The 144,179-nt window shown below is 43.2% G+C and overlaps 2 protein-coding genes across 6 annotated transcripts; one reads left to right on the top strand and one right to left on the bottom strand.

The window, feature by feature from the left end:
- Nucleotides 1–40,195: 40,195 nt before the first annotated feature.
- LOC115195767 (ELM2 and SANT domain-containing protein 1) lies at nt 40,196–61,266 on the bottom strand. Of its 2 annotated transcripts, none has more exons than XM_029756009.1 (13): nt 60,921–61,266; nt 58,381–60,189; nt 52,325–52,546; nt 51,643–51,991; nt 50,485–50,554; nt 49,150–49,295; nt 46,354–46,457; nt 46,045–46,120; nt 45,789–45,877; nt 45,429–45,572; nt 45,210–45,302; nt 44,849–45,027; nt 40,196–42,068 (listed from the first exon to the last, which is right to left on the bottom strand). In XM_029756009.1, exons 2-13 carry the CDS (start codon nt 59,884–59,886, stop codon nt 41,807–41,809), a joined length of 3,240 nt encoding a protein of 1,079 aa, XP_029611869.1. In that variant the 5' UTR covers nt 59,887–60,189; nt 60,921–61,266; the 3' UTR covers nt 40,196–41,806. The 2 variants fall into 2 exon arrangements, with proteins under 2 accessions (XP_029611869.1, XP_029611861.1); XM_029756001.1 differs by having other exon boundaries at nt 52,325–52,549.
- Nucleotides 61,267–61,482: 216 nt separating this feature from the next.
- Nucleotides 61,483–93,122, top strand: LOC115195781 (tau-tubulin kinase 2). Of its 4 annotated transcripts, XM_029756030.1 has the most exons (16): nt 61,483–61,649; nt 61,941–62,217; nt 63,169–63,306; nt 63,648–63,795; nt 64,034–64,107; nt 64,319–64,459; nt 66,542–66,646; nt 66,961–67,026; nt 67,108–67,200; nt 67,276–67,401; nt 71,895–72,052; nt 76,687–76,903; nt 83,725–83,924; nt 84,523–84,961; nt 89,270–89,979; nt 90,374–93,122. In XM_029756030.1, the coding sequence occupies exons 3-16, from the start codon at nt 63,235–63,237 to the stop codon at nt 90,738–90,740; spliced, it is 2,916 nt and encodes a 971-aa protein (XP_029611890.1). In that variant the 5' UTR covers nt 61,483–61,649; nt 61,941–62,217; nt 63,169–63,234; the 3' UTR covers nt 90,741–93,122. The 4 variants fall into 4 exon arrangements, with proteins under 4 accessions (XP_029611890.1, XP_029611881.1, XP_029611901.1 ...); XM_029756021.1 differs by having other exon boundaries at nt 61,483–62,217; XM_029756041.1 differs by having other exon boundaries at nt 61,483–62,217; nt 90,377–93,122.
- Nucleotides 93,123–144,179: the final 51,057 nt, after the last annotated feature.

Here is a 144,179-nt window from a genome sequence, read left to right on the forward strand (position 1 = left end):
TGGTTAAGTGTTGCTGTCATTTCAGTCACGGTGGTAGCAGACATGTATTGTGTTGAGTAATCCACATACATAGACACACTGGCTTTACTCAAAGCCAGTGGCATGACGTTAGTAAAGATTTTAAAAGTAAGGGGCCTAGACAGCAACCCTGGGGAATTCCTGATTTTACCTGGATTTTGTTGGAGAGTCTTCCATTAAAGAACACCCTCTGTGTTCACAATATATCAGGGGGTGTAAAGCCATAACACATATGTTTTCCCAGCAGCAGACTATGCCAAAAGCTGCACTGAAGACTAACAAAACAGCCCCCCCAATCTTTTAATCACCAATTACTTTCAGCCAATCAGTCATTTGTGTAAGTGCTGTGCTTGTTGAATGTCCTTCCTTATAAGCATGCTGGAAGTCTGTTGTCAATGTGTTTACTGTAAAATAGCATTGTATCTGGTCAAACACAATTTCTTCCAGAAGTTTACTAAGGGTTGGTAACAGTCTGATTGGTTGGCTATTTGAGGGGGGCTTTACTACTCTTGGGCATAGGTTGCCATTGGAGGGGAGATAAGGGCAGACTCCCTGGGCCTGTCAGGTACACTGTAGGTGACACATAACCCCCAAATTGCTCTTCTTCCTGTGGTGCAGCTGTGGCCGTGTTAACACAGGAATAAAAATTCAGATGTACGACACATCAGCTGTTTTTTAGTGTGTCCGCATCACAAGTGATGTAAAATGGTTGTACATCCATTTTGGTGTGGACACACTATCAAAAACATCTGATGTCGCACAACTGATCCCTGTGCCCAAGAATGCCAAGGTAACCTGTCTAAATGACTATCGGCCCGTAGCACTCACATCTGTAGCCATGCAATGCTAGTTATGATTCACATTAACACCATCATCGACTACAGCTCAGTGTTCAACACCCTCAAAGCTCATCACTAAGCTAAGGATCCTGGGACTAAACACCTCCCTCTGCAACTGGATCCTGGACTTCCTGACGGGCCGCCCCCAGGTGGTGAGGATAGGTAGCAACACATCTGCCACGCTGATTCTCAACACTTGAGCTCCACAGGGGTGCGTGCTCAGTCCCCTCCTGTACTCCCTGTTCACCCACAACTGCATGGCCAGGCACGACTCCAACACCATCATTAAGGTTGCAGACAACACAACAGTGGTAGGCCTGATCACAGACAACGACAAGACAGCCTATAGGGAGGAGGTCAGAGACCTGGCCGTGTGGTGCCAGAATAACAACCTATCCCTCAAAAGGAGGACCGAGCACGCCCCCATTCTCATTGACGGAGCTGTAGTGAAGCAGGTTGAGAGCTTCAAGTTCCTCAGTGTCCACATCAACAACAAACTAGAATGGTCCAAACACACCAAGACAGTCATGAAGAGGGCATGACAAAGCCTATTCCCCCTCAGGAAACTAAAAAGATTTGTCATGGTTCCTGAGATCCTCAAAAGGTTCTACAGCTGCAACATCGAGAGCATCCTGACTGGTTGCATCACTGCCTGGTACAGAAATTGCTCGGCCTCTGACCGCAAGACACTACAGAGGCTGGTGCATACGGCCCAATACATCACTGGGGCTAAGCTACCTGCCATCCAGGACCTTTACACCAGGCGATGTCAGAGGAAGGCCGTAAAAATTGTCAAAGACCCCAGCCACCCCAGTCATAGACTGTTCTCACTACTACCGCATGGCAAGCGGTACCGGAGTGCCAAGTCTAGGGAAAAAAAGGCTTCTCAACAGTTTTACCCCCAAGCCATAAGACTCCTGAACAGGTAATCAAATGTCTACCCAGACTATTTGCATTGTGTGCTCCCCCCCCCCAAACCCTCTGGTTAGAGCGTTGGGCCAGTAACCGAAAGTTTGCTAGATCGAATCCTGGAGCTATCAAATACAAATCATTCTGCCCCTGAACAAGGCAGTTAACCCACTGTTCATAGGCTGTCATTGTACATAAGCATTTGTTCTTATGTTAATTTAGTTATGGATCCTTAACGAATTACTATGGGAATAAATATCACGAAATTACCGAAATATTGGAACAAAGTTGTCTAATGAAGGTAAACAAATTGTTGCTTACTGGAAAATACTCTTTCAAACACACGTTGTACAGTTGGAACTTTCGTTTAATCCACCAGAAAAGACTAAACAAATAATACAACAAAAAGTATCATTATGTACTCTGCAACGGGCGTCGTAAGGATTAGACCAAGGTGCAGCGGGAACGTGTATACTCATCTTCTTTATTAAATCATAAGAAGGGAAAAAAAATAAAGTATACAAAACAACGAATGACACTAAACAGTCCTGTCAGGTGCACAGACACAAAACAGGAGACAACTACCCACAAACCCCCATAGCACAAACACCCCTATACATAGGACTTTCAATTAGAGGCAACGAGGAACAGCTGCCTCCAATTGAAGGTCAAGCCAATGAACTAAACAGAAATAGATAGACTAGACTGAACATAGAAATACACTAACATAGAACATAGACCAAAAAAAACCAGAACACATAAAACAAACACCCCTCTTACATAAGTACATAGCCCAACAAACCTCAAACCACATAAAACAAACACCCCCTGCCACATCCTGACCAAACTACAATAACAAATAACCCCTTTACTGGTCAGGACGTGACAGTATCACATCCGACGGTGATTGGGAGTCCCATAGGGCGGCGCACAATTGGCCCAGCGTTTCTCTCTAAAAACAGAAAATGTTTTGGGTTTACAAATATTATTTTGGCCTTTATTCAGATTAAAATCACTCACTTTCGTTTTTTGAAAATGAAATAACCTCAAATATCATTCAATATTATCAAGTTGAAGGCACAGTCATATAGCCCGGCAACTACATAAAGCTGAGTGACTCACTCATTCATTACTTTGGATCAAAAGAAGTAAGTACCAACATTCTTTCTGATAGTCTTTAATAAATAAATGTTTTGGTTGTCCTGACCTGGACACCATGTACAGTATTATAATAGCCCACTATGGGCTATTAGCAGGACAATATACCTTTACCAATACCTCTCTGAATTTCGATTCTTTGTGGATGGGGCCTCCCAAGTGACGCAGCACAAAATTCGTTGCTACAGATGCAGGTTTGATACCCGTCCCGGGAGACCCACAAGGTGCTTTTGCTTTTCATTTAGAATCATCCAATCCTCTATATGTAATTATTGGCGGAGAGTCACCTGATATTTTTCGATATAATGTAGGCGACATGAGTCTCACTAGTGTTGCGTAATGTGCTGTTAAAAGTGCTGTAGGTCTTATTTATTTAAAGAGCATATTGAAGTTAGAAGCAATAGGATTTGAAGCAATAGCCTACAACTAACTATTTTAGCATCGTTTCGCGCTGCTCTTAGACAAGCATGGGGACTGGTCTTGATAAATCAATGAGATTTTCATTTTCACAGAATCTCCGTTTGGGTATTGGTTAGACAACAATGATATAATTAGGGTGTAGAAATGTTATGCTCTTAGTGTAACCTTTGTCTAGGCAAGTCAGTTAAGAACAAATTCTTATTTACAAGGACAGCCTACTCCCTCCTCCCCGCCGGCGTATACTCACCAGTCCTGGCATCAATCATTATGCGCATCTGCACGTCAGACACACCTGGCACTCGGTTCGGTTCTTTCCCCAGTCAGTATTGTTTATGCTTTTCATGTCTAAACACAAAACACGCCACTCGTGTTAGTTATATTAGTCGATGTTCCTTTATTAAACTCACCACCTGCACATGCTTTCGATACATTACAGTGTGCAGTTTATAAGGTGCTTGTTTAAAATAATGATATGTAGTATGGTTAGTTGTTCCACATTTATTTTTTTAATATATCAAACTGTTTCTGCATAATAGTTATTGATTTAGATACTTTAAAACTGTTTTGACATTGGGCTATTTATCAATATGTCTAGTCAACAGGAAGCAGCGACTATAATTTTCTATTCAAATGTTAGGAATCTATATCAATTTAACTTTCAACATTAATTTCCAATGGTATTGTACTCAGGTAAAACCCGACACTGATCGTAATTATTAACTGACTATCAGACACAGATGCAGACAGCTCGAATCACAGACGTTTATTAACAAAACGGGGAAGGCAGACTACAGGTCAATTGCAGGCAGAGGTCGGTAATCCAGGACAGAGTCAGAAAGGCAGGCAGGCTCAGGGCAGGCAGCGGTCAAAACCGGAAAAACAGGGGTTAGACACAAACAGGAGTTTGGGAAAAACACGCTGGTAGGATTGACAAGACAAACTGTCATCAGAAAACAGGGGATAATGGGGAAAATGAGGGAGGTGGAGACAAGTACAAGACAGTGTGACAGACTCCTAACATATAATACATGTACATAAGTCAGCAAAGTACCAAAAATAACAAGGAAATACATTGAAGAGGATAAAATATATCATTGACACAATCAACTAATCTGTTCAACTCTGCCACCTGCTGTTTTTACTAGAAAAGAAAATACATTTTTTACATTTAGCAGACACTCTTATCCAGAGCAACTTACAGTAGTGAATGCATACATTTCCCCAAAAAATGTTTTTCTCTGTACTGGCCCCCACGTGAGAATCGAACCCACAACCCTGGTATGGCAAACACCATGCTCTACCAACTGAGCCACACGGGACCTTAGAATACATTTTGATTAGATTTGAACAGCTAACTTAATTGAATATAAAGTCAGCAAAAAAAGAAACATCCCTTTTTTAGGACCCTGTCTTTCAAAGATAATTGATAGAAATTCAAATAACTTCACAGATCTTCATTGTAAAGGGTTTAAACACCGTTTCCCATGCTTGTTCAATGAACCCTAAACAATTAATGAACATGCACCTCTGGAACGGTCATTAAAACCCCTTAAGACACTAACAGCTTACAGACGGTAGGCAATTAAGGTCACAGTTATGAAAACTTAGGCCACTAGAGGCCTTTCTACTGACTCTGAAAAACACCAAAAGAAAGATGCCCAGGGTCTCTGCTCATCTGTGTGAGCGTGCCTTAGGAATGCTGCAAGGAGGCATGAGGACTGCAGATGTGGCCAGGGCAATACATTGCAATGTCCGTACTGTGAGACGCATAAGACAGCGCTACAGGGAGACAGGACTGACAGCTGATCGTCCTCGCAGTGGCAGACCACGTGTAACACCCGCACAGGATTGGTACATCCAAACATCACACCTGCGGGACAGGTACAGCAACAACTGCCCGAGTTACACCAGGAATGTAAGTTTGCTGAAAATAAATGCAGTTGACAGTGAGAGGACGTTTCTTTTTTTGCTGAGTTTACATTCCATTATCAGATCAGGAGTGACTAGAATTTAGAGGCTAGGGGTCCAAGTTGAAATTCTGAATTTGTGCACGCTTACCCTGAGCGAGTCTCATTCTGACCATTAGTCGACCCGTCCCAGTCTCCTACTCAGTATTTGGAAGAAACCCAGGTTTGGTAGCCATGTCATACAACTATTTATCACAAGAAATTGTTTGACTTGTCCAGTCTGCTCCAGACAGAGGACAAGTGAACCGACTGGGAACCAATGGGAGAGTTCATTAGTCTATTTAGTCCAATATTGTATGCATGGATACAGGGTAAGGAAAGCGAGGCTAGTTGCATCAATTTAGGTTAACATCTTTTGGGAGAGCATCGTACCTCAAACACTGCGTCCGGCGAAGAGAAGGGCAACGTGATGGTTAAGTCTGCATCACCCCAAGCTCATGGTTAAGCAGCTCTTGGTTCCTGTAGTCCACAGTGATGTAGAAGTTCTCCTGATCAGTTGCCAGTTACTGAGGGTGGCACCGCAAGGACAAACAGGGTTGTGTTCATTAAGCACAAAAAACAGGAAGGTACTACTTGAACTTGTCCAAGAAGAAACCCTTGTTTTCGGTTGCAAAATGTTTTGCTACGGTGGGACTGAATAAACACGATCCTGGAAAATCAGGAACAGGACACTGGGTCCAACTACTCTAAAGCTTAACATTTTCTTTGTAGAGAGACCGCATAGGAAAAACCTACAGTATGGCTAGTTGGGCTCTCAAGTCCACCATGTGGCTTTCACTGCCAATTTCCTTTCAGGGCAATCATTAACGAGAGGAAGCTATTCAAGAGTAGTTAGACATAGTCGAGAGAATACAGCGAGTACAGCAGTACAGCGTCCACAACGGCAGAGTGAGAGAAAGGAGCGTACTCTGGAAAGATGACCAGGCCGTAGATCAGCTGAAGAGTGAAGGTTGTGACACCTTGTTCCGCCCTTTTCTGTTGTGAAGTTATGAGCATTGATTGCATTATTGTTGTAACAGAACTCTATTCAACATCAAGTGACAACCAAGTACTTATGGGGAATATTAAAACGATATAGTTAAAATTTTGCCCTCATTCCTCTAACTTCTAGATCTATCATAAATCAAGCACTATTGGCAAGTGAATGCATACAACTGCCAAAATAATGGAAACACTTGAGTAAATGAGGGATACAAAGTACATTTGCGCCATCATTTCTATTTTGTTGGTGGCCCACTTATTAGGGCATGTACAAATCACTGCGTGTGGCTTTGCATTTAACAGAAACACACCTCCTTAAAGACCACAGGGTCTGAGAAGGGCACCTCCATCCTGAAGGTCTTCAAGGTGTTCCAGGGATGTCACATCCTGACCAGTGAAAGAGGTAATTTGCCATAGTAGTATGGTCAGGGCGTGGCAGGGGGGTTTGTTTTGTATATATTTTGGGTTTTCTGTTTCTATGTGGGTTTTTCTAGTATTCTATTTCTATGTTTTGTTTTCCATGTTTTGGCCGGGTATGGTTTCCAATCAGAGGCTTTCGTTGTCTCTGATTTGAAGCCATACTTGGGCAGCCTGTTTTCCTTTGGGGTTTGTGGGTAGTTGTTTTCCGTTTTCTCTGAGTACCTTACGGAACTGTTGGCTGTCGTTTTGTTATTTTGTTTAAGTGTTCTCATAAATAAAAGTAAGAATGTGCACTCTACACGCTGCGCCTTGGTCCCCTTTCATCGACCGCTGTGACAAGGGATCTCTGCTCCTGAACATTGAAGCCTCTGGCGTTGCACTCTGCAACAGTTAGCACCATGGTGGGAAAGGTGATGTTCAGCAGCTCCACATCAAGGTTGAAGGTCCCCAACTCTAGCACAAACACTGCCTGCTCAGGAATCATGTCTAAGGGTGTGTCTGTTCATTGGCAAACAAAGGAAAACATTTTGAAATGCGTTAAAATGGAAGTCGAAAATAGACGTTTGTTATTGGATAAGTCCGGGTAATGCCTCCCCGTGTCAGTATATTGTCTTCTGTTTTGTGCCTAATGAACAACCCAGGCATCCCAAATTACCATAGGCACTATTTAACTAAAACAGACTCACAGTTGCGAACTTGTGGAGGCCTGGCCATCGGAGGTGTTGTGATAGGGAAGAGGACTTTGTATCTCGTGTGCGACCTCCTCGATCCACAGCAACTCAAGCATGGGCTCAATGGTGTAAGTGACAAAGTACTGGTCAACCTGAATATGGCTCTGTAAGGGAGATGAGTGATGCGTTCAGGCTGTAATACGCAATTGGAGTGCAAACACAGGTAAATGTTCCTTATAAGCCAGAATGTTAAATACAATTATAAAAATAAAAATTTTTTTTATGTGGTTTGTCCTCCAGCCGCTCGTAATTTAAGACAAAATATCCAAAGGAAAGTATTGTTTACCAGACTTTAGAGAGCTGGTAGGTATATGGTTGTCAACTTGCATATCCGGCAGTGTGTATTTTCAAAGCAACCTTCTTTGCTAAAGTCACCTGGCTCGCGTCAAATTCGTCATTGGAACCACTCGATATGATTGGTCATATAATAACCTTGGGACCCAAATACATAATGAGTGCAAAGTAAACACCTGCACATTCTGGCTTGTAAAGGAACATTTACACGATTTTGCAAAACAATGTGTCAGGCTGTATACACACCAATTCATTGTATATTAGCCTGATTAATCAGACAATTGCTCAATAAGAAACATTTTACACAAGACAACGTTTCTAGGAGTTTATCCATGAGAGATGGCAAAGGGTTACTGCAAAGCGCTGACAACTGCTGCTGTAAAAAGGGCTCTACAAATAGATTTGACTTAGAAATTAAACAGGAACATTTTAGTTCTAGGCCTATCACGTTGACATCCAATATGTGTAAGTTGATGGAAAAGATGATAGTGAGTAGGATGATGTATTTCTTGGAAGTTAGGGGTTTGATGAGCGTAGCACAGAGTGGATTCAGGAGAGGGAGGTCTGCCATGGATGCCCTGGTGACAGTATGGAGATAGCCCAGGCCCTGACAATAAAAGAGGTGATGAGTGTTGTGTATTTTGACTTTGAGAAAGCTTACGATACCATGTGGAGGGAAGAGTTGTTGATCAAGTTGAGTGCATTGGGCATTGGGTGATGGCTGTATCACTGAATCATGGTCTTCTTGTTCGATAGGGTCATACGGGTGAGGGTGGGGTCAGAATTGTCAATGTGGTTTGAAGTGGACAATGGTACTCCTTAGGGAAGTGCGGTTAGTACGGTTTTGTTCAGTCTGATGATAGATTACATATTTCAGAAAGTGGGACAGGGAGTGGGTGTGGCTTTGTATGCTGATGATGTGGATGTATGGAAATATGTGATGAGGAAGATGCAAGAAGCTGTGGGAGTTGTGGAAGATTGGTCTCTAACATGGGTGTTTAGGATGTCTGTGACCAAGTCCTGCTTTATGGTGTTTTCCAGGAGGAAGATTAAAGATGTTAGGCTGCAAATATACAGTGGTTCCTCCTTGAAAAGGAGGGACTTAGAGGTACCCAGCGTCACAGCTTCATTTCTCTGGACCACCGCAAGGGGGAGTTAGAGCACTCATTATGCATTTGGGTCCCAAGGTTTTTATATGACCAATCATATCGAGTGGTTCCAATGACGAATTTGACGCGAGCCTGGTGACTTTAGCAAAGAAGGCTGACAAAACATTATGGGGAAGCAAATGTAAGTAGTTATAACGTCATAACGAGTCAAGCAAAACATTTACAAATGAGAGGAATATGTTAGTTAATGTAGAGGCAAACGATTGTGCATATCTTTTTGACATAAAGTTTATTTACAGAAATCGCTATTTAGCAAGTTATGTGACTAGCTAACATTAGCCAGCTAGCTAACTAGTGTTTTGACATGAGTATGAATTTGTAATTCGTGTTGCTTAATATTTTAAACCAGCAAACCAGGTTGTCGTCTTGTGAAACAGTGGATGTAAAGAATCTAGCTAGCTTAAGCATTTACTGCAAATTGAATGTACAATTGTGTTAGCTTGCCTTGCTTATATTTGCCATGCAATACAGCTGAAGTAACATAGCAAGTTAACTATTTATTTGCTTATTATGTAGTGGAGGATAAAAATAACTGTATGCCTATGGATGTGTAGCTAGCTACAGTATGTAGCCAATCTGTGTATGGACCTTACAACTTTTGGTATGAATATTAGTTCAGAACCTATCTATGAACCTCAGCTATCATAGTTGTTGTATCGACTTCAAGTCTGAATGGCATTAATGAAGCCTATGGATTGAGTAGAATATAATAACTTTATTGTACCACGCATGAGATCCCCACATTGCAGCTTGTACATTGAATATATTCAATGATCATGTACTCGTCATTGACAAATAAAGGTGCGGTTCAGGTATGAATCTCTGTAAGACATTCTTTTTCAGTCATTATCCAATACCAGGTGTATCAAACTCCATTCTTTGAATGATGCTGTGTCTGCATGTATGTATTACAATTATGAACTTCAACAGTGTTTACCACTCCTGGTCCTGGGACATCAATGATTACACATTGTAACTATGCAATAGACTAGAAACATGATTTAAGTAATAGCTTATTTGTAATTCATATATACAGAAATACACCTATGCATATCTAACTCCCTTCATCTGCATTATTCTGAGGACACAGGATAGGTGTAGTATTCCAATGAGATACTTAATTTCAACCAGTGGAGAATGTGAAACGCTTTATTGAAAGTTCATTATCCAGGTGTTATAAATTCATAATACATGCATTATAAATATTATAGTTGTAATATTGTATTATGAATACAAGTAAAATCTGTACTTCAATACACATATGGTGTGCATTATAAAAAAGAAGAAGAAAGAGGAGGTGGGGAGAGAGGTGTAGAAAACAGAAAAGGAAAGAGGTAAAACAGAGGAGCGGGGAAGATGGCATACAATAGTTAGGGCATCTGAGTTTAAGTATTTAGCTATGTGGTTTGATGAGAGGCTTACATGGAAAAGACCAGTTGAGTAAATTTAAATTAAGTGTAGGAAGGTGCTGAACATCATGAGGACAGTAGCAGGATATGATTGGGGGTTGGATAGCCAAACACTGTTGTGTATGTATCAGGCATTGATCAGGTCATTTTTGGATTATGGGTGCTTTGTATATGGATCGGCAGCCAAAACAGTACTACACCAGCTGGATAGGATGCAGTCAAGGTCCCAGAAATTGTGTGTGTGTGCCTTCAGGACAACACCTGTTGAGACATTGCAGGTGGATAGTGGGGAACTGTCACTGATGATAAGGTGGGACAAACTTGCATTACCTTTCTGGGTGAGGTTGAAAGGGATTTCAGAAGGACATCCTGCGGTCACGGAAACTGGGAAATGTTGGGAGCGAGGAATGGGTGAGCAGAGGGCGTACGGGTGGACAATTGGGCAGAAAATGGTAGAATATGGACTCGGGGAGAGAGAGATAGGGCCAGCAATTGCATTGGGGAACGTTCCTCTGTGGCTGTTTCCGAAACCAAGTGTAGATTTGGATATTATTGAGGATAGGAGAGAATGAAGTCACAACGTGAGATGGGGTGTGGAGAGATATATAGAAAATCGGTTTTATTTGTTTTTAAGGATATATACAGATGGCTCAAAATATCCAGTCAGTGGTAGGGTGGGGGCAGGGGTGTATATCCCAGATTTCAATGTTAGAGTATGTAAGCGTTTAACTGTGTCAGTGTATGCGGCCGTGTTGATGGCCATGATTCTAGGTTTGAGATGGGTGGAAGAGGTGAAGAGTGGTGATCTGCTCTGATTCAGCTGCAGTGTTGAGTAGTGTGAAGGCGGGAAGGTCGGATAGGGGAGATTTGATGATTTGCAGATGATGGTGCTGTTAATGGGATTGGAGAGGATGGAAGTGTTGGTAAACTTTTGCTGGGTTCCCACCCATGTGGGTGTGGAGGGTAATGAGAAGGCTGTTGTGGTGGCTAAGAGTGTGGTGAAAAGAGAGTCCCGTTGGACCGTAGGGAAGTCAAGTCCTTGATCCGGGCAAAAGGACTCGACCTTTGGCAAAGGGAGTGGGATGCTAGTAATAAGGGGAGGTAATTTTATCGCGTGCATCGGCCAGTTAAGGAAGAGGTGGGGAGTATGGGATGTAGGTCAGAGGAAGTTGTGGGGAATAGACTAGGGTTTGGGCACACAGGTTTGCACACCACGTTGTGGATGATGGGGAGACATGAAACAGGTCTGTGTGATGAGTGTTTAGTGGAGGAAACGGTGGACCATGTGTTGATATTTTGTGAACTGTATGACGTAGATGGGGAGAGATTGTGTGAAAGTGTTAGAGAGGCTGGGCAGGTTTGGGGTTTGGGTGGTGTAGTGGTGGGAGGGAAGTGGTGTCAAGGGCTCTATTTCACTTTCTTAGAGGACTAATGAAGATAATTTAATGTAAGTAGGACGTGACTGGCCTCACACTCCAGTACAGTAGGTGGCCGTGTATGCACCTTTAAAGTTGGATGCGATCCGCCAACCCAATCTCAAAGAAGAAGACTTCTTCCCCTCCTGACTGACTTGCCATCTCAAGATGGTCAGCTGATTCAGTTATATGTGTAGGCTAAAGCCTGCACTGACCTTGTGTTTAGCCAAGCTGACAGCTTGGTGATAGGATAGTCAGCTAGAGCTATCTAACTAATATTTCTCTGTCAAATCACTTATGGCAAGATAGTAAGATCCACTGTCTGGAATGTGTTTCAGAAGACACTTGTTCTACAACGCCTTGCTACAAAAGTAACTTGCAACTTAGTTTCACTGTTTCATCACACCAGAGCTAATATCCCTACAGGTATATAATACATTTGGACATTACACAAACATTGCTTAGCTTCTTCACACCCCTTGACTTCTTCTACATTTTGTTGTGTTATCGCCTGAATTTAAAATGGATTAAATTGAGATTTGGTGTCACTGGCCTACACACCCCCGTAATGTGGAATTATGTTTTTAGAAATTTCGACAAATGAATTAAAAATGTAAAGCTGAAATGTCTTGAGTCAATAAGTATTCAACCCATTTGTTATGGCAAGCCTAAATAAGTTCAGGAGTTAAAATGTGCTTAACAAGTCACATAATAAGTTGCATGGACTCACTCTGCAATAATAGTGTTTAACATGATTTTTGAATGACTACCTCATCTCTGTACCCCACACATACAATTATCTGTAAGGGCCCTCATTCAAACAGTGAAATTTAAACACAGACTCAACCACAAATACCAGGTAGGTTATCCAATGCTTCGCAAAGAAGGGAAGCTATTGGGTAAAAAAGCAGATGTTGAATATCTTTTTGAGCATGGTGAAGTTATTAATTACACTTTAGATGGGGTATCAATACACCCAGTCATTACAAAGATACAGGCGTCCTTCTTAACTCAGTTGCCAGAGAAGAGGAAAACCACTTAGGGATTTCACCATGAGGCCAATGGTGAATTTAAAACAGTTACAGAGTTTAATGGCTGTGATAGGAGAAAAGTAAGATGGATCAACAACATTGTAGTTACTCCAGAATAATAACATAAATGACCGAGTGAAAAGAATGAAGCCTGTAGAAAACATGTTAGCAATAAGGCACTAAAGTAAAATTGCAAAGAAATTTAGCAAAGAAATGTTCTTTATGTCCTGAATATAAAGTGTTATGTTTAGGGCAAATCCAACACAACACATCACTGAGTACCACTTCATATTTTCAAGCATGGGGGTGGCTGCATTGTGTAATGGCTATGCTTGTCATCGGCGAGGTCTAGGAAGTTATTTTAAATAAAAATAAATGGAATAGATTTTAAGCACAGGCAAAATCCTATAGGAAAAGGTGGTTCAGTCTGCTTTTCAACAGATACTGGGATGCAAATTCACCTTTCAACAGGACAATGACCTAAAACACAAGACCAAATATACACTGAAGTTGCTTACCAGGACAACATTGAATGTTCCTGAGTGGCCTAATTACAATTTTGACTTAAATCGGCTTGAAAATCTATGGCAAGACATGGCAATGGCTGTTTAGCAATGATCAACTTCCAAATTGACAGAGCTTGAATAATTTTGAAAAGAATAATGGGCAAATATTGTGCAATCCAGGTGTCTTACTATCAGGTTTCATGTATGACCCAGATGCAGACAGTGTGGAAGAAACAAAAGTTTATTTATAGTACAGGGGCAGGTAAACGACAGGTCAAAGGCAGGCAGAGGTCATTAATCCAGAGAGGGTGCAAAAAGGTCCAGAACGGCAGGCAGTCTCAGGGTCAGAGCAGGCAGAAGTCAGTAATCCAGTGAGGTGAGGCAAGGTATAGAACGGCAGGCAGGCTCAGGGTCAGGGCAGGCAGAACGGTCAAAACTAGAAAACAGGAGCAAGAACAGACAGGAGCAGACATTCTTGGATCCTGGCCGGTATGAGAGAGAGAAGTTGAACCGGGTGAACAGTACAGCTTGCCTGGTATTGAGGCGCTTGGCGGTGCGGAGGTATTCCAGGTTCTTGTGGTTGGTCCACACTATAAAAGGATGTTCCGCCCCCTCCAGCCAGTGCCTCCACTCCTCCAACGCCATTTTCACCGTGAGAAGCTCCCGATTATCCACATCGTAGTTCCTCTCCGTGGTATTGAGATGGTGGGAGAAGAAGGCGCAGGGATGTAACTTGAGGTCCAGCGCACACCACTGGGACAGGACAGCCCCTTCTCCGACATCCGAAGCACCGGCCTCCACCACGAACTGGCGGGACGGGTCAGGACACACCAAGATGGGAGCTGTGGTGAAGCGATGTTTGAGATCCCGGAACGCCAGGTCAGCAGCTGGGGACCACGTGAACGGAACCTTGGGAGAGGTGAGTGCAGACGGAGGAAGCCAGGGTGCTGTAGCCCCGGATAAAGCGGCGATAAAAGTTGGCAAATCCCAGGAAACGTTGCATCTGTACTCTGGATGTAGGCTGGGGCCAATCCACCACCGCTCTCACCTTCCCGAGATCCATCTGTACGCTCCCTGTAGTGATGTTACCCAGAAAGGGGATGGTGGAGCGATGGCATTCACACTTTTATGCTTTTAAAAAAAGCTGGTTCTCCAGGAGGCGTTGGAGAACCTGTCGGACGTGGAGCACATGTTCTTGGGTGAAGCGGGAGAAGATGAGGATGTCATTGAGGTAGATGAAGACAAACTGGTTCAACATGTCGCGGAGAACATCATTAAGGTCAACCTTGGATCTCATCAGACCAGACCTGAAAATGAAAATACAACAAAAGCAATGGAATCAAAAATGTAATCATGACAACCAAGCCAAACTCAGAAGTTTCTCACCTCGAGATGATGTCTATATGTCACGAGAATTTCTATCCCAATGTTCTAACTGAACTATTTTATAACTCCATCTGTATCCTAGAGGTTGTAAGGCTCTAAGTTTTAAGAAACAGACAGAGTCCCAGCATACAAATGATCAGTTCTTTATTCAGAGAGCGCTCTGCCCCCTAGTGCAGAGCCAGTCTTTTTATACAAACACAAGTTCTTATCATAGGCTACTCCACCTTTCTTAGGCAGTCTGTACTTTTCCACTACACACATACATCGTTATCACATTTCTTCACACTGTAAAAGCCTCTTTGTTTCTCCCTATCTTGCTTACATAGCTAAAAAGGAACACAATGTCCTAGTTTTAATTCTGACTAAACTACACACGTCATCAGATTATAGTCTTATGATTCTAATACATTTCACACAGTACATTTCACATGGTTATACAGTTTCGGGTTGGAATATCTTAGTCACTACCTTTAAACATATAAATGCTTCTATCACTATACAAGAAACGATGGGTTTGGTCCTAAATGGATTCCAGCTACCATTGAGGATTGCTCAGGACCAGTATTGTCACGACTTCTGCCGAAGTCGGTTCCTCTTCTTGTTCGGGCAGTTTTCGGCGGTCAACGTCACCGGTCTTCTAGCCATCGCTGATCCATTTTTCATTTTCCATTTGTTTTGTCTTGTTTTCCCACACACCTGCTTTTCATTCCCTCATTACGTGTTGTGTATTTAACCCTCTGTTCCCCCCATGTCTTTGTGTGGAATTATTTGTTGTAAGTGCTTGTGCACATTGTTGTCTGGTGCGCGACGGGTTTTGTACCCATACATTGTTATTCTGGATGCCGGTGGTTTTGTATATTAAACTGCTCCGGTTATTACCCAGTTCTGCTCTCCTGCATCTGACTTCTCTGCCACCAGTTACGCACCCCTTACAAGTATCTTATACTGTGATCATCAGAAGTGGACAAAACCTAGGGAGACACGTGGATCAGATCCGAGCTCGAATTCCAGTTCCATCCGGGGATCTGGATCAATGCTTAAACGAGCAGGACAGGACATTGGAACATTCCCCAGAGTTGCAGTTGGACAAACCACCTGAGACCAACAATGCTCAACTTCCTGAGACCACCAGTCCGGGACAACTTCCTCCTGTGAAGTCTCCACAAAAGGACTTTGTTTCACCATCAAGGGTGAAGAGCTGGTGGCACCAGCTACACCACCTCTGAGATGCTCTATTAGAGAGACACCTGCCAGACTTTTTCAGATCCTAAAGGAGATCATGTTTGAAAAAATGCATAGCTCAGAAAGGAATTAAGTTGGGTTATTAGCTTTAAAGGGGGGGAATGTCGTAACCTGGTGTATTTATGTTTACCAATAGATGGCAGTATTGACTCAAGACGGGGGTTTGCTTTCTGCTATACGTAGCCATTTCCTATGTCTGCCTATATAACCGTGATTTAAGAAAGCTTCAGGTAGCTTAAGCCAGGTGCATTAGAGAATGTTATTCTAAGTTAAAATTAAATACTAAACCATACTTACGTGTCATGAGTCGTCAATCTATGAAGCCTCTAAGGATACTACAGTCGCAAATGGGTCTTCCAAATGGTCAATGACCCCAAGCATACTTCCAAAGTTGTGGAAAACGGCTTAAGGACAACAAAGTCAAGGTATCGGTGTGGCCATCACAAAGCCCTGACCTCAATCCTATAGAAAATGTGTGTGCAGAACTGAAAGAGTATGCGAGCAAGGAGGCCTACAAACCTGCCTCAGTTATACCAGCTCTGTCAGGAGGAATGGGCCAAAATTTACCCAATTTATTGTAGGAAGCTTGTAGAAGGCTACCCGAAATGTTTGACCCAAGTTAAACAATGGCTAGGGTCTATTTTTCTCCACTTCCTGTCTGTCTGACGTTCCCAAAGTAAACTGCCTTTTACTCAGGCCGAGAAGCCAGGATATGCATATAATTGGTACCATTGGATAGAAAACACTTTGAAGTTTGTAAAAATGTTAAAGTAATGTATGAGACTATAACACAATTGATATGGTAGGAGAAAATCCAAAGAAAAAACAACCAGATTTTGTTTTTGAGAGCCCATGCTCTTCCAATGGAATGTATAGGGTCATATCCAAATCCAGCTCCCAGATTGCAATTCCTATGGCTTCCACTAGATGTCAACAGTCTTTGTTCAAGGTTTCAGGCTTGTTTCTTCCCAAACAAGGAATAATTTTGAGTTTTAGTACTGGGAGTCAGAGTTGGGAATGTTCGCGCTCAACGAAGAGGACACGCACATGCTAATGTTGCATTTCTATTGAACATACTTCTTTCCATATGAAATATTATAGTTTAATTACATTTTAGGGTATCTGAGGATTAAATAGAAACGTACTTTGACTTGTTTTGTTTGACTTGTTTTAACAAAATTTAGTGGTAACTTTTTGGATTCCTTTCTCTGCACGTTGAACGAGTGGATTACTCAAATCGATGGTGCCAACTAAACAGACTTTGGGATATAAAGAAGGATTTTATCTAACAAAATAACCATGCATGTTGTAGCTGGGACCCTTTGGATTGCAAATCAGAGGAAGATTTTCAAAAAGTAAATGAATATTTAATCGTTATTTGTGATTTTATGAAGCCTGTGCTGGTTGAAGAATATTTTGATGTGGGGCGCCGTCCTCAAACAATTGTATGGCATGCTTTCACTGTAAAGCCTATTGTAAATCGGACAATGCAGTTAGATGAACAAGACTTTAAGCTTTTAAACCGATAAGACACTTGTATGTATCTAAATGTTTAATATCCATAATTTTTTTCTTTATTTGAATTGTTGGCGCCCCACAGGGTTGGCGCCCCCCCCCCCCCCCCCCCCCCCCCCCCCTTGGGTTGTGCCGTGGCGGACATCTTTGTGGGCTATACTCGGCCTTGTCTTCGGACGGTAAGTTGGTGGTTGTAGATATCCCTCTAGTGGTGTGGGGGCTGTGCTTTGGCAAAGTGGGTGGGGTTATATGCTGCCTGTTTGGCCCTGTCCGGGGGTATCATCGGATGGGGCCACAGTGTCTTCTGATCCCTCCTGTCTCAGCCTCCAGTATTTATGCTGCAGTAGTTTATGTGTCGGGGGGCTAGGGTCAGTCTGTTACATCTGGAGTATTCTCTTGTCTTATCCGGTGTCCTGTGTGAATGTAAATATGCTCTCTCTAATTCTCTCTTTCTCTCTTTCTTTCTTTCTCTCGGAGGACCTGAGCCCTAGGACCATGCCTCAGGACTACCTGGCATGATGACTCCTTGCTGTCCCCAGTCCACCTGGCCATGCTGCTGCTCCAGTTTCAACTGTTCTGCCTGCGGCTACGGAACCCTGACCTGTTCACCGGACGTGCTTGTTGCACCCTCGACAATTACTATGATTATTATTATTTGACCATGCTGGTCATTTACGAACATTTTAACATCTTTACCATGTTCTGTTATAATATCCACCCGGCACAGCCAGAAGAGGACTGGCCACCCCTCATAGCCTGGTTCCTCTCTAGGTTTCTTCCTAGGTTTTTGGCCTTTCTCAGGAGTTTTTCCTAGGGAGTTTTTCCCAGCCACCATGCTTCTTTCACATGCATTGCTTGCTGTTTGGAGTTTTAGGCTGGGTTTCTGTACAGCACTTTGAGATTTCAGCTGATGTACGAAGGGCTATATAAATAAATTTGATTTGATTTGATTTGATTTGAATTGTGCGCCCTCCAATTTCACCGGAAGTTGTCGACAATGCTACCAAATACTAATTGAGTGTATGTAGACTTCTGACCCACTGGGAATGTAATGAAAGAAATGAAATCTGAAATAAATCATTCTCTCACCTATTATTCTGACATTTCACATTCTTAAAATAAAGTGGTGATCCTAACTGACCTAAGACAGGGAATTTGCACTAGGATTAAATGTCAGGAATTGTGAAAAACTGAGTTTAAATCTATTTGGCTACGGTGTATGTAAACTTCCGACTTCAACTGTAGATTGTACTGGGGGAGGGAAAATTATATTGTCGCAACTTACGATAAGGAGGTCTTAATGTCAGATTTTTTTTTTTTATATAAAAATACACCTAACGGGGATCCATAATAAATACAGGTACAGCGCTGTCGGGATGCAAAGTTTAGATTTGATCCCATTTGCCTCCAGTGAAGATATTCCTTGGGTTAATTTCTCATTTTAGCAGACAGGTCCTGGACAAATCGAATGGTCTGGCCCTGGATTTTGATTTCATTTTCCCCATGTGCCTTCAGAATGTTGACTTTGGTCTGATAGTTCTGTCACATGGGATGACGCTGGAGAGATGAAGCAGGTACGGGGAGTAAAACATTTAATAAAGACGGACATAGAACGAGACAGGAACAGCGTCAGCAAACTAATATTAAAGACATAAACAATACAAAGCAACAGCAGGGAACAGAGCTGGGGAACTGACAAATATAGGGGAGGAAATGAACAGGTGATAAGTGAGTCCAGGTGAGTCCAATAACGCTGATGCGCGTGACGAGGGAAGGCAGGTGTGTGTGATGGATGGCAGGAGTGCGTGATGCAGAGCAACCTGGCGCCCTCATGCGCCAGGGGGAGGGAAGAGCGGGAGCAGATGTGACAAGTTCCATAGTTTGAAGATTACTATGCGTGGTTATTGAGTATTCTTCTGTTTCACGCTGATCCTATAGCATTGTTCCAAATCACAGGAGGTTGGCGGCACCTTAATTGGGGAGGACAGGATCGTGGTATTGGCTGGAGCAGAATCAGTGGAATAGTATCAAATACATCAAACACATGGTTTCCATGTATTTGATGTCATTCCATTTGTGCCGTTCCAGACATTATTATGAGCCGTCCTTCCCTCAGCAGCCTCCACTCTTCCAGATCCTCTGGTGATATGCCCACATCAAGTTCCTCTGATATCAGTTTGACAACGTAACTGAAAAGGTCTCCTTTTTCCTCATCTTCTGGTTAGGACAATATGCTCGTTACGTCTCATTCTGTTTTCTTGCTGGTTCAACTCCTCTTCTAAAGTTTGTTTCCAAATGGGTTTTTTTTCTTGTTCGTTCATGAGCACGTTCATTATGCATGTCTGACACAATAGCCTCTACTGTATTTTCGAGCTAACATACTTTTTTAATGGCAAATTGAAGCAGTTTGTTGGTTTTTGTGTGCATTGAGAGTATTTAGCTTTGTTTTCCTGGATAGCAAGTCGTCCTTTCCTTTTCCTTTGAAGGAGGGCATGGTCTGTTGGATTTATGTCGCTGCGCTAATTTACCAAATAATTGCTTCACTGTTGTACAAAACTGACTGCTCACACTCTCCTAGTTGCTTGGGGGTTATGTAGATGTGTGACGTTTAGAGGCTTGACTTTGTCTGGTTTCTACATATGTCTCATATTCTACACCATGCGGTTGCAATAGGAATACAGACGGTACACAACTATTTTCCATGAATGTGTAACAGCATTTTTGGCTTTCTCTCACAGACAACAGCGTTTGGATACAAAGAAGTTGATGACTCTTTAAGAGGAGATGTGAAAGGTCCCATAACAACAATCTCCCCTTGTTTCAAAGTGATTCAGAACACATCACTGCACCACCCAAACCCAGCATATGCAATTATTCCCTTTGTTGATCTATAGTATTTATTATAAGCATTAGTAGTATATTTTTCTTCTATAATATATGTCATACATTGCCATGACTGTTCCTGTATACTGCTGTGTAAACTCACCTCGGTCTCCAGAGCAAATAAACTTGGTCTTGAATACAAGCCATGTCTAGTTATTTGCTATATTGGAAAGGAAAAGGGGGATACCTAGTCAGTTGTACAACTGAATGCATTCAACTGAAATGTGTCTTCCGCATTTAACCCAACCCCTCTGAATCAGAGAGGTGCCTTAATCAACATCAATTATATTGACAGATTAATCTACTTTTATTAAAGCATGTGCACTTGCCAAAAAATGTATGTTTAAATGATAAACCAACTCTCTGCATCATTTGTTTTAGCAGTTGAGACTGAAGTTAGTTTATTCAAACACATTTAATGAATATCACAATGAATTGATCAAGAAGTTGATGTCAACACTTTATTGGTGATGCAGTTGGAATAATTTAATCACTTGTAAAAAGATGATATAAAACACCATTATATACATATGTACAACAGCTAGCAATATCTATACCACAATGCAGTTGAGTATACTATGCATTCTATAGTATACTACAACATCAGTCTAACTGAATATGGATGTTGTGGGGCTGTGACTCTGGCTCCTTGTAGACCACCATCTGGTTCTTTCTGCACTCCACAGCCAGGTAGACAAGCCTCTCATACACTTCCTTCACCACCCACTGCTTCGACCTCTTGCAGAAGATTTGTTTGTACTGCAAGTCTCCTGCAAAGACATGAAGACTGATAATGAATATGTTTAAAACGTGAAGACTGATTATGAGGATGTGTAACCATGCAATAAACTATGTTCGTCTGTAAACTAAAAAGGGTACAGTAGACTGCTATGTGTTTTGTTACATTGAGATGGGCTGTTAGCAAATATGTGAAAAGTTTGCGGGGGGCTTGTCTTGTAGACAGTCTAGTCATGAACTGTTGTGTACGAGCATCTACAGCTGTGCTGTTGAGTAGACAAGCACTGCCAACAGTGAATAGGCTAGGAGAGTATACTAACTGCCCCTCTCCCCCATGCCAAAGAACTAACTTCAAGGGTGTGAATTGTTTGAGGAGCATTTGTTTTGTAGACATTGGTGATTTTTTTAGATCATAGATCATGCATACTAACCTTCACACAATACCCACAGACAACAGTCAGTCACCCACACCACCCCCTCCTTTAATACTGTACCTCCGTTTCTCCAATTTAGACTTCAAGCCTTGCATGAACAATCAACAGAGCTTCCATAATACATAACAAATATACAGCAGAAGTTGTAACTTACTTGTAAACACACCGACTGTGACAAGACACGGACCATGTTTATGCCTAGCGCCAGTATATTTATTTGCTCATCATGGAGTCATGGAAATATTTAGTAGATTTTAGAAGGTGACACCCTAATTCCTGGTGCTGAGCTTGATGTCGATGGAATCGGACTATAAATGTTACGACTTCCGCCGAAGTCGGTCCCTCTCCTTGCTCGGGCGGCGTTCGACGTCACCGGCCTTCTAGCCATTGCCGATCCACTTTTCATTTTCCTTTTGTCTTGTCTTTGTTTTACACACCTGGTTTCAATTCCCCAATGACATGTTCATTATTTAACCCTCTGTTTCCCCATGGTTTTTGTGCGTGTTTGTACGTTGTGAAGTGGTCAGTATTTCTGTGAGCTGGTGTGTTTCCCAGTGTGGAATATATTGTTGGTTTATTTCGAGTAAAGTTACGTTTTTACTCAGTTCTGTGTCCTGCGCCTGACTTCGTCCGACCCGCTACACACTGACACTTGACAATAAATAGAACACTGTCATGTTAACCTCTGTGGCAGTGTTGTGTTCAAGACCACCTAAAACGAGATTATTACTAACCCAAACACAGTGGGGAACTTCTACACCTTCAGAAAAGGGCTAAGGATGTCACGGCTGTCGTAGTGATGAGACCAAGGCGCAGCGGGTTGCGTGCTCAACATATTATTTATTAAAGACGTGAACACCAAAAAACAAGAAAAATACAGAAACACGACAGGACCAGTTTTGCAGGCTAACAAAACGCAGTGCAAAAACAACTACCCACAACTAAACAGGTGAAAACAAGCACTTTAAATATGACTCCCAATCAGGAACAACGATGAACAGCTGTTCCTGATCGAGAGCCACACAGACCACAAAGAAATATACAAACTAGACCCAGAACATACACCAAAACCCCGGAACACATAAATACAACACCCCTCTACATACACCTAACCCCCCGAACCACAAAACAAACACCCTCTGCCACATCCTGACCAAACTACAATAACAAATACTCCCTCTACTGGTCAGGACGTGACAAAGGATTTATAAAATAATACTCTTATTTTGAATGATGCTCTGATTTAATGTCTTTAGTTTTTGTTGGAAAGGAAAGAGAAAGATCCGATCCGGATTTCTCTTTACTGGTCTCTGGGGGAGATAAATCTAGCTAGCTAAGTCAGTCATTGGCATCAGAAGCTAGATAAAGGATCTGCCATTCAAATGTATTAGTGTAACATTTTGGAGCGACAATGGAATCAACCAATCACATTTTGATGTAATTTTTAAGATGTATTTAACCAGGCAAGTCAGTTAAGAACATATTCTTATTTACAATGACTGCCTTGTTCAGGGGCAGAACAGATTTTTACCATGTCAGCTCAGGGATTCAAACCAGCAACCTTTTAGTTACTGGCCCAATGCTCTAACCACTAGGCTACCTGCCACCCGGAATAGGGTGGGACCGTTTTTACAAAAAGTATGGAAACTTCAGCCTTCATGAAGTTCAACCGGTCGCTGTTCAATAGCGAGCAGTAGTTTTCCATAGTCTGGCTAGCTAGCTTTTGTTGTCATCTAGTTTGCAGCGGCTGCAGCAGGTGTTATCATACAGTGCATTCGGGAAGTCATTTCTGGTCACAACTTGCAGACTTGGTTACGTGCTGCTGTGCGATTTGTTGCCAACCTTACTTTGCTACCTGACAACTTTTACTTTTTAATTACAGTTTATATTTTTAGTTTTTCCCTCCCTCAACTTTTTTCATTCAACTTTTTCACTCCGGACGTTTTATCTGGACATGGTTCGTCAGGACTTCCAACAGCCGAAGCTAAGTAGTAACATTAACATGATGCCTTCTAATTGCAGTCGTTGTACTCATAATATACAGGAGAACGATCGCCTTACGGCGAGGATGGCTGTGCTGCAAGCCCAGCGTCAGATGCAATCATTAGGCAAGGGTAATTTCAGTGTAGGAAAGGATGAAACAGCGTCTGTGCCACCAGTAAGTACAGATAGTAACGTTAGTATAAATCCTCTCGCACGGTCCCGGCAGCCGGACAACTTTCTCATGGCTTCTGGAGGGAAATGCTGTAGGAATGCTCAACCGGTTCTCTCCATTAAGCAGCGGGTCGGAGTTAGAGGTCGAGTCTTCTCTGGTCTCTACTCCTCCCGTTACGGGGTCTGAAACGCCGAAGCTTCCCACCATTAGCTCTGACAAATTGAAAACCATAGTCATTGGCGACTCCATTACCCGCAGTATTAGACTTAAAACGAATCAACCAGCGATCATACACTGTTTACCAGGGGGCAGGGCTACCGACGTTAAGGCTAATCTGAAGATGGTGCTGGCTAAAGCTAAAACTGGCGAGTATAGAGATATTGTTATCCACGTCGGCACCAACGATGTTAGGATGAAACAGTCAGACGAACCAAGCGCAACATAGGTTCAGCGTGTAAATCAGCTAGAAAGATGTGTCGGCATCGAGTAATTGTCTCTGGCCCCCTCCTAGTTAGGGGGAGAGATGACCTCTACAGCAGAGTCTCACAACTCAATCTCTGGTTGAAAACTGTTTTCTGCCCCTCCCAAAAGATAGAATTTGTAGATAATTGGCCCTCTTTCTGGGACTCATCCACAAACAGGACCAAGCCTGGCCTGTTGAGGAGTGACGGACTCCAACCTAGCTGGAGGGGTGCTCTCATCTTATCTACGAAAATAGACAGGGCTCTAACTCCCCTAGCACCACAATGAAATAGAGTGCAGGCCAGGCAGCAGGCTGTTATCCAGCCTGCCAGCTTAGTGGAGTCTGCCACTAGCACAGTCAGTGTAGTCACCTCAGCTATCCCCATTGAGATTGTGTCTGTGCCTCGACCTAGGTTGGGCAAAACTAAACATGGCGGTGTTCACCTTAGCAATCTCACTAGAATAAAGACCTCCTCCATTCCTGCCATTATTGAAAGCGATCGTGATACCTCACATCTCAAAATAGGGCTACTTAATGTTAGATCCCTCACTTCAAAGGCAGTTATAGTCAATGAACTAATCACTGATCATAATCTTGATGTGATTGGCCTGACTGAAACATGGCTTAAGCCTGATGAATTTACTGTGTTAAATGAGGCCTCACCTCCTGGTTACACTAGTGACCATATCCCCCGTGCATCCCGCAAAGGCGGAGGTGTTGCTAACATTTACGATAGCAAATTTCAATTTACAAAAAACCCCAGACGTTTTCATCTTTTGAGCTTCTAGTCATGAAATCTATGCAGCCTACTCAATCCCTTTTTATAGCTACTGTTTACAGGCCTCCTGGGCCATATACAGCGTTCCTCACTGAGTTCCCTGAATTCCTATCGGACATTGTAGTCATAGCAGATAATATTCAAATTTTTGGTGACTTTAATATTCACATGGAAAAGTCCCACAGACCCACTCCAAAAGGCTTTCGGAGCCATCATCGACTCAGTGGGTTTTTGTCCAACATGTCTCTGGACCTACTCACTGCCACAGTCATACTCTGGACCTAGATTTGTCACATGGAATAAATGATGTGGATCTTAATGTTTTTCCCCACAATCCTGGACTATCGGACCACCATTTTATTACGTTTGCAATCGCAACAAATAATCTGCTCAGATCCCAACCAAGGAGCATCAAACGTCGTGCTATAAATTCTCAGACAACACAAAGATTCCTAGATGCCCTTCCAGACTCCTTCTGCCTATCCAAGGACGTCAGAGGATGACAAAAATCAGTTAACCACCTAACTGAGGAACTCAATTTAACCTTGCGCAATACCCTAGATGCAGTTGCACCCCTAAAAACTAAAAACATTTGTCATAAGAAACTAGCTCCCTGGTATACAGAAAATACACAAGCTCTGAAGCAAGCTTCCAGAATATTGGAACGGAAATGGCGCCACACCAAACTGGAAGTCTTCCGACTAGCTTGGAAAGACAGTACCGTGCAGTATCGAAGAGCCCTCACTGCTGCTCGATCATCCTATTTTTCCAACTTATTTGAGGAAAATAAGAACAATCCGAAATGTATTTTTGATACTGTCGCAAAGCTAACTAAAAAGCAGCATTCCCCAAGAGAGGATGGCTTTCACTTCAGCAGTAATAAATTAATGAACTTCTTTGAGGAAAAGATCATGATCATTAGAAAGCAAATTACGGACTCCTCTTTAAATCTGCATATTCCTCCAAAGCTCCGTTGTCCTGAGTCTGCACAACTCTGCCAGGATCTAGGATCAAGGGAGACACTAACGTGTTTTAGTACTATATCTCTTGCCACAATGATGAAAATAATCATGGCCTCTAAACCTTCAAGCTGCATATTCCAACTAAACTACTGAAAGAACTGCTTCCTGTGCTTGGCCCTCCTATGTTGAACATAATAAACGGATCTCTATCCACCGGATGTGTACCAAACTCACTAAAGTGGCAGTAATAAAGCCTCTCTTGAAAAAGCCAAATCTTGACCCAGAAAATATAAAAAACTATCGGCCTATGTCGAATCTTCCATTCCTCTCAAACATTTTAGACCCCATCATAGCACTGAGACTGCACTTGTGAAGGTGGTAAATGACCTTTTAATGGCATCGGACCGACGCTCTGCATTTGTCCTCGTGCTCCTAGATCTTAGTGCTGCTTTTGATACCATCGATCACCACATTCTTTTGGAGAGATTGGAAGCCCAAATTGGTCTACACGGACAAGTTCTGGCCTGGTTTAGATCTTATCTGTCGGAAAGATATCAGTTTGTGTCACGCCCAGACCTGAGAGAGCCTTTTTTATGTCTCTATTGAGGTTTGGTCAGGGTGTGATTTGGGTGGGCATTCTATGTCCTTTTTTCTATGCTTTGTATTTCTTTGTTTTGGCTTGGTATGGCTCTCAATCAGGGACAGCTGTACATTGTTGTTGCTGATTGGGAGTCATACTTAGGCAGCCTGTTTTCCTTTGGGGTTTTTAGGTAGTTCTTTTCTGTTTTGTACATTTTGTGACCTGACAGAACTGTTGGCTGTCGTTCATTTTCTTGTTTGTTTGAAGTATTTCTTATTATTAAATCATTAATATGAACACTCACCACGCTGCGCTTTGGTCCCCTTCTTCTACAGACGACAAGCGTTACAGTTTGTCTCTGTGAATGGTTTGTCTTCTGACAAATCAACTATACATTTCGGTGTTCCTTAAGGTTCCGTTTTAGGACCACTATTGTTTGACGATATATTATACCTCTTGGGGATGTCATTAGAAAACATAATGTTAAATTTCACTGCTATGCGGATGACACACAGCTGTACATTTCAATGAAACATGGTGAAGCCCCAAAATTGCCCTCGCTAGAAGCCTGTATTTCTGACATAAGGAAGTGGATGGCTGCAAACTTTTAACTTTTAAACTCGGACAAAACAGAGATGCTTGTTCTAGGGCCCAAGAAACAAAGAGATCTTCTGTTGAATCTGACAATTAATCTTGGTTGTACAGTCGTCTCAAATAAAACTCTGAAGGACCTCGGCGTTACTCTGGACCCTGAACTCTCTTTTGACGAACATATCAAGACTGTTTCAAGGACACATTTCAAAAATCTTTCATCATCACTTTCTGTCCAAAAATTATGCAGAAAAATGAATCCATGCTTTTGTTACTTCTAGGTTGGACTACTGCAATGCTCTACTTTCCGGCTACCCGATTAAAGCACTAAATAAACTTCAGTTAGTACTAAATACGGCTGCTAGAATCCTGACTAGAACCCAAAAATTTGATCATATTACTCCAGTGCTAGCCTCCCTACACTGGCTTCCTGTTAAGGCAAGGGCTGATTTCAAGGTTTTACTGCTAACCTACAAAGCATTACATGGGTTTGCTCCTACCTATCTTTCCGATTTGGTCCTGCCGTACATACCTACACGTACGCTACGGTCACAAGACGCAGGCCTCCTAATTGTCCCTAGAATTTCTAAGCAAACAGCTGGAGGCAGGGCTTTCTCCTACAGAGCTCCATTTTTATGGAATGGTCTGCCTACCCATGTGAGAGACGCAGACTCGGTCTCAACCTTTAAGTCTTTATTGAAGACTCATCTCTTCAGTAGGTCCTATGATTGAGTGTAGTCTGGCCCAGGAGTGTGATGGTGAACGGAAAGGCACTGGAGCAACGAACCGCCCTTGCTGTCTCTGCCTGGCCTGTTACAATCTCTCCACTGGGATTCTCTGCCTCTAACCCTATTACAGGGGCTGAGTCACTGGCTTACTGGTGCTCTTCCATGCCGTCCCTAGGAGGGGTGCGTCACTTGAGTGGGTTGAGTCACTGACGTGATCTTCCTGTGTGGGTTGCCCCCCCCCTTGGGTTGTGCTGTGGCGGAGATCTTTGTGGGCTATACTTGGCCTTGTCTCAGGATGGTAAGTTGGTGGTTGAAGTTATCCCTCTAGTGGTGTGAAGGCTGTGCTTTGGCAAAGTGGGTGGGGTTATATCCTGCCTGTTTGGCCCTGTCCGGGGTATCATCGGATGGGGCCACAGTGTCTCCCGACCCCTCCTGTCTCATCCTCCAGTATTTATGCTGCAGTAGTTTATGTGTCGGGGGGCTAGGGTCAGTCTGTCATATCTGGAGTATTTCTCCTGTCTTATCCGGTGTCCTGTGTGAATTTAAGTATGCTCTCTCTCATTCTCTCTCTCTCGCTCTCTCTCTTTCTACCTGACATGCTACCTGTCCCAGACCTGCTGTTTTCAACTCTTTAGAGACAGCAGGAGCGGTAGAGATACTCTCAATGATCGGCTATGACAAGACAACTGACATTTACTCCTGAGGTGCTGACCTGTTGCACTCTCGACAACCACTGTGATTATTATTATTTGACCCTGCTGGTCATCTATGAACATTTGAACATCTTGGCCATGTTCTGTTATAATCTCCACCCGGCACAGCCAGAAGAGGACTGGCCACCCCTCATAGCCTGGTTCCTCTCTAGGTTTCTGCCTAGGTTCTGGCCTTTCTAGGGAGTTTTTCCTAGCCACCTGCATTGCTTGCTGTTTGGGGTTTTAGGCTTGGTTTCTGTACAGCACTTTGAGATATCAGCTGATGTAAGAAGGGCTTTATAAATACATTTGATTTGATGAGTGAAGGGCGTTTGCCAGCAGTGGATTCGGCAGCAGCCAGAAGGCCGGCGACGCCAAACGCCTGAGCTGGACAGGAGGGGTAGCCAAAGCGAAGGCTGGTGTGACACCATGTCTACGCCCCTGATGCAAACAGCACATAATGACAATTGCTCATCACAAATAGCCAACTAACCAACACTTCAGAGTAAACTTTTTCAATACCTGGTTGGAATACTCATTGTTGCCTTAGTTAGCATTTACTGGTAGATATCATACGTTGAAACGGCTTTCCTACCCTACCGGTTACCAATGTCATTCTTCTGTGAGCTGCTCATGCCAAAACCAGTGCTTTAAGTACTGGCTAAAAACACAGACATGTCGATACACCTCCATGTGGCGGTCCTCCACATCCTGAAATCGCTATGAATTCTGTATATTGTGGCTTACAACCAGGAAATGTAGCTGACCCGTTTCTACCGGTAAGATGCAGAAACACTTGTAAATTCTACCTTTTTATGATACATATGATATGTTAGTAACATATTAATTAATATATATATATATATATATATATATATATATATATATGGTGAAATAGAGCAGCGGTGAAATTTCCCTTTAAAATCAAAGATGTTTACAGTCACACCAAACCCTTACTGTACCCACGTGACCTGTCACTATAAAAGGTGGTGTGACATACTGTCTTTTCTTCAGTCTTACGTTTGTTTTACATTACGAGATTGCTATTAATCCCCTTCAGATTACTTTCTTAACTTCATTAGGGTAGGGGGCACTATTTTCACCTCCGGATGAAAAGCGTGCCCAAAGTAAACTGTCTGCTACTCAGGCCCAGAAGCTAGGATATGCATATATGGATAGAAAACTCTCTAAAGTTTCTAAAACTGTTATAATAAAGTCTGTGAGTATAACAGAACTGAAATGGCAAGCGAAAACCTGAGAAAAATCCATCCAGGAAGTGCCATTACTTTGAAATGGCTGTTTTTCCAATGAAAGCCTATCCACCATTTAAAGGGACAGGACCCAGATTCCGTTCCCTATGGCTTCCACTAGTTGTGAACAGTCTTTAGACATTGTTTCAGGCTTTTATTCTGAAAAATGAGGGAGAATGACAACATTGAGTGAGTGGACCCTGGGATGTCCTCAGAGCTGGTTACTGCGCACGACTGAGAGCACGCCTTTCTTGTTTTCCTTTTATATTGACGAAGCTTTTGTCCGGTTGAAATATTATCGATTATTTAGGCTAAAAACAACCTGAGGATTGATTATAAACATCGTTTGACATGTTTCTACGAACTTTACGTAATGTTTTGTGTGCTGAGCGCTGTCCTCAGATAATCGCATGGTTTGCTTTCGCCGTAAAGCCTTTTTGAAATCTGACATGGCGGCTGGATTAACAAGAAGTTAAGCTTTATTTTGATGTATAACACATATATTTTCAAGAATGTTAAATGTTTGAATTGAGTATTTTTGAATTTCGCGCTCTACAATTTCACTGGATGTTGGCCAGGTGGGAAGCTACCGTCCCACACCCCCTAGAGAGGTTAAGGTATTGATTCTTCAACAACTCGAGGAGGTGCTGTGAGTAGTTGGTTTTATCTAATCCACCTCTCTCTCGTTATTGTGCCTGCCCATACTAGCTAACTTTTATTTATTTTTGTTGGGCAATTCCATGCTTGTGCGTTAGCTAGCTAGTTAGCTTCAAGTCCATCCCATTACCTCAGAAGTTAGCTCGTAGCTAGCTAGCTAAATAAGCCACACATAGCTACCATAGTTGGCTTGTTGTACCTGTTGTTGGTGCTTGTTGACCCGCTGTGTCTTGCCAGTACCTGCTTGACTGCCACACCAGCCTGTTGATCCAGCATTACCACTCCCTCGCTTGGAGTTTTGCTGTGACCACGGAGCTCAGCAGTGCTGTAGGCTACTGGTGCTCACTTGAACGATTCCACCAATGCCAAGACTGACAGTCCACACTTGACTGTGCCATATAGGCGGGAGTTTCAAACTCGGACCTTGATACATAGGAGGGAGTTTCGACCTGAAGCACTAAGGATTGGAGCCGACGGTAAGTATAACATTCTCTCGAAGCCGATACTGAGGTAAACGAAGCATACACCAAGACACATGGAGACAAAAAGCTATATTTCTTGGAACACACTTCTGCACACTGATTCAGAGCTGTACACAGGATGTTGTTCCACCCAGTTGTTCAACAGTGAAAAACAACTCCCAGCCTCAGGTGAGCACACACTTTGTGTTCTTTGATTGGGAGCTGAACATGCTCAAGTGGCTGCACAGGGTAGCAGCTCTTGTACTCACTGTCAGTAATTCAAACCGAGCGCATTGAAATATCGACTTTCACACTTTGGGGGCAGAGCTTCCGGATTCACTCCAGGTCTAATGACGGGTCTCACTCGTCGATGATCCACCGCCCAATAAACGCCATCGCTCATCCATGCTTGGGCACAAATCTCAACGCACCAAGATGCACAAGGAGATTAAGTCACTGGGCAGTCGTATTGCAACCATTGAGTCTGCCCTTGAGCACATCCTGGCAGGCTGGTACCAAACACAACCCTACATCTGAACGAAGCGTGGTTGTTGAATCGACACTGACAAGAGCCTCCCACTCTTATGACAGACTATTACCACTCGGATGATGATGCCATCACAGCTCTAGCCTCATTCAGTCCCAGACTGGCAGTGATGGTCGACCAGAAAATATCCTTGACTGAAATCATTGAGAGGGCAAGCAGGAACCTCAATGTGGAGCATGCACCTACTGCCATGGCGTCCACATCCAAGTTTGATTAATTCAGTGCTTCAAAGACATCCATCCCATTGTTCAAAGACTTTGTGCGTGAGCTCCAATGCACTTGGAGGACGCCAAATGACAGAAGCCCTGCCATGCCAAGCATATATACTCCCTTAACTACAGTTCATGGTGCAGATGAGAATGGTTTTGTCCATTTAGCCCGTATGGACAAATCATTTTCTTTGCTTGTTCTGCCTGCCTTTCTCCGTCACAGTTCAGGCCAAGAGCTGCCTAACAAACGATGCAAGGAATCTGATCACTTCCTACACAGGACACATGACAGCACCTCTTCAGCCGCTTGTCTTAGCAATTCAGCAGCAATACTGGCCTTCTATCAGAAGGAGCTGAAGGCACACCTCTCCGCAAACTACAGTTATGGAACCATGAAAGAACTGTCTACAGTTGCTGACATCCTCATCCAATGCCTTCAGATTAATGCTCAGATGGTTGGGAAATCATTGCAACACTGTGTGTTGCACGGCACCACCTATGGTTAGCACAGTCCAAGCTCCCTGACGGTTCCACTCCAAAACTGTGGGTTCTACTCAATCAATTTTCTGATGTCAAAAAAGGGCGGAGGCCTCCGTCCGATCCTGGATCAAAGATGCCTGAATCGTCATCTTTTAGTACTTCCCTTCAAAATGCTGACAATAAAAATCATCCTTCAGTCAGTACATCCAGGCGATTGGTTCACCACAGTGGACCTGAAATGCGCATACTTTCATTTCCCCATTGTACCAGCACACAGAAAAAACCTGAGATTTGCCTTTTGAAAAATGTGTTTCTGTTTTTGTGTTCTACCCTTCAGCTTTTCCCTCGTTCCTCGCACTTTCACAAAGTGCATAAGTGCAGCACTAATGACTAAAGTGCAGCACTACTGACAACCTCCCAACCATGGGAATTCCCTCTTCAAGCGGACCTCCTGTCACAAGCAAATGGCAAGTTTTGGCACCACAAACCTAGCATATGAAGTTGTGGCTGTATCCCCTGAATGTGACCACCTTGTAGTTGCAGGGTTGCCCTCCTTGGTAATTGATACAGTTCAGGCAGCCACGGCATCCTCTATGTGAACGCTGTATTCCCACAAGTGGAATGTGTTTAGGAAGTGGTGTGTCGACCATGCAGAACTAGCATCTTCCTGCCCAATTTCTGTCATTTTGACTTTCCTCCAGGAGTTTATGGCTGAAGGGAAGTCCTCATCTACATTGAAAGTGTATATGGCAGCCATCTCTATGGGTCATGACCAGATTTCGGGTGCATCACCAGGGGCACATCCTCTAGCATCGCAATTCATGAAAGGTGCCCGCAGGCTATGGCCCGCTAAGGCTCCTTCAGTACCCTCATGGGAGTTAGATGATGTCCTACGATCACTCATGAGCCCACCGTTTGAGTCCCTGTCTTCACTTGAGCTATGTGAGCTCTCAGCCAAGACTGCTTTTCTATTGGCTATTGTTTCAGCCAAGCGTGTTAGCGCATGTAATTATTTTTCTACACATCCTTCATGCCTCACTTTAGCAGAAGATGGATCTAAGGCAGAGCTTCAGCCAAATCCAGCATTCTTACCTAAGAAGCTTTCATCATCACATGCTAACCAGCCCTTGATCATTGTGGCCTCCCTGTGGCTCAGTTGGTAGCGCATGGTGTTTGCAATGGTGTTTGCAACGCCAGGGTCGTGGGTTCAATTCCCACGGGGGGCCAGTATGAGAAAAAAAAATGTATGAAATGAATTGAAATGTATGCATTCACTACTGTAAGTTGCTCTGGATAAGAACACCTGCTAAATTACTAAAATGTAAATGTAAAAATGTGGCATTTCACCCGCCTTCCTACTCCTCACAGGAGAGTTGTGAGTTGCATACATTTTGCCCGGTTAGGGCATAGAGTGCCTATCTTGCTGCAACAAGAACTGTTCGTCAAACAGAACAGCTTTTTGTGTGTCATGAGTAGAACACCAAAGTTTGCGCTGTCTCAAAGTGGAGACTGGCACATCGGATTACCAATGCAGTGTGAAAATCACGTAGACCAACTCCTGACGGCGTGGTAGCACACTCCACCAGGGGTATGGCCACTTCATGGGCCCTGTTCAGAGGGGTCTCCCTGGACCTCCCTATCTTTGCTGCTGCAAGCTGGGCAACATCCATGACTTTCATAAGGTGCTACAGACTCAATGTTATGTCCACACGATTAGTGGGGTCTGTGGTTTTGGACATGTTTTGCTCTTTCAACCCAGATAAATGATTGTACCGTGAACATTGTACATACTTATCAACCATCAGTATGTTCTATACAGAGGCCTTCCACTCTTGGTGCTGTTGCAACCAATTAAAGCCTCCTGTTTTAAGTTCTAGCTTTTAGCCTACCTGTACATACAGTTGTATACCACAGTTGAAAATCTGTGTTACCCTGTAGGGCAATAACAGTGCATTCAGAAAGTACATTTCTAAAAACCTATTTTCACTTTGCCGTTATGCATGTAGATTGAAGAAAAATGTTTTTATTATCCATATTAGAATAAGGATGTAAAGCAACAAAATGTGGGAAAGGGGAAGGGGTTTCGATTATAAGATGAATGGAGGAAAGTACAGAGAGATCCTTGATGAAAACCTGCTCCAGAGTGCTCAGGACCTCAGACTGGGGCGAAGGTTTACCTTCCAACATTGCACAAACATGGCCAGCTTGAGTGTAGATTTACAGTTGAAGTAGGAGGTTTACATTTAATCCTAGTACAAATTCCCTGTCTTAGGTCAGTTAGGATCACCACTTTATTTTAAGAATGTTAAATGTCAGATTTATTTCAGCTTTTATTTCTTTCATCACATTCCCAGTGGGTCAGAAGTTTACATGCACTCAATTGGTATTTGGTAGCATTGCCTTTAAATTGTTTATCTTGGGTCAAACATTTCAGGTAGCCTTCCACAAGCTTCCCACAATAAATTGGGTGAATTTTGGCCCATTCCTCCTGACAGAGCTGGTGTAATAAGGTCAGGTTTGTAGGCCACCTTGCTTGCACATGCTTTTTCAGTTCTGCCTACAAATTTTCTATGGGATTGAGGTCAGGGCTTTGTGATGGCCACTCCAGGACTTTGTTGTCCTTAGGCCATTTTGCCACAACTTTGGAAGTATGCTTGGGGTCATTGTCCATTTGGAAGACCCATTTGCAACCAAGCTTTAACTTCGTAACTGATATCTTGAGATGTTGCTTCAATATATCCACATAATTTTCCTACCTCATGATGCCATCTATTTTGTGAAGTGCACCAGGCCCTCCCTTTTTCCTCCAAAAATAACGATGGTCATTATGGTCAAACAGTTCTATTTTTGTTTCATCAGACCAGAGGACATTTCTCCAAAAAGTATGATCTTTGTCCCCATGTGCAGTTGCAAACAGTAGTCTGGCTTTTTAAGGCGGTTTTGGAGCAGTAGCTTCTTTCTTGCTGAGTGGCCTTTCAGGTTATGTCGATATAGGACTCGTTTTACTGTGGATATAGATACTTTTGTACCCGTTTCCTCCAGCATCTTCACAAGGTCCCTTGCTGTTGTTCTGGGATTGATTTGTTTGGTGACTGGTTACGAAAATGAAAGAGACCATTGGGTTACGGATGTAACCTTGATTCTCTGAGTAGAGAAACAGGTCACCAAGCTTTCATGTTGTTCCTCCACCCCTGTGGAGTTCGAGTGAAGTAATAGACAGTATGCCACACCGTGTTTTATAGTGACAGGTCACGTGGGTAAAGTAAGGGTGTAGTATGACTATAAACATATTTGAGTTCCCATAGGTTGTTTAGCGACCCGTTACTCTACTCAGATAACCAAGGTTACATCCGTAGCCCAAGGTCTTGTCTCTTCTTTCCTTATGTCCACTGTTAGATCTTTCCCGGGGAACAAATCCAATAACTAATATCCCTACAGGTGTAGGCTACATGTGGACATTGCATAAACATGGTCAGCTTGAGTGTAGATACATTTATCAACAAAAAAATCCCATTGACTTTACCTAGCAAATGAAAATAAGTTGTGTGTAGAGTACAACCACAGATAGAACAAAAATATTTGGTACAACTTCAGCTGTCCCAGAACTAGCATGACATTCTATTCTACTTCTACGGCTTTGGCTGTCAAACCACACACTGAAATGCACAGCTCTCTGGGTGAGGTTATGTCTTCAAGTCTTCAGTGGGTGACTCCAGTCCCTTACATCTATGTCATGTATTACAGGTTATGGACAGGTGCAGTCAGGTGGCAGGAGGGGAGGAGTGCATGCCACTCCATCCTGGATATGACATAATTTCCCTCAATCCATGGGTCCAGCAGGCAGAGTTCAATAAATACAAGCAGATGTGTGATGCAAATATTACACTTGTCTTTCATCTTCTTTTGTCATTCAGGGCCGACACAGATACTGTACCTATCAGCATTTTGTCTGGTGGTACATGTTAGTCATCATCCCATGGTGTCCCATATAAGACTGACATGTTTGAAGGATACACAGTGATGCACCCCCTCTACCATTCCATTCAATAATAACAAAGACGATGTATAATTTTAATGCTGAGTGCAAGTTCTCTCATAGTTCAGACATCTGTATCAACCTGTCTTTTAGTGACAAACCATCTCTTCTGTCCTCCATCTGTAGAAACCCAAGGTAGAGCTCTGATTTCATTATCATTGGTTGCTAGGTGAATTCCAGGACAGACAAGTGATAGTATTGTGACCTATGACCAGATCAAATGTGACCAAAATGAAGTGGGATTGGTGCCTGGCCACGAACTGCCTCACCTTTCTGCTCCTGATATTGTTGGGGGGTTCTGACGACACTGCTGAACAACAAAATAATTAAGGAAATAATTATACTAGTAGAGTTACTGGTGTTAATATGCAACCAGCTGTAAAACGTTAGCAAGCATTCAGCAACATATAAAAATAAATATAAAGAGAGTCGCACACTACATTTAAACTCCCAGTAATTTATTGGGTAAATCACCAATGTTTCGGTGATTTATTTGCAGCATGTTAGCAAAAAAAGAGTGGTACTCAGGCTAGACAAATACCATCCTTAGAAAATACAGAACAGGCATGTTGTTTTAGCAATAGTAGCAAAACAAAGCCTCCGAATGCTAGCTATCTAGTGGTGCTAACCTCTACTGTAATCGAACTGGGAGTCATGATCAAGGAGAGCAAGTGCTAACCCAAACAGCATGACTAGCTAAATAACTGGCAAATTCGGGTTAATTTCAATGTCTTAGTCCGAGTTGTAATTAATTGGCTAGCTAGCTAGTTAATGTTAGCTAGCAGGGATCTTCTTAGCTAGCCAGTTCGAGTTGAAACATTATCGATTGCAAACTAGCTAACGTTACATCCTATCCAACCTTATCGTCAGCTGCAACATTAGCTATGCAAATCTTCCTCTATGACATCACATCACACATTAGGGAGAGGCTATGCATTTAGCTAGTTACATCACAACATGACAGTATTATAACTAGGCTAGCTACTTACCACACTAGCCACATGTCGTACTTTTGTTGTACGTAATTCCTTCCTTGCCATGTTGCTCAATATTGTTGAATGCATTAGAAGTTCACACAAACTTTATGGGAGCCCATTTTGAAGCCCATTTTCTCTCCTATGCAAGCAAGTGTGCATGCGTTGCAGACTTGACAACATGACCACAACATAGCTGATCACACCTTTTTGTCTCCGGGAAATTGGACATCATTTGCAAAAAAGGCATGTAAGTAATCCATACCCAACCCAACCATACCCGTCTTGACCCACCTACTTCCAAATCTCATTTTGGACAAGACTAACTTTATGACCCAAATTATCATATTTAAACTTTGTAGTACATTTTGACAATTCTGACTCATATAGATCCAACATTGGCCGTTTATAATCAGAGAAGTTGGTTCTAGGAGGCAGATCCCCTTTAACTTGTCTGGAACTTGGGACCAATGTCCTGATATAAATCTTGGTCTTGGCTTCTGGATTTTACCTTAGTCTTTGGTTTACAAACCATAGTCAACCCAATTTGAAGAATACAATGCTCTCTGATCATTTGCTGATCACTCCCAACGCATAGGAATCCCCACTTAGTTGAGTACTTTCAAATGATGGAAGCCCTCAATGGCAATGTCTATACTAAAACAAGTTACAGTTGAAGTTTACATACACTTAGGTTGGAGTCAATAAAACTTGTTTTTCAACCACTCCACAAATTTCTTGTTAACAAACTATAGTTTTGGCAAGTCGGTTAGGACATCTACTTTGTGCATGACACAAGTAATCTTTGCAACAATTTTTTACAGACAGATTATTTCACTTATAATTCACTGTATCACAATTCCAGTGGGTCAGAAGTTTACATGCACTAAGTTGACTGTGCCTTTAAACAGCTTGGAAAATTTCAGAAAATTATGTCATGGCTTTAGAAGCTTCTGATAGGATAATTGACATAATTTGAGTCAATTGGAGGTGTACCTGTGGATGTATTTCAAGGACTACCTTCAAATGCAGTGCCTCTTTGCTTGACATCATGGGAAAATCTAAATAAAAACAGCCACAAGTCTGGTTCAACCTTGGGAGAAATTTCCAAAAGCCTGAAGGTACCACGTTCATCTGTACAAAAAATAGTACGCAAGTATAAACACCATGGGACCACGCATCCGTCATACCGCTCAGGAAGGAGATGCGTTCTGTCTCCTAGAGATGAACGTACTTTGGTGCGAAAAGTGCAAATCAATCCCTGAAAAACAGCAAAGGACCTTGTGAAGGTGCTGGAGGAAACAGGTACAAAAGTATCTATATCCACAGTAAAACGAGTCCTATATCGACATAACCTGAAAGGCTGCTCAGCAAGGAAGAAGCCGCTGCTCCAAAACCGCCATAAAAAGCCAGACTGCGGTTTGCAACTGCACATGGGGACAAAGACCGTACTTTTTGGAGAAATGTCCTCTGGTCTGATGAAACAAAAATAGAACCGTTTTGCCATAATGACCATCGTTATGTTTGGAGGAAAAAGTGTGAGGCTTGCAAGCCGAAGAACAACATCCCAACCGTGAAGCACAGGGGTGCATCATGTTGTGGGGGTGCTTTGCTGCAGGAGGGACTGGTGCACTTCACAAAATAGATGGCATCATGAGGTAGGAAAATTGTGGAAGGAAAATTGTGGATATATTGAAGCAACATCTCAAGACAGCAGTCAGGAATTTAAAGCTTGGTCGCAAATGGGCCTTCCAAATGGACAATGACCCCAAGCATACTTCCAAAGTTGTGGCAAAATGGCTAAAAGACAAAGTCAAGGTATTGGAGTGGCCATCACAAAGCGCTGACCTCAATCCTAAAGACATTTTTTAGGCAGGACTGAAAAAGCATGTGCACGCACACAAGGAGGCCTACAAACCTGACTCTGTTACACCAGCTCTGTCAAGAGGAATGGGCCAAAATTTCCAAAGCTTAGTGTGGGAATCTTGTGGAAGGCTACCCGAAATGTTTGACCCAAGATAAACAATTTAAAAGGGAATGCTACCAAATACCAATTGAGTGTATGTAAACTTCTGACCCCCTGGGAATGTAATGAAAGAAATGAAAGCTAAAATAAATAATTCTCTCTACTATTATTCTGACATTTCACATTCTTAAAATAAAGTGGTCATCCTAACTGACCTAAGACAGGGAATTTTTACTTGGACTAAATGTCAGGAATTGTGAAAAACTGAGTTTAAATGGCTAATGGTAAACTTCTGACTTCAACTGTGTATCCATCTAGAGTTCTCATTTCTCTCTATGATTGACACTTGACACCGAAACACATGTTATTTTGCCAAAGACAGGTAAAGTTATATATTTTACATCTAACAATATAATTAATGAGATGCATAAGTGATTCAATCAATCAGCAAGTTTCAGATTCATACAATCAACATTTTACAGAGAACAATAGATATCTCGGAATTCAATTGAAAGGTTTTGAAAATCAGGTTAAAAATCATGTTTTACTATTTTGTTAATTTGCTATGCAAATAACATTTCTAACATGTGTCTGTAATAGAAGGTTAATCAATGCTTTTCTCTCTTCTACAGTCATTGACAGATGTGTGTATTGGACGTATGTACACCAATAAAGAAGTAGTTGCTGGGTACGGTTGAAATAACAGGCTAAACCACATTTCTGTAAATAAAAAAGATATGGAACTTTGTTGTATCAACATTTCTGTTATGTGTCAGGTCAAGTCACTTGACATTTACTATGATGATGATGATATTTAATGATTTGTCTTATTATTTGTATCGTTTTGTGTAGTATATAGTGGTATTCATAATATAGCATATGTATTGAAACCCAAGGGAAAGCTCTTGAATTGTAAATTGTAGGGATTATTGCCCATTGTTGATATTGAAGCACTGCTTCCCTCTACTGGTTCTTGCATTAACAGCATACAGGAGTGTATTAACCAGGAACCAAATGGAAGTACATGGGCTGAAACAGGGAGTTACCTACCTGAATTTTCCAATAAGAAACTAGTTCATTGCAAACATTTTCTGTTACAAAAGATTTTGCTACAGAGTGTACTAATTAATACACCCTGTTGTATGTGAGAACATTATACAAAGCTTAGATAAGACCTCTTCAGGGAATGACAGAAACTAACTTTCTGAACAGATTTTTAATCAACTTTTTCAATTCAACAGCAGTTGACATTATTGATTAGTTAAAAGTTGGCAACATTATTTGCAATGCAGTATTTTCAATATATAACTTTTGATTAAAACGTTTTTTTTTTTACACAAGACACATTACTACGATAGTCCAGAGAGGGCATTATGAATTAAATGGTTTTTTTAAATGTCGAGATCACAACTTATTTATCTCATGATCACATAACAAAAGTTGTTTTGTCGAGATCAAGAGATATTCAAAAGTACCATGCGTCATCCATTGATTTGTTCAGATGCATGATAACCACTTCATCAAGGAGCCCTTTGGCTACGTTGATTGCAATACACGGTTGCCTGTCAGGCATCGTTCAGGGCTTAAATGCCACACGAGGGCTTAGATGCCCCAAGAGCTCTTAGCTGAAGGTAAGGGACATTTAAGCTTGATAACGTTCTAACTTAAACTGATAATAAGCTTCAAACACAAATGAATGCATGATGTTACCATGAAATGTACCATCCCTTACCATAGCAATTAATAAATATGTGCTGAATCCACTGCGGGCTCTGCAGCCTCAGCCATACTGTCAAGCTACCATCAATAAGTCCACTCCTATTTATGGAGTTTATCTCGTGATCTCAACCAAACAACTTTTGTTATGTCATGATCATGAGAAAATGTATCTTGTGATCTCCACAAAGCAACTTGTTATGTTGTGATCATGAGATAGATAAATAAGTTGTGATGGACATAATGAGGGAATTATCTTTTCATTAATATGTCCTCTGGACTTCCATACATTACATTTGAAGGGTCCCTTACTTTGTAGTATAAATGTGCAATTCAACCTTAGAGAGTCTGATGACAGTTCTTAAACATTTATCCACAATATTTACCTTAAAAGCAAAGCAGAATTCATAAAAGGTCATATCTACATTATCCCCAATTTTAAAAAAAACAGACCGATATTATAAAAGTGAAAAGTCTCTTTGATCATGATTTAGTAAGGCAAAACAGGTATCCACTGAGTATAGCTAGTTTGTTATAACCATCCACTGCAGTACAAACTATTAAGAACAACCAAAAGCCTAAATAGTACACACAATGAAATAGCCATATTGATATTACAATACAGATATTCAATTAAATAATAGATATAAAGGAAGAGACATTGGCAAAAGCAATAGAATACAATGTATAAGTGCATTTACAAAAATATATTTCCTTGTGAAAAGTAGAGATGTGGAGTGCGAAAAGCGATTAAAAGGAAGACTGAAGTTGTGGCACTGGGATGTGAGACAAAGTGGATGTTCCAGGTGTTCTTTTTTTGCAGTCACGTTGAGCATGTCGGAATATTGTTATATCATATGATTATGTGCTTCCTAGATGTTTAACAGTTCCCCAGGTGTTACAAGATCTGATAATCTACAGATACATGAACGACCTTGAACGCCACCATACTCAATCTCATGGTCTTAGGTAAAGATTCCTTGAACTGTGTTTTTAAAGGAGTGGGATCTCTCTTTCCTTCACTCTTCATCTCTCTTTCCTTCACTCCTCACGCCCAAGTCCCCCCCCCACTCTTTTCTCCCCTTCTCTCCCTCTTTCAGTGCCAATCCTCGTCCTCTTCATCTTCTGCCTCTGAAGGCACATCCCCATCACCGACCTCATCCTGTTCTCCTGCTTCATTCCCACAACCATTCCCATTCTGCATAGCCTCTGCTGCCTCCTTGGCCCGTGCCTCGGCTGCTGCTGCCGCCAGGGTCGCCCGCTCCTCCTCCTCTTTGCGTTTGAGCGCGGCGTCCTTCTTCTCCCGCTCAGCGTGGCTCTTCATGTGGGCGCTGCGGCTCTTAACCTTGTAGAACACCCTGGAGGTCAAAGGTCAGATACATGAACAATTTAACCCAGAGAGCTATATACACTATATATACACAAAAGTATGTGGACAACTCCTTTAAATGAGTGGACTCGGCTATTTCAGCCACACCCGTTGCTAACAGGTGTATAAAATCGAGCACACAGCCATGGAAACTCTATAGACAAACATTGTCAGTAGCATGGCCTTACTGAAGAGCTCAGTGACTTTCAACGTGGCAACAAGTCTGGTTGTCAAATTTCTGCCCTGCTAGAGCTGCCCTGGTCAACTGTAAATGCTGTTAATGTGAAATGGAAACGTCTAGGAGCAACAAAGGCTTAGCCGCAAAGTGGTAGGCCACACAAGCTCACAGAACAGGACCACCGAGTGCTTAAGTGCGTAAAACTCTATTGAGTTCTAAACTGCCTCTGGAAGCAACGTTAGCACAAGAACTGTTCGTCGGGAGCTTCATTAAATGGGTTTCCATGGCCGAGCAGCAGCACACAAGCCTAAGATCACCATGCGCAATGCCAAGCCAAGCGTCGGCTGGAGTGGTGTAAAGCTTGCCGCCATTGGACTCTGGAGCAGTGGAAATGCGATGAATCATGCTTCAACATCTGGCAGTCCAATGGACAAATCTGGGTTTGGCAGATGCCAAGAGCCTGCTACTTGCCCCAATGCATAGTGCCAACTGTAAAGTTTGGTGGAGGAGGAATAATAGTCTGGGGCTGTTTTTCATGGTTCGGGCTAGGCCCTTTTGTTCCAGTGAAGGGAAATCTTAATGCTACAGCATACAATGACATTCTAGACGATTCTGTGCTTCCAACTTTGTGGCAAAAGTTTGGGAAGGCCCTTTCCTGTTTCAGCATGATAATCCCCCGGGGCACAGAGGGAGGTCCATACAGAAATGGTTTGTTGAGATCGGTGTGGAAGAACTTGAATGGCCTGAACAGAGCCCTGACCTCAACCCCATCGAACATCTTTGGGATGAATTGGAACGCCGACTGCGAGCCAAGCCTAATTGCCCAACATTAGTGCACGACCTCACTAATACTCGTGGCTGAATGGAAACAAGTCCCCGCAGCAATGTTCCAAAATCTAGTGGAAAGACTTCCCAGATGAGTGGATGCTGTTATAGCAGCAAAGGGGGGACCAACTCCATATTAATACCCATGATTTTGGAATGAGATGTTTGACAAGCAGGTGTCCACATACTTTTGGTATTGTAGTGTATATAAAGAGAATTATATGGCTCGGATAGAACCTACAGTCACACAGGTGGTGTTCCAGGTCATCGTGCTGTGCATCTCAGAAGATTGCTGTACCATATCAATATGGTTACTGAGACGTAAAATTATTCTCCAGGTGTTGTAATAGGGATGGGCATTTGAAATGATTTCACTATTCGAATAATATCATGACATTTTGGATATCCAGAAAGTCGAAATACATGTTTAATTTCAAATGGAGACTTGCTAACACGACTCGACAGAGAGACCGTGAGCTGTGCTCACTGTAAGGTGCCGAGAGTGATGCAGCACCTCCTTAAATTAAAAAGAAAGAAAATTCGGAATATAAAACATATTGAAAAAAATGTATTAGTCCTGTATTAGTGGCTATTGACGAAACCAGTGCACTGTGCCTTTACTAGTCCTGTATTAGCGCAGTGGTTCCTAAACTCGGTCCTGGGTCCCTCCCCTGGGTGCACGTTTTGGTTTTTGCCCTAGCACGACACAGCGGATTCAAATAATCAAAGCTTGATGATGAGTTGGTTATTTGAATCAGCTGTGTAGTTCTAAGGCAAAAAACAAAATGTGCACAAACAGGTAGACTGTTTCATATGAATGGAGTTGTTGTAGACAAGTACAGGGAGTGGCAGATATTTTTTTTGCTAGTGCTACAGACTGCTATATTGGTCCTCTAATACAGGGTTTGTATTAGAGACAGTGCGCTGTACCCCTGTATTAGTGGACCGATATAGCCATATGTAGCGCGATCAAAAAAATATCTGCCACTCCCCTTACTTGTCTACAACAACTCCATTCATATGAAACAACAGCCTACCTGTTGGTTGATCATTGTAGCCTACTCCTTCTCATTTAGCTAACTTATTTCTGTAATTTTAATTACATTTTGCATTGATTAGAAATCACCCACTTCACTTGCTACACATGGACTGTAGCGCCGCTTTGATTGACCGACGACGACAAGCTACACATGTGAAACGTGTGCAGGCTCCCAGAGTGTCTTTTATGGGGTGCACGCATAAAAACTATCATAAAACAATTGTTTTATTACAATTTCCAATGTGATGGTCTGTCCTTGTAGGCTATGCAGCAATGTCACATAGATAATTGTATTTAATTTTAGACAAAGCCTTTTCATTGTTAAAATGTGCCTTTATTTTCTGGTCTCAAAAATGTATCCTCTCCCAAGTAATTAAATACTAACATCTCTTTGGATAGTCAAATATTCCAATAACCGTGCATATCCCTATGTTGTAAAATCTGATTATCCATGCAGCGCAACTGCAGCAAAGACCACCAATGGATTTTGTCTCCATTGTCGCCCCACCAGTCTGGGATGTTTCCAGTGAACACTGGTCTCTAAGAGAGATGCCTGGTTTATAATACTCTTGGTCAACCCCTTTCTTTCACCGGGTTTTCTTTCACTATAAAAACTGTTAGGAGGAAACTGTTAATGATGGTAGGATTGCATGGTGGAGTGTGTATCGGTTTGCAGATACAACACAAATACTCTTACATAGACAGACGTACACACAAACACACTGACCTGCTACACTTCTTGCAGGGGAACACGCCCTCTGGGTCACCCGGGGGCTTTGGGGGCGCTCTGCTCTTCTTCCCTGCAGACTCAGGACGAGGATTTCGGAGTGCAGAGGGAGGGGTTGGATGGTGAGGCCCCATCTTTTGTACAGTATCCTGGTCCTTGTATCCTAGCACTGCCCCTGTCTGGTGGGCCAAACATTACATTTCATTGTGTTAGTCTGTCATACCAGTGTTGTATTGCACTGTTGGTGGATCATTGGTCAAAGAACATATGATAGCAAGTATAGATATAAACATGATACAAAGTGGTTGAACAGTTTAACAAACACTTTTAAATGTAATTTCAAGTGAAAATGCGCACTTACATTGTCGTGAGCCTGTAGTGTCTGGTTAACCCTCAACTGGCTGCTATCTTTACCCCGTTCACATGACCCTTCCCACTTCCTGTTGTCTTCTCCCTGAGTTGGCATATAACACAATAAATGTTCATCTTAATGAAAGTAATGTAAAAAAAAATCAAAAATGTTTAAGTAAATCATTAACTACTTGTTTTATTGTATTTGTTTTCATTAACTAAGCCCTACTTTGACATCCAATACTGCCTCTGTGTGTTTCGCCGCTGGTGACTCCGGAGGTCCGTAGGTAAGGGTTCCACTGCGACCGATCTTCACCCGTTTCTTATACGTGTAGTAGAACTCCACACACTGTGCCACTGTCTTAGTCCGCACCTGTATACGGAGCAACAACACACACGCACAAAGGTATTCATTATACTCTTCCTCTCCCCTCATTCCTGTACAAACAGAAATACAGACAGAGTTATTAAAAAGTTATTCACTTTTAAATGGTACTCCCACTGTTTGCCCAGGTAGTGATAATATGCTGATTCATGCCATGTGGTGAAAGTGTCATGGCCGACATGGCCTATTTCAAATTGGGCGTACCAATTTCTGCACCATGAAGAAGTCCTTCCTGTAGGCAGAGATGCCTTTGTTGAAGTAGCGCTTCTCTGAGGGAGTCCAACTGTCTGATCCTGGGAGGGAAATGATTCACCATACTGTCAATGAGGTCACACGGTGTGTGTGTGTGTGTGGGGGGGGTTGTGAGTGAATGAATTCCATCACTCCCATGCCACTTCTCCCCTTTAACAAGCACACGCTTTAGAAAGAAGCACATGAGGAAACAAAACAACGTCCCCACCTGAGTAGTGATAGTCTGCCAGGTGATGGCCTTTAGAAAAAATGGGCTCCTTGAGCAGCAGGAATGCCAGGGCCTCCTGGGAAGCATAACACAATTCATCACCAGGGTGTTTCCCAAATGGCACCCTATTCCCTATATAGCGCACTACATTTGACCAGGGGCCACAGAAATGTACTATCAAGTGAATAGGGAGCCATTTGGGACACAGCCCGGGATAAATTTGCCACAATGGATTATTCTGAAAGCGTAGGGGAGGCAGCGTCATTGTAAACTACTCGGTTATATCAATGGTTGAGTCACTGTACTCACAAGGACATTGCCCCCGCACTCATGCAGACAGTGAAGTGCCAACTCTTGATTGGTGCCTCCGCCATACAGAGCGCATGAGCAGGCCAGGCTCATCAGGTCATCCACTAGGGGGAGAATGAGGCAGTTTTGAGAGAGGAAGGCAGGGAGGAAGAGGTGCAGGGAGAGAGAAAGTGAGGGGTGGAGAAGAGACAGAGACCAAAAAAATTGACAGAAAGCAAAAAGGTTGTTCAAATGTGCATACTTTAAGATTCATACAAAAAGCAAGCTCTCTTACTGCTCACACTACAGAGCCATACAGAGCTGAGCTGTGCTGTGCTGGCCTGATTATGCATTCAATATAGTTTCTATGTTGAAAATATGGAAATAAAACAGCTGTAGTGCTAGCACAATACAGTTCGGGTTGGCCCTATAGTGTGAAAACACATTTAGATGGCTATAACCTTTGAGGAAGGGACAGCAAAGTTTAGGCTTGGGCAGTATACCGTATACCGGAGTATTTGGAAATGGCGTCGGCATGGTTTTTCAATACCGTTGAAACTATTTCTTTTAATTTTTTTTTATATACAGTGCATTCGGAAAGTATTTAGACCCCTTGACTTCTTCCACATTGTTACGTTACAGCCTTATTCTACAATGTATGAAATTTCAAAAATCCTCATCGATCTACACACAATACCCCATAAAGCAAAGAGAAAACAGTTTAAAAAAAACGTATTTACATAAGTATTCAGACCCTTTGCTACGAGACTCAAAATTTAGCTCAGGTGCATCCTGTTTCTATTGATCATCCTTGAAATGTTTCTACAACTTGATTGGAGTCCACCTGTGGTAAATTTAAATTGATTGGACATCATTTGGAAAGGCACACTCCTGTCTATATAAGATCCCACAGTTGGCAGTGCATGTCAGAGCGAAAAACAAGCCATGAGGTCAAAGGAATAGTCCATAGAGCTCCGAGACAGGATTGTGTCAACACACAGATCTGCAGAAAATGTCTGCAGCATTGAAGGTCCCCAAGAACACAGTGGCCTCCATCATTCTTAAATTGAAGAAGTTTTGAACCACTAAGAATCTTCCTAGAGCTGGCCGCTTGGCCAAACTGAGCAATCGGGGGAGAAGGGCCTTGGTCAGGGAGGTGACCAAGAACATGATGGTCACTCTGACAGAGCTCAAGAGTTCCTCTGTGGAGATGGGAGAACCTTCCAGAAAGACAACCATCTCTGCAGCACTCCAGCAATCAGGCCATTATGGTAGAGTGGTCAGACGGAAACCACTCCTCAGTAAAAGGCACATGACAGCCCGCTTGGAGTTAGCAAAAAGGCACCTGAAGGAATCAGACCATGAGAAACAAGATTCTGTGGTCTGATGAAACCAATATTGAAAACTTTGGCCTGAATTCCAAGCGTCACATCTGGGGGGAAAACTGGCACCATCCCTACAGTTAAGCATGCCGGTGGCAGCATCATATGCTGTGATGTTTTTCAGTGGCAGGGACTGGGAGACTAGTCAGGATCGAGGCAAAGGTGAACGGAGCAATGTACAGAGACATCCTTGATGAAAACCTACTCCAGAGTGCTCAGGACCTCAGACTGGGGTAAAGGTTCACCTTCCAACAGGACAACAACCCTAAGCATACAGCCAAGACAAAGCAGGAGTGGCTTCGGCACCAGTCTCTGAATGTCTTTGAGTGGTCCAGCCAGAGGCCAAACTTGAACCCGATCGAACATCTCTGGAGAGACCTGAAAATAGCTGTGCAGCGACGCTCCCCAGGATCTGCAGAAACTCCCCAAATACAGGTGTGCCAAGCTTGTAGCGTCATACCCAAGACTTAAGGCTTTAACCGTTGCCAAAGGTGCTTCAACAAAGTACTGAGTAAAGGGTCTGAATACTTACGTAAATGTGATATTTCAGTTATTGTTTTTATAAATTTGCAGAAAAATCAAAAAATCTGTTTTTTGCTTTGTCATTATGGGGTATTGTGTGTGGATTGATGAGGGAAAAAACTATTTAATAAATTTTAGAATAAGGTTGTAACGTAACAAAATGTGGAAAAAGTCAAGGGGTCTGAATACACTATCTGTATATTTGTAGCTACTTTAAGTAAATAGCTGCAGTCAACTACGTTAGGAGATAAAGCAGATCACATTCTTCATTTCACCTGTCACATTATTTTTCATTATGAAGCTTACTGGTGTCAAATGGTGTTTGTTTACAACCACAGAACATTGAGAGACCGGTGCCTTGTAAGTCACTCACTGTTGTGCAGCACGTGCCAGGTGATCTAGTTATAGTATGGAATTCACAACTAAATGTTTGCCAGATATCTTATAACTATTAAGATTAATGCTCTGCAGTTGTACATTTGGTTTGCTAATTTAGTAGCTAGTTATCTAGCTAAGTGGTTAGCTACTTGCAAAATCAAGCTTATTTTGGTAACAGCAGAGAATCCCCTCCTGGATCAAGAGCCTTGCTGTCTAATATGCATTTTGCGCGTGCAGCAAACTGAGTAGCATTTTTGAGTTACTTGTATAACTTTATGATCTGGGATGTCTGCCCTACAAATAGTTTGTCAGAGACTGTATGTTTGCAATGCACTTGTTCGCATTTAGCTAGCATTCACTATGGGTATTTACATGTACTTGTTAGCATTGCTAACCTTCGGATTACAGAGGCTCAGTAGGGTGTGAAAAAAGCGCCCCTTGTGTTCAGTGCCGGTATTACCAAATGTCCTGTGATAGCACAAGGTTGGTATGAAGGTATGTCAATCTGGATACCGCCCTAGCCTAGTATAGTTACCAGTCTCCTGCACTGCGTGGCGTAGCTGGGATTCCTTCATGGGGAGCCAGACCAGGTCAGCCTTGTGCTGGTCCCACTGGGTCAGCGAGCGGTCCCGCTGCAGCTCTGGCACCTCTGCCTGGTACTGCAGACCAATGTTAATACGCCTGGAGGGAGGGGGGAGAGGGAGAAAAAGGGAGAGGTTGGAGGGAGGGGGGGGCGGAAAGAGAGAGAGACGAAAGGGGGAGGGAGAGAGTGGAGGGGGGTGCGAGAGAAAAATATTAGGAAATCAGCAGCCATACCAGTCTGAAGTTCTGCTATAGGCTCTCTCCATGGGGACCATGCTGTGTGGATAGATATTGTAGGTACACAGGTAGATTTGCAGATAAAAGTGTCCCCTGAAGGCATAATGTCTAAGATAATGTGGCATAGATATCACTGGTCATTCTGCTGGTCATTTTACAACCATTACAGAGAACCATAACCAACATTCGCACTTGTCTTTTCTTTGTTTTATTGAGGAAAAAATGTAGTTACTATGACTGTGATATGTGGTTGTCTCACCTAGCTACCTTAAGATGAATGCACAAACTTTAAGAAGCTCTGGAAAATAGTGTCTGCTAAATTACTTAAATGTAAATGTAATTTAAAGGATGTTTTGCCTGGATCGTTACGCGATGGCAGGGCTCCAGACTGTTACCATTTACTATAATTGCATTCTTTTACCATTTCACTTGGCTGTGCCAGTAAAAAAATATATATTTGAAGCACCGATGCAAGCTGCACATTCTATCTGGTCACCTCAATCAAAACTGACTATTTTGTGGTCGGATAAAACCATGATTTGGTCAAACAGTCAGTAAAGTGCATTAACCTAATTACTCCTGTAACGAAAGTGTCTGCCCTGCCGCTGTGCCCCTTTCCCTGGGGACGGCTGCTGTAATGAGTGAGCCACTCACACCCTCCCCCATGCATTAGTGTTTGGACATGTTAGATGGAACAACTTACTTACTGAATTCCATCTCAGTATTCTATAACACTTCTTAATAAAGCATTGTGAATTACTTTACCATGATTTTATAATAAGTGTACAATTTGTTTGTTTTATTGTGTGATGGCAAAATATAGTTTTTTTGGGGGGGGACAAATCAAGGGCTGGTGCCACCAACTGAAAAAATTAGTGGCACCAGTGCCACCAGGTGAACATTTTATAGTCTCGAGCCCTGGATGGGCCATAAAACATTATAAGAGGGTCATACATGCTTACGACAAATCTTTCAATGCATTATAAGTGCATCATAATGCATAATACTACCTGCAGGCTTTGAGTAAAGTGTCACAGAGGTTTGTACTCACGGGTCAAAGCTGACAGGTGTGGCGTCGGTGATCAAAGGGAGGACCGGGGGTGTGATGTCTGTAGAGCTGGCTGTAGAACACACAAGGAAGGCAGGGCCTTTAGGGCACTACTATCTGGACCAAAACAGAGAGGCAGACATGGGGCTATTTCACCCCTGGAGGACTGTGGGTCTGCATCCCAAATGGCACTTTTGGCCAGGGTCCATAGGACTGGTCAAAAGTAGTGCACTATACTGGGAATGGGATATTATTTGTGACAGCCTAAACTTTATTACGGGAGATTTCTCTATTTAAAGTGCTTTGTTAGTCCAGGAAACAAGCCCTAAGAGTAGTGGACTATTGACAGAAAAATACATTGTGTCAAAGACGCATGCAGTGCACAGGAAAAGGGACAAATACAAAAATGCAAGAACAACAGAAGTAGGGGTCATGTAGAGAAGAAACACTAACATAAATGACAGGGCTGGCTGCAAAGTCTAGACAGACGTACAAAAAAATAAGGTGGCGAGTAAAAAGGAAGAGAGAGCAGTGGTGGAAAAAGTACCACATTGCCATACTTGAGTAAAAGTAAAAATACCTTAATAGAAAATGACTAAAGTAAAAGTGAATGTCACTCAGGAAAATACTACTTGAGTAAAAGGCTAAAAGTATTTGCTTTTAATAAATACTTAAGTATCAAAAGTTTAAAAAAAATCAAATTCCTTATATTAAGTAAACCAGCCGGCACGATTTTCTTGTTTTATTTTATTTACGGATAGCCAGGGCCACACTTCAACAAACGAAGCGTGTGTTTAGTGAGTCCGCCAGATCAGAGGCAGTAGGGATGACCAGGGATGTTCTCTTGATAAGTGCATGAATTGGACAACTTTTCTGTTCTGCTAAGCATTCAAAATGGAACAAGTACTTTTGGGTGTCAGGGAAAATGTATGGAGTAAAAAGTACAATATTTTCTTTAGAAATGTATTGAAGTCAAAGTACAAATACCCGAAAAACTACTTAAGTAGAACTTTAAAGTATTTCTACTTAAGTACTTTACACCACAGAGAGAGACAGGACTGCAAGACTAGGCAGACAAGTGACTGAGTGAAAAGCAGAAGAGAGAGAGAGAGAGAGACAGGGATACAGAGACACTCCTCGAGGCTCCATGATAACACTTACTGGAATGCAGCAGGCTACGCAAGTTTGACTTGGGTGTAATGGGCGGTGGTTGCAGGGTTTGGTTGCTGGTGGTGATGGAGGACAGGAAGGTGGAGAAGTAGAGCCCTGAGCCCCCGCGCACCGGTGACAGGATGGGCGGCGGGGTGTAGGGTGGCATTGTGAAGGGGTGGTCAGGCAAGCGGATGGGTGAGCGGAGGTGGCTCTGGTAGGGAGTGATGGCGGAGTATACCGAGGGAACGATGAACGTGGTCGGTTTGGGCGGAGGGATGAAGAGCGGCTCGGGACGAGGACGCCGTTTGTGCTCGGCCAATTTCCCATCATTGTCCTGCCCCGCGTTGCTCTCCTCGTCCTGTTTTGGTGAGACGATTGTGAGGATGGCATTTGTTTTCTTTCAAATAATTTAGCTGCAATTCATTGACCTTGCCAGGCTGGTGCAATGTAAACAAGGGAATAGTCCCAAAAGTGCAAACCCCAGCCATCTTGTATTTCAGGCAGGTAAAATCAAATGCTCAACTTATTTGAAAGAAAACAAATACTATGTGATCGTGTTCATTAGGCACCAAACGGAAGAATATGGACTGAAACAATGAGAACTTGTCCAACAAGAAACACTCAAAAGGTGCAAAAGTTTTTACTACGATGTGCCCTAATGAACACAACCCAGGTCTGCAACAGGACCTACCTGGCTGAAGCTTTCCGACAGGGAGTTCCTCAGGGAACGGCGCCGGGCCACGATGACAGAGGGCTTGTGTTTGGGCTGGGGCAGGAGCAGGGGGTGCTGGCTCGGGGGGCGCCCATAAAGCCAGGTGCCTGGAGGGGCTGTCTGACCCTGACGCACTGGCACTGACACGGGCATAACCAAGGGCACCATGCCAGCCTGTCTGCCTGTAGGACCCTCCTGCAGCTGCTGGGGAAAGAGAGAGGGGGGGAAACAGAAGGGAATAACATATGAGGTGAGAGAGATAAAAATGGGAGTGCATTAGTAAATTTAACATTCTACATGGAGCAATTGTTTATGTCAGACCGTAAGTGTGCATGTCTCACACACACAATTTATGGACATTGCTTAGAGGCAGTCTTCGGGCCTTCGGCAAGATCCGGTACCACAGACTTGAGAATACACTGCACATGTGGTATGAACAAACAGTTACTTATAGGTAGCACATGGTTACTGTCAGCTTACAAAACTTACTGAAAATGCATTACTAGTGAAAATACACATTAGAAAACCCATTCAGGCCAGGACAGAAAATAAAAATGTGAAATCAAATTCAAATGACTCCAGTCAATGTGTCAACCTCAATTCTGCACTTTTCTCCATTCAACTCCACTCCACCCCATATGGCTAACTCAGCAGTCTTCTGGCTGTGCTTGTGATTTAGAAATAGAAAAAAGGATTGTGAATATTAGTAGTAGGACTGTTTTATTAAGGCAACTGGTTGAGCTGAGAGTGTGCAGGTCTGGCTGTGGCTCCAGGCTGCATCCGCGGCCCCTCCCTGGCTCAGCTGAATGGCTGGGTAGGGAGAGCCCTGAGGAATGTGGAGGTGTGTAGACATGCAGCTGCTTCAACAGTCTGCACCCAGCACACTGCCTCTCTTTCGCTATCTCTGCAGGCTGTACACACACACACACACACACACACACACACACACGGCTTCCCTGTGGGCTGAAGTGCAGGCAGGTTTAAAACAGAATGACAACAAGCAGAGCAATGTGTTTTATCACTTGGAGAGTGGATTTGTCAGCATGTTATGCCTGTAAAAAACAAGAGCTGAAAAAAAAAATGCAGCTGCTTCAGTGGGTGTGCCCTAGGGAAACGTGAACATCAAATTCCGGACAGCAAGGCTAGGGATCGCTCTCTTTTCTCACAACAGTATAATCAGTGTCGAATTGTGACTAGAGGACCTAGGCCTTCAGAGTGCCCAAAAAATCTTCCAATATGTTGTATCAATCAAAACAAAAATAACAGAAAACATAGCATCACTTAATGTGCCCGACATATCTTCTGTAGTCAAACCATTCTAGTTCTAGTGAAGGAAGAGCAATGCTTTTTGATGACATTATGAATTAATGAAACAGGCCTGGCTGTGCTTCGGGCTGCCACACACACACACACACACACACACACACACACACACACACACTTGGCATGGACACACCATATGACACACAGCATAAAATAATGCGATCAGTGAAACAAAAAAACACACTGTTTACACAACCTATGGCAGCCTAACACCACTATCACCAATAGTGACAACAACAGTGTCACATCAAAGGTGACAGGCTCATGGTGCTGAAAGGACGGCGCCGGAATACTTGTGCACTCCATGGCACACACAGCATCAAATAACGTTAAAGAATAAGCAGACCATTCACTCCAGTAGGCCCCATGAAACCACAAGAATATAAAAGAACAACTGTTTCATTTTCAAAATGGAATTAACAAACCAGCTATTACTTCCCATTGTAAATATATTTTATCACGCTCATCACAATAACCGGTGATAGTTTAAATGCAACAATGTTTCACAGTCATTATTTTCAAAGAGATAGTTTTCATGCTTGTAAATGCTTGTACAGTGAAATGCTTGTAAATGCTTGTGAATGCTTTCCCGTGATCATTTGTAAACAAAATTTTAAAGTTAATCTTGAAAAGGGTGATGCTAACAAATTAGCAAAAACATCCACCTTGACGTTGATAACAGCTGCTGTCGCCAATCACACTGCTATAACACAAGCTAGCTAACGTTATTGGGTTACCATAGGAAAACTACTGCTTCCCAAATTATATTTTCCTCTTGCGCTCTCAGTAGTGACGTGTCTAGGCCTTCTCGAAGGCTGAGACAGGTCACTTTTTTCCCCCCAACAGGCCCACCCATTGCAAGTCAAAATGTGATTGGCTCCAAAACTGTGCTCCAATACAGTTGAATAGCACAGGGAAGAACAGCTGCACCCTCACATTGAGGATTTCAAGTTGAAGGCTGACTGTGGTACTGCAGGCATTGTTTGCGGAAAACAGGATCCCCCATTATAGTGAACGGGAAAATGGCAATCTTTGTGGTCAATATTCATGGTTATACACAAATCTAAATGCAACAATTTCAAAGATATTACTGAGTTAGAGTTCATAGAAGGATATCAGTCACAACTTTACATGTTGTGTTTATTTTTTTGTTCAGTATAATTGTTTTTTTTAAAGAACACAATCATGGTACCAATAATTGCTTCTATTTCACCAGATCCTTCGACCAATTACTTTAAAACAGGTTTCCCCAACTGGTGGCCCACAGGTGGTTTAATTTGGCCCCCCAAGTTTTCTGAGCAAATAAATAAATAAAAAGCGATATATTTATTTAACAGGTGGGTCTTATCCTGATTGGTTAAAACCACATTCCAGACAGTGACTATTCCACTAGCTACCACCAGCTAAATCTATGACGTTAAAATGCCTATTTACTCTGTTAAATCTGAATGTGCAATGTACCGTCTCATCAGCCCAGTCAGGCAATTTATAAACATGATCTCCACTATAAAAAAACATCTAGAAATCGTCCATAGTTATAGAACAAAAAGACTGAACGATTGGGTCGCATTTCTGGCAACCGAACTGATAGAACGAACGGCCGGCCGGCTTGGGTAGCAACCCTAGATTTGTGTTGGGACTATATCTTGTGGAAAGATTAAATAGTATGAATAAATGATCAAAATAAAGTTAATGACAATATGTCAAATCATATTTGAATATGTCGGTAACCCGTTGTGTAAAATTGATACTGCCCTAGAAGCCGGTGTTTGGAGGAGATTGGTACGGTTTGCCAGCCCTCGACTTGGTCTCAGGCCTAACAGCACCTGTTCCATTATATCCTACAAACATGGCTTCTGTGGCATTATCACTTAAATATACTGTATCAGTCAAAAGTTTGGGCACACCTACTCATTCAAGAGTTTCTTTATTTTTACTATATTGTACAAAAATAGTGAAGACATCAAAACTATGAAATAACACATATGGAATCATGTAGTAACCAAAAAAAGTTTCAAACAAATGAAAGTATATTTTATATTCTTTAAAGTGGCCACCCTGTGCCTTGATGACAGCTTTGCACACTCTTGGCATTCTCTCAACCAGCTTCATGAGGAATGCTTTTCCAACAGTCTTGAAGGAGTTCCCACATATGCGGAGCACTTGTTGGCTGCTTTTTCTTCCAACTCATCCGCCACCATCTCAATTGGGTTGAGGTCGGGTGATTGTGGAGGCCAGGTCATCTGATGCAGCACTCCGTCACTCTCCTCGGTCAAATAACCCTTATTCAGCCTGGAGGTGTGTTTTAGGTCATTGTCCTGTTGAAAAACAAATGATAGTCCCACTAAGCGCAAACCAGATGGGATGGCATATGGATGCAGAATGCTGTGGTAGCCATGCTGGTTAAGTGTGACTTGAATTCTAAAGTCACCGACAATGTCACCAGCAAAGCACCCCCACATCTCCTCCTTCATGCTTCATGGTGGGAACCACATGCGGAGATCATCCGTTGACCTACTCTTGCTTCTCACAAGGACACGGCAGTTGGAACCAAACATCTCAAATTTGGTTACTCATCAGACCAAAGGACAGATTTCCACCAGTCTAATGTTGCTCATGTTTCTTGGCCCAAGCAAGTCTCTTCTTCTTATTTCTGTTCTTTCGTAGTCGTTTCTTTGCAGCAATTCGACCATGAAGGCCTGATTCACGCAGTCTCCTCTGAACAGCTGAGGTTGAGATGCGTCTGTTACTTGAACTCTGTGAAGCATTTATTTGGGCTGCAATCTAAGGTGCAGTTAACTCTAATGAACGTATCCTCTGCAGCAGAGGTAACTCTTGGTCTTCCTTTCCTGTGGCGGTCCTCATGAGATGCAGTTTCATCATAGCGCTTGATGGTTTTTACGACTGCACTTGAAGAAAGTTTCAAAGTTCTTGAAATTATGCAGATTAACTGACCTTCATGTCTTAAAGTAATGATGGACTGTCGTTTTTCTTTGCTTATTTGCCATATGGACTTGGTATTTTACCAAATAGGGCCATCTTCTGTATACCACCCCTAACTGATTGGCTCAAACGCATTAAGAAGGAAAGAAATTCCTCAAATGAAGAAGGCACACCTGTTAATTGAAATGCATTCCAGGTGACTACCTCATGAAGCTTGTTGAGCGAATGCCAAGTGTGCAAAGCTGTCATCAAGGCAAAGGGTGGCTATTTGAAGAATCTCAATTATAATTTGATTTGTTTAACACTTTTCTGGCTACTACATGATTCCATATGTGTTATTTTATAGTGTAGATGTCTTCACTATTATTCTACAATGTAGAAAATAGTAAATATAAAGAAAAACCCTTGAATGACTAGGTGTTCTAAAACGTTTGATCGGTATTGTGAGTATAATATATCATTTTTGGGGTGCAATTTTTATTGTGGGTCATAGGGGCGGCAGGGTAGCCTAGTGGTTAGAGCATTGGGCCAGTAACCGAAGGTTTGCTAGATCAAATCCCCGAGCTGACAATGTAAAAATCTGTCGTTCTGCCCCTGAACAAGGCAGTTAAACCCACTGTTCCTAGGCTGTCATTGTAAATAAGAATTTGTTCTTAACTGACTTGCCTAATTAAATAAAGGCAATTACAATTCTAATTTTTTTAAAGACAAAAAAACACCAGGAAATCAGCTCTAAGTTATTTTAATTTAGAAAGAAATCCCATACAAATGTAAGCAAGGTTTGAAATTATTATGTTTTAGCCAAACATATCAGTTCGGGCTTCTTGCGGTCAATTTGTAGTCTACAAATTGTAGTCTACAAATCCTCCTCAATTACGGTGCCACCAACCTCCTGTGACATCCCTGTACTATCCACATTATACTCAGTGGGGAACCGAGGGCCTTGAAGGCCTAAAGATTTGCTTTCTATATAATCTTTACAATAATTTTAACAATCTTCTGATTTCATCTCTTCAGTTTGTGTTGGAAAGAAAAGAGAAAGAAATATCCAATCAAGAGTTTCCTCCCCTCAGAAGACTCCTGTGTGGGATGTAGGCTTTCCTATGAAAGCAGAGGATTCACCAGAAATTCTCAGGAAAAGACACTTTTCAGGCTGCACAAGTATCCTGTGTATGAGGAGGATGTACAGTAGATGGAGAGAGTGTGTGTGTGTGTGTGCATGCGCTAGGCCCAAAAGCTGGATTGCCAGTTATAAACAAACCAAACAGCTTGCCAACTGTCAAAGTCAAGACAGACCTCCTACATAGAAACCATGCTCTTCCTATTGAAAGAGGAACAGTGCATTGTAGTGGTTACAGTGGCAGCCAAGTACAGGAATAACACAATCAGTTCTCCCGTCATCCGGGAATTAATCTAACTTCAAATCGTCAGGTCCCCTTATTTTTTCCTTCAGGAAATACATCAGGAAAATAGTAACTAAATCAATATCGATTTCCCTGACCCATTGTGCAGGCCTTTGTGTCACAGCAAGAATTTTTTAACAATGTCATTGTATTTTGGGGTTTATTGGATAGGAGAGAGAGAGAAGTAGATAGGAGTGTGCTACAACATTGGGTCATATTCAAATCCATGCTCGCAGCGCTACACAGTACATGTGATCCATAAGCAGTGGCTTAGACCGCTGGACAACCCCAGGCCACTATGTGAATGAAATTAACTTGAAACAGGTTTTAGGCCTGGTTGGACTAAATAAAACAGTGCAAACAAACCTTGGATATCTTGGCAACCTTGGCAGCGGGCATCGACTCCATCTCGGAAGCCTTCTGGGCCAGAGTCTCCAGATTGATCTCTTTTGACGCCCTCCGACGGGTACTCTGGATGACCCCCCCCGTGGGACCCTGGCCCTCCCCCATCCTCCCTTCCTCTCCTCCGGCCACCACGCTGTTCTGGGGTACCTCCCTGGAGGTCTGGTTCCAGGAGGTTAGTGAGGGAGGGCCACCCAGGGGGGACAGCCCGTCTCTGGAGAGGCGGCGGGAGCGGCGGGGGGCAGCCAAAGGTGCGGAGGAGGAGGGTGACATGGGGTTAGGTGTGATCATTGGAGGGCAGGGGATGCAGGGTGGGCTTGACAGATCAGTGGATGGGGTCTCTACTTCCGGTGTTTGTCCCTGTCCATGAGTTTCCACAGACGGAGGCTTGTACTTCTGAGAGGGTGGGGGGCTAGCGCTAGACGGACAGTTGTCAGGGGGCTGGTTGTAGCTAAGGAAGTGTTGGTTTGGCTGCTGCTTTTGCTGAGACTGTGGCTGCAGTATTTCTTGCGGCAGTAAACTGTGTGGTTGCTGCAACTGGTGAATTTGTTGCCGTTGCTCCTGTTGTAGTTGCTGCTTGTGAAACTGCTGTTGCATTTGCTGCTGCAGTTGGAGCTGATGCTGTTGCATTTGGTGTTGTTGCTGCAACTGGTGCTGCTGCAACTGGTGCTGTTGTTGGTGCATTTGGTGCTGCTGTTGCATCTGAAGCTGCATCAGTTGGTGTTGTTGCTGGGCTTTAGACTGCTCGTTGTAGTTCAGGTTGGGCATGGCTTTGGTTCCCCCTTGGAACACCTGGTAGTACCCAGATGGAAGGTGTTGCTTGGTGGGTCCAAACGCCAGCTGGAAGGGCTGCAACAAGGACCCTTGTGGCATGGAGGGGTGAGAGGGGGGAGCATGGGGGTTCTGAGCCTGGAGGGCTACACCCTTATGGCCCTGCTGGAGGGCCTGGAGCTGGGCTTGGCGTATGGCGGTCGCCGCACCATGCTGCTCCCACTCTAAGCCCCTATCCTGTGCCATGGATCCTGGAGCCTGCTTCTCTGCTGGCCCCATCTGCAAAGCAGCTCCTCCATCGTGGCTCCCCTTGGGGAAAGCCACCTGGCCCCTAACGTTGTTCAAGCTGCCCATAAACGGGCCAAAGTTCTGCCCCCATGGATTTGTTGGCATAGGCCCGGGAGCTTCCTGAGACCAGCCAGGGGCCTGGATGGGGTCCTGGTGCATCCATTTGACAGGGGCAGTCTGCTGGTAGTGAGCCCGACTTTGGGGCCTCTTCTCTGGGTTGAAAACCCCAGAGCCGTGGCCTCCAGGCTCAACGACCCCGTGAGCAGACTCCAGAGCCGGGGGGCCCATACCCCCATAGAAGACATCAGAAGCCACAACGTGCTGCACTGAGGGCTCCTTCATGGCAGCTACAGTCCGATGTTTGCCCCCACACTTATCAGGGATCACTTTCTGCTGGGGAGGAAGACTCATACTAATAATCTAGCTAAAAAACAACAGCGGAAAAAAAGTCTGGGTCCTTTATATTTCCCCAGTCAATTAAGTGTAAAACAGGGACAAGACCAAGTGTGCCTGTTTACACTGCCTCAGTCTGGGACTGTTGTGGCCTGCTTTGTTTAATAGAGAGAACAGAAGGATTTGGGAGGAAACATAAGTCCTACAGGAAAGGGTAGAGGGTGGAGACCACACAACCCTCCTCCCCCAAGTCAGATCTGAAGAAGTTTGCAGTCACGGTGGCCCTAGATCCCCTTGTGGCCCTCATTCATGTGCAGGACCCTGAAAGACAGAGGATGAGAAAAATGACTGTTAGTACAGTATGTTTTCAACAAGATTTTGTGCAGGCCAGGCCTGTTTGCTTAGCTCAGAGGAAGGAACTAGGCTACAGGGTATTCATAATGAAAGCAAAATAAGTTTCTGATAGCATGCACTGTACAAGTATCGTGCAAGCAAATCATTATCACTTCAGTACATCCAAATCCAATTCACATGTAATGACATGTCAGACAAAGGTATCCATGTCGGCCCATTGTTTACAGAACATTGACGTTCATTTCGACTGTGATAAAAGCTGGCAGCAACAGAGCGAGGCGTGGACTGTACACGGAATTGCCATTTAACACAGCGAGAAATAGAGGAAACGAGGGAAAACAAGCAGAGCCGCTTTCAGTGTTTCTATCCTCCTCGTGGAGCCCCCAGTCCCCAGCCAATTGCATCGAAATTTCAGGCAACCTTTTGTGTTACATTGAAGTATTATGTTGCAACACTGTTACCGTCGCAGATTAGATAGTGTAACAATCTGTGCGGGTGTGTGTGTACAGAATACATGTTGACAGGCTCTCTAAATCACATCATAACTCCTTGAGTAAAAAAAACAAACAACGAAACCTACAAAACACACATTGCATACTGCCACGGGATTCTGTTTACAAATTAAAGTTCTCCATGTTTTGCGCTCATGTTGATCGACAACAGAAACGTGCTATGACACGAATCCAATAGACACTTACCGTTTCAATATCGTTTTATGTATTTGACAGCAAGTTCTGTGGAGCCAATTTGCTCTGGTCCAAAGTCGACTGCATGGCGGGATCGTGCGCAGCAGATGACATACTTCGACTACTTTTCTTCAGACCAAAGAGTAAACAACTTGCATCGAAACCATACAAACACTGGACTTGGTATAGCAATGTTTATCGTTTTTCCGAAATCAGGTGATAGTGTCTAGGATGTTACGCACCGTAACAGTGAATTAATAATACACTTTCAGGAAAACATGTAAAAAAAAAAAACTTACTCCCCGCATCGAGTGTCTATACGTACATAAACTGATAACGTTGGGTATGCTCAAAATGTGAAGTACACTGTATTTTGTTGCGTTTTTTCACTAATCTGTCTATCATATACATTGGTTCCTACTATATTCATAGATACAATCAGCCTGAGCAGTGTTTATAAATCTGTGAAGCTGCGCAAAATCGTTGAAGTTCTGACGCTCGTGAATGCTTCACGTCACCCTTCAACTGACGTCCTGTTATCTGACCACGCCTATTATCCACCTTATATGGTTGTCCCACTGCCTGCGTATGGCGTCATCCAGCAAATTGCAGCACACCCTGGCAGTGTTTCTGCCGGGAAATTCCGTCAGCAAGGGGGCGCCCAGCCTCCCATTAAGGATCGCATGTCGCAGGGTGTCTGCATGGCTAAATCCAAAGTGATTGATTTTGAACAGTACAGTGGTGTGGCAATGTAATAATATGTGGATATATATCATTAGCACAATTTGCATTTCCAAAGTATTCTATGTAGCATTTGATAGCACAATTTAGCTTTAAAATGTCAGTGGATTCATTCTGACCTGTCACTGTCGGTCAGTCTCTGGTGTCAATGCTCCGGTGTCTGCATTGCTCTTCTGAGGTGTCACTCTTTTGCACATAATACTGTAATCTCACAATCTCACAGTTTTAGCATGTGCCAGGAAACGCTGTTGATTCTAATAATGCAATGACATCTATATTTCGTATCCCTAGCCCGGCAGCGGAGATAGAGCATCCTCTTATCGAAGAGAGAACTCTGCAAAGATGCAGAGGGATGCAGACTGATCAATCAGTTGATAGAAGGAGCGCTTGCCCGTGACGTAACCGCTGCTGTTGTGTGAATGAGCGGAGGAGAAACCTTCTCCCCATTCCGTTATGTACACAATGAAACGTTTTAAGAGTTGAAAGCACAGCAGTGGATATGGAGAAATGTCACTTAATTGTCTGGATTGAAAATAGTATATTCTTGGAAATGGTGCAATCAAATAAGGTAGGTTAGATGAAAGCCGCATGTAAAATCTGCCTTATACTAGCCAAAATTAGCTAGCTAGGTTTGCTACATAGCATGCTAGCTATTTTGCTTGCTAAATAAACGACATGTTACAGAGACAAGAAATCGTTTGCTTGTACCAGTTAGCTAGCTAGGGTTACACATATTTAATGTTATCCCAGCTACTAAATACCATATAGATAGATAGCTGTCTAAAAAGATAGCTAGCTGCTAGCATTGGTTTGTTGTTAGCTAACTGGTCCAGTACGTGATGGATGCAAAGGGTTATGCTTTGTTGTCAAGCAAGGTAACGTTACGCTATATAATTTTAGCAAAGCGATCCTTTCTCCCTCTCTTTTGTAAGACCTTAACGTTAGTAGACCTAGCTAACGTTTGCCAGCTAGCCAACCAGCTTGCCAGATATTTTATCAAGTGAAATGCCTCTTAACAGTTTTCAGAATGACAGCTGATCATGTTGGAATAGGATGGCTATGTTGGGTTGGTAAGTTGCTATGTCTGTTGGCTACGTAAGCAACACACAGGGTAAGTTGTGAACAAGCAGCTCTTATGGCAATCACTGTGTTCATGCATTATTCTTAGCTATATTAGCTATTACAACAGTAAGAAAAAGGACTTGGCTAAATGGGCTATAAAAGTAGCCTGCAATAGAAGTGGTCGATTCTGCTGATGGGGCTTTTAATATGTCCAGTGATGTGATTATCCAAAGAAACATTATTTGCTGTGAATAAAAACAAATGGATGTAAATGTTCCAATACGTCCTTTACATTAGTATATAGGTGAAGAAAGTAAAATGACAGTGACAACACACACATTTTGACATCTCTCTGGGGACACATGAAGCTGGAGGTCATCAAGGACTCTACTTTGGCCTGATTTCGTCAGTTGTCTAAATTGAAATGTTTCTTTCCTTTCGCCATTTCTTTCTGCAGTAAAAAGCCAGCGACACTGATGCCAGGTGTAGGCCGTCGTTGGGAGCACTCCGAGCAGCACTTGGGATGAGTGGTGCAGTAGAGCAGGCGGCAGACATCCTGTCAGTCACAGACTTGGTCCGGGAGAGATGGAGAGTGGTGAGTTACTATAAATACTACCAGCTACAGAAAGGGCACAGCTAGCTTCGGTCAAATCTGTCTTGTCGCTGCTCTCATTCTCCTAGCAAGAAGGCAGCAGCGAGAATGTCAAAGCAGCTTTCTGTAATGTGTTATGTAATGTGTCTAACCGGTATGAGATGAGATGTGGTGTGTGTACCTTCTGTAGATACAGTATGGCACTTTTCATACAGAACACTCACAACTTCCCTCTCGTTCTCTCTCTCCACCTCTCTCCACCTCTCTCCACCTCCATCCCCCACCCACCCGCTCGCTCTTCTTTCTTTACTACCTGCATTCCACCTTCCCCATTCCATTTCCAGGTGAAGAAAATTGGTGGGGGTGGCTTCGGGGAGATCTACGAGGTGCTGGATCAGCTGAGCCAGGTTAACGTGGCCCTGAAGGTGGAGTCTGCCCAGCAGCCCAAACAGGTGCTGAAGATGGAGGTGGCCGTGCTGAAGAAGCTCCAGGGTGAGAGACAGGGGCCCTGTTGGAATACAGTACGACCTCAAATATACGTCTAGAATGGAGGTCGTTCGGAAATACACTGAAATGTCCATAACTTTGAAATTCACACAACCGTATCAAACCTTTGTGGAAAATATTGATTGGATATTTACGTGTTTCTAATAATTTGGCCAGATACTGTAAATATCTGATGTGTTTTAGAAGAGAGACCTTCTAAGCAACATTTGTTTCTCTGTTTCAGGTAAAGATCATGTGTGTCGCTTTGTAGGCTGTGGCCGCAATGACCGCTTCAACTATGTGGTGATGGAACTTCAGGTAAGGTTTCTGGCTGCGTGTGCGTGCTCATGCGCACTTGTGTGCGACCTTTAAAATATTTGAATCCCTTTAATTGTAATGTGATTTGTGGATTCAAATAAAGTGTGGTGTGTGTGAGAGTGAGAGTGAGAGAAAGAATGAGTAAGTATCTCAGCCTTGGGTGACCATCACCCCATCCCACAAACATTGCTTTACTGTCTGTGTCCTATAGGGGAGGAATCTGGCAGACCTGCGCAGAGCAATGTCTCGCGGCACCTTCACCGTCTCCACCACTCTGAGGCTGGGCCGACAGATGCTGGAGGCCATCGAGAGCATCCACTCTGTGGGCTTCCTGCACCGCGACATCAAACCTGTAAGGGGTCATGGGGTCAGAAGATGAGGGAATAATAAGGGGTCATGAATCAGGGGTAAGGGAACAAGATAAGAGCATAAATAATGTACTGGTAACACTCGAGCCTTAAAGGGATAGTTTGACATTTTGGCAATTAAGCGTCAGATTAACTAATGTATACACTTTTATGTCTCTGCGTCCAGTGTATGAATGCAGGTATAGCGCTTTAAGTGGTTATACAGTGAGGGAAAAAAGTATTTGATCCCCTGCTGATTTTGTACGTTTGCCCACTGACAAAGAAATGATCAGTCTATAATTTTAATGGTAGGTTTATTTGAACAGTGAGAGACAGAATAACAACAACAAAAATATCCAGAAAAACGCACGTCAAAAATGTTATAAATTGATTTGCATTTTAATGAGGGAAATAAGTATTTGACCCCCTCTCAATCAGAAAGATTTCTGGCTCCCAGGTATCTTTTATAAAGGTAACGAGCTGAGATTAGGAGCACACTCTTAAAGGGAGTGCTCCTAATCTCAGTTTGTTACCTGTATAAAAGACACCTGTCCACAGAAGCAATCAATCAATCAGATTCCAAACTCTCCACCATGGCCAAGATCAAAGAGCTCTCCAAGGATGTCAGGGACAAGATTGTAGACCTTCACAAAGCTGCAATGGGCTACAAGACCATCGCCAAGCAGCTTGGTGAGAAGGTGACAACAGTTGGTGTGATTATTCGCAAATGGAAGAAACACAAAAGAACTGTCAATCTCCCTCAGGCCTGGGGCTCCATGCAAGATCGCACCTCGTGGAGTTGCAATGATCATGAGAACGGTGATGAATCAGCCCACAACTACACGGGAGGATCTTGTCAATGATCTCAAGGCAGCTGGGACCATAGTCACCAAGAAAACAATTGGTAACACACTACTCCGTGAAGGACTGAAATGACCCGCAAGGTCCCTCTGCTCAAGAAAGCACATATACATGCCTGTCTGAATGATTCAGAGGACAACTGGGTGAAAGAGTTGTGGTCAGATGAGACCAAAATGGAGCTCTTTGGCATCAACTCAACTCACCGTGTTTGATATATATCCCTCTCTTTTCTGCCTGTGGATTTATACAAAAGATGACCCCAAGAACACCATCCCACCGTCAAACATGGAGGTGGAAACATTATGCTTTGGGGGTGTTTTTCTGCTAAGGGGTCAGGAGAACTTCACCGCATCAAAGGGACGATGGACGGGCCATGTACCGTCAAATCTTGGGTGAGAACCTCATTCCCTCAGCCAGGGCATTGAAAATGGGTCGTGGATGGGTATTCCAGCATGACAATGACCCAAAACACACGGCCAAGGCAACAAAGGAGTGGCTCAAGAAGAAGCACATTAAGGTCCTGGAGTGGCCTAGCCAGTCTCCAGACCTTAATCTGTGGAGGGAGCTGAAGGTTAGAATTTCCAAACGTCAGCCTCAACCTTAATGACTTGGAGAAGATCTGCAAAGAGGAGTGGGACAAAGTCCCTCCTGAAATGTGTGCAAACCTGGTGGCCAACTACAAGAAACGTCTGACCTCTGTGATTGCCAACAAGGGTTTTGCCACCAAGTACTAAGTCGTGTTTTGCAGAGGGGTCAAATACTTATTTCCTTCATTAAAATGCAAATCATTTTATAACATTTTTGACATGCGTTTTTCTGGATTATTTTGTTGTTATTCTGTCTCTCACTGTTCAAATAAACCTACCATTAAAATTATAGACTGATCGTTTCTTTGTCAGTGGGCAAACGTACAAAATCAGCAGGGGATCAAATACTTTTTTCCCTCACTGTAATGCATTGCACAACTTGTCATAAGCATGTATGACAATATTATAATGTCTCAGTGATCCTGACTACATCCCAGCCATTTTGTTATTATCAGTAAAACAAATTGATGCATGGTGAGAAATGCCTTATTATAAGACCGCATCAACTTTCAAAGCATTGCACCAGGCATTGCTGGAAAGAGTAACAGGATTTATTAGATTATTGCCTGCTTCATCAGATCAATGGCAACGACAAGACTAAGTATCAGTGACTGATTTACTGTGTTTGTACCACCCCAGTCAAACTTTGCCATGGGGCGCCTGTCCAGCACATGTCGATGCTGCTACATGCTCGACTTTGGTCTGGCCCGACAGTTCACCAACTCTTGTCAGGAAGTGCGTCCTGTAAGTATTCCTGCACATGCATGTGTGTATGCGCATGTAGCTCAGTTGGTAAAGCATGATGCTTGCAATGCCAGGGTTGTGGGTTCGATTCCCATGGGGGACCAGTACGAAAAAAGTATGAACATGTATGCACTCACTACTGTTAGTCACTCTGGATAAGAGTGTCTACTAAATGACTAAAATGTCAATGTGATGGCTACATTTCAATTTCCACTTAAAATGAAGCTGGCATTGGGCATGTATTCTAAGTAGTATGCTAGTGTGAATAGGGAAGATTCAATTTCATTTCTTATCCATCTCTCTCTCCCTGTCAGCCTCGTCCCGTGGCAGGGTTCAGAGGAACAGTGCGCTATGCCTCAGTCAATGCACACAAGAATAAGGTGAGGTCAACCTTATACTAGGCTATATGAGTACATGTTCTCACCTTGCTCACCCATGTTGTGTGTGTCTGTGGTATTTAGGAGATGGGTCGCCATGATGACCTCTGGTCTCTCTTCTACATGCTGGTGGAGTTCACGGTGGGCCAGCTACCCTGGAGGAAGGTCAAAGACAAAGTAAGTGTATGTGCATGTGTGTGTACTGTACATGTATGAGCATGTGTGTTCATGCTCTTTTCCCTCTGCTCACAGGAACAGGTGGGGAACCTAAAAGAGACCTACGACAATCGCCTCATGCTCAAACACCTCCCCTCAGAGTTCAGCGTCTTCCTGGATCATATCCTGACCCTGGACTACTTCACTAAGCCTGACTATCAGGTAACATTGGTCTATATGTTTCCATATTTGTGCATTAACTCAAATATCCAGAAAATATTGGAGTTGGAATTTTAGTTTACTTCCTGTAGGGCTGTCCCCATTTAGTCGACTGTTTAGTTGACTGGTGGATTGTTTGGTCGATAGGTTGTTGGTCGACCCAGATTTCTTTAGTCGAGCAGTAGCAAAAAAATAAATATCATGGTGTGCAAGACACCTGTCTGATTCTTGCCTGTCTGAGTGGACTGATCCATTATGGATGGCACAGTCCATCAGTCTAATACAAATGCTACTTAAATTATACATGGTTATATTACATAAGAACAATGATGCAATACTAATAAAAATGATATTATTTAATAAGAAATGCACTTTCTCCCTCTTTGGATACCAGTCGCTGTCCACTGTTCTGAAACATATCAGTGTGCTGTTGAATTGGTGCCTTTTCGTAGACCATGTTGCTATGTGCATAATAGCAAAGTTAACCAGTATTTTGGTGTTGAGAACAATGCTGCGGAGGCAGCAGCAGAATGAGGAGAGAGGAAACGCAAACTTAATTAGGTCTATAATCAATAGCCTAACTGCTTTATACTTTTTTTTCAATTGTATTTATTTAACTAGGCAAGTCCGTTAAGAACAAATTCTTATTTACAATGACGGCCTACCCCGGCCAAACCCTAACCCGGACGACGCTGGGCCAATTGTGTGCCAGCCTATGGGACTCCCAATCACGGCCGGTTGTGATACAGCCTGGAAACGAACCAGTGTCTGTAGTGACACCTCTAGCACTGAGATGCAGTGCCTTAGACCGCTGCACCACTCGGGAGCCCATCAATATATCTACAGAAATAAGACAGATCCTACTTCTGTTGCCTCTGAGTGTTTGTTTAATAGCCTACTGATTTATTGAGCACCAAGCCTCATGCAATGACATGTTAAGTAAACAATTTCACAAATTTGGCTGTTTTTAATCTTTGCTTTACTGGAGTTTTTTTTCGATAGAACAGCCTCTGGAATTATTTAAAATGTATTTATTGTTTACACTTTTCCAAATTGTCTGAAAAGTTATATTTATAATAGCAATAACGCTCCTTTTTCTTGATATCCTTCTTCTTATTGTCCTTCTTATCCTTCTCATTATCATTAGTAGGCTTAGTATAGCAGTCTTGTATAACCACCACTGTGTTGCAGGCGTAAAAGTACATCCAATTTAGTCTTATACCATAACTTATTTGGCCTATATTTCAATACTTATATAGGCTACTGTATCAGTCAATCAATCATTAATTCGTTCATGTCATCACACAGAATATGAGTCATTCATGATTTGAAATGCAATCAAGCATTTTAGTTTTAAAATAAAATCAAGCGAGCCTTGAATAATTAGTTTAAACAATAAATAACCGTTCCATTTCGGAAATTGCATTCATGAATGAATGCAGCTGTTTTTAGTCTTTGCTGTAATAGAGGCTTAACAAAAAAAAAATTTCAACAGACTCTGGTATGCTTACACTTTATTTTGTGTTGTTTACATTGCTCCAAACAGTCAGGAAAATTATATTGTAATCTATACAGCATCTGTTTGGTGCACACAACCTTTTCTGTAGCATAGAGGCTGTAGATAAAATGTATGACACTGTAATGAGACACACTTTTTACATCATGCAAGTTTCTCAGATCAAAAAACCTAAATGGCGCTCAATCAAATAAATGTAAAAAAAGAGCTGTCACAAATCAACATTTCCTAAAAACAGGACAGGTCAAAATAAAATGGACAATATGGAATGGACAATTACAACTGTTGTCCAGGAGTTTCACCGCATTGTCATGATCAATGGTTTGAAGTTTGTACCCATACATTTTTTTACAAGCTGATCATAGCGAAAAATAAAATACTTCTGTATTTCCCACTGTGTAAACACATTGCAAATAGGCTTGCGATAACTCATGATAAAGTTGGGTAGTTGATATTCAGAGCTTAAATATCCAAATTGACTAGTTACAGGAATCAGGACTAATAAAGCCAATGCAGAGGCCTGTTTTACAAATGGTGGGGCTACCACATGGATGGGCATTCATAAAATTCCATTGCGGGCGACATAGTAGGCTACACCCTAGTAAGCATGAGCCAATGTCTTTTTTTGGTCCTGTCCGGATGACGTTTTCTTGGTGTGTTAAAAAGGGTAGGCTTACCACATACTGTAGATGGGCATTCATAAAATTACATTTCAGGCAACACTGTAGGCGACACCTCAATAAGCATGGACCGACATCATTTGGATGTCTTTTTTTGGTGCAGTTCCGGACCGGCCTTGATTTCCACGTAGGCCTTGATGTCCATGTACATTGTTTTTTTTGTCTGGTCCGTATCAAATCTGAACCAATCATGGACGATTTGGTTCAGATTTTGTCCAGCTTGGACCAGTCTGGTCCAAACATAGACGTCTATATATTACTTATTTTCAACTTTCATTCAGGACAAATTTTTTTTGCCTGATTTCAACATCTGCCCAAAAGATTTGCAACATCCATAAAAAATATTTTTTTCAACATCTGTAAAATATGTATTTTCAACATTCATTAAGAACTGAAAATGAACCTGATTTCAACGTCAGGAAAATACATATTTCTCAAAGTCCTGAAGATGCCTTTTCAGCATCCTGGAAAATATATATTTTAAACATAATATTTCATTCAGAACCTATATTGAACTTGAACGTCTGGAAAATACATATTTTAGACTTCTTTTCAACGTCATTTTGCTTACTGGGACTATTCTACTTTTGCGGGGGATGGTGGCAGAAATGCAATGACCGGCAATGGCTAGTGCACTGTTTAGATCACATCCGAAGGCTGCGGGGCATTTAGGACGTAAGCTACTGCGGATCGCTAAAATATCCTAAAGATTATCTTCACTCTTACTCAATTCAAATATTATGGCGACGCTATAGCAAAGATGGTTTGGTATGGTTTAGAAACTTAGGAACCAAGCTTGAGTTATCAGTGTGGCCCTATCACCTGGACATGTTGAAATACTGTATCTTCACGCCTAGAATTCAAACCTCCAGGCTTCCGTCATAACTGTCAATTTATTGGATTTTTAGAAATGAATCCCGTCTGAATTGTCCTCTGGAATAACAGACATTCTGGAGTAATAATTACATAACCAACGTTCTGTAGTAATACTATTCCCATACAAATAGGTATTTGGTCATGTGCATGCGACGCAAACGTGTCCTGTAATGAGAGCAAGGGTCGAGGGAATGGGGAATGTTTTTCCTAAACAAATGAAGGATTTCGGTAACAGAAATGGCAATAATTATGTTGCACCTTCATCAACAAACACTTTGATGTTCTGTGGTGGTCGCTGCTGCAGGGAGGAGAGAGACAACGGGTGCCAGTTACAGTCACTCGCTGTCTCTTTTTTTTAACACAATGCAGCAAGTCTGAGCTGGCCCGGCACAATCAAATCAATTGCTTGTCGGGCTCCTTCTAGTCATTTGTGTGTCTTAATTATTTAATCAAACCATGTGCTTAAAGCATCAGACAAGCTCAGTGAATATAGTTGATTTGATTTAAACACATAGGATGTGTAAATATATGGAACGATACATGTTTACATTTACGTCATTTAGCAGACACTCTTATCCAGAGCGACTTACAAATTGGTGAATACACCTTATGATATCCAGTGGAACAACCACTTTACAATAGTACATCTATATCTTTTTTGGGGGGGAGGGTAGGGGCGGGGAGGGTTAGAAGGATTACTTAATCCTATCCCAGGTATTCCTTAAAGAGGTGGGGTTTCAGGTGTCTCCGGAAGGTGGTGATTGACTCCGCTGTCCTGGCGTCGTGAGGGAGCTTGTTCCACCATTGGGGTGCCAGAGCAGCGAACAGTTTTGACTGGGCTGAGCGGGAACTGTGCTTCCGCAGAGGTAGGGAGGCGAGCAGGCCAGAGGTGGATGAACGCAGTGCCCTTCTTTGGGTGTAGGGACTGATCAGAGCCTGAAGGTACGGAGGTGCCGTTCCCCTCACAGCTCCGTAGGCAAGCGCCATGGTCTTGTAGCAGATGCGAGCTTCAACTGGAAGCCAATGGAGTGTGCGGAGGAGCGGGGTGACGTGAGAGAACTTGGGAAGGTTTAACACCAGACGGGCTGCGGCGTTCTGGATGAGTTGTAGGGGTTTAATGGCACAGGCAGGGAGCCCAGCCAACAGCGAGTTGCAGTAATCCAGACGGGAGATGACAAGTGCCTGGATTAGGACCTGCGCCGCTAATTTCAACTAATCGATTGGTCAAAAGAACAGATGACTCTTGGCCAACCCCCAAAAAAAAAATTTGGCGGGGACAGACCTAACTCCCTGATTTAACTGAATTTGAATGGAATTGACACCCACTCCTATGTGTGTATTTGTCTGCCAACAACAAGCCAACAATAGATCTTCCCATTGTTTCATAATGCTAAATGTCAATGGTTTTGGTTGTTCTGTTCCAGCTACTAATTTCAGTGTTTGAAAATGCCATGAAGAGCCACAACGTGTTGGAGAATGACCCGTATGACTGGGAGAGGTGCGACTCAGAGGATATGCTGACCATCACCGGTTCAGCCACCACCGCTCAGCAACTGACCCGCCTCACACCAGCTTACATTGGGTAAGAACTGCAATGATGGCATATTGTTTGAAAATAGTAGCGGAGAGGTAGAACTGTTTGGTATCAGAAGTAGGGTTGCAGTTTTTTTTTCAGGAATCCAGGGAGGAGAATTCCTGAATTTCCTACTTATTCCAGGAATCTTCCCAACTGGATATCTGGAAAACCTGGGAATTTTGGGAAAGTACCCATAATGTTGCAACTGTAATCCAAAATGGTAACTGTTCTACTCAAAGACTGTGTTTAGACAGGCAGCCCAATTCTGATATTTGTTCCACAAATATTTATCAATATTGCTTCGAAACTATTCTAAAATACTACTTACGAACAGAATTTAGAATGTTTGTTTGCATAGAAAAAGTGTGTTTTATCAAACAATCCTACGAGTGTCATATGTACACCGGTAGGAGATGACCATTGATAAATACCAATTGTTCTTAGCCTTAGTGCATATACAGTGCCCTCCACTAATATTGGCACACTTGGTAAATGTTTATCCTCTTGGTCTTTTTCAAAATATTCACAAAAATCTAAGCTTTAATTAAAGTAAATTGTAATTTGAAAGAAAAAATACATTCTTATCATAAAACCAATATTTTTCTTTAATATATGTGCCACAATTATTGGCACCCCTTCATTCAATACGTTGTGCAACCTCCCTTTGCAAAGATAAGAGCTCTGAATCTTCTCCTATAATGCGTGATGAGGTTGGAGAACACATGGCAAGGGATCTGAGACCATTCCTCCATACAGAATCTGTCCAGATCCTTCAGATTCAGGAGGTCCACACTTGTGGATTCTCCTCTTCAGCTTATCCCACAGGTTTTCTATGGGGTTTAGGGCAGGGGACTAGGATGGCTATGGCAAAAACTTAATTCTGTGGTCAGTGAACCATTCTTGTGTTGATTTTGAGGTGTGCTTTGGATCATTGTCCTACTGGAAGATCAAACCACGGTCCAATTTAAGCTTTCTAGCAGAGGTTTTGATTTAATATCTGCTGGTACTTCCATGATACCATGTATCCTGACAAGTTGTCCAGGGCCTTTGGAAGACAAACTGACCCACAACATCAAAGATCAACCACCATACTTCACAGTGGGGATGAGGTACTTTTCTGCATGGCTATCTTTCTGTCTACGCCAAACCCACCTCTGGTGTTTGTTTCCAAAAAGCTCTATTTTGGTCTCATCTGATTATAGAACCCGGTCCCACTGAAAGTTCCAGAAACGTTTGGCAAACTGTAGGCGCTTGAGTTTGTTGTTTGATGACAGCAAAGGCTTTTTTTTATGGCAACCCTCCCAAACAACTTGGTTATGGTTATGTAGGTGGCGTCTGATCGTAGTTCTGGAGACTTTCTGACCCAAAGACCCAACAAATGTCTGCAATTCTCCAGGTATTATCCTTGGTGATTTTTTTACCCACTCAAACCATCCTCCTCATTGTGCGTGGGGTCAATATAGCCACACGTCCTCTTCCAGGCCGATTGTTAACATCTCCAGTAGCTTTAAACTTCTTAATTATTTCCCTGATAGTGGAAATGGCTATTTTCAACCGTTGATCTTTTTTCTTATAGCCATTTCCTGATTTGTGCAGCTCAACAACCTTTTGTCGCATGTCATTACTGTATTCTCGGGTCTTTCCCATAGTGATGGATGACTATGGGAACTTGGCCTGTGTGTCATCTCATATTTATACCCCAGTGAAACAGGAAGTCATGGCTTACCACTTAAGTGTTCCTAATCACTCAGGTGAACTTAAAAACGTAAAATATGTGAATATACTTCCGTTAGATTTTACTCATAAGAATTTCTAGGGGTTGCCATGTGGCACACATGTTTTGGAGAAAAATATTTATTTCATTTATTTAACATAAAAATGTGACTTCAATTAATGGTTAGATTTTTGTGAATATTTTGAATGAAAGACAAATAGGATAAACAGCAAAGACATTTTTTTCACAACCCGTTTTGCTCATATTTACCAAGGGTGCCACTATTAGGGGTGGGTACTGTATGGTCAATCATCCCTTTAAAGTCTGTGGGGAATATACAACGCCTTACAATGGCGCAATCAAAAAAATTAAAAAATAACTATTTTCAGAGACTGAATATAGGTGCTAGAATTAGAGATTGAGTTAAACCAAAAGGTTTTATTTGGTTTGCTCCGTTGTGGCTTGACCAGTAAAAATTCAGTAGTTTTTTACCTCATCAATCCACACACAATAACCCATAATGACTAAGCAAAACAGGTTTAGACATTTTTGCTAATATATAACAAATTTAAATCTGAAATATAACATTTACATAAGTATTCAGACCCTTTACTCAGTACTTTGTTGAAGCACCTTTGGCAGCCAATACAGCCTCGAGTTGTCTTGGGTATGACGCTACAAGCTTGGCACACCTGTATTTGGGGAGTTTCTGCCTTTCTGATCCTCCCAAGCTCTGCCAGGTTGGATGTGGAGCGTTGCTGCACAGCTATTTTTAGATCTCTCCAGAGCTGTTCGATCATGTTTAAGTCCGGGCTCTGGCTGGGCCACTCAAGGACATTGAGACTCGTCCCAAAGCCACTTGGTCACTTGTCTTGGCTGTGTGCTTAGGGTCGTTGTCCTGTTGGAAGGTGAACCTTTGCCCTAGTCTGAGATCCTGAGAGCTCTGGAGCAGGTTTTCATCAAGGATCTCTCTGTACTTTGCGCCGTTCACCTTTATCTTGATCCTGACTAGTCTCCCAGTCCCTGCCGCTGAAAAACATCCCCATAGCATGATGCTGCCACCACCATGCTTTACTGTAGTTATGGTGCCAAGTTTCCTTCAGACGTGATGATTGGCATTTAGGCCAAATAGTTTAATCTTGGTTTCATCAGACCAGAGAATCTTGTTTCTTATGGTCTGAGAGTCTTTAGGTGCCTTTTGGCAAACTCCAAGCGGGCTGTCATGTGCCTTTTACTGAGGAGTGGCTTCCGTCTGGCCACTCTACCATAAAGGCCTGATTGGTGGAGTGCTGCAGAGATGGTTGTCCTTCTGGAAGGTTCTCCCATCTCCACAGAGGAACTCTAGAGCTCTGTCAGAGTGACCATTGGGTTCTTTGTCACCTCCCTGACCAAGGCCCTTCTTTCCCGATTGCTCAGTTTGGCCAGACAGCCAGCTCTAGGAAGAGTCTTGGGGGTTCCAAACTTCTTCCATTTAAGAATGATGGAGACCACTGTGTTCTTGGACCTTTAATGCCACAGAAATGTGTTGGTACCATTCCCCAGATCTGTGCCTCAACACAATCCTGTCTCAGTGCTCTACTGACAATTCCTTAGACCTCATGGCTTGGTTTTTGCTCTGACATTCACTGTCCGCGCTGCGACCTCATATATAGACAGGTGTGCCTTTCGAAATCATGACCAATAGTGGACTCCTATCAGGTTGTAGAAACATCTCAAGGATGATCAATGGAAACAGGATGCACCTGAGCTCGATTTCGAGTCTCATAGCAAAGAGGCTGAATACTTATGTCAATAAGGTATTTCTGTTTTACATTTTTAATACATTTGCAAAAATTTCAAAAACCTGTTTTTGCTTTGTCCATTATGGGGTATCGTGTATAGATTGCTGAGATTTTTTACATTTATTTAATCAATTTGAGAATAACACTGTAACGTAACAAAATGTGGAAGTCAATGGGTCTAAATACTTTCTGAAGAAGTGTCTTCGCTCTGGCTACTCTACCGTAAAGGCCTGATTGGTGGTGCTGCAGAGATGGTTGTCCATCTGGAAGGATCTCCCATCTCCATTAGGATTTGTTGCTTGATATGGATTGTAACAAATGTGCTTTTGTGAAATATATCTTGACAGGCTAATGGATATATTTTTGTATTTGTGTTTATTAGGGATCCTCGTTAGCAGCAGCTACTCTTCCTGGGGTCCAAACACATTAAGGCACTTAAATTACATATCAAACAAAAGATTAAACAGTACATTACATTGCTACATATCTACAATACAACATTTTCCACACTCAACGCTTGATAAGCTGTCCCCTTATTCCACCACTGCGCACATGCATGGTCATGGCTGTGTGTGAATTTACGCACACTATCAAGCAAACGTTCATATTGATAAATCTCACACTTTGCGTGGAAATGATCCCACGCAAGGTTTACGCACATATTTTTGCCTATGCATGATTGATAAATGATGCCCCAGATCTTTTTCAGAGCTGATCTGACAGGTCAGATGGAGAAATGTTATGTTGATACATAACTTTGTTTGGCTTCCTGTTGGTTGGTGTGATGCAGAATATTTGTGTGAATGAGTGTAATTGATGCCTAATTGGTCAGCATTTGCTGATTTGACTAATACCTTCCTTCAAATCGACATGGTATAACTTTTGTCCCACTCACGCAATTCAATTCATGGGTTGATTCTGTAAAATCTGCCAAGCTTTTTTGGGTGGAAAGGAAATCTGTATATTCGGTCAGCGATCCCATGGAAACCACCGGCCTAATTTGTCCTCTGGAAAGTAGCAGCTGAATGATTCTCTCTCCTCTGTCCCTTTTCCTGACTCCCTCTTTTCTCTCCCTTTCCTGACTCCTTCTTTTCTCTTTCTCCCTCTCGAACCCCTTCCCTTCCTCCTTCTCCATCTCCCGCCAGCATGGCCAATGCCTCGGTGCTCCCCGCCGAGCTGCAGAGGGAGAACACTGAGGACGTACTGCAGGGCGAGCGCCTCAGCGACGCCGACAACTGCCCCCCCATCCCGGCCCAGCACCAACGTGCTGCCCAGGGTGTTGACGTGTGGGAGGAGATGGACCGCAACCGCAACTGCAACCACGCCGCAGCCCAGCAACAACAACAACCTCTCATCAGGAAGGTCAGGATTGGAACACATGCATATTTGTGAAATAATCAAATATTATTGACAATATAAATAAATACTTTGGTTTTAGACAGGAAGACACAATTATGGCATGCTATCAAATGAACACCCTCATTAGTTTCCCTTTACTGCTGCAGTTCAGCCAACCTTGTCTACTTCAACAGGTACATTTTCTATACTGAAGACTGTATTTTCAATACTATACTATTTTTATGAATTTTTTATTTTAATTTACCTTTATTTAACTAGGCAAGTCAGTTAAGAACACATTCTTATTTACAATGACGGCCTACCAAAAGGCCTCCTGCGGGGACGGGGGCTGGGATAAAAAAATAATATATACAGTGGGGAGAACAAGTATTTGATACACTGCCGATTTTGCAGGTTTTCCTACTTACAAAGCATGTAGAGGTCTGTAATTTTTATCATAGGTACACTTCAACTGTGAGAGACGGAATCTAAAACAAAAATCCAGAAAATTACATTGTATGATTTTTAAGTAATTAATTTGCATTTTATTGCATGACAGAAGTATGATACATCAGAAAAGCAGAACTTGTCGTTCTTGACCAGGTTTGCACACACTGCAGCAGGGATTTGGCCCACTCCTCCATACAGACCTTCAGGTTTCGGGGCTGTCGCTGGCCAATACGGACTTTCAGCTCCCTCCAAAGATTTTCTATTGGGTTCAGGCCTGGAGACTGGCTAGGCCACTCCAGGACCTTGAGATGCTTCTTACGGAGCCACTCCTTAGTTGCCCTGGATGTGTTTTTCGGGTCGTTGTCATGCTGGAAGACCCAGCCACGACCCATCTTCAATGCTCTTACTGAGGGAAGGAGGTTGTTGGCCAAGATCTCGCGACACATGGCTCCATCCATCCTCCCCTCAATACGGTGCAGTCGTCCTGTCCCCTTTGCAGAAAATAATGATGTTTCCACCTCCATGCTTCACGGTTGGGATGGTGTTCTTGGGGTTGTACTCATCCTTCTTCCTCCAAACACGGCGAGTGGAGTTTAGACCAAAAAAACTATATTTTGTCTCATCAGACCACATGACCTTCTCCTATTCCTCCTCTGGATCATCCAGATGGTCATTGGCAAACTTCAGACGGGCCTGGACATGCGCTGGCTTGAGCAGGGGGACCTTGCGTCCGCTGCAGGATTTTAATCCATGACGGCGTTGTGTGTTACTAATGGTTTTCTTTGAGACTGTGGTCCCAGCTCTCTTCAGGTCATTGACCAGGTCCTGCTGTGTAGTTCTGGGCTGATCCCTCACCATCTTCATAATCATTGATGCCCCACAAGGTGAGATCTTGCATGGAACCCCAGACCGAGGGTGATTGACCGTCATCTTGAACTTCTTCCATTTTCTAATAATTGATTCTATACAGTGATGTTGTTGGTCCATCTGTAACTGCAGTAATGCATATTAACAATGTGTGCAACACCACTGAGACCCAAATAACGATATCGATTTCATCTTTACTTAAACGCAAAGCTCAACTGATGGCAATAAACATCTTCTCTGATAGAAAACTGGCCAATGTGCTATGGATATTAGACCAACATTTATTCTAGTGCCAGAATTGAGTAGAAAGTATAAATAGATTCAGTATAAATAAATTCAGTCTTGTCCAAAACAGAGTTTTGTAAGTGAATTCGTCATGACTTGAGGGTGGGTTTTGATTTCGACAATGCTCACTTGCCCACTAACACGGAATACACAGCTGCAGTGATTACGTTCTATCCAATCCTATCACAGTTCAATCGAGTACAAGCTTAACTGAATGAACAACAGACAGTGCAATATGACATTTTATTAAATCGTTTGGGGAATGGGCTCTACTTCAAGGGAGGATCCTCAGAGCCAGATGAGGGGAAAGGAGTTCCAATGACGGGCCTTAAGATTATTATAGCTGATGGTGGATGGTTGTCAAACTGTTGCTGACAAAAAGGAAGTGTGAGCGGACCAAGTAATTTGGTGTCACTCTGAAGTGGAAAGGTGGAATAAACGAGTCCAGAGTAGGTTTTCTTGATTCAACACAGTTCTCTATTGAGGGATTTCTGACAATACAAACACTCCAACACAGTCAATGAGAATCTCCAAAGGAAGATGACACAAGATCACATTACGATTATCTTCAAACTATAACTACAATCACATATTCCTCTGCTTAATTGACTCTGGTTACCTTGTCTCACATGCCTTGTTGGGCTACTATCCGTGAGCCCAGCCTGCTCTCTGGTGGTCCTTCCACAGAAGTGAGAACATGGGTAAGTTGACATATGACTACATCCCAAGGTTTACACCCATTGGTTGAGAGAGAGGAAGGTGATAATTGCAGGATTGAGCCCCTATGTTAAACAACAAGTGTGAGGAATGTGCATTATTAAAAATCTAATTTACAACTGCGACCTGGCCAAGATAAAGCAAAGCAGTGCGACAAACACAGAGTTACGCATGGAATAAACAAGCTTACAGTCAATAACACAATAGAAAAAAAGAAAGTCTATATTCAGTGTGTGCAAATGGAGTAAGGAGGTAAGGCAATAAATAGGCCATAGTAGCGAAGTAATTACAATTTAGCAAATTAACACTGGAGTGATAGATGTGCAGATGATGTAGGTATAAATGCTGGTGTGCAAAAGAGCAGAAAAGTAAATAAAAACAATATGGGTATGAGGTAGGTAGATTGGATGGGCTATGTACAGCTGCAGCGATTGGTTAGCTGCTCGGATAGCTGATGTTTAAAGTTAGTGAGGGAAATATAAGTCTCCAACTTCAGCGATTTTTTAAATTCATTCCAGTCATTGGCAGCAGAGAACTGGAAGGAAAGGTGGCCAAAGGAGGTGTTGGCTGTGGGGATGACCAGTGAGATATACCTGCTGGAGCGCGTGCTACGGGTGGGTGTTATTATCGTGACCAGTGAGCTGAGATAAGGCGTAGCTTTACCTAGCGACGAATATGTAGCGAGGGCCAGCCGATTAGAACATACAGGTCGCAGTGGTGGGTGGTATATGGGGCTTTGGTGACAAAACGGATGGCACTGTGATAGACTGCATCCCATTTGCTGAGTAGAGTGTTGGAGGCTATTTTGTAAATGACGTCGCCGAAGTCGAGGATCGGTAGGATAGTCAGTTTTACGAGGGTGTTTTGCGGTGTGAGTGAAGGAGGCTTTGTTGCAGAATAGAAAGCCGATTCTAGATTAAATTTTGGATTGGAGATGTTTAATATGAGTCTGGAAGGAGAGTTTACAGTCTAGCCAGACACCTAGGTATTTGTTGTTGTCCACACAAGTCAGAACCGTCCAGAGTAGTTATGCTAGTCGGGCGGGCGGGTAGCGAACGGTTGAAAAGCATGCATTTAGTTTTAATAGAATTTAAGAGCAGTTGGAGGCCACGGAAGGAGTGTTGTATGGCATTGAAGCTTGTTTGGAGGTTTGTTACAGTGTCCAAAGAAGGGCCAGATGTATACAGAATGGTGTCGTCTGCGTGGAGGTGGATCAGGGAATCACCCGCAGCATGAGCGACATTGTTGATATATACAGAGAAAAGAGTCGGCCCAAGAATTGAACCCTGTGGCAACCCCATAGAGACTGCCAGAGGTCCGGACAACAGGCCCTCCGATTTGACACACTGAACTCGGTCTGAGAAGTAGTTGGTGAACCAGGCGAGGCAGTAATTTGAGAAACCAAGGATGTTGAGTCTGCCTATAAGAATACAGTGAAAGCCTTGGCCAGGTGGATGAATACGGCTGCACAGTACAATCTTTTATCAATGGCGGTTATGATATCGTTTAGTACCTTGAGCGTGGCTGAGGTGCACCCGTGACCAGCTCGGAAACCAGATTGCACAGCGGAGAAGGTACGGTGGGATTCAAAATGGTCAGTGATCTGTTTATTAGCTTGGCTTTCAAAGACTTTAGAAAGGCAGGGCAGGATGGATATAGGTCCATAACAGTTTGGGTCTAGAGTGTCACCCCCTTTGGAGAGGAGGATGACCGCGGCAGCCTTCCAATCTTTAGGGATCTCGGACAATACGAAAGAGAAGTTGAACAGACTGGTAATAGGGGTTGCAACAATGGCAGCGGATAATTTTAGAAAGAGAGGGTCCAGATTGTCTAGCTCAGCTGATTTGTACGGGTCCAGGTTTTGCAGCTCTTTCAGAACATCTGCTATTGTGCCGTGCTTATAGGCTATAAGGTAAATATGTGAATGACCTGTACATGGTTAATAAGAAAGAGGAGAAGAAAATACTCTATGCTGATAATGATCATGAGCATTCAGACCTGCCTTCTTGATTGAACTTTCGTAAACTACACAACACACAGACCGTGTGACAGATATGCCCAGCTGGCAGCAGATCGGACTTTGTTTACATAAGACAACACGTCACCAAACATGTTAGCTAGAAATAAAATTGCTCTTGAGTTAGGAGAGAGTGTGGTAAATTAAGCCAAATGGTAAGTTGAGCCACCCTTGTTTCTAGGAAACTATACACAAAATGTATAATTTGATCAAATATTTAGGAAGAGGTCATCATTTCATGGAGTCTGTGAAGGAAGAAACCACATGGAAAAAGTGAGGTCCAAAAAAACTTTTTTCACAAAGTCAAATTAATTTATTGTGTTCGAGGTTTCATGATGCTTGTATCTAAACCAAAGTAGATAATTGTTGGTTTTATTTATATATAAACACTACTGTTCAAAAGTTGGGTCACTTAGAAATGTCTTTTAAACTAGTTGAGTATCTGGAGCGTCGGCATTTGTGGGTTCGATTACAGGCTCAAAATGGCCAGAAATAAAGACCTTTCTTCTGAAACTCATCAGTCTATTCTTGTTCTGAGAAATGAAGGCTATTCCATGTGAGAAATTGCCAAGAAATTGAAGATCTCGTACAACGCTGTGTACTACTCCCTTCACAGAACAGCCCAAACTGGCTCTAACCAAAATAGAAAGAGGAGTGGGAGGCCCTGGTGCACAACTGAGCAAGAGGACAAGTATATTAGAGTGTCTAGTTTGAGAAACAGATGCCTCACAAGTCCTCAACTGGCAGCTTCATTTAAATAGTACCCGCAAAACACCAGTCTCAACGTCAACCGTGAAGATGGGTCTCCCGGTCACGGCATGGGTCTCCCGGTCGTGGCAGGCTGCGACAAACCCGTGTCTGTAGTGGCGCCTCTAGTGACGTCTTTAGATCACTGCACCACTCGGGAGGCCAGAAAGTAGATAATTTAAAGATTTTTCTATACATCATTTGGGGTCTCTAAGCTTCAGTATGAGGTCCTAAGCCTAGCATGGAAGTGCATGCTTGTCGTTGTGTGGGCAAATATATTCGATGTTTGCCTGCGGGTAAGTTGAGCCAATGTCAAGTTGAGCAAATCGAAGTGTTTTTCCCAGGCGTAATGCCAGGCATATGTTTAGGTGTTAAAAGCTTAAAGATTAAAAGTAAAAAAAACTTGATTGTCTTGAATTGGGTTTGGGAAATAAAGTTAGTGGTACTTTTTTATTCAGTACAAAAATTTGTAGGCGGCTTAATTTACCCTGCTGAATGTGAAGAAAAGAAAAAGGTACTTACCCCACTTTCCCCCCCCATCTTAGATTCATTCTGACTATATTGAGGAAGAGACACTGGCTTTGTTCCCATGGCAGGGGTTCTCAAAGTGTAATGCACTAGTTAGAAGAAGTGTCAGAGTCAGGCGCAGGACACATGGAATGAGTGTAAACAAAATATGTGTTTACTAAAATACAAAATAAAACTTCTTCCAAATCCAAAAATACAGGATCGGGGAACAACACAAACAGGAAACAATCACCGACAAGACAACCAGGAAATGCAGAGGCTTAAATAATGAACATAATTAGGGAAATCAAAAACAGGTGTACACAATAAAGACAAAACCAAACGAACAGTGAAACATCGATCGGTGGCAACTAGTAAGCCGGTGACGTCGACCGCCGAACGCCGCCCGAATAAGGAGAGGGGCCGACTTCGGCGGGAGTCGTGACACAAAGTTTTTGGGGCCTGGGACCCCTTTTGGGATTGCAACTTCATCAGTGACCCCCTCATAATCAGAACACAACTAATATCTTATACCTAATATCAATATAGACATTTTAATTGTCGCATGCGCCAAATAGAACGGGTGTAGACTTTACCGTGAAATGCTTGCTTACGAGCCCTTCCAAAAGATGCTGAGTTAAAATATTTTGCCGTTTTGAAAGCTTAAATTACAGTGTTTATTTTCTTAAAAAAATACAGGAATGTATTCAGTTGAATAATGGATAATTGGAGTGCTGTGGATACCAATATCCCTGTAAGCCTCCCAGGCCCATGTTGCCCAAGGTTAAGAAATTGGAGATGATTAGTATTACATTGTATTGAATTACACCATCTAAACGTATTCCACAGAGAACAGAGAGAGAGAGGGATCTGGCTGTGAACCGCTGCAGTACCACATCCATGGACCCCACTTTGAGAACCCCTGTCCTATGGTGTCTCATGGGGGAAAAACATCAGTAACTGCCACATCGAACCACACCCAAGACTGCCTTTCTTTTTTCGTAATGAACAACAGAGATACAAATGCGGAATCAGTGTGTTCAGTCACTCTTTTAAGACCCAGCAATATGACCTGACCATAGACAGCAAAAGCAATCAAAGATCTTACTAAGAGAGAAGCAAGAGGCTGAAGGAGATTAGCCTCTTACCTTGTCCTCTCTTTGTGTGTGTCGGAAGTCACCTGGCTGTGGATAACGTTTGCGCTGTACATCCAACACCTTTTTTGTGACAACTACATTGCTTAACCCTTCTCCAGGTGGTGAATGAGGACGAGCACAGCCAGAACCAGGGTGGCAACCAGAGCCAGAGCTCCCCCAGACGAGTGCGCTCAGAGACCATGTTCCTGGACCGGGCGGCCCCCCTGCTCCGGAGGATGAGACACAGCCAGAGCCTGGCCTTCGAGAAGAGACTGGTTCCCGAACCCAAGCCCACCATCGAACGCTTCCTTGATGCCTAGTCAGTAACTTTTACCATTCATTTATAGTTGTTTAATAGTTTATATTGTTCTACAGTGTACAGTAGGACAGTGGTTCTCAAACCTCTCGGGGGGGGGGGGCAGACATTTCACAATTTTGTTTTAGTCTTGAACTACAAGACCTGATTCAGTACTCAAGGGCTTGATGATTAGCTGAATCAGTGTGCTAGCTCTGGAATAGATAAAATACTGCTGGGGGTCCCGGAGGAGAGGTTTGAGAACCACTGCACTAGGCACAAGGCAGAGGGATATGTATTAATTTAGTCCTTAAACTACTGTATGCAGGTTTTTGTTTCAACCAACCTTGAATTTGTTGGACTGTTCATTGGCTAGTCCAGGGGGTGTACTTGTACATCAAGCTGCCTCATGCTACAGAAACTGAGGATAAGCTCCTGCTTCTAGCTTGCACAAGCCAAGGCTCATGCAAGGCAACTTACTTAATCTCTCTTGTTGGAATGTTCATTAGCCAGTTATGCAGATTTTACAAATCTTTTTTTTTAATCATTTCCATTAGTCAACTTTTAAATATTTATTAAGCAATTACTCATGTCAAATCCCAATTTTCTTTTATATTTCCAGTCTGGGGAATCAGCATCCACAGGAGCGAGAGATCACCATCCCCGAAAGCAGCGGGGGGCGGGGTGAGCAGGTTGGCACCGCCTGTGACGAGGACCAGGCGACAGAGACTCCTGACGGAGTGGGGACCCCCGACCAGGAGGAGGGGGCTGGGGCCCTGAACATCAGTTCTGTTCCCCAGGAGGGAAACTCCCAGGATTGGTTGATGCTGGAGCAGGGGGGAGGCAGCGGGGCCTCGGGGGCAGCCAAGCCTCCAGGAGACTATGCTCTGGATGGGAATAAACTAGAGGTGCATTCAGAGGCTGAGGTCCAGGACCACCAGCCTCCCTCAGCCCCGAGCAGCCCCGTCCTGTCCCACATGGCCCTGCCCTGTACCTGGTTACTGGGCGGCAGGAGGCTGCCTGGGATGCTAGGCCACATGGGCCGAGCCCAGATGGAGCAGGTGAGTACGAGCAAGGCTTTGGCAGAATAAGAATTGCTCACACATATACATACAGTTGTATTCTGGGCATTAAAATCTAACTTTTTCAAAATGTCTTGCTGAAGTATGGCCCTGACGGTGCAGTTACATCCATTATGAAGGAAATGTTTCTTACTCCACTGCAGTACAGGTTAACTTTTGAAGAACTGTACACACACCAGATATTCACTGACATGAACATAGATCTGTACTTCTCGCTTTTATCCAAAGCGACTTACATCAAATCAAATGTATTTATATAGCCCTTCGTATATCAGCTGAAATCTCAAAGTGCTGTACAGAAACCCAGCCTAAAACCCCAAACAGCAAGCAATGCATGTGAAAGAAGCACGGTGGCTAGGAAAAACTCCCTAGGAAAAACTCCCTAGAAAGGCCAAAAACCTAGGAAGAAACCTAGAGAGGAACCAGGCTATGAGGGGTGGCCAGTCCTCTTCTGGCTGTGCCGGGTGGATATTATAACAGAACATGGTCAAGATGTTAAAATGTTCATAAATGACCAGCATGGTCAAATAATAATAATCATAGTAGTTGTCGAGGGTGCAACAAGCACGTCCGGTGAACAGGTCAGGGTTCCGTAGCCGCAGGCAGAACAGTTGAAACTGGAGCAGCAGCATGGCCAGGTGGACTGGGGACAGCAAGGAGTCATCATGCCAGGTAGTCCCGAGGCATGGTCCTAGGGCTCAGGTCCTCCGAGAGAAAGAAAGAAAGAGAGAAAGAGAGAATTAGAGAGAGCATATTTAAATTCACACAGGACACCGGATAAGACAAGAGAACACTCCAGATGTAACAGACTGACCCTAGCCCCCCGACACAAACTACTGCAGCATAAATACTGGAGGTTGAGACAGGAGGGATCAGAAGACACTGTGGCCCCAACCGATGATACCCCCGGACAGGGCCAAACAGGCAGGATATAACCCCACCCTGCCAAAGCACAGCCCCCACACCACTAGAGGGATGTCTACAACCACCAACTTACCGTCCGAAGACAAGGCCGAGTATAGCCCACAAAAATCTGGGCTAGACCGTAGCGTACGTGTAGGTATGTACGGCAGGACCAAATCGGAAAGATAGGTAGGAGCAAGCCCATGTAATGCTTTGTAGGTTAGCAGTAAAACCTTGAAATCAGCCCTTGCCTTAACAGGAAGCCAGTGTAGGGAGGCTAGCACTGGAGTAATATGATCAAATTTTGGGGTTCTAGTCAGGATTCTAGCAGCCGTATTTAGCACTAACTGAACTTTGTTTAGTGCTTTATCCGGGTAACCGGAAAGTAGAGCATTGCAGTAGTCCAGCCTAGAAGTAACAAAAGCATGGATTAATTTTTCTGCATCATTTTTGGACAGAAAGTTTCTGATTTTTGCAATGTTACGTAGATGGAAAAAAGCTGTCCTTGAAACAGTCTTGATATGTTCTTCAAAAGAGAGATCAGGGTCCAGAGTAACGCCGAGGTCATTCACAGTTTTATTTGAGACGACTGTACAACCATCCAGATTAATTGTCAGATTCAACAGAAGATCTCTTTGTTTCTTGGGACCTAGAACAAGCATCTCTGTTTTGTCCGAGTTTAAAAGTAGAAAGTTTGCAGCCATCCACTTCCTTATGTCTGAAACACAGGCTTCTAGCGAGGGCAATTTTGGGGCTTCACCATGTTTTATTGAAATGTACAGCTGTGTGTCGTCCGCATAGCAGTGAAATTTAACATTATGTTTTCGAATGACATCCCCAAGAGGTAAAATATATAGTGAAAACAATAGTGGTCCTAAAACAGAACCTTGAGGAACACCGAAATTTACAATTGATTTGTCAGAGGACAAACCATTCACAGAGACAAACTGATATCTTTCCGACAGATAAGATCTAAACCAGGCCAGAACTTGTCCATGTAGACCATTTTGGGTTTCCAATCTCTCCAAAAGAATGTGTTGATCGATGGTATCAAAAGCGGCACTAAGATCTAGGAGCACGAGGACAGATGCAGAGCCTCGGTCTGACGTCACTAAAAGGTCATTTACCACCTTCACAAGTGCAGTCTCAGTGCTATGATGGGGTCTAAAACCAGACTGAAGCGTTTAGTATACATTGTTTGTCTTCAGGAAGGCAGTGAGTTGCTGTGCAACAGCTTTTTCTAACATTTTTGAGAGGAATGGAAGATTCGATATAGGCCGATAGTTTTTTATAATTTCTGGGTCAAGATTCGGCTTTTTCAAGAGAGGCTTTATTACTGCCACTTTTAGTGAGCTTGGTACACATCCGGTGGATAGAGAGCCGTTTATTATGTTCAACATAGGAGGGCCAAGCACAGGAAGCAGCTCTTTCAGTAGTTTAGTTGGAATAGGGTCCAGTATGCAGCTTGAGGGTTTGGAGGCCATGATTATTTTCATCATTTTTTCAAGAGATATAGTACTAAAACACTTTAGTATCTCCCTTGATCCTAGGTCCTGTCAGAGTTGTGCAGACTCAGGACAATGAAGCTTTGGAGGAATACCCAGATTTAAAGAGGAGTCCGTAATTTGCTTTCTAATGATCATGATCTTTTCCTCAAAGTGGTTCATAAATGTATTACTGCTGAAGTGAAAGCCATCCTCCATTTGCGAATGCTGCTTTTTAGTTAGCTTTGCGACAGTATCAAAAAGAAATGTTGGATTATTCTTATTTTCCTCTATTAAGTTGGAAAAATAGGATGATCGAGCAGCAGTGAGGGCTCTTCGGTACTGTCTTTCCAAGCTAGACGGAAGACTTCCAGTTTGTGTGGCGCCATTTCCGTTCCAATTTTCTGGAAGCTTGCTTCAGAGCTCGTGTATTTTCTGTATACCAGGGAGCTAGTTTCTTATGACAGATGTTTTTAATTTTTAGGGGTGCAACTGCATCTAGGGTATTGCGCAAGGTTAAATTGAGTTCCTCGGTTAGGTGGTTAACTGATTTTTGTCCACTGACGTCCTTGGGTAGGCAGAGGGAGTCTGGAAGGGCATCTAGGAATCTTTGGGTTGTCTGAGAATTTATAGCACGACTTTTAATGCTCCTTGGTTGGGGTCTGAGCAGATTATTTGTTGCAATTGTAAACGCAATAAAATGGTGGTCCGATAATCCAGGATTATGAGGAAAAACATTAAGATCCACAACATTTATTCCATGGGACAAAACTAGGTCCAGAGTATGACTGTGAATAGGTCCAGAGACATGTTGGACAAAACCCACTGAGTCGATGATTGCTCCGAAAGCCTTTTGGAGTGGGTTTGTGGACTTTTCCATGTGAATATTAAAGTCACCAAAAATTAGAATATTATCTGCTATGACTACAAGATCCGATAGGAATTCAGAGAACTCAGTGAGGAACACTGCATATGGCCCAGGAGGCCTGTAAACAGTAGCTATAAAAAGTGAGTGAGTAGGCTGCATAGATTTCATGACTAGAAGCTCAAAAGACGAAAACGTCATTGTTTTTTTTTTGTAAATTGAAATTTGCTATCGTAGATGTTAGCAACACCTCCGCCTTTGCCGGATGCACGGGGGGTATGGTCACTAGTGTAACCAGGGGGTGAGGCCTCATTTAACACAGTAAATTCATCAGGCTTAAGCCATGTTTCAGTCAGGCCAATCACATCAAGATTATGATCAGTGATTAGTTCATTGACTATAACTGCCTTGGAAGTGAGGGATCTAACATTAAGTAACCCAATTTTGAGATGTGAAGTATCACAATCTCTTTCAATAATGGCAGGAATGGAGGAGGTTTTTATACTAGTGAGATTACTAAAGCGAACACCGCCATTTTTAATTTTGCCCAATCTAGATCGAGGCACAGACACGGTCTCAATGGGGAAAGCTGAGCTGACTACGCTGACTGTGCTAATGGCAGACTCCACTAAGCTGGCAGGCTGGCTAACAGCCTGCTGCCTGGCCTGCACCCTATTTCATTGTGGAGCTAGAGGAGTTAGAGCCCTTTCTATGTTCGTAGATAAGATGAGAGCACCCCTCCCGCTAGGATGGAGTCCGTCACTCCTCAACAGGCCAGGCTTGCATTCATCTTAAGATAGCTAGGTGAGACAACCACATATCACAGTCGTAGTAGGTCAATCTTTCCTCGATACAGAAGTTATCAGCAAAGTCACTGCTAGTAGGAAAAGACAAGTGCAATTACATTTTTTTATTGGGGGGATAGAATAAGATTGAGATGTCTTATTTCAGTCGTTTTCAGAAGATGGGCAGGGACTCTGCTGCCTCCTCACCACCTCTCATGTCCATCTCCCAATAATGTCTGCCTCTCCACAGTCTGCCAACCCTGTACCACAGTCCCCTGTGATGGAAAAGAGTGAAGCCATACCACAAGAGGCCCTGTCAACCAAGCCCAATGACCCCCAAGAGGTCAAGGCTGACGAGCTGGAGATTGTCGAGTCAGCCCCCAGCCCTGTGCCAAGCCTCATCCCAGCCCACCTCGCAAACGACAAAGACCCAGAGAGCGACTCAGGCCTCCCCGACCGTTCCTCTGAACCCAACCAACACCCTCAGATGGAGAAAGCAGGAAGTGCCGCGGAGAGCACCGGCACCTTCTCCTCCTCCCCTCCCCCACCCACCTTGGTCCTGCTGCGAAGAGAATCCCCCTCCTCGCCCAGATTGAGCCGCATCCCCATACGAGATCCAACCACCGTCCCGGATTCCCCCACTATGGACCGCCGCCACCGCTGGAGCAGCCCCGTGCCTGGCTCGCCTTCCCACTCGCCCTCGCTCTCCTGCGACAACCTGCTGCCCTGTGGCGTCCGGGAGAGGTTCCTTTCCTGCTCAGACCGCGGCTCACGCTCCGACTGGCTGGGGGAAGACCGTGACTCCCTCTCGCTCTCCTCCTCGGGCAGCAGGAGTAAAATCCCCCGGCCCGTCATTCCCCCTGTTCCGGGGCTCGAGCAGCAGCAGCTCTCCTCCTCCAGCAGGTTCCTGCCTCGTCCGCCTCCCGGGAAACCGCCCACCCGCCCAGCTGTAGATAACAGGTATGAAGAACATGGTATTATGGCACAGCACAGGGCCACGTTTAATAGCAAACTTTATGGAGTGTCGCAGATAGAAATGTCATGAATGAAACTGATGTACTTTCTTATTCGACAGCTATTCAATCTGAGGCATGTTTACTCTACGTTATATATGTATCTGAACATTCCACAACGTTGTGCCCTGCCAAACGCAAGACTAGTAGGCTGTGACAGTAAGGGTTGCGTCCCACATCACTGATGATAGACTATTTTTTCTGTGTGGATTGGTTTAGGAACATATCGGTGCATCCTACAAATCAGAATGTATAGGCATGAGTGTCTGAATAATACATTATAGTTGCAGAATTGTTTGTTTTAGTTTTTAAAATCCAACCCCTTCTGTTCTCTGCCCCAGTAGGCGCCGGCGTTTCCGGGTGTGCGCTAGCAGCACCAGCGATGCCGACTTCCTTGCCAGTCTGACCCAACTGATGAATGACCGCGGCGGTGCACTTTTCAGTCCGGCGCCACACCCCCGCAGCTCTTCCTCCTCTCTACAGCGCTCACTCAGCTCCTCCCCCTCACGTCACGAGCTCCGTGAGGGGGGAGGGGTCTTCCTGGGGCGTAGCCGCTCTCCGTCCAGCTTCTCGGGATCCCCTCCCCCTCCATGGTACCCCCAGGACAGGCTTAGTGGGTGGCAGGGGATCCCATGGGGCGCAGGGCCCGGTGCCAGAGGGAGGGGCCCTAGCCACGAGGGCAAAGGCAGCGGCAAAGTGAGCCGATAAGTGGACAGAATGGATAGCAGTGTGTTGTTCAGTAGGGCACACCATTGTAAAACATTTTGCAACGATATATCCGAAATGAGCGTTTCTCATTGGACACGTTCAGCCAGGGCCTTGTCAGCTCATTAGGCGGCTACCTATGGCGGCAGATTGACAAGGGTGGCATTTTCTGGGCTAAACTGAACAAGATGCACCCCCAACAACACAACCTCAAATAATTCTGCCCCAAAACAATGACAATTTCTCTCAACCAGTGACATATGGACTTTTTAGGTGAGCGCTGATGCCGCCCTGTGATAAGCAGTTCCCACTTTGTCAAAGGCAGGGGCACAAAAATGTTGCTTGTCCATTCCCAGCGCTGGGCGCTCCACCAACGTTCCATTAAGAAAATTATCTAACATAAATCATGTAGCAGATATAGCCAGCGTAAAAACATGAGCCATTCACAATAATTACAGCAAAATGTCAAGAAAACTGTATGCTATTACACTACTTTATACTTAACGCATGTCAGAGGCATGACAAATTAGCGAATAGACTTGAAAACGGGTGGTAGAGCCTACAGTCAAATGTGATGTGGTTCGACGAGAACAGTGACATTTTGCCAAGGCAGAGACGTGGCGACATGACAATAGCCAAATTTGTCATTTCACTTTTTGTTTTTTATGTTTAACAGATGTCTCTTTCCATTCACCACTGTTTGGTGTCTGGTAATATGTTGCAAGTGGATGAATGTACACGGGTAGCCTATGAAGGAGCCCGTTGAAGGGATTGTTTAACAACCGGATGAAAACATTTTGACTGGTTGTTTTAATGCCACTGTAAAAGGTAATGCATTTTAAAAGTTAAATAACAGATCTTTACGACTAGGCCCACTGAGATCCTATTGAATTAATAGGGACTCTACATATCATTCTATGATTAGGCCCGTTGAAAAATGTTGGTGCACGCGGTTGGTCCCGTACCGGGAAGAAATGAATTATACTTTCACCCCTGAATATAGCATATGGTAGGAAGAGTATGTGGCCTTTTCTGTAGCCTACAGGCTGGAGATAAAATGAATGACAATGTAATGAGATGGACACTTTTTACATCATACAGGTTTCTCCGATCAAATACCCTAATCTAAATTGCGTTGACATGTTAAACAACATATCCTAAAAACAGGACAGGACAAAGTCAAATGGACAATATAAAATGGATAATCAGGCTACTCACAACTGCTATCCAGAAATGTCACCCTGTGGGCAAAATGTTCATGATCAGTGGTTTAAAGTTTGTATCTGTTCATTTTTGACAAGCTGATCATGGCGAAAAAGAAAATACTTCTGATTTCCCGCTGTGTAAACATATTGCAAATAGGCTCAGGATAACTCCTGATGAAGTTGTGTAGCTGATATTCAGAGCTGAAATAGCCAAGTTTATTAGTCACAGGAATCAGGACTAATAAAGCCAATGCAACGCCTGTTTTACAAACGGTGGGTCTTCCACATGGTTGGGCATTGATAAAATTCCTTTACAGACCAACACAGTAGGCTTCACCCTAGTAAGCATGGGCCGATGTCTCCTGGATGTCTTTTTTTGGTCCTGTCCGGACCTGCCGTCTTTTATTGATGTTTTACAAACAGTAGGCCTACCAAATAGATGGACATTCATAAAATTCTAATTAGGCGACACTGTAGGCTACACCTCAGTAAGCACGGATCGATGCCGTCGACTTTTGCATGTTTTTTGGGGGGGGGTCCTATCTGGACCGGCCTTGATTTGCACATCCACGGATGTTGGTTTTTAGTCCGGTCCAGACCAAATCATAGACATCTATCTTTGGTTCAGATTTTGTCCGGTCTGGACCGTCTTTCATTTGTCTCGCCGAGGGCGACAGAACAGCCAGGACCAGCCCTGCTTTCAGCAGGTACATCTCCGTTTCGTCCCCACTGCACACGACCCAGGCGGTTACTATGGTTACTCAGACTGTCATAATGTATGTACAGAGAACGTACTGTATCTGATCCATTCTTCAACTTTGACAGCATGTGTAAATATATATGATATACTACTGTACTCCAGGGAATGTACTGTATGTAATGTAAAATGTATGATAGAATGTATCTAATTATTTGATGTGTCTCGAAAAATGTACTTGAATAATGTAGCTTGATTCCAGCGTCGGAACGTCAGATTTCCGAAAAACATTGAGATGGTCTACTCTTTCTCACTGACCCCAGTCCTGTGTTCTTAACACTATGTATGTATGTATGCCATGAGACCAAAACGATCTGTACTGTATCATATGAGGGATCTAAAGGAGGTCGCCTTGTATATACAGTTGAAGTCGGAAGTTTACATACACTTAGGTTGGAGTCATTAAAACTAGTTTTTCAACCACTCCACAAATTTCTTGTTAACAAATTATAGTTTTGGCAAGTCGGTTAGGACATCTACTTTGTGCATGACACAAGTCATTTTTCCAACAATTGTTTACTGACAGATAATTTCACTTATAATTCACTGTATCACAATTCCAGTGGGTCAAAAGTTTACATGCACTAAGTTGACTGCCTTTAAACAGCTTGGAAAATACCAGAAAATGATGTCTTGGCTTTAGAAGCTTCTAATAGGTTAATTGACATAATTTGAGTCAATTGGAGGTGTACCTGTGGATGTATTTCAAGTCCTACCTTCAAACTGTGCCTCTTTGCTTGACATCATGGGAAAATCAAAAGAAATCAGCCAACAGCCACCAACCTCAGAAAAAAAATTGTAGACCTCCACAAGTCTGGTTCATCCTTGGGAGCAATTTCCAAATGCCTGAAGGTACCACGTTCATCTGTACAAACAATAGTACGCAAGTATAAACACCATGGACCACGCAGCCATCGTACTGCTCAGGAAGGAGACGCATTCTGTCTCCTAGAGATTAACGTACTTTGGTGCGAAAAGTGCAAATCAATCCCAGAACAACAGCAAAGGACCTTGTGAAGATGCTGGAGGAAACGGGTACAAAAGTATCTATAGCCACAGTAAAACAAGTTCTATATCGACATAACCTGAAAGGCCGCTCAGCAAGGAAGAAGCCACTGCTCCAAAACCGCCATAAAAAAGCCAGACTATGGTTTGCAACTGCACATGGGGACAAAGATCATACTTTCCTGACCTGGGTCTTTCAAATTGACAATGACCCCAAGCATACTTCCAAAGTTGTGGCAAAATGGTTTAAGGACAACAAACTCAAGGTATTGGAGTGGCCATCACAAAGCCCTGATCTCAATCCTATAGGACATTTGTGGGCAGAACTGAAAAAGCGTGTGCGAGCAAGGAGGCCTACAAACCTGACTCAGTTACACCAGCTTTGTCAGGAGGAATGGGCCAAAATTCACCCAACTTATTGTGGGAAGCTTGTGGAAGGCTAACCGAAACGTTTGACCCAAGTTAAACAATTTAAAGGCAATGCTACCAAATACTAATTGAGTGTATGTACACTTCTGACCCACTGGGAATGTGATAAAATAAATAAATGCTGAAATAAATCATTCTCTGTACTATTATTCTGACATTTCACATTCTTAAAATAAAGTGGTGATGCTAACTGACCTAAGACAGGGAATTTGTACTAGGATTAAATGTCAGTCATTGTGAAAAACTGAGTTTAAATGTGTTTAGCTAAGGTGTATGTAAACTTCCAACTTCAACTGTATGTACCGTTTAAAAATATATATAGTAATTGTATAGCGAGCACTTCAGTGCTGTTCAATCAAACTAAATGTTAATCTTATTGCACCAACATATCAGCATTCATTTGTAATGACCAGGGAATGTAGTCCCATCTAAACTCCATTCCTCCTTTCCCTAAAACTACTAGATGAAACATGTATTTCAAGCTATTTAAACGATCTCACTCTCTCTGGCATATTCACAATGTAATTCTGTGATTTTATTGCGAGAAAATCTCTTCTCTTATTAAACTTAGGTGATGTGGAAGTCACAATGTTGGAATGTAAATTTTTTTTTTTTTAAAGCACCCATACTGAATTAATGTAAGACGTGCATGGATATCATCGCAAATATATGTGTTTCTTTTAAATAATTTGTAGTGTCCGCTAAAACAAATCTGTATTTTTTAATAAACTGGTCCCGATTTTAAATAAATTTATCATGCAGACCAGCAAAATTGGAGTCTATTTGTACCCCCCCTACTGAATAACTGATATCATGATTGCAGAAAATCAAATAAAGTATACATTTGGCTTATAGTGAACTATATGAAATGAATGTTCAATGTAGTAGGCTACCTACCCTTTTGTCTTTATTATGTTACGATTCAACCAACAAATGTGTACAAGGTGTCAAGTTCCACCCCCCCTCCCAAAAACAAGCATTTGTTTCACTTAATATTCATATAAAAAACTATACTGTCAAAGTGGTTTAATTAAACAGACGTGATCTGTAACAGTTGTTTCTCCTGAGCAGCAGTCTGTTTGGAACCAATAAGGGTTCTAAGCCCTAAAACATGTATTTGTCTGGAAACCTAGGCCCTGTCCCGAAACAACCCCTAGCCTCCAAAACCTCAAACTTTATGTATATCTGTAGGTAAATGCAATATGGTAGAAGCTCCTCCTTGCCTTCTGATTGGCCAAGATGAATCTCTGATAGGGGGTAGAGGCTTGGGGTTGTTACAAAGTGAACTGAGCCGTACAGTCCAATTCTAGTAGACTGTATTATGTCTGTGGTCAATAAGGAGTAACATGTTCTATGTTATCAAATCAAATTTATTTATATAGCCTTTCGTACATCAGCTGAAATCTCAAAGTGCTGTACAGAAACCCAGCCTAAAACCCCAAACAGCAAGCAATGCATGTGAAAGAAGCACGGTGGCTAGGAAAAACTCCCTAGGAAAAATGTTATGTGGACTTTGCTTACACATACTGCTGATGATAAGTCTATGGTAAAGAATGAGCTCTGTGCTCTATAAGTTAATTGTTACGTCTGGGCAGAGTCATAAATAGAGATGCTTGGTTTTGAGTTTGATACAGTATGTGTTCTAAAATGCCTGCTCTGTATTCTATAACACTAATAGTGCATCTCTCTGCCATGGGACTTATGGTTCATGTTGAGCACGCAGTTCTTGATTGTTTACGCCTGGTCGTCTGTCTATCATTGTAGTCTGAGTTCTAGAAGAGGAGCCGTTGCCTGGGATCATCTGGCAACACACTGATGGAGTCCTCTGCCTTCCCACACAGTCATCGTGTACTCCTGGAGTGGACAGAGGACCATGACGTTACCGTCAGGAGAGAAGTTACAAGGAATAGTCAATGCAGTTATGAGGTATTTACCATAGTAACACCCACCATGGACCAATATCATTATTTATAGTTGGGTCATTCCACCAATTTGGTGCCTTTGAGAAGTTTAACTTTGTTAAAAAAAAAAGGGACATTCACTTAATTTTAACATTCTTTCATAAAGACCACATGTTCAACTGAATAAAAAACACGTTTTCCCATCTCGATGTTACATTTTTAAAAACGTACTATTGGGTAAATCTACTTGAATTCAATCACTTTTTGAAAGCACCCCTTTTCATTTGAACAAAACCTTTGATACATATTTGCCCTTTGTAGAAGTGCTCAGAAAGTTAATTTTTGGACCTGATTGCCAACACATTCAAGAGATAAAGAAAGGTGCTCAAAGTTGACCCATTTTGCCTACCCCACCACAATTTTTTGATTTTTAATTAAATTTACTTCTTTTTTTTTACCTCAAACATCATTCTAAAAACGTTTTTTTCATATTTGCATATGGTGACTCTGTTGTAGTCATGTCCAACCGGGTCGTCAGGAGGGCCCAGCCAATCATGAAGAAGAAAATTGACTACTTAAATGGAGATTACATTTACATTTTAGTAATTTAGCAGACGCTCTTATCCAGAGCGACTTACAGTACTGAGTGCATACATTTCATGCATTTTTTTTTGTTTTTTGTACTGGCCCCCCGTGGGAATCGAACCCACAACCCTGGCGTTGCACACACCATGCTGGCGTTGCACACACCATGCTCTACCAATTGAGCCACAGGGAAGACCAGACCATAACATCAATGGCGCTGCCAATGCGTTCACAGATGCTATAATGGCACAGATACAAAGATGAGTCCTCTATCTCCATGGTCTACACATCAGAAAATGTTTTGAATGTGAATATCTGTTTTAAATTATACTGTCAATCCTCCATAGGAAACCTATTGAAGTCATATAAATATACATAATAGAATAGATAGACATTTAAGTTGACATTTGACAGTGGGTGGACCAGCAGACATTTTTGTGTTAGTAATTAGAAGTAAAAATGTCAATGGTGTATCAGCTAAATTGAAGTGGACTGAAGGGATAGGTCCATTGTATAAATTATATATTTCTGCATTCAAGAGCATGTTGTGTCTCAAACGATGGTAGGCACAACACAAAAACCTCAGATGATGTAAAGTAGGGTCTAAGCGTTTGTCAGTTATATTAAATCATTTTTTTCAAGAAATTATACAATAGTTTGACAACCCTTTTTGTAAGCTTTTAAATTATATCAAACTCAACAGTTTATCCTTTCCGGTGATAAAGGCATGGATGTCTCATGGTATGGCGGGGTTTGCAAAATGGATCAACTCTGAGCAGCTTTATTTCCTGAATGTTTTGGCATACAGGTACAAATCATCATTTTCTGACCACTTCTTCCATGTGAAAACATGTATGGAAAGTTTTGTTTAAATCAAAAGGGATGCTGTGAAAAAGTGATAGAATTCATATGGATTTACCCTATATTAAGTGACAAATAAAGTAGGAGTAACAGGGTTGACCGTAACAGGGTTGACGATTTCATTTTAAATCAACCATAAATCCCCTCGTGACGGGGAATGGAAGCTTGTTTTGTACAACCTTGGAGTGGCAATTGAATACAAGATTCACCAAAAAAATGCAATCGCTAAAACATTTCTAGCCTGCCTATCTATCGGTAACCTAACTTAGCAGGCATAAAAGAAAAGCCTGAGCGGCGTTTCTTTCCCAAATGACTTTTGGGTTATCTTCTGCACTGTTCAACCAATCCAGTAAATGTGGAGGAGGAGTTAAGATTGAGTGTCACCTTGTGAACTTCCAAAAGCGGAAGTCACGTCACAGGCTCTCTTTCCATTGCTGACCTCGCAGAGGGTGCCCTATGGGTAAGAGGGTTGATGTTTAACGCTCAACCTGCTCTGTTTTCCACCACAAAACACCAGAAAATGTCCAAAAAGAGTAGAACCAGCTCACCTGCTTTTACACTATGATGTTCAATGTTTCTTAGCCTTTTTTTTATTATTACAAGAATAAATAGTCACCATATTACAAAAGTTCAGTTCACGTAACAGGGTTGACCTTCAAATGAGGGACACAACTAAATTAATCACTAATCACATTAAATAAATAATCATCTTCAGAAATGACTCTGCTAAAGCAACAAAATAGCGAGGGCTTTACAATGATGGTGAAACTTGGAGAAATGTTTGGATTAAGTGGGCTAAAATCCTAGAAGTGTCAGAGAAGTGTCAGAGAGGTGACAGGGAAGGACATGTCAAAATGCTGAATTTTGGCACTTTAGCAAGCCTTTATTCATATTAAAAATCGGATTTATTGAATTCTCCATGTGGTCTATATAAAAGGGTACTTCATTTATTATATAACAAGCTTTTAAAATTCAATATTGGTGCACAATTTCTAGTTAAAATATTGTGGAATGAATGGTATGGAAGTCTTATACCCTTTTCACACCGTTGTGCCGACCCGAACCTTTCTGTGCTGGCAAGGATATATTCTCTATTCTTACATTGTTCTTTCCAGCAGTGTTAGTTCTAGCAACTATGTTGGGTGCGTAACCAGGTCAGCGCAGTAGACCTACAGCTCAGCTTGGCTTTGCTCAGCTTTGCTCAGTGGTGTAAAGAGGATATTATTGTACTGTTATCTAGTGAGGATTTACCAGAGAAGGTATACTCATGCCTGGCTACGACATGGTCCCAGTTTTTACACACATCTTCTAGGTAGTAAAGAAAGACCATTAGTAAGATGAAAAACTGACTCCAGCACAGACACACCTTTTTCAGGGCCATGTTCATTAGACACAAAACAGAAGAACGTGGGGAAATACTCTCTGAAATTGTCTAATAAGAAATGCTTGTTTTTGTTTGCAGTTGGGTACAGTGTGCCCTATTGAACACGATTTAATTCATCAATGGCGCGACATTGACTCACGATCATAGGTGACTATCTCCTCCTCATCCTCTGTGACCTTGTTGCTGATCAACACAAAGTCCCTCTGGTGACAGTTGGCATAGCCCAGGTAGTTCATTAAATAGGAGCCATTCTCCAAAAACAGTTGTTGCCCTGTCAAACAGATGTATTCATTATGTATTCGGATTCTGTAGCAAAACATTTAGTCTGTTGCAAAACGTTTTGCAACGGACATTGTTTTACTCCAAATGGAAACCGTTTTGCAACTGAAACTAGTTTCTATTGGACAAATTCCGTTTGGTCTCTATAGTAAACGGTGTCGTGACGTTGTATTAGTTAATGTGACGACTGTTGCTCATCGAATGATTAACGGTTTATAATTACGTGATTAAATGAATTAAGCAATGAATCAAGCAATTATTAACTCATTAACCTGGGGCACCATGGGAACATTGTTTTGATTGAGTTTCTATTTCCCAAATTAACTCAAAGGATATCAGAATATCGATTACAACAGTCGCTAAATTAATCAATTTCCTCTACAGTCTCATAATCTGAAAATCGTATAATCCGGGAATCTGCACGGACCCGGGCTTTACCACTGAATTTACCACACCAATCTTAGTTGATTATTTATTTACTAGCAAGCTCAAATGATGATAAAAATGCACATACACAAAACACAGTCTAGCTATTGATTAGGACTTAGTACAACGGGCCAACACACTCTGGCGCTTGTTACCCAAAATGGGGATTTTAAAGAGAGAGAAATAAAGGAAGTACACGAGAGAAATATACATTTGGGTTCATTTGTCAGCCATGCTTATTTAAAATTAGCCTTGCCCCGAACTGCCGCTCTTATGGGTCAGAATATAATGATGTAATTACGTGTTGTAGTTCTCAGGTGGGAAGCTCCGCGTGGGTCGTTTAGGCTTCTAAATGACGCAGTTCTACGGCGCAACTCTCTGGTTGTCCTCACGATGTCAGTGTCCTTCTTGGCTAAGTAGTCTGATCCTCACCCTTGATCGGAAAGGGGTCTTCTGAGGACAGACAGCTCTGTAGCTCAGAGCTCACAGCTTCGGCTCGAATGGTGTCGATACCACGATTCAATGGAGAGTGGAGGCTGGGTGGTTCGGCTTGAATTCACCCGCTTAGACACAGCTACTCGTCCGTAGCTCGTGTAGAAAAATATTTCTTTGTCTTCAACCTTGTGTTTCGTTTTGGGGTTCGTCGACTTTGTTAGACCTTGGCTGCAGCTTGGGGTCAATAGTCTACTATGTTAATTCTTCACTCTCCTGTCTTATACCCTCGGGTCAGAAGTGGGTGTAACAGCCTTTAGGGCGATTCTCTGGGCGGACCAAGTACAGGGGGCAAGGCTTAGATTTGGCTAAAAATCCGATTTTAGACACTAACTTCACATTTCATCTTTATCAAAACATTCTGTTTGATTTGGATATTTTCCAAACAGCGTACAATGTATAAACATCAGGCATATACTGGGAAAACTCTTAAAGGTACAATGTTTTCATAATAACGTCATCTCTTAACCTTTAAAAACCAATACAAAAGTTACATACATTTTAATATTCCACTTTTCGTCATAACCACCATTGTGGCTGACGGAAACCATTGTTCCAAAGTTCCTTTATTGCATGTTTAAGGTTCTGAGGCCAGTTCTCCATTGTTAGGACAAAGGAATTTCTCTGTATTATGGGCATGAGGTGTCATAAAAACCCCACATCTTCAGACCCCTAGATCTCTCCTCCTCTGTTGGGGGTTTGGGAGATAATCTGTAGGGTGGTGGTCTCCTGTACCCTGACCTGATCAGGACAGTCATGACAGTCCCCCTCTGGTAGGTTCAACTTGGAATGATTCTGCATGTTGCAACCCACCATAAGAATGACCATCGGATGTCCTGGTCTGTGGATCATCAGAGCAGCCCCCCCCCCCCCTTTAGTGGTTCCCCCCTGGTAGGCTTTCCGCAAGCTGTGGATCACCACCAGAATGGATCAAGGAGGTCTGGCAGTGGCTCTGTGTTCCGGCCCGTCGTCCGGTTATCCCGGTTAGTGGACCTAGGCAGTAACTTGGCAGACGTTAATAACGCACAACACTCAGGCAATACATCATTACATTTCCTCCCCAAAGGAGCGGTGTCTTGGCTCTAAGGCTTCCTAAGTGTCAAAGGTAATGAAACGAAAAATTTGAATAAAAACATAAAAGTATACAAAATATGTCTACCACACCTTAATCATCTAATATGGACTATGTTCTATATATGTCCAAGGCCTTGGCTAAATAGCTTTATCATGGCATTGTCTCTAATGTCATGTCTAGGTTGATCCTACTTGCAGGTGGGTAGTTAAGGCACTTGGAAAAACTTGGCCCCTGAAGGCCAAGCTTACATTAGGGACATTACTGGGCTGACCTAGCGAGTTCGGGAGAGGAGGCTGGGACTGGGTCCTGTAAGAGGGTTTCCGGATCCATTGCCACCTTTCCAAAAATCGGGATCGCTTCCGTCCCACGGGTGATCCTAGTATAAGACCTCATTAGGTCTTCCATTGCACGTGTGCGCCTGTGTACGTAGTAGGTGCACACGCCAAGGGAAATGAGACCAAGGATCATGGTAACAGTCAGGATACTGTCCGGCACCGTCCAAGAGCGGGCGACAGACCAATCTTTCGGTCTGTAGTCAGTCGGGTCGACTAACAGTGCCTCATCCAGTACGCTAAGATCGACAGTCATGGGTCCCTCGTACTGGATTTGGTATTGAATGGCTTGTGGTAACTCAAGGGAACGTTTAGCAAAAGCGTCCGGCATTTCAATCTCCGTGTCTATCCGGTCGTCGGGAAGGTGGTATAGAGCGAGGTCGTCTACGTGAATAATCGCCCCCTCTGGTACCGTAACAAAAACAGTCTGGTTGGGGAGGTTTAATTGGGTGATGGAGTCATGGCGTTCGTAAGTCATAGTGGCGGACGCGAACGGTGTGTTGACCAACCATCGGTTCCCTACCACCTCCACTTGTGTGGTGGTGGCCCCATCCCTGGCTGTTAGTTTGGCTCTACAGCGTTCTTCGCTGGTGATAGCTTTAATACCACAAAGACGCTCAGTGTTATCCCTGACAAATGGTTTGCTAGGACAAAGGTAGTGGACATCTTTGGTTAGAGTACACATTAGCAGGTTAGGGGTGAGATAGAAATCTGGGTTGTTTTCCTGGTAAGCTACAACTGGGGGCGTGGCAATCTTTACGTGGGTACTGTCGCGCCAAAATCCTACATTGAGAACTGTTTTCAATCTATAGATATTCTCCAGTTCAACAACCGGCAGCGTCAGTAGAAAACCCACTTCATTACGATCAACATCAACGTGTATTGGGATGGCCGACCCCAGACTATAGGCCAAATGTGATTGTAACGGCCTTAGTGTGGTTGAAGTAGCTGAGGTCAATATGTCGTGCACCATTGAGAGGGGCACTAGATATGAGGGGATTCTATTCATGGCCAAGTGGTCCATAGAAGAGCTAACTTCACGGAGAAAATCCTCCAGTAACAACCGAACCAATTGGACATGGGCATAGTCATGGTTCATGACCTCTGCTAGCTTTCCTACAGACAGGATAGTTTTGTTCAGGAGAGTAGCGTGTGTGTTGACCACCAGAATAGTGTCCTGGAGAGACTTTCCCACATGTTGCAACCTAAGGGCCTGTGCCTTCATCTGCTGCTGGATAAGTGGCATCTCTTCAGTAATCTCCCTAACATTCCTCTTGACTGTGGCTAGACTGACTGCGTTGACGGCAGTGGTACCTAGGGCAAATAGTGACCCTACGGCTGCCCCTATCGATAGTAGCGCCCCGACGAATCGTTTTTCTCGCCTGGGCTCAGCTAGTTCTGACTGGGTTACTGTGAACTTTTGGAGTTGGGCCAACATATGGGCAGTGTCTAGCTGGGCGTGCTTAATTGCCTGGCTGGTCCAGTCAGCCCCGGCCCAACTCAAATGCGCCGCAGGTGGAATGTGTTGGCGGTACACATTCTCTGCATCTAGGCGGACATATACCCTCTGCGTGTGTACTCTGCAGTTAGTTATGAGGAGTCCTGGATCGTCGCGGAGAACGATTCCCGTAGGGGGTCCGTTCGTGATTACGTCTGCTGGGTTGGTTTTGACCAGGGCGCAGAGTGTCAGGATCATCCAAAGGAACTCCATCCTACAGAAACGCATAATCAGAGGTTGTTGGATTATTTCAGTTATTTGTATTCGTAAACAAAAATTGTTTTGACAACTATTTTTCTGTTTTTCTTATTTTTAATCAGTACAGCGCAGGACGATATCACTAGTGACAACAGATGTATATCTGGTAGCTGGGAAGAGAATAAAATATATTAGGTGCAACGTACTGGTCTCCTGGAAGGGATCAGCTGAGGGTACTTAAGAATTTTCTTAGTACCTCTGGTTTTTTCCTAGGGTTTTTATCTATTCGGTGCTGGCTAGCACCCCTTCTATTCCCATGGGGGGAGTGTACAACTTGATTTGGTTCCGGTGGACCCACTTTAATGTGGCGTTTTGTCGACCTTTGCTGATTTTGATCTGGTAAGCTACAGGTGATAGCTTCACCACAATCTCGTGTGGCCCCGTCCAGTGGGGCAGGAACTTTGTTGCGACGCCCGCGGGTTTGGTGTATATGTAGTACCACACCTTATCTCCGACCTCGAACACATGGTGTGAGGCTTTTTTGTCATAATAGGTCTTGTCACCTTCTGCACTTCTTTCCAATTGTCCTTGAAAGTACGCAAAGGTAGTCTGGAGATGGTTCCGCAAGTCGGTCACGTATTGATGAGCCGTGTAGGCGGTGGCTGCGGCGACATCTCCCGGTTGGTACAGGAGATGCAGAGGAAGGGTAATTTGCCGGCCCGTCATCATCTCAAAGGGTGTCATTCCCGTAGACTTGTTGCGTGTGGCTCTGATTGCCATCAGTACCAATGGGAGTTTGAGGTCCCAATCTTTGTGGTTGGCTGCCACATATTTCCTCAAGATTCTGACAATTGATTGTTTGCTCTGGTCTACCCCCCCCCCGAGCTCCTAGGGTGGTACGCGATGTGGAGTTTAGCTTTGACTCCCAGGAGCTTCCATAGTTCGGTCATTACAGCTGCCGAAAAGTGGGTTCCTCTGTCGCTGTCCACGGTTTCTCCTGGCAGGCCGAAACGACTGAAAACGTGGTTTAGCAAAAGAACGGCAGTGGTTTCCGCTGTGTCATTGGTCGCCGGCAGGCACTCCACCCACTTTGTGAATGCGCAAGTCACTGTGAGGAGGTACTTGTTGCCTCTGGCAGACCTGGCAACTGGGCCGACCCAGTCGATCTGGATCGAGCTCCAGGGGTAAGACACACCCTTGCGTTGCAGGGGTGCTCTGTGAAGTGGCTTGGTGGGTTGAAACTGGCAGCAAACTAGACACCCCCTCACGTATCGTGCCACGTCTTGTTCCATGTGAGGCCAGTGGGCCACCTGTCGCAATGTTTCACATGTAGCCTTGACCCCCCTATGGCCTCCACATGGCTCGTCGTGGGCATGAGCTATCATTATCCCCCTCTGTGTTTTAGGAACCACCCACCTTCGAGCGGTGTCGGTTTCTGAAACATACACCAATAGGTCATCTACAAGTGTGAGGTGCTGTTTAGTTGCGTACAGCGAACGCAAGTCGTGTGAACCTGCCAAAGCCAGTTCGGACACTGGGTGGTTGACAGGATCCGACAGGAATGCCATCAAAGTGGCGAGGGACTCATCTTGGTGTTGCATTGCTACCAGGTCGCCATTCATGAATGAATGCGTTAGCAACGCATTATGTTTGTGCGACGACGTTTTCCGTGGTGCTACATGGCTACGCGTTACCGCAGACACCATAGCTTCCTCAGTGGGTTTTTCGTCTCGAGCAGCAAACACCCAAGGGGTGCCGTGAGTTGCACCAGATTTCGCCATGCTGTCAGCATGGTCGTTGCCAAGTTTGTCACGACCAGGTGATTTGGAGTGTCCCTTGACTTTCTTCCAATACACCTTTATGTCGTGTTTGGTGATGAGATCATCACAAGCTAGAATGAGCTCTTTGTTTTTCACTCCTTTACCACTTGAAGTAGTCATGTGCTTTTGTTTCCAAAACGGCAAGTGGCATAAGAAGGTGAGTCTCGCGTAGTTAGAGTCGGTGCAGATCGTCAGTTCTGCCAATTCATGTTTCACCGCTGTTTGCAGGGTGATCAGCACGCCAGCCACTTCTGCAAACTGGCTGGTCTTGTTGCCAAGCTGAAATTGAAGTGGTTTGCACGGAATGTCGTTGTGCCATACCAATCCCACCCCAGCTTGCAAGTGGTCTAGATGGCGGTAAGAACAGCCATCTACAAATGCCATCGGCATGTCGAGACACACGTTCTCTTCGAAATAGTGATGGTTCGAAGGCAATGGCGGATCGATGTCACGCGGGGGTGGTCCGGAGTCGGTTTCATCGTCACCACAGTGTTGACACACCGCCAAAGCACTGCCCAAAGGCAGGTTCTTTGCTTTTGCGTAGTTGATTACTACATCATGGCTCTGCAGCGTCATGAGCCAAGCCGCTATCCTGCTGTTGTGTACAGCACCCTCACGGATTCGTTGGCTTTTCAGAAAAGTCACAGGCTGGTGACATGTTTCTATGATCACCTTTTGTCCGCCGACATAACTGGTGAAGTGTTTGATCGCCCAGACTGTCGACAGCAGCGCTTTTTCGCAGTCTGAGTATTTGTGTTCGGCGGGGTTGAGTGTTTTGCTCGCGTAAGCAACCACACGTTTGTCTTGGTCGTATTTTTGGTACAACCCAGCGCTAAGGCAGTGCTCTGAGAAACCGACTTCCAAAAAGAATGTCTTGTCTTTGTTGGGGTATACCAGGCAGGGTGCCTCGCAAAGCAGGTTTTTCAAGGAAGCCACCGCTTCGTTGTGAGTGACATCCCAAACGAATGGGGTGTCTTTCTGAAGAAGGTGAGTCAACGGTTTTGACAAGTCGGCGTAGTTTTCGATGAATTGACGGGAGTAATTACATACTCCCAAGAAGCTGCGCACCTCGTGAAGGTTTGTAGGTGTTTTGATGTTGCGGACTGCTTGGATTCGGTTAGACTGTGGCAGGATGCCCTCGGCACCCACCAGAAGCCCAACGTAGTTTACCTTGGTCCTGCACCATTGTCCTTTCATGATGGCCAACTTAGCCCCTGCAGTCCCGAGTTGGGTGAGAACGTGGTCCATTTCATTGAGGTGATGTGACCAAGTCTCACTTCTCATGAGAACGTCGTCCACGTAAATTATCGTCCCCCTAGAGGCTGCGTCTGGCATCGCCTTGTGCAGGAAGATGTTGAACTCTGAGGGGGAGTTCGCATACCCGAATGGGCAACGATTGAACGTGAAGAGCTTGTTCGAGAAAGAGAAAGCCAACTTGTGTTGGTCACGCGGGTCGACTGTCATGGTCCAGAAACCATTTGCCACGTCGACGGTGGAGAAGTACTTGGCGTTTGCCACCTTTGGCAACTCTTGGTCGAGCTGTGTCATTGGCCAACGAGACAACGGAACCAGTTTGTTGAGTTGTCTATAGTCAATGGTAAGACGCCATTTACCCGTTGGTTTCAGAACGGGCCACACGGGAGCGCTGTACGTACTGTTACATTCCCTGATTATCCGTTTAGCTAATAAGGAATCGATAATTTCTTGTACTGCTGCGTATGCTGCGAGCGGGATTTTGTATTGTCTAACGAACGTAGGAGTTGCTCCAGGTGGCGTAGGAATACGCACCACATGGATACCCGTAACCCCGCAATCCAGCGAGTCTGTCGACCAGATCTCACTGTGTTTGTTAAACAATTCTCTCAACTGATGGCGTTCAGTGTCATTGACAAGAGCATCAGCCTCCGACAGTAGTTGTATTACCTGTGCATGGAAACCAGGATATGGTTCGGCGACATTGTACAGGTCTTCATCGGGTGGTGACGGCATGTCACCTTTGGAAGAGTCATCGGTTGTTTTCTCACAAGAGTGTACTTCGCATGCAGGAGGAGACGCAATATCATCCTCCGTGACGATGGAGTATATTAACAGGTTGCTGTCAGGATCGGCATCCAGCCGGAATGCCGATGTGTCGTCCAGTGGCAATACGGGAGTTAGTGCTATTGCTTTTGACTGACAAGTAAACAGCGTACCTCCCTCGCCATCTAGGTCTAGGGAGGACGGAAGAGGCCCAATCACAGGAACAACTAGTTCAAAATCATGGAAGGCGTAATCGATCAATGTTCCTAGCTGAGTGTGCCGAGGAATGGAAATATCCGCTTGAGTCAGATTTTGTACCAGGAGGTAAGTGGATCTAGCGGTTAGTTCCAACAGTGGGTTACCATTGATAGTTAGCCCCAAGTCGAATAGTTTTGGAGAGGGTTGGAAGAACGCAGTGGTGCCTTCCATCCGGTATCCGGGCGCCAGGTTCAGTCTTACAGAAACCTCTGTGGTTCTTGCCGGTATCAACATGGCGGACTCAGTTATCGTCTTGCAAGCTTCAGGAATAGTCTGCCCGGAAGCCATTCGCACCGGGTCGAAAGACAAGGCATGTTGGTTTGGCTGCGCCAAAGACCAAAGAAATTGGTGTATGGTATCAAGTTTAATACCCAATCTTACCAAAATGTCCGCTCCCACATAGACTGTATGTGGGAGGTCCGCGACAACCAGTAGGTAGTGGGATAATTCCTTGGTTCCAATGCGGATCGATAGCGCACACACCCCTATTGCGGTGAGTGTTGTCTGGGGAGTCGTTCCCAGTGGAAATCTAAACGTTTTCGGCACAAGGGGATGGCAGTTAGCCGTTTTCGAAATTTCGTTGAACATTTCCAAACTGATTGCTGATTTTTCTGACCAGGTGGCCAGCCTGGTATCCTCAGCCATAGTGCCGTTTAGGCACACGCCCCCTATCAGAGGAGGGCGGTAAGTGTCGGCTGGTGAATCACCCAAGCCGCACAAGAAAACCACATGTTCGGTTAAGTTCCGAGTCGAACTCACATTGTCCTTTGCCACAAATGGCGGGCTCATGGCCAAGTTCACAGGGTTTGCGTCAGATGCTGACGTCGGACCCACATCGTTGCACAATGTATGGCAGGTAGCCTTGGAAGAATGTGGCGAAGTCAACGGAGTTGGCATAGGTATTTGTGACCAGATTTGATTGGTTTTCCAATCCATTAGTGGTACCAAACGGTCAATTAAATCACTCCCAATCAGCATTCGTTCAATTTCGATGCTAGTCACATACACGGGGTGTATCAGTGACACGCTTTCGAAGTTGAGTTTAAGTAGGAGACGTTTGGTTAGGGGCGAGGTAGCTTGAGTGAAACCTCGAAGATTCGTATCGCAATGTTCCGTTTTCAACCAACGTTTTGTTGGGTCCACTGCCCTTTTTAGTTCATCCAGCAAGGTTTCGGATATGAGGGAAATTGTTGAACCCGAATCTATCAGAGCGTGACAGGTCACACAGTCCTCCAGGACTGTTCTAAGGTATGGCCTGTTCGAGTTGGTTTTTCTCGTCATATCCCCAACAAAATGGAGTGGGTTGGGAGAACGGAGCGGTTTGTAATCTGCGTCGATTTCCAAGACAGATAAGTTACCTACGTGACCCAGTGGGTCCTCTATCGGAATGGTAGAGGAATCATCTGTTACAAAGCTGCTTATCTCGTGCATCTCCACCTCCGTGTCCAAGTCTGTAGACAAAACCTGCGGGCTTGTGTCTAGAACGGGCGGTACCTGGACAGGGATTCGAGTGGGGGCGGGGGTAATGGAAATGTTTGCGTCCTCTTGAATTGCATGAATTTCGGCGGACTTGGTTTCCAACGATTTTACGCCTAGTCATGAGGATTTATCCTTGTCCTCTTTCTCAAATTTCTTACGATGCAGTACATCTTTTATCAGAGCTTCTATATCATTTCGGTTAGCGTTTAAATCATTGTTGAACACTTTGTTGCCCTTGTTACGCTTGTTACCCTTGTGTCCTGACCCTTTGTGAGAGTTAGGCGGAGGGGCATGTCGGCTAGGTTGATCTCTACGGGACCTGTTAGATTGGGGACGTTCATCGTAGCTATTGTTACGGCGGTGGTTGTCGGGGTGGTGGTTACTTGGTAGCCACCCCCTTTGATCGTCCTCTTTTACAGCATATGTCCCTGATGCAGCCCCTTCTAATTCGAGTGATGGTTCCCGCCTAAGCTCGAAAGTCGAGGTGTCCGGGCTCTTAGCCCGGCTTGCTTTTGATGCTTCAAAAGCGGTGCTTGCCAGCTCTCGGAGCGTCGAGATTGGCAACCCGACGTGGGCAGTAGGGCCCAAGTAGTTAATGAAGTTGGGAGACATGTTTGACAGAAAAAGTTGTTTGAACGGCAATAGGTCTTCCATTCCTGTTTCAGTGAGCATGCCAAAGTAAGCTGAACGAAGCCGGTGATAGTAGGCTTGTGGGTGTTCATTTCGAGCTTGTCTGATATTGTTAGCCAACGAACTATCGTGTTTGCGCGTCGCAGAACCACTGAATTCTATTTTCAAAACCGTGGCAAGTTTAGCATAGTCGTTTTGCACGTGTTGCTCTTGTAGACGGATGAACCTTGTCACGTGTCTGTTGGACGTTCGCTTCAAAAGATAGAGCCTGTCTGCATTCGTAGCGTTTGGGTAGCCATCCAAGGCGTCCTCTATGTCTGCTAAGAATGTCTCAGTGTCGTTTGGCTTTCCCGGAACGGGGTCGAAGAGGCGGAAGTTTTTGACGATTTTGTCAAGGCGATCCCCGCCAAGTGCGCGGGGAGCATCTGCACTCTCCCGTGGAGAATTGTCGGCCGAGAGGCCAAGAGGAAAAGTCGAGCTGTGGTTGTGTTGGCGAGGAGGCCCCAATTCACTGTGGGCCGAATGGCCAAGAGAAAGAGGCTGAAATCTCCTGTCATCTACATTCCCTCGTTCTCTTAGCTCCGGATGTGAGCTAGGTTGCTTGGTTTGGTTGTCCCGCGATAGCGCGTGACTGTTCTGGAGTTCCTCCAGATGATACCTAAGGGTGGTGTTATGCTGCATCGCAGAGTCCACCTGGGAGTTGAGGGTGTTTATTTTCGACACGTAGGTGTCGCCCTTTTTTCGCTCGGCCTCATACTTGTCGGTCATGGTTTGCAGGGAGAGGTCGCGAGTGTGGAGTGAGAGATCCAGTGATGCGATGTCCTCCTTTTGTTTAGAGGTCACATTTTCCAACTTTCTCACCTGGTCTTTCTCATCCTTCATTAAATCAGCGACTTCAATGAGTTCTGCTGTTTTGTCCTCCAACTTGGTCATTGTGTTCATTAACTGATCGTCTTTGGTCTGCAGCTTTTGGAATAGAGCATTATTGCTTTGAGTGGTTTCATTCACAACCGTTTGTAGGGCATCAATTTGCTCGCCCCGTTTTCTAACTAGCTCTTCCGATTCATCTAGTTTCGCGTGGACTTCATCGTATTTAGTTTTGGCTAAACCGAGTTGTTCTTTTAGAATACGGACTTGGTCAAGAGATTGTTCGCGTTCTTTGTTATAAGTGTTAGACAGATCTTCCAATTTATCTGTTCTCACACACAGTTCCTCAGCTAGCAGTAGCTTATCTTTTTCGGCTTTCGATGCCAGCTCCCTGGTTCTCTCCACCTGTACCTTGAACTCCCCAGCTTCCTGCTCGTGCCTCTGCTGGGCACTGAGGTACTGGTGCACTGTCCATCTCTGCTGGTGGGCATAGTTGAGGGCTAAACTGGAGAGAACCTTCACAAGGCCTCCGCCTGATGGTCTATTTTGAAGAGCGTCTGTTAGGATTTGCATCGTTGCTGAGGTCCGCGATCAATCTTTCCGTGGGTGAAGGTCCACTGATTAGAGGGGAAATGGGTGGAAACCCATCTGATGGATTGCTCATTATTATGATTGTCAGTTATTTCAATTTACGTAATGTTTGGGGTTTTTAGTTGGAGGCTGCAAACACGATTTAACTCAGTTTGTAAACGTCAATGAATCATCAAGACTGGGTCAGTAATGTGAGTTGGTTATTACTGAACTTGCTAAAACAGGTTTAATTGATTAAATCGATTTTAATGATAAATCTAACCTGTATCGGCTATTTGGGAATTTTTATTTTAATTCACCTGAAAGAGTTGCTATCTCTAAGTTAACGTTGAAAAGTTTAACTATGTCTCATTGGTTAGTACACATTAGTTTGCGTATTATTCCAATAACCAACCTGGACGGTAGTGTAGCAATTTAATGTGTATTAAATTGAACGAGACAATGATATCCAATCAGTTGAGACTGGTTAGATATCGTACAGCATAACCTGAATTATTTAAAAATAATTACTGGTGATTCTTCACCACCGGAGGTCACTGTTAACACAAGCTAAAATCGACAGGGTACCAGTGAAAATAGAATTTTACAATACTGTTAAAAAGTCTACCTAAACACCATTAAGCTGGTAAAACAGCTTTAATCTATTAATCAATTTGAATGATTAGTCAACCCCGTATAGCTAAAGGAATTAGCTTTAATTAACCTGAAGTAATTGCTATATCTAAGTTAACATTGAAAAGTTTAACTATGTCTCATTGGTTAGAACACATTAGTTTGCGTATTATTCCAATAACCAACCTGGACGGTAGTGTAGCAATTTAATGTATATTAAATTGAACGAGACAATGATATCCAATCAGTTGAGACCGGTTAGATATCGTACAGCATAACCTGAATTATTTAAAAATAATTACTGGTGATTCTTCACCACCGGAGGTCACTGTTAACACAAGCTAAAATCGACAGGGTATCAGTGAAAATAGAATTTTACAAAACTGTTAAAAAGTCTACCTAAACACCATTAAGCTGGTAAAACAGCTTTAATCTATTAATCAATTTGAATGATTAGTCAACCCCGTATAGGCTAAAGGAATTAGCTTTAATTAACCTGAAATAGTTGCTATATCTAAGTTAACGTGGAACAGTTTAACCATGTCTCATTGGTTATGGCACATTCGTGTGTGTATTATTCCCATAACCAACCTGGAGAGGTAGTGTATCAATTTAATGTATGTATAAAATTGAACAAGACAATGATATCTAATCAGTTAAGACTGGTTTGATATCCTACAGCGTAACCTGACTTATTTCACGAAAAATGACTGGCGATTCTTCGCCAGAGGTTACGGATAGCCCAAGCTGAGAACACACAGGATTCCCGTCTAACGCGGGAATTCACTATGAACAAAGAGGAAAACAAAAATGGCTGCTCCCCTTTGTTAGCTTAGCATCTGGCGCAATGCTTAGCTTTCCTTGCGCGGGGTTTCCCCCTCGCCGCACAAGGGATGCTCCCTCCAACAAGGGAACGGGTTTACTTGGTGACGTCTCACGTTCAACCCTTAACCTCTCCCCGTTACCCAACGCGAGAGGTAGAGAGATAATAACTTCGCTTCGGTCAAACGAATATATCTACTCTAATTTCCGTAATGGCTGGCTCATATGTCCTCTGCTCTAGGAATTACTTATGACCGAGTCAGATCACTCCTGAAAGCGATCGACAGAAATAACACTACGTTAGGCCCAACTAGTATTATTTCTCAGAATGCCTGCATCGGCTGGTACATATGCCCTAGCTCGTAGCATTCAGTAGACCCCCTTCACACTGGCTTTGGTCAGATATACAACAGGGGTCGTTCTCTCCCGACCAGTATCTGGGTCAAATGGAACGACACACACACACTTCTCTCCCGCACTAGTCCTGCCTATAGCTATTAATGGAATGTATATATATTGCTACACAATTGATATGGAATAACACAACAGTGCGGCCTAGTCCTATCTTAGATGCCTCACACGGGGCGCCATATGTCGTGACGTTGTATTAGTTAATGTGACGACTGTTGCTCATCGAATGATTAACGGTTTATAATTACGTGATTAAATGAATTAAGCAATGAATCAAGCAATTATTAACTCATTAACCTGGGGCACCATGGGAACATTGTTTTGATTGAGTTTCTATTTCCCAAATTAACTCAAAGGATATCAGAATATCGATTACAACAGTCGCTAAATTAATCAATTTCCTCTACAGTCTCATAATCTGAAAATCGTATAATCCGGGAATCTGCACGGACCCGGGCTTTACCACTGAATTTACCACACCAATCTTAGTTGATTATTTATTTACTAGCAAGCTCAAATGATGATAAAAATGCACATACACAAAACACAGTCTAGCTATTGATTAGGACTTAGTACAACGGGCCAACACACTCTGGCGCTTGTTACCCAAAATGGGGATTTTAAAGAGAGAGAAATAAAGGAAGTACACGAGAGAAATATACATTTGGGTTCATTTGTCAGCCATGCTTATTTAAAATTAGCCTTGCCCCGAACTGCCGCTCTTATGGGTCAGAATATAATGATGTAATTACGTGTTGTAGTTCTCAGGTGGGAAGCTCCGCGTGGGTCGTTTAGGCTTCTAAATGACGCAGTTCTACGGCGCAACTCTCTGGTTGTCCTCACGATGTCAGTGTCCTTCTTGGCTAAGTAGTCTGATCCTCACCCTTGATCGGAAAGGGGTCTTCTGAGGACAGACAGCTCTGTAGCTCAGAGCTCACAGCTTCGGCTCGAATGGTGTCGATACCACGATTCAATGGAGAGTGGAGGCTGGGTGGTTCGGCTTGAATTCACCCGCTTAGACACAGCTACTCGTCCGTAGCTCGTGTAGAAAAATATTTCTTTGTCTTCAACCTTGTGTTTCGTTTTGGGGTTCGTCGACTTTGTTAGACCTTGGCTGCAGCTTGGGGTCAATAGTCTACTATGTTAATTCTTCACTCTCCTGTCTTATACCCTCGGGTCAGAAGTGGGTGTAACAGCCTTTAGGGCGATTCTCTGGGCGGACCAAGTACAGGGGGCAAGGCTTAGATTTGGCTAAAAATCCGATTTTAGACACTAACTTCACATTTCATCTTTATCAAAACATTCTGTTTGATTTGGATATTTTCCAAACAGCGTACAATGTATAAACATCAGGCATATACTGGGAAAACTCTTAAAGGTACAATGTTTTCATAATAACGTCATCTCTTAACCTTTAAAAACCAATACAAAAGTTACATACATTTTAATATTCCACTTTTCATCATAACCACCATTGTGGCTGACGGAAACCATTGTTCCAAAGTTCCTTTATTGCATGTTTAAGGTTCTGAGGCCAGTTCTCCATTGTTAGGACAAAGGAATTTCTCTGTATTATGGGCATGAGGTGTCATAAAAACCCCACATCTTCAGACCCCTAGATCTCTCCTCCTCTGTTGGGGGTTTGGGAGATAATCTGTAGGGTGGTGGTCTCCTGTACCCTGTCCTGATCAGGACAGTCATGACAACGGTTTCCGACAAATGAATCCGACGAATGAATACACCCCTGTTAATTAACCAGGGGCCAGTTTTTCAAAAGTTATTTGGCTTTCTCCAATCAAATAGGATAGAAATGGAATGAATAGAACGGACTTATCATAGACTTAAATGGGGACTCCAGTTTTATTCATTCCACTTCTTTGCATTTAATCCGATCCGATAGGCGAAAACCAGATAATTTTTTAACAACTGGGCCCTGGCCTGGGTATTTATTTACAGTTGAGATTCCATTTTGGGTTTGACAGAAAGAATATGCTATTTCTAGTAAAATGTATAAAAGCAGTCATCAGAAAAGACATGTACCTGATTTATGTAATAGGTGATATGTAATGCATATAGCTACTACTGCAAATAAGTTTAGACTAGATTCTCAGTTTGTCAGATTTTCATAGCTGCTCACCCTGTCAGGTTACTCTTTCTGTACACAAGCAATACACATTTTGCTATTCTTGAAAAAGCCAGAAATAGACACAGTTAAAACTGTTAATATTTTTAACTCTACACAGTGATTCATTTGGTCAAATTACTTTCAATCCACAAAAGTTTTCTTCATTGAAGCTACTTCCACAATAGCGGACTCCTAAACTTCCGGGACTAGGACTGAAGCAGAGAAGCATGCATCTGATTGGCTCCTCTCATTAACTATGATGAAGTAGATCATTAGATGGAGGGCATTTTGTAAACCACTAACCTAATGTAGCAGTTTTTTCTTTCTTTCATTTTTATTACACAAACATTGTACAAAACAATATCACACATAACAAAAGACCTACCAAAATTAAATAAATAATAAATAAATCCAGAGAGACACAACAAAAAGTATATTACTCTACATTTTGACATAATTTAGACACTTCTTTGATCATTTGGTATTTATATATTTTAGGGATGTTATATAATATTGTAAATGTTGTTGTTTTTTACCCATGAACTTCATTTTATGGATTCAAATGTTTTCCTAATAAAATGAACAAATTCACAATGTATTGGCAGTCACTGTGTGTATATAAAAAAATAAAAAATAATTTGGTAGTGCTTATAGGTTTACCCATATTCATTGTAAGTATAAAGATTACCATTATCATGTATAAGTTGACTAACCACAAATATGTTATTAGCAAACCAATTAGGAAAAAGGTTTTATTTCTATATCTAATATCACCATTATTCCAAATAAACCATTTGTGTGCAGAGAAGTTGTGCTTGTATAACAAGGACCAGCACATTAGAGCTTGTTTATGAAATGTTGCTAATTTAACAGGAACCTAACGTAGTAGGTGTAAAAGAAACCACAAGCATGGCGACAAAATTGGCCATGTGAGATTTGCAGAATAAAATTAACAAAAATAACTCAAGTGGGTAAGTATGGTTTGTCCACTGCAATGGATGTACACAAATCATAAGCTAACTATGTCTGTTGTCCTGCTAGCTTGAGAACGTTTAGAAAATGTGCTTGCCATTATTTGCTAATTTAGTTAACTAGCTACATCATAGTTGGCGAGAGGAGCCAAGGTGGTTGGCCAACAGCTAGCTAACCCTTGAGACAGTAGTGTGTGGTGGATGAATCAGAATTAGTTGGGTAACATAGATAATTAAGATGTTTTATTAGTATAATATGCTTATGTGAGATACTTGTCATTAGAAAGTGTCCTTTGGACTCTGGTGTCTTTCAGTTGCACGTTTCCCTTAGCTGGGGCTCAGTCACTTGGGGCCCAGAGAGGGGAGAAGTCAGAATGAAACATTGTCTTCATATGTGAATGTGTCTTTACCTATTCTTAAACCATGTGAAGGTATGGCGTGATTAATGGGGAACCAATTATTTGTCTCCACAATCACTGTTCGCAAGTGACTCCCCTCAGTGAGCTTGTCCAGGAGTGGGAACAAGAGGTGTTTTACTGAGGATGGGCCTCTATGAGATAGCACTGACAGAGGAGATTTATGGTGTATTTTGATAAGAACGCCTAAAAAGCATTCCAGAGGACATGAGCTAATAGTTCTGTTCTATACCGTACCAAGGAGGGATGGTTCTAGGGAGACCAAATACCGGTCTATATAATGAACACTGTTGAGATAGCAGTTGCTGTCTGCTGTGTTTTATAGACATCTTTTCATACAAAACTTAACCTTTGTGAACTGTTCCTAAGATTTGTGGTTCGTCAATGTACGTTGAAGGGGTGGTTCTTGGGTATAAAATATCTCAGTAGCCATTGTGTTGGCACCCTTTTTCAATGGTTCATTCGAGAGAGTGCATGATTGAAGGTCAAAGTACTTTTGCAAAAGTATCTTAATTATTAAATATGTAGTTTAACTCAGACTGGTGTGTTTGTAACTCTCCTCATTTGGTAATGCAGAAATTAGGAACCACACGTGACAACAACATTATGTATTTATCTGCCTGTTTGTTAATGAAAGAACAGTCTTGTGTGTATTGTATAGGTTAATTGTCATGACTCGCCATCACACAGACATTGTAAAATATTGTCTTAATGTGGTAAGCAATGGCAGGGTACAGTGTAGGTTCTTAATTTGAGCCAGGTTACAACAGCAGTAACATAATCCAGCAGGCTGCAGCAATAGGAAGTGTGAATTATGTGTATTATAATTAATGGACATTTTTGTAGGGGTTGATACATTTTTTGCAAGGGAAATTCAGTAGTAGCTAGTTTAGCTAGATTTCTCAACTCCACGATATGCTACCAGAGCAGCTTCAATGCATCTTGGCATAGATTCTACAAGTGTCTGGAACTCTATTGGAGGAATACAACACCGGGATACGACACCATTCTTCCACTAGAAATTCCATAATTTGGTGTTTTGTTGATGGTCCTGGAAAACTGTCGCAGGCGTCATCCCTGAATCTCCCATAAGTGTTCAATTGGGTTGAAATCTGGTAACTGAGACAGTCATATACACCCCCCTTTAAAACCCCTATGATCTCTTCTTATAGCCATGGTAGCCAAAGTAATGGGTATCTGGGCATTTTTATATCATATACCTTATATTGCACAGACGGCACAGCAGAGTTCTATGTTAATTGCTTAATTAACTCAGGAACCACATCTGTGTGGAAGCACCTGCTTTCGATATACTTTGTATCCCTCATTTACTCCGGTGTTTCCTTTATTTTGGCAGTTACCTGTACAATTTGAGAAACTCTGGTATAGCTAGCTATGATTCATAATTAATTAATAATTCCAAAGATCAGGCTTTTTTACAAATTAGATTTTTTTAAATTCATATTTGTAAAAAGTCTTGTTTTTAAGTTCTGAATCATAGCAAGGACCGGTAGCTAAGTAGCCTAGCTAATGGCAGTTGCAAACCTTGCCAGAAGACACCGACCGTACCGTTACGCTTGTTAACACTGAGTTGCACTGAGGTCGGAATGCAATCATGGTTGCATTTAGCCTCTACAAATCCGAGAGTGGAAGACTCCTCTCTCGTCTCTAACGCTCACTTTTTGTGAACAGTCCCATCACCAGTCAGACTGTTTAATAAACTTCATTTGAACATACTTTACCTGTTGTCTGCTGATTTTGTCCTTATGTAGGAGGTAATCTGAGATTAAATATACTCAGAGTAGTGTTATTAACCCGACTTTCAGTATGCTGGTTTGTATTTCCAGTTTGTATTTTACATGCTGATGCAATTCGCATGCGATTTCAACAAAAATGGCAACAATGGCTGAGTTAACCGAAGCACAGACCAAAGGTTGTCCCATGCAATCAGCCGGCCAATTCCACAAGCATTTCCAGCTGATTGCGAGGGAACACGCTTTGGTCAACAACGTTTGGTTAGATTCGGCTATTGTTTACATATTGTGCATCACGTGAAATGCGTCAGGAGATGGAAAATACAAGCAACAGAACCTACTGGCACCACAAAAAGTTGGGTAAACAACACTTTCCTGTGGTTAACCTGTCTCCACTTCCTTCCGCCAAAAGGACCTACAGCACGGACAACCAGTAAAGTACATTTAAATATCATTGTATTCAACATTCTGGCTTATAGAGACTACTGAGTCTTTTTTACAGAGACTTCCTTCTGACTGATATCCATGGAGTAACAATAATACCACCCTGATGTTTAAATAAGGTTACATTAAGACACCCTGGAGCCGGCAAGAGATATGGGTCGTAAAATGTACCTCAATACAGGGATGGGATATGTCACTGTCCTCCAAACTATCTTTATCCACACTGATACATCAAAGATTGAAATACTTTTTAGTTTTCCCTGCAATGAGGTAAGCTTTCCGACCAATATCTCACGCCGGCTCCATTGTGTCTTAATGTAACCATGATTGCATTCTGAACTCAGTGGTAGGGTCGGTATTTTCCTGGTAATTTCCCTATGAGATGACTCCAACCACAAATGTGGAGAGGACTTGCTATTTCATACTATGCCACAAGGTCTACCTGGAAAAAGTCATATGATTCATAGTTCATAGATTCATTATTAGTTTAGCGTTATTGCCCAGGAAGGGGCACATTTCTACTTGATTTCTTTAAAGTTGTGCTGTGTCGTTAGCCAAGATTGTATCGACGCGTAACAAATTCTAATTGTTACAAGTTCATTGGCTACTGTGTTTTATAGATGCTGTGATTTGGTTTAGAGATTTCCATCTACTTTCCTACAGGACGTGCACGAACACATGCAGATCATGCTACACCACCGAGAGCTTGAGAATGTCAAGGGCAGGTGAGGTACAATTCCTGGCCATACAGGTATTTTGTGAACTGAATACAGTAACTTTATTGCAGATATCTTCAATAATTTTTCTCCTATCCATTAAAGAGAAATTGTAAAGACTGACTCCCTACTACATGGTGGTGGTCAGTGCCACACACCATATAGGCTCCATCTCCAGACCTGAAATATGCATTTTGAGTACAAACAAATAGGCATTATCAGGACTAGAAGTAGAGCTAAGGAGACAAGATCAAGAACACTCCACGGAAGACTAAGCCCATGGCCAAAAGCAGAAGACGGAGTGAGTTCCATGTTTCCTGTAGCTTCATCAAGACCGAGTGTGGTTAATTGTGGTTATTTGTTCACGTCTTTTGTCCAGTCAAACAATTGTTGCTTTCATCGTGTTTTAGACAACAGGAGACGTGAAAGTACTTTTTAAAACGTTCATTGTTGTGCTAATTGAGAAAATGATTAGGTTGTTCTACATACAGCTTACTTGATATTAAGTAGATACATAAACTCATCTTGTACTGGGTAGGACCCCCCTTTGCCTCCAGAACAGCCTGAATTCTTCAGGGCATGGATTCTACAAGGTGTGGCGTGCAAGCTTTGCTCAACAGGAAAACATTCCCCACACTCTTACCCCACCACCAGCCTGCACAGTTGACACCAGGCAGGATGGGGCCATGGACTCATGCTGCTTACGCCAAATCCTGACTGCCATTTGTATTTGTATTTATTAGGGATCCCCATTAGCTGCTGCCAAGGCAGCAATCACTCTTCCTGGGCTCCAAACATATTAAAGCACTTACATAACTTATAAAACAAAAGAAAAAACAGTACATAATATAAGATTAGTGCACCACTACATATCTACAATACAAAATGTTTAATACAACAATATCACAATATATGCATGTGTCTGTACCATTTGTGTGTCGTTTGAATGGGCAAAACGAGAAGCATGACGCAACAAGAACCGGGATTCGTTCGACCAGTCATTGTTTTTCTACTGTTCATGATCACGTGCCCATTGGAGCCGCTTCTTCTTGTTTTTAGCTGATGGGAGTGGGAACCCAGTGTGGTCGTCTGCTGCAATAGCCCATCCGTGATAAGGACTGACGACTTGTGGGTTTCCAAGATGCCGTTCTACACAGCACTGTTATAATGCGCCGTTATTTGCCTGTTTGTGGCTCGCCTGTTAGCTTGCACGATTCTTGCCATTCTCCTTCGACCTTTCCACTGACTGGATGTTTTTTGTTTGTCGCACCATTCTCGGTAGACCCTACACGCTGTCGTGCGTGAAAAGCACAGGAGGCCCGCCGTTTCTGAGATACTGGAACCTGCACGCCTGGCACTGTCGGTCATACCACGCTCAAAGTAGCTTAGTTCACTCGTTTTGCCCATTCAAACGTTCAATCGAACAGTAACCGAATGCCTGTCTGCCTACGTTATATAGCAAACCACGGCCACATGACTCACTGTCTGTAGGAACGAACCATTTTCATGAACTAGGTAAACTGGCCACTGAGTGTACACTATTGTCTTTGTCAAACAGGACAAATGCAACTAGAGTTTGCTTGGCAAGGAAACTTGTCTTTATTTTCAATATCATTCTGTTTATCTTCCATCATAGGAAAAAGAAAAAGATGAAGAAAAGGAAACAAAAGATAAAAACGGAAGCACAGCTAAACCCGGAAAGTGGAAAGTTCGCTAGCAGCCAAAGGAACAGGCACTGAATGTGATACCGCAAGTAGAAAAACTAAAAGCACGGAAACAAGCGAAACCGAAAACGCCAAAACACGCCAAAGAGAAGTCACAGAAGTAACCCCAGCAGAAGACATTATCACAGCCACCAAGTGGTAAGATGGTAGAGAACAAGGCTTGCCAGGAGACAAGGATGGCTGCACCCCAGTCAGCAGAGTAGAGCTCAGTCTCCCTGGTCAGAGTTTAGGCAAGCCCCAGGTAGAATGTGGATCTATAGCGAACAACACACATGGCCCCAGCAAGATTGCAGTGACGACAATCCTCCAATGTCTGGCAATCCTAATTTCCAGAGCCTGGGCACTAGAGACAGAGGAAGGGGCTTCAAAGCTAGCAGGGTTAGTACATTGCATAAGAGGAGTTGGAGTAAAACCTGTGACACCACCACCAGGCCATCCGAGGTGGCCTAACACGAGTAATTTGGGTACAAGTTCTGTGGGCAGGGACCCAGTATGTCCACCTCCAAAGAGACCCAGGATATGGATTTCACTAGTGATCACCTACCTCCTAAGGGAGTCATCATCTTCGGTCCATGGGAGGGTTATTCTGGTAATACTTATGCCCCAGTCTCTACCTTAAAGCTCAGGTCCCTTGGGTCAGCGACACGGGCCGGATACGGGTTGTGGACGTCACGGTGACGCTGCGTCAGGTCCGTTGGGCCCTAGGGGTGCGGGAGCTCCCCAAAGCCTCCCCCGGCATCCCGACTCTCACCCCAACTCAGGGCCACTGCAGGGGGTAGAGGCAGAGGCCAAGGAGGGCCTAATAGAGGACCGAGAGCGGAGAGGCGGCCACACTTCCACACTCCAGCCAGATCACCAGCCTCCCCTCCCTGCATTCCTCACAGGTTATCACTACCAGATTTGTAGCTTATGGTAAAACGTGACCTCTGCCTGGTAACTGAGCTTGGCAGGATCACAGAGGAAGGTGAACTGGAGGGATATGTACCAGGAGGCCAACTGGAAGAAGCAGGAGAAGGTCAAAGGCATGCCCAGGTGAGGAAGTTTCACTGTCGCTGAGAGAACCTTAGGACCTGTTTCCTATACTTAGGTTGAAGGGCAATTCCTTGTCTGCAAGTGAAAACAGCACATTTTTATGATCTGTGGTTAAAAAGATAAGAAGAAAGATCCTAAAAAATGCTTCTGTGACATCACAGGGTAGGATTAAAAGTTTAAAAAAAAACTGATTTTCAAAACCAGCAACGGGTTTCTAGCCAGAGGGGAGGGTATTTTCTTACTTCCCATATCACCACAAATCTCAGTGTTTGAAAATCACTTTTAAAAAAAATTATGTTTAAACTTTTGATGATGTCATTGGGTAGAACTTTTGAACTTATTTTTGTAAAACTGTGCCGTTTTCTGATATGTAGACACTGGTCTTGTGCTAGAGATAATGAAAAGGAGGTTGAAAAGTGGTGGAATTGCCTGCCTGGCCTGGTGGTGCGAGGCTGATCACTGCATTCACCATTCTGTGTTACTTTACGTACGTGATCAGGCTGGTTAAGTCTAGACCTCGACTAAAACACACTTTCAATGGAAATTCTTTATTGAGAATAGTTTTTAGTCCATGACTAGGGTTAATCTAGGTTCAGGAAACCAGCCCATATAGTCCTTCACATGCAATAATCAGATGAGTATTCTGGACATTCTGTAACTATGCAGTTTAACAATAAAGATAACATCTGAAAGAATGCATCCGATTTTCCCGCTATGCTGTCATTGGAAGGTGATGGTTGAAGTTCTGCTATTGTTTTTCATGTTGCAGGTTTGGCATTGAGCTGGAAACCCCCTATCCAACCCCGAGGGCCTGGTCCTGGACAAAGATGAGGACCTTCCCCTAACAGAGGGCTTCCTATGGGAGTCTGCCTTCCCAGACAGAGTCCTGCAGCCATATCCACACTTGATGTCGTCAGAGAGCGACCGCCAGCGGCTCGGACACGTGGCTCGGAGAAGCCTAGCATTGTATCGTGGGATAGCAGGTCCTCCTAGGCCCCTGTGTCTGTAATATATGAAGACTGAATCAGAGCACGAGCAGTACGGAAATGCAGGAGTGAACTGTGAACAGAGCGAGTTGAACACATAGAGGAAAAAGAATAAGCGAAAAGCAATAGGGGTATAGTAGTAGTAGAGTTATTGGACAATCAGGCTCCTGCTCCTCCGACTTTATATTAAAGTAGGAGCTGAAGACGAACACCCTAAAGTCTCTTTATTATTAACTGTGCCGGCTAGTGTTAACGTCACTGCACTCTTTTTCTCTTTTGATTTTCCTCTGTCAGGATAGTGAATTGCCTGATGCACTTAGTGTGGATCAGAGTTGGAAAAAGTCAAAAAGTCAAGACCAAACAAGTTGCCTCATCTAGTGGTGCCCTCCTTCCTGAAAAATGCCCAGATTGTTACTTCCCTGCTGTAACTCTTTGGTCTCTGTGGTTGCGTCTCAAAAGTTTCTAAATTGGCTTCCACCACTTTGTCTGTATGGTCAGTTGTATCCCGACCAATCCCATCCCCTGTTCTATAGAGAATGTCCAGGTTGACCAGTTGCTAGCCATTTCTCTGATGGAGGAGGAGCTGAGCAGCTCCCTACAGGCCCTGGACACCTTCCTCATTCCTTCCCCTCCCCCCCCCCTCTACCCACTTCTGCGACGCTCTCTCTCCCCTTTCCTAACTGTCCCTGGCTTACCCCTCCACTTCCTCAGTCATGTCCATCCTAAACCCCACCCCCTCAGTGAACCTGCCCATTAAAGAAGAGCCTCTCTCTCAACAGCCAATCTTGCCCTGCCCCTTCCCGCAGTCCTGTCATTCTCTACCCACTTGTGAACCCTCCCTCCACTGTCCCTCTCCTCCTTCCCACACCTCTACCCATCCCCCTTTCACCAAAGTGAGCCTAGTTCCATAGCCGCAGACAGAACAGTTGAAACTGGAGCAGCAGCATGGCCAGGTGGACTGGGGACAGCAAGGAGTCATCATGCCAGGTAGTCCTGAGGCATGGTCCTAGGGCTCAGGTCCTCCGAGAGAAAGAAAGAAAGAGAGAGAGAGAATTAGAGAGAGCATATTTAAATTCACACAGGACACCGGATAAGACAAGAGAAACACTCCAGATGTAACAGACTGACCCTAGCCCCCCGACACATAAACTACTGCAGCATAAATACTGGAGGCTGAGACAGGAGGGATCAGAAGACACTGTGGCCCCATCCGATGATACCCCCGGACAGGACCAAACAGGCAGGATGTAACCCCACCCACTTTGCCAAAGCACAGCCCCCACACCACTAGAGGGATGTCTCCAACCACCAACTTACCGTCCTAAGACAAGGCCGAGTATAGCCCACAAAGATCTCCGCCACGGCACAACCCAAGGGGGGGCGCCAACCCAGACAGGAAGACCACGTCAGTGACTCAACCCACTCAAGTGACGCACCCCTCCCATGGACGGCATGGAAGAACACCAGTAAGCCAGTGACTCAGCCCCTGTAATAGGGTTAGAGGCAGAGAATCCCAGTGGAGAGAGGGGAACCGGCAAGGCAGAGACAGCAAGGGCGGTTCGTTGCTCCAGCCTTTCCGTTCACCTTCACACTCCTGGGCCAGACTATACTTAATCATAGGACCTACTGAAGAGATAAGTCTTCAGTAAAGACTTAAAGGTTGAGACTGAGTCTGCGTCTCTCACATGGGTAGGCAGACCATTCCATAAAAATGGAGCTCTATAGGAGAAAGCCCTACCTCCAGCCGTTTGCTTAGAAATTCTAGGGACAATTAGGAGGCCTGCATCTTGTGACCGTAGCGTACGTGTAGGTATGTACGGCAGGACCAAATCGGAAAGATAGGTAGGAGCAAGCCCATGTAATGCTTTGTAGGTTAGCAGTAAAACCTTGAAATCAGCCCTTGCCTTAACAGAAAGCCAGTGTAGGGAGGCTAGCACTGGAGTAATATGATCAAATTTTTGGGTTCTAGTCAGGATTCTAGCAGCCGTATTTAGCACTAACGGAAGTTTGTTTAGTGCTTTATCCGGGTAGCCGGAAAGTAGAGCATTGCAGTAGTCCAGCCTAGAAGTAACAAAAGCATGGATACATTTTTCTGCATCATTTTTGGACAGAAAGTTTCAGATTTTTGCAATGTTACGTAGATGGAAAAAAGCTGTCCTTGAAACAGTCTTGATATGTTCTTCAAAAGAGAGATCAGGGTCCAGAGTAACGCCGAGGTCCTTCACAGTTTTATTTGAGACGACTGTACAACCATCCAGATTAATTGTCAGATTCAAGAGAAGATCTCTTTGTTTCTTGGGACCTAGAACAAGCATCTCTGTTTTGTCCGAGTTTAAAAGTAGAAAGTTTGCAGCCATCCACTTCTTTATGTCTGAAACACAGGCTTCTAGCGAGGGCAGTTTTGGGGCTTCACCATGTTTCATTGAAATGTACAGCTGTGTGTCGTCCGCATAGCAGTGAAATTTAACATTATGTTTTCGAATGACATCCCCAAGAGGTAAAATATATAGTGAAAACAATAGTGGTCCTTAAACGGAACCTTGAGGAACACCGAAATTTACAGTTGATTTGTCAGAGGACAAACCATTCACAGAGACAAACTGATATCTTTCCGACAGATAAGATCTAAACCAGGCCAGAACTTGTCCATGTAGACCAATTTGGGTTTCCAATCTCTCCAAAAGAATGTGGTGGTCGATGGTATCAAAAGCAGCACTAAGATCTAGGAGCATGAGGACAGATGCAGAGCCTCGGTCTGACGTCATTAAAAGGTCATTTACCACCTTCACAAGTGCAGTCTCAGTGCTATGATGGGGTCTAAAACCAGACTGAAGCGTTTCATATACATTGTTTGTCTTCAGGAAGGCAGTGAGTTGCTGCGCAACAGCTTTTTCAAATTTTTTTGAGAGGAATGGAAGATTCGATATAGGCCGATTAGTTTTTTATAATTTCTTGGTCAAGATTCGGCTTTTTCAAGAGAGGCTTTATTACTGCCACTTTTAGTGAGCTTGGTACACATCCGATGGATGGAGAGCCGTTTATTATGTTCAACATAGGAGGGCCGAGCACAGGAAGCAGCTCTTTCAGTAGTTTAGTTGGAAAAGGGTCCAGTATGCAGCTTGAGGGTTTAGAGGCCATGATTATTTTCATCATTGTGTCAAGAGATATAGTACTAAAACACTATAGTATCTCCCTTGATCCTAGGTCCTGGCAGAGTTGTGCAGACTCAGGACAATGGAGCTTTGGAGGAATACACAGATTTAAAGAGGAGTCCGTAATTTGCTTTCTAATGATCATGATCTTTTCCTCAAAGAAGTTCAGACATTTATTACTACTGAAGTGAAAGCCATCCTCCATTTGCGAATGCTGTTTTTTAGTTAGCTTTGCGACAGTATCAAAACGAAATTTCGGATTGTTCTTATTTTCCTCAATTAAGTTGGAAAAATAGGATGATCGAGCAGCAGTGAGGGCTCTTCGATACTGCACGGTACTGTCTTTCCAAGCTAGTCGGAAGACTTCCAGTTTGGTGTGGCGCCATTTCCGTTCCAATTTTCTGGAAGCTTGCTTCAGAGCTCGTGTATTTTCTGTATACCAGGGAGCTAGTTTCTTATGACAGATGTTTTTAGTTTTTAGGGGTGCAGCTGCATTTAGGGTATTGCGCAAGGTTAAATTGAGTTCCTCGGTTAGGTGGTTAACTGATTTATGTCCTCTGACATCCTTGGGTAAGCAGAGGGAGTCTGGAAGGGCATCAAGGAATCTTTGGGTTGTCTGAGAATTTATAGCACGACTTTTAATGCTCCTTGGTTGGGGTCTGAGCAGATTATTTGTTGCAATTGCAAACGCAATAAAATGGTGGTCCGATAATCCAGGATTATGAGGAAAAACATTAAGATCCACAACATTTATTCCATGGGACAAAACTAGGTCCAGAGTATGATTGTGGCAGTGAGTAGGTCCAGAGACATGTTGGACAAAACCCACTGAGTCGATGATAGCTCCGAAAGCCTTTTGGAATGGGTCTGTGGACTTTTCCATGTGAATGTTAAAGTCACCAAAAATTTGAATATTATCTGCTATGACTACAAGATCCGATAGGAATTCAGGGAACTCAGTGAGGAACCCTGCATATGGCCCAGGAGGCCTGTAAACAGTAGCTATAAAAAGTGATTGAGTAGGCTGCATAGATTTCATGACTAGAAGCTCAAAAGACGAAAACGTCATTGTTTTTTTTTTTTGTAAATTGAAATTTGCTATCATAAATGTTAGCAACACCTCCGCCTTTGCCGGATGCACGGGGGTATGGTCACTAGTGTAACCAGGGGGTGAGGCCTCATTTAACACAGTAAATTCATCAGGCTTAAGCCATGTTTCAGTCAGGCCAATCACATCAAGATTATGATCAGTGATTAGTTCATTGACTATAACTGCCTTGGAAATGAGGGATCTAACATTAAGTAACCCAATTTTGAGATGTGAGGTATCACAATCTATTTCAATAATGGCAAGAATGGAGGAGGTCTTTATTCTAGTGAGATTGCTAAAGCGAACACCGCCATCTTTAATTTTGCCCAACCTAGATCGAGGCACAGACACGGTCTCAATGGGGAAAGCTGAGCTGACTACACTGACTGTGCTAGTGGGAGACTCCACTAAAGCTGGCAGGCTGGCTAACAGCCTGCTGCCTGGCCTGCACCCTATTTCATTGTGGAGCTAGAGGAGTTAGAGCCCTGTCTATGTTCGTAGATAAGATGAGAGCACCCCTCCAGCTAGGATAGAGTCCGTCACTCCTCAACAGGCCAGGTCCTGTTTGTGGGTGAGTCCCAGAAAGAGGGCCAATTATCTACAAATTCTATCTTTTGGGAGGGGCAGAACACAGTTTTCAACCAGCGATTGAGTTGTGAGACTCTGCTGTAGAGCTCATCACTCCCCCTAACTGGGAGGGGGCCAGAGACAATTAATCGATGCCGACACATCTTTCTAGCTGATTTACACGCTGAAGCTATGTTGCGCTTGGTGACCTCTGACTGTTTATCCTAACATCGTTGGTGCCGACGTGGATAACAATGTCTCTATACTCGCCAGTTTTAGCTTTAGCCAGCACCGTCTTTAGATTAGCCTTAACGTCGGTAGCCCTGCCCCCTGGTAAACAGTGTATGATCGCTGGATGATTCGTTTTAAGTCTAATACTGCGGGTAATAGAGTCGCCAATGACTAGGGTTTTCAATTTGTCAGAGCTAATGGTGGGAGCCTTCGGCGTCTCAGACCCCACAACGGGAGGAGTAGAGACCAGAGAAGTTTCGGCCTCCGACTCCGACTCGCTTAATGGGGAGAACCGGTTGAAAGTTTCTGTCGGCTGAATAAGCAACACCGGTTGAGCATTCCTACAGCGTTTCCCTCCAGAAGCCATGAGAAAGTTGTCCGGCTGCGGGGACCATGCGAGGGGGTTTATACTAACGTTACTATCTGTACTAACTGGTGGCACAGACGCTGTTTCATCCTTTCCTACACTGAAATTACCCTTGCCTAACGATTGCGTCTGAAGCTGGACTTGCAGCACAGCTATCCTTGCCGTAAGGCGATCGTTCTGTATATTATAAGTACAACGACTGCAATTAGAAGGCATCATGTTAATGTTACTTAGCTTCGGCTGTTTGAATTCCTGACGAACCATGTCCAGATAAAACCTCCGGGGTGAAAAAGTTGAATGAAAAAAGTTGAGTGAGGGAAAAACTAAAAATATACGGTAATGAAAAAGTAAAAACCGTGAGGTAGTCAGGTAGCAAAGTAAGATCGGCAACAAAACGCACAGCAGCACGTAAACAAGTCTGCAAGTTGTGACCACTAGTTGTGACCACTAGCAGTGGATATTGTATTTATAGTAAGCTAGCTAATGTGTTTTAAGTTTCCACTTACTCAGGTGGTGAATTAGCCCCAAATAAAAGTGCCTATAAGTGCACATGAAGATGCAGACATCTCTATTGAACAAAAAAAATTACCTTCAGAAAATTCTGGATCCGTATTTTATAAAAATAGCCTAATTGTCAACCCCAAATGCATAAAAATCACTGGATTAGGTTGCACATAAAAATATTTTGAATCACAACATGAAAATATTATGAAACAACGTGTGAATACCATCTCAGTAGTCTATTGGACTTTTTAATAAAGCACTGTGAATTACTTTTAAAGCTAATACAAATGTTTTTATATCGCTTGACCCTGCGGGAAAAAAAGTGTGACCAAATGAATAACTGAAACATTTTGTCTGGAGCCCTGTGTGTAGGGAATGAAGTAAGAAGAGGGATGATTTAATGTGTGGAGACTGTTTTTGCCTTAATGCTGGGTCTCTTATAAATGTTGGGAGACAGTTGGGGTGTGTGAGCAGTATACAGACATGTCCCTTTTACACTGGTAATGGCAGTGCCTACAGTATTTCACCCAAAAACATCTTACCGGGACACGTCACATCCTGACTATCACAGAAAAAGAAAGAGGAGCACTCGGATCTCTGCAGTAATCTTTCAGGTTTATGAGGGACAAACAGACAGTCTAACGTTTTCCCGGTGTGTGTTCAGAGCAAGGAGTGCCAGGCGGTGTTCGAAGGCCACACCAACAAGATCAACTGCCTGCTGGTGTCGTTTCTGTCTGGCCTGCCGGCGCCTCTACACCGTCTGCAGTGACCTCACCATCCGCTGCTACATCATCAAGGTACCACACCCCCTCCATCACATATATGCCATGTACATTGTCTCGAATTTTCATCTCATTAAATCCCTATTGTGCTCGTCGTTCTCCTCTCCCTTCTCAGTCAAATAAGTGCCTTGAGGAGATCTTTGTCCGACCAGGTGCTGTGTCTGCACATTCACTGGAGCATTCTGTACGTAGGCCTGGCAAATGGATCCTTGGTCAGCTTTTAGCTCAAGGGATGAGTCTAGGTATTCATAAAGTGTCACACCCCCAAAATATTGAACGTGACAAAATGATCTACCGAGGTGCACTTTGAAGGTGGTAGAACAGTCCACATGTACTTTTCCTCTGCAAACAAAACAAGTGATGAATATAAAATTCTGACAACCCCATAGATAGTTGATCTACTTCCCTAGGTGGCTTGTTGTTGTGTGTTCTTTGCGAGTGGAGTGCAGATCAGGTCCTCCCTATCCATATGATTGTATTCATTACGATCGAAAAGGCACAACCAATCCTAGATCGGCAGTCCTTTTCTGAGACGCTTTGATGGGTCCAAGTCCTAATAGCCTCTTACATCTACACGTTCCGCTAGCGGAACGTCTGCTCCAATATCCAATGATGGGCGGGGCGCGAAATTCAAACTCCTCTAAATCCGAAAACTTACACTTTTCAAACATATGACTATTTTACAGCTATTTAAAGACAAGGCTCTCCTTTATCTAACCAAACTGTCCGATTTCAAAAAGGCTTTACAGCGAAAGCAAAACATTAGATTATGTCAGCAGAGTACCCAGCCAGAAATAATCACACAGCCATTTTTCAAGCTAGCATATCATGTCACATAAACCCAAACCATATCTAAATGCAGCACTAACCTTTGATGATCTTCATCAGATGACACTCCTAGGACATTGTGTTATACAATACATGCATGTCTGTTCAATCAAGTTCATATTTATATCAAAAAACAGCTTTTTACATTAGCATGTGACGTTCAGAACTAGCATTCCCACCGAACACTTCCGGTGATTTTACTAAATTACTCACGATAAACATTCACAAAAAGCATAACAATTATTTTAAGAATTATAGATACAGAACTCCTCTATGCACTCGATATGTCCGATTTTAAAATAGCTTTTCGGATGAAGCACATTTTGCAATAATGTAAGTACATAGCCCGGCGTTACAGGGCTAGCTATTTAGACACCCTGCAAGTTTAGCCTTCACCAAAATCACATTTCCTATAAGAAAAATGTTCTTACCTTGCTTGTTCTTCATCAGAATACACTGCCAGGACTTCTACTTCAATAACAAATGTAGGTTTGGTCCCAAATAATCCATCGTTATATCCAAACAGCGACGTTTTGTTCGTGCGTTCTAGACACTATCCCAACGCTAAATCTCGGCCACGAGCATGACGCAAAATATGACAAAAAATGTCAAATTATTCCATTACCGTACTTCGAAGCATGTCAACCGCTGTTTAAAACCAATATTTATGCAATTTATCTCGTAGAGAAGCGATAATATTCCGACCGGGAATCTGCCTGTCTGTAAACTGAGGAAAAAACCGAAAGCCGGGGGCGGGGCGTGTCACGCGCCTAAGGCTTAGTCCATTGAGTGACCACTTAGCTTTTGCTCTCCTTTGTTTCAGCCAGGGCTTTGAATTACGTCATTCCTGTTTTTCCCGGGCTATGAGACCTCATTGGAGACGTGTGAAGTGTCACGTAAGAGCAGAGATCCTTTGTAAACGATAGAGATAATAAAGAAGGGCAAGAAATGTTCAGACAGGGTACTTCCTGAACAGAAGCATCTCAGGTTTTTGCCTGCCATAGGAGTTCTGTTATACTCACAGACACCATTCAAACAGTTTCAGAAACTTTGGAGTGTTTTCTCTCCAAAGCTAATAATTATATGCATATTCCAGTTTCTGGGCAGGACTAATAATCAGATTAAATCGGGTACGTTTTTTATCCAGCCGTGAAAATACTGCCCCCTAGCCATAACAGGCTAACCTCTATTCAACATACAGTGAGGGAAAAAAGTATTTGATCCCCTGCTGATTTTGTATGTTTGCCCACTGACAAAGAAATGATCAGTCTATAATTTTAATGGTAGGTTTATTTGAACAGTGAGAGACAGAATAACAACCAAAAATTCCAGAAAAACGCATGTCAAAAATGTTATTAATTGATTTGCATTTTAATGAGGGAAATAAGTTTTTGACCCCTCTGCAAAACATGACTTAGTACTTGGTGGCAAAATCCTTGTTGGCAATCAGAGGTCAGACGTTTCTTGTAGTTGGCCACCAGGTTTGCACACATCTCAGGAGGGATTTTGTCCCACTCCTCTTTGCAGATCTTCTCCAAGTCATTAAAGTTTCAAGGCTGACGTTTGGCAACTCGAACCTTCAGCTCCCTCCATAGATTTTCTATGGGATTAAGGTCTGGAGACTGGCTAGGCCACTCCAGGACCTTAATGTGCTTCTTCTTGAGCCACTCCTTTGTTACCTTGGCCGTGTGTTTTGGGTCATTGCCATGCTGGAATACCCATCCACAACCCATTTTCAATGCCCTGGCTGAGGGAAGGAGGTTCTCACCCAAGATTTGAAGGTACATGGCCCCGTCCATCGTCCCTTTGATGCGGTGATGTTGTCCTGTCCCCTTAGCAGAAAAACACCCCCAAAGCATAATGTTTCCACCTCCATGTTTGACGGTGGAGATGGTGTTCTTGGGATCATAGGCATCATTCCTCCTCCTCCAAACACGGTGAGTTGAGTTGATGCCAAAGAGCTCCATTTTGGTCTCATCTGACCACAACACTTTCACCCAGTTGTCCTCTGAGTCATTCAGATGTTCATTGGCAAACTTCAGATGGGCATGTATATGTGCTTTCTTGAGCAGGGGGACCTTGCGGGCGCTGCAGGGTTTCAGTCCTTCACGGCGTAGTGTGTTACCAATTGTTTTCTTGGTGACTATGATCCCAGCTGCCTTGAAATCATTGACAAGATACTCCCGTGTGGTTCTGGGCTGATTCCTCACCGTTCTCATCATCATTGCAACTCACGAGGTGAGATCTTGCATGGAGCCCCAGGCCGAGGGAGATTGACAGTTCTTTTGTGTTTCTTCCATTTGCGAATAATCGCACCAACTGTTGTCACCTTCTCACCAAGCTGCTTGGCGATGGTCTTGTAGCCCATTCCAGCCTTGTGTAGGTCTACAATCTTGCCCCTGACATCCTTGGAGAGCTCTTTGGTCTTGGCCATTGTGGAGAGTTTGGAATCTGATTGATTGATTGCTTCTGTGGACAGGTGTCTTTTATACAGGTAACAAACTGAGATAAGGAGCACTCCCTTTAAGAGTGTGCTCCTAATCTCAGCTCGTTACCTGTATAAAAGACACCTGGGAGCTAGAAATCTTTCTGATTGAGAGGGGGTCAAATACTTATTTCCCTCATTAAAATGCAAATCAATTTATAACATTTTTGACATGCGTTTTCTGGATTTTTTTGTTGTTATTCTGTCTCTCACTGTTCAAATAAACCTACCATTAAAATTATAGACTGATCATTTCTTTGTCAGTGGGAAAACGTACAAAATCAGCAGGGGATCAAATACTTTTTTCCCTCACTGTAGTAGTTCCTAGTTATAGCTTGGGTCAGAATATGATACAAACATTTTCATTCTCTTACCCCCTCCCTCCTCATCTCCCCTGCAGTTTTGGATGCAGCTCGACGTGTTTGAGTGCCACAACCTGTGGGGGGTGAGCTGCCTGGGCGCATCCCAGGAGGGCGCTCATGGAGGGTGCTGCTGGTGGCCCCCTACGACAGCATCATCAGCATGCGCAATGCCAAGAGCAGCCTGCTGCTGTGCTCGCTGGAGGGCCACACTAAGACCAGCCTCATGGGTCTCCCGGTCACGGCCAGCTGTGACACAGCCCGGGATTGAACCCAGGTCTGTAGCTGCACCACTCGGGAGGCTTTCCTCATCAATCTACACACAATACCCCATAATGACAAAGCGAAAACTGTTTTTTCGAAATGTTTGCAAATGTATTGAAAATAGAAATACCTTATTTACATAAGTATTCAGACCCTTTGCTATGAGACTTCAAATTGAGCTCAGAAGCATCTTCTTTCCAATGATCATCCTTGAGATGTTTCTACAACTTGGTTGGAGTCCACCTGTGGTAAATTCAATTGATTGGACATGATTTGGAAAGGCATACACCTGTCTATATAAGGTCCGACAGTTGACAGTTCATGTCAGAGCAAAAACAAAACCATGAGGTTCAAGGAATTGTCCGTCCAGCTCCGAGACAGGATTGTGTTAAAAGGCACAGATCTGGGGAATGGTACCAAAACATTTCTGCAGTATTGAAGTTCCCCAAGAACACAATGGCCTCCATCATTCTTAAATGGAAGAAGTTTGAAACCACCAAGACTCTTCCTAGAGCTGGCAGCATCATGCTGTGGGGATGTTTTTCAGCGGCAGGGACTGGGATACTAGTCAGATCGAGGGAAAGATGAATGGAGCAAAGTACAAAGAGATCCTTGATGAAAACCTTCTCCAGAGCACTCAGGACCTCAGACTGGGGTGACGGTTCACCTTCCAACAGGACAACGACCCTAAGCACACAGCCAAGACAAAGCAGGAGTGGCTTCGAGACAAGTCTCTGAATGTCCTTGAGTGGCCCAGCCAGAGCCCAGACTTGAACCTAATTGAACATCTCTGGAGAGACCTGAAAATAGCTATTAAGCAACACTCCCCATTCAACCTGACAGAGCTTGAGAGGATCTGCAAAGAAGAATGGGAGAAACTCCCAAAATACAGGTGTGCCAAGCTTGCAGCGTCATACCCAAGTAGACTCAAGGCTGTAATCGCTGACAAATGTGCTTCAACAAAGTATTGAGTAAAGGGACTGAATACTTGATGTGGTATTTCAACAAAAACATTTATACATTTGCAAACATTTCTAAAAACCTGTTTTTGCTTTGTTATTATGGGGTAATGTGTGTAGATTGAGGGTAAAAAACTATTTAATCCATTGTGGTAAACCGTGGGGTGTTAGGTTGAGAGTGCAGAGATTGACACAGAGACAGGGAGGCTTTAGTCTGAAAAACAACTTTACTTAAGACAGAAAAAAAATATATCAAAGAAATAACTTCCTTCTCTCTCTTAACTGGTGTCCGTCTCTCTCCCTTCTCTCCCGCGGTGTGCATTCGTACTCCTTTTATTTAGCCTCCACGACTGGTTGGCACTTCCCTCTAATTACCTCCACTTAGCTGTCTGTGTCGGGGTGCCCAACTCCCGGATTCCCAGCAGAGAGAGCCAACGTCGCCTCACGTACCTCCCCTCTATTACCATCCCCTGGGGTAGACCTCCTGGGATACCACACCATTTTAGAATAAGGCTGTAATGTAAGAAAATGTGGAAATTGTAAATGGGTCTAAATTAGAAGTCGATTTCAAGTTTTCATAACCATCCTAATCGGCATTTTTGGACGCTGACTATGGCCGATTACATTGCACTCCACGAGGAGACTGCGTGGCAGGCTGACCACCTGTTACGCGAGTGCAGCAAGGATCACGTTACGCGAGTGCAGTAAGTTGCTAGCTAGCATTAAACGTATGTTATAAAAACAATACATTTTAACATAATCACTAGTTAACTACACATGGTTGATGATTTTTCTAGTTTAACTAGCTTGTCCTGCGTTGCAAATAATCAATGCGGTGCCTGATGATTTATCAAGCGCATTCATGAAAGAAGCACTGTCGTTGCACCAATGTACCTGACCATAAACATCAATATCTTAATAAAATCAATACACAAGTACATTTTTTTAAACCTGCATATTTAGTTAAAAGAAATTAATGTTAGCAGGCAATATTAACTAGGGAAATTGTGTCACTTCTCTTGCGTTCTGTGCAAGCAGAGTCAGGGTATGTGCAGCAGCTTGGGCCGCCTGGGTCGTTGCAAACTGTGTGAAGACCATTTCTTCCTAACAAAGACCGTAATTAATTTGCCAGAATTTTACATAATTATGACATAACATTGAAGGTTGTGCAATGTAACAGCAGTATTTAGACTTATGGATGCCACCCGTTCGATAAAATACGGAACAGTTCCGTATTTCACTGAAAGAATAAACGTTTTGTTTTCAAAATGATAGTTTCCAGATTTGACCAGATTAATGACCTAAGGCTCGTATTTCTGTGTGTTTATTATATTATATAATAAATTATATTATCCATTTTATTTTCCAGTGATTGCATGTTAGCAAGTAGAATTTATGGCAATGGGGGTTTACTCGCTCACCTACGGATTCTCAAAAGGCAGCCTGATCTGTGTCCTCTTTTCCTTAGTCTTTTCTTTACGCAAATGACGTGGATCTGGGCCTGTTCCCGGGAAAGCAGTATATCTTTCTCGTCTGACTCATTAAAGGAAAAAGCTAGAGACAGACTGTCTCGCATACTAATTCATAGATACACTCCCTAACCCCACTCTCCCTCCCCTCACAGTTACTCTGAGGTGCTGTTCTTCTCAGAGAAAACCCTTAGGATGAACTCCTTCCTCATGGGGGTCGAAGGTTGTAGGGATGATCACGTTCTCCCCGGGGGGCAGGCAGAAGCGCTCGCTCACCTCGTGCAGATTTTAATGTAGGATTTGCACTAGCCTTGGAGGTATTGTAGAGGAAGAAGTCTTTCTGCAGGTGCTGCCGGCTCCCAACCATCTAGGGAGAGGAGGATGGAGGGATCGAAATACAGGAGGGAGAGAGGGGTGATGCACAAAAAAGGAATACAAAAATCAAGGCAGACCTTCTGTTGAATATTTTCAAATACCAATGCTCTGCATGATTTGTTTACCTGGTCCAATAGAATCTATGGATTAGTCCCAAAAATGCAAACAAAGCGCACCTCAAAATTGTCAAGTATTGTACATACAGTTGAAGTTGGAAGTTTACATACACTTAGGATGGAGTCATTAAAACTCGTTTTTCAACCACTCCACAAATTTCTTGTTAACCTATCTAGGGTAGGGGGCAGTATTTTCACATCCGGATAAAAAACGTACCCGATTTAATCTGGTTATTACTACTGCCCAGAAACTCGAATATGCATATAATTGTTTGATTTGGATAGAAAACACCCTAAAGTTTCTAAAATTGTTTGAATGGTGTCTGTGAGTATAACAGAACTCATATGGCAGGCCAAAACCTGAGAAGATTCTGTACAGGAAGTTCCCTCTCTGACCATTTCTTGGCCTTCTATACTCTCTTTATCGAAAACAGAGGATCTCTGCTGTAACGTGACACTTTCTAAGGCTCCCATAGGCTCTCAGAAGGCGGCCGAACGTTGAATGATGACTTTGCAGCCCCTGCCTGAAAAACAGTAGCGCATTTGGATAGTGGTCGATCTAAGAACAATGAGACGGGTGTGCGCATGCACGTGAAGAGGCCATTTTACATTTTCAGTCTTTGAACGAAAAAGATGTCTCCCGGTCGGAATATTATCGCTATTTTACGAGAAAATTCGCATAAAAATTTATTTTAAACAGCGTTTGACATGCTTCGAAGTACGGTAATGAAATTTTTTGTCACGATACGCGTCCGCGCGTCACCGTTCGGATAGTGTCTTGAACGCAAGAACAAAACAGAGGATATTTGAACATAACTATGGATTATTTTGAACCAAAACAACATTTGTGGATGAAGTAGAAGTCCTGGGAGTGCATTCTAACGAATAACAGCAAAGGTAATCCAATTTTTCTTATAGTAAATCTGAGTTTGGTGAGTACCAAACTTGGTGGGTGTCAAATTAGCTAGCCCGTGATGGCGAGCTATCTACTCAGAATATTGCAAAATGTGCTTTTGCCAAAAAGCTATTTTAAAATCTGACACCGCGATTGCATAAAGGAGTTCTGTATCTATAATTCTTAAAATAATTGTTATGTTTTTTGTGAACGTTTATTGTGAGTAATTTAGTAAATTCACCGGAAGTTTTCGGTATGTTTGCTAGTTCTGAACTTCACATGCTAATGTAAAAAGCTGGTTTTTGATATAAATATGAACTTGATTGAACAAAACATGCATGTATTGTATAACATAATGTCCTAGGAGTGTCATCTGATGAAGATCATCAAAGGTTAGTGCTGCATTTAGCTGTTGTTTTGGTTTTTGTGACATTATATGCTAGCTTGAAAAATGGGTGTGTGATTATTTCTGGCTGGGTACTCTGCTGACATAATCTAATGTTTTGCTTTCGTTGTAAAGCCTTTTTGAAATCGGACAATGTGGTTAGATTAACGAGAGTCTTGTCTTTAAAATGGTGTAAAATAGTCATATGTTTGAGAAATTGAAGTAATAGCATTTCTAAGGTATTTGAATATTGCGCCACTCGATTCCACTGGCTGTTGACTAGGTGGGACGATTTCGTCCCACATACCCTAGAGAGGTTAACAAACTATAGTTTTGGCAAGTCGGTTAGGACATCTACTTCGTGCATGACACAAGTAATTTTTCCAACAATTGTTTACTGACAGATTATTTCACTTATAACTCACTGTATCACAATTCCAGTGGGTCGAAGTTTACATACACTAAGTTGACTGTGCCTTTAAACAGCTTGGAAAATACCAGAAAATGATGTCATGGCTTTAGAAGCTTCTGATAGGCTAATTTACATAATTTGAGTCAATTGGAGGTGTACCTGTGGATGTATTTCAAGGCCTACCTTCAAACTCATTGCCTCTTTCCTTGACATCATGACGCGCCAAGAGTGTTTAACACTTTTTTGGTTACTACATGATTCCATATCTGTAGAAAATAGTAAAAAATAAAAACAATGTAGAAAATAGTAAAAATAAAGAAGAACCCTTGAATGAGTAGGTGTGTCCAAACTTTTGACTGGTACTGTGTGTGTATATATATATATATATATATTATATATGTGAATATTATTATTTTTTGCTTGTTTTGCATGTTATTTTGGCATTAATACGTATCACATAACAGTTTGCAAACCAATATAAAAAAAATGTAAAAATCTTAAGAGTTAATAATGCTGCATACTGTACAAACATGGTCTCTTTTTTGCTTTCTTGAGTAAGATGCTCCAAAATGCAGGCGTTTCAGCCTAGCTCTGTGCTTTCTGTGGTGGTGGGGCAGCCAGTGGAAAATACGGCGCGTAGGGGTTGGTAATGTTCTCTAGTTTCACAGTGATATCCTCAGTGTTCTGTCACTTCGTCACCGCAAAATTTACGGGGAGAGCTCGACAATTCAAGCCCCTTGGGTGCTGCCATAGAGTCACATTAGAAGTCCCAATCCAAGAAGGCTCAGGGTCATTGGCCACAGATATAATGTGATTTGACATAATGTTATCTACCATATCTTGGATTGGACTGATTATGTCAACAGCATACTTTAAAAATCTTAGCTAGCAAGCTAGCAGTCATCATCATGAATCAAGCCGACAATCTACTGGAAAATCCTTTTCAATCCTTGTCATATGAAGAGAAATTATAGATAAAACGTATCGGTGCTCATCAGCCATTGGACATACACATTACACAACAAGTTGGAAATCGCAAATTCAACAATGAGTAGTTTTGAAGGAATCAGTGGCTAACTGCAAACATTGCAAAGCAATCACTAGCCTGCTATTCAGTGGAGTGGGTGTGTGGTTTAAGTCTGGGTTTAATGATCTCTTTTCCAAGCTTAAAAGGATAAATATTCAACATATTCAGCTGTCAATCCAGCATGACTTCTGCAACTTTTAAAACAACTGGAAACTCGGAACTGGGAAATCTCAAACTTCAGTGAGTTCAAAACAACTGGGAACTTGGAAAAAAACGAGCTCCTACTGAATGGTCATCCAACTTGGAATTCCAAGTCGGGAACTCTGGTCTCTTTTAAGAGCTTCAAACTGAAGATCACTGACGTCATGATTCGACCTTGTTTTTTCAGAGTTCTCAGTTATCTTGAAAGCACCACAAATCCAGAGAATGCCAGACTTTGATGACAAAATTTGCCCACGAAGGACTGCCACGCCACCTTCCTGTTCAAGTAAGTGCAGCACAACAAGGTGAGTCCAAACATTTATTTGCTGCTGCATAAATGATGTAATATGCCAGTGAGATATGTATACTGTAGCTAAGAAAGTAATATTAACTGTATTTTGTGTAGTAAGCTGTTAGTAGCCCATGTGCCTCACCCTAATAATTTGTTGGGCAGACCGTACCACCCTCTAGAGAGCCCTGCGGTTGCGGGCGGTGCAGTTGCCGTACCAGGCGGTGATACAGCCCGACAGGATGCTCTCAATTGTGCATCTGTAAAAGTTTCTGGGGGTCTAAGGGGCCAAGCCAAATTTCTTCAGTCTCCTGACATTGAAAAGGCGCTGTTGCACCTTCTTCACCCCACTGTCTGTGTGGGTGGACCATTTCAGATTGTCAGTGATGTGTACGCCGAGGAACACCTTCTCTACTGCGGTCCCATCAATGTGGATAGGGGCTGTTTTCTGAAGTCCATGATCACCTCCTTTGTTTTGTTGATGTTAAGAGAGGTTATTTTTCCTGGCGCCACTCTGCCAGGGCTCTCACCTCCTCCCTGTTGGCTGTCTCGTCATTGTTGGTGATCAGGCCTTGTGTCGTCTGCAAACTTGATGATCGAGTTGGAGACGTGCGTGGCCACGCAGTCATGGGTGAACAGGGAGTACAGGAGGGGGCTGAGCACGCACCCTTGTGGGGCCCCTGTGTTGAGGATCAGCGAAGTGGAGGTGTTGTTTCCTACCTCCACCACCTGGGGTCGGCCCATCAGGAAGTCCAGAACTCATTTGCACAGGGCGGGGTTCAGACCTAGGGCCCCGACCTTAATGATGAGCTTGGAGGGTACTATGTTGTTGAAGGCTGAGCTATAGTCAATGAACAGCATTCTGACACAGGTATTCCTCTTGTCCAAATAGCATAGGGTAGTGTGCAGTGCAATGGCAATTGCATCGTTTGTGGATCTATTGGGGCGGTAAGCAAATTGAAGTGTGTCTAGGGTGTCAGGTAAGTTAGAGGTGATATGATCCTATACTAGCCTCTCAAAGCACTTCATGATGACAGAGGTGAGTGCTATGGGGCGATAGTCATTTAGTTCAGTTACCTTTGCTTTCTTGCGTACAGGAAAAATGGTGGACATCTTGAAGCAAGTGGGGACAGCAGACTGGGATAGGGAGATTGAATATGTCCGTAAACACTCCAGCGAGCTGGTCTGCGCATGCTCTGAGGACGCGGCTAGGGATGACGTATGGGCCAGAAGCTTTGCGAGCGTTAACACGCTTAAATATCTAACTAAATATCTAATATCTAACATGTAAAATAACACATTTTCATTGAGTCTGTGCACCCTCCTACACATTTCTATTACATATGTGGTGTTCGGGTCCATTGGATCCGAGGCTAATAAAAGTGTGGAAAAGTGTATGTGTGTAGGTGATGATGGGGGTCACATTGGGGTCATGATGACCTTGGGGTCATGATGTATTATAATAATTGATTATGCTTATGTTGTATTAATGAAAGGGCTATAAGACCCTCCCCCACTACATGTATAGGGTCCTGGACCACAGATTAGCAATATATTCATTATAAGGTTTAATACTGTTCCACAGTTCTTATCTAGTCGCTGCCTCTTATAAAAAACGGTCTGAGCAGATGTGTGAGCCATTGCAGTCAAAACAGGGTGTCTGTGAGAAAGCGCCTCTCGGCTAAAAGAGATACATAGACACAGATCCCATGCAGGGGAGTAAAATAGATTGAGACAAGTCAGACATACCACTGTAAGCCACACGTGAATGGAAAATTACTGCTGAGCCCTTAGAAAACACAGGACTATTGTTTTCTCCTGCAGTTTGTATAACTGTATATGCATGGGCTTGGTCTCATGAGTAGAAGGTGTTGACGTAGGCAGTTACATCACTAGGGGTTGACTGCAAGTATATTAATGCAACTTTGACCTTTTTATTTTGCAGAACTTGTCAACTTCTGTTTGCAATTGCATTAATAAAGGTTTGATTGATTTACTTAAAGAAGATATTGTCTGATTGCTGATTTCACCAATAAGCCAATGATTGACAAAAAACAAGGAACCTACCCCAACAGTGAAAACAAGTAGATTTGCTGTGTGCTTTCTTCCTCCTCCCTGGGCCTGCTGTTACAACATAGCACCAAGAACCTGTCTGTGTCCCTGCCAGTCTCCCGATTTTCTTGCACCCTTTACCCTTTGTAGTGTGTGAAACTACACAATGTCTTGCGGGAACCTGCACAATGTTATTACAATACATTATTTTGATATTTTGTAAAAATAAATCTGTATTTTCCCACACTATACCCCAGCCAGATGTATATTGGGTGATGGACACAACAAATAAATTGCTTTGCATGTGTGGCTCCTTACCACAATCAATCCGTATGGCAAAAATAATCTCTGCTCAGAGGGCCTTAGAAGTACTTTTTGCAGAGAGAGAAACTAGTGTAGAAGGAGCCTCTTACACTTTGGAAGATAAAACATTTTCACGAATATGAGGATCATGTCTCTGTCAATTCGGAGTCTGACAGTGAGTTTGAAGAGGAGGATGGGATTGACCCTCAGCCAGCCCCAGAACCAGCCCATCAGCAACCAGCTCATCAGCAGCCCTATAGGAGGAGAAATGTGGATGTCAAAAAATTGTGAAAGTGAATGGTCTTCTTGTCCAATGAATGAGCCACCCCGCATGGCTGCCAATATGATAAGGATGCAACCAAGGCCGACACAGATGGTGGTTACTCATGTGCAGGACATAAAGTCTTCCTTTGAACTGTTCATCCCAGACCCCATCCAGAAAATAATTCTGGACTGCACTAATTTGGAGGGAAGGCATGTTTTTGCAGAGAGATGGAAGGAGATGGACCAAACTCATTTACATACTTTAGGGTTCTTATCCTTGCTGGTGTTTTCAGATCCAATGGGGAATCCACAGAAATATGCAGATAACTTTTCCATGCAACAATTATCCGCTTCGATAACCGAGACACCAGACCAGCTCGGCAGCAGAGGGACAGTGTGGGACAAGTTGGTGGGCTGCCTTCCCGTTTTACAACCTTGGGCCCAACTTTACTGTTGATGAGCAGCTTATGCCATTTAGGGGCTGCTGCCCCTTCAGGCAGTACATACCGTCTAAACCTGCAAAATATGGAATCAAGATCTGGGCTGCCTGTGATGTTGCTTCATCATATGTGTGGAACTTGCACGTGTAGATGGAGGAGCCCCTGAGAAGAACCAAGGGATGCGGGTTGTCCTGGATGCGACACAGACTCCGTGGCCACAACATCACATGCAATAACTTTTTTACTTCGCATAAGCTGGTACAGGAGCTCCTCAAGAGGAAGCTGACGATGGTAGGAACAGTACGAAATAACACGCCAGAGCTCCCACCTCCGCTGTTGAATACATGGAACAGGCCTTTCATTTCTTCTAAGTTTGTGTTCAAGGCCGACACGTCCCTGGTGTCCTACATGTCAAAGAAAGGCAAAAAAAACATTCTCGAGGAGCTGGGCAAGGCATTGGTAAGACCTCAAATCCAGAGGAGGCAACATATCCCAAGGACCCCTGCTTCTGCAGCCATCATGAGGAGGATTCAGGAGGAGGATGCTGGTGTCTCCTCCGCCTGACCCACAGAACCAACAACAAGAATAAGCGCTGTGATGTGTGTGGACCCAAGAAGGACAGGGAGACACAGTACACATGCAAGAAAGAAAGTGCAAGAAATACATTTGCAACACCACACAGTAAAACTCTATCCCTCATGTGGTGTGTAGACTGGCCTTAATTTGTGGTCAATGGGACTCATTTATCATTTCCATAAAATACTGTATGTAAAATTTGTTCTTCCAATTCTTCCAATATGTCAACATTTAAGTATTTTTACGTAGATTGTTATGGCTGTATTGTTTTTAAAAACCCAATAATGTTGCGAACATTGGGTGAATAACAAAAACATGAACACCACACAAGGGTTAATAATGTAAAAAGTAAAACAGATATCAAAAGGTTGTATACAATGGTGCTCGTTTACTAAACGAGCACCATTGTGAGAGTGATATTCTTGTATTTGTAAAAATAATTGTAATAATAAGTGATGAGTAGGACTCAGGGGCGCAACTTTGGTTTTAGAAGTAGGGGGGACATAATAATATTTATATATACACTGCTCAAAAAAATAAAGGGAACACTTAAACAACACAATGTAACTCCAAGTCAATCACACTTCTGTGAAATCAAACTGTCCACTTAGGAAGCAAGACTGATTGACAATACATTTCACATGCTGTTGTGCAAATGGAATAGACAACAGGTGGAAATTATAGGCAATTAGCAAGACACCCCCAATAAAGGAGTGGTTCTGCAGGTGGGGACCACAGACCACTTCTCAGTTCCTATGCTTCCTGGCTGATGTTTTGGTCACTTTTGAATGCTGGCGGTGCTTTCAGTCTAGTGGTAGCATGAGACGGAGTCTACAACCCACACAAGTGGCTCAGGTAGTGCAGCTCATCCAGGATGGCACATCAATGCGAGCTGTGGCAAGAAGGTTTGCTGTGTCTGTCAGCGTAGTGTCCAGAGCATGGAGGC

Source organism: Salmo trutta, chromosome 1, assembly GCF_901001165.1.
Source record: "Salmo trutta chromosome 1, fSalTru1.1, whole genome shotgun sequence".
Lineage (NCBI taxonomy): Eukaryota > Metazoa > Chordata > Actinopteri > Salmoniformes > Salmonidae > Salmo > Salmo trutta.

Bases quoted from the DNA above. Each gene is read 5' to 3' on its own strand.
- LOC115195767 (XM_029756001.1), bottom strand. From the start codon at position 59,886: ATGAGTCTTCCTCCCCAGCAGAAAGTGATCCCTGATAAGTGTGGGGGC. The intron at 52,550-58,380 runs GTTTGTTTGCAC...CTCTTTCCCCAG, and splicing joins AGGTTGCCAAGATATCCAAG to CAGCTGCAGGAGGGTCCTAC. The intron at 51,992-52,324 runs GTAGGTCCTGTT...TCACCAAAACAG, and splicing joins TGTCGGAAAGCTTCAGCCAG to GACGAGGAGAGCAACGCGGG.
- LOC115195781 (XM_029756021.1), top strand. From the start codon at position 63,235: ATGAGTGGTGCAGTAGAGCAGGCGGCAGACATCCTGTCAGTCACAGAC. The intron at 67,402-71,894 runs GTAACATTGGTC...GTTCTGTTCCAG, and splicing joins TCACTAAGCCTGACTATCAG to CTACTAATTTCAGTGTTTGA. The intron at 83,925-84,522 runs GTCAGTAACTTT...TTATATTTCCAG, and splicing joins GAACGCTTCCTTGATGCCTA to TCTGGGGAATCAGCATCCAC.